Source organism: Papilio machaon, chromosome 29, assembly GCF_912999745.1.
Source record: "Papilio machaon chromosome 29, ilPapMach1.1, whole genome shotgun sequence".
Taxonomy (NCBI): Eukaryota; Metazoa; Arthropoda; class Insecta; order Lepidoptera; family Papilionidae; genus Papilio; species Papilio machaon.
The window spans coordinates 1565470-1709648 of record NC_060014.1 but is presented as its reverse complement, the minus strand read 5'-3'; the positions used below and the strand labels follow the sequence as shown (position 1 = coordinate 1709648).

General features: G+C 34.9%; 10 protein-coding genes, 1 non-coding gene and 2 pseudogenes across 14 annotated transcripts; 4 read left to right on the top strand and 9 right to left on the bottom strand.

Annotated features, from left to right (window-relative positions):
* The window catches only part of LOC123722713, an 11176-nt pseudogene extending 8227 nt beyond the window's left edge, over nucleotides 1-2949 (bottom strand).
* A 1880-nt stretch (nucleotides 2950-4829) lies between these two features.
* LOC123722712 lies at nucleotides 4830-6915 on the bottom strand. Its single transcript, XM_045685197.1, has 4 exons — nucleotides 6494-6915; nucleotides 6153-6335; nucleotides 5932-6043; nucleotides 4830-5726 (listed from the first exon to the last, which is right to left on the bottom strand). Exons 1-4 carry the CDS (start codon nucleotides 6569-6571, stop codon nucleotides 4840-4842), a joined length of 1260 nt encoding a protein of 419 aa, XP_045541153.1. The 5' UTR covers nucleotides 6572-6915; the 3' UTR covers nucleotides 4830-4839.
* Nucleotides 6916-8376: 1461 nt separating this feature from the next.
* Nucleotides 8377-13058, bottom strand: LOC106711325. 2 transcript variants are annotated; one of them, XM_045685395.1, is made up of 2 exons: nucleotides 12833-13058; nucleotides 8377-9755 (listed from the first exon to the last, which is right to left on the bottom strand). In XM_045685395.1, the coding sequence occupies exons 1-2, from the start codon at nucleotides 12931-12933 to the stop codon at nucleotides 8867-8869; spliced, it is 990 nt and encodes a 329-aa protein (XP_045541351.1). In that variant the 5' UTR covers nucleotides 12934-13058; the 3' UTR covers nucleotides 8377-8866. The 2 variants fall into 2 exon arrangements, with proteins under 2 accessions (XP_045541351.1, XP_045541350.1); XM_045685394.1 differs by having other exon boundaries at nucleotides 8378-9752; nucleotides 12830-13058.
* Nucleotides 10275-12624, bottom strand: LOC123722750 (annotated as a pseudogene).
* A 12679-nt stretch (nucleotides 13059-25737) lies between the features above and the next one.
* LOC123722711 lies at nucleotides 25738-28036 on the bottom strand. The gene is made up of 2 exons (XM_045685196.1): nucleotides 27755-28036; nucleotides 25738-26423 (listed from the first exon to the last, which is right to left on the bottom strand). The coding sequence occupies exons 1-2, from the start codon at nucleotides 27885-27887 to the stop codon at nucleotides 25738-25740; spliced, it is 819 nt and encodes a 272-aa protein (XP_045541152.1). The 5' UTR covers nucleotides 27888-28036.
* An 8777-nt stretch (nucleotides 28037-36813) lies between these two features.
* Nucleotides 36814-39119, bottom strand: LOC106712589. Its single transcript, XM_014505205.2, has one exon. It carries the CDS (start codon nucleotides 38353-38355, stop codon nucleotides 37444-37446), a length of 912 nt encoding a protein of 303 aa, XP_014360691.2. The 5' UTR covers nucleotides 38356-39119; the 3' UTR covers nucleotides 36814-37443.
* A 2030-nt stretch (nucleotides 39120-41149) lies between these two features.
* LOC123722710 lies at nucleotides 41150-43408 on the bottom strand. Its single transcript, XM_045685195.1, has 2 exons — nucleotides 43167-43408; nucleotides 41150-41835 (listed from the first exon to the last, which is right to left on the bottom strand). Exons 1-2 carry the CDS (start codon nucleotides 43297-43299, stop codon nucleotides 41150-41152), a joined length of 819 nt encoding a protein of 272 aa, XP_045541151.1. The 5' UTR covers nucleotides 43300-43408.
* Nucleotides 43409-69347: 25939 nt separating this feature from the next.
* On the bottom strand, nucleotides 69348-82094 carry LOC106718609 (zinc finger protein 737-like). The gene is made up of 15 exons (XM_045685302.1): nucleotides 81949-82094; nucleotides 81314-81503; nucleotides 81182-81205; nucleotides 79468-79560; nucleotides 79015-79143; nucleotides 77737-78252; nucleotides 76253-76383; nucleotides 75062-75136; nucleotides 74404-74542; nucleotides 73927-74033; nucleotides 73048-73192; nucleotides 72681-72812; nucleotides 71686-71886; nucleotides 70361-70504; nucleotides 69348-69625 (listed from the first exon to the last, which is right to left on the bottom strand). The coding sequence occupies exons 1-15, from the start codon at nucleotides 82020-82022 to the stop codon at nucleotides 69494-69496; spliced, it is 2232 nt and encodes a 743-aa protein (XP_045541258.1). The 5' UTR covers nucleotides 82023-82094; the 3' UTR covers nucleotides 69348-69493.
* Nucleotides 82095-82924: 830 nt separating this feature from the next.
* On the top strand, nucleotides 82925-108778 carry LOC106718767 (zinc finger protein 271). Of its 2 annotated transcripts, none has more exons than XM_045685408.1 (15): nucleotides 82925-83157; nucleotides 83298-83472; nucleotides 83993-84031; nucleotides 98984-99076; nucleotides 99281-99415; nucleotides 99691-100103; nucleotides 101139-101355; nucleotides 101920-102050; nucleotides 102968-103042; nucleotides 103798-103936; nucleotides 104647-104756; nucleotides 105345-105483; nucleotides 106090-106221; nucleotides 107722-107922; nucleotides 108063-108778. In XM_045685408.1, the coding sequence occupies exons 1-15, from the start codon at nucleotides 83084-83086 to the stop codon at nucleotides 108216-108218; spliced, it is 2229 nt and encodes a 742-aa protein (XP_045541364.1). In that variant the 5' UTR covers nucleotides 82925-83083; the 3' UTR covers nucleotides 108219-108778. The 2 variants fall into 2 exon arrangements, with proteins under 2 accessions (XP_045541364.1, XP_045541365.1); XM_045685409.1 differs by lacking the exons at nucleotides 98984-99076; nucleotides 99281-99415 and adding exons at nucleotides 84767-84859; nucleotides 85063-85197.
* Nucleotides 108779-120123: 11345 nt separating this feature from the next.
* LOC106718765 (DNA-directed RNA polymerase I subunit RPA49) lies at nucleotides 120124-121428 on the top strand. Its single transcript, XM_014512931.2, has one exon. It carries the CDS (start codon nucleotides 120190-120192, stop codon nucleotides 121264-121266), a length of 1077 nt encoding a protein of 358 aa, XP_014368417.2. The 5' UTR covers nucleotides 120124-120189; the 3' UTR covers nucleotides 121267-121428.
* Nucleotides 121429-122505: 1077 nt separating this feature from the next.
* Nucleotides 122506-124845, bottom strand: LOC106718764 (zinc finger protein 729). Its single transcript, XM_014512929.2, has one exon. It carries the CDS (start codon nucleotides 124833-124835, stop codon nucleotides 122577-122579), a length of 2259 nt encoding a protein of 752 aa, XP_014368415.2. The 5' UTR covers nucleotides 124836-124845; the 3' UTR covers nucleotides 122506-122576.
* A 1653-nt stretch (nucleotides 124846-126498) lies between these two features.
* On the top strand, nucleotides 126499-127336 carry LOC106718611. Its single transcript, XR_006756567.1, has 3 exons — nucleotides 126499-126632; nucleotides 126734-126862; nucleotides 127159-127336. It is a non-coding gene; the product is annotated as an uncharacterized LOC106718611 (transcript).
* Nucleotides 127337-127779: 443 nt separating this feature from the next.
* LOC106712894 (zinc finger protein 709) lies at nucleotides 127780-136034 on the top strand. Of its 2 annotated transcripts, none has more exons than XM_045685411.1 (10): nucleotides 127780-127922; nucleotides 128446-128609; nucleotides 129138-129268; nucleotides 129780-129854; nucleotides 131487-131616; nucleotides 132237-132367; nucleotides 132784-132916; nucleotides 133662-133775; nucleotides 134768-134965; nucleotides 135890-136034. In XM_045685411.1, the coding sequence occupies exons 1-10, from the start codon at nucleotides 127787-127789 to the stop codon at nucleotides 136025-136027; spliced, it is 1350 nt and encodes a 449-aa protein (XP_045541367.1). In that variant the 5' UTR covers nucleotides 127780-127786; the 3' UTR covers nucleotides 136028-136034. The 2 variants fall into 2 exon arrangements, with proteins under 2 accessions (XP_045541367.1, XP_045541366.1); XM_045685410.1 differs by having other exon boundaries at nucleotides 128440-128609.
* The last annotated feature ends 8145 nt before the right edge of the window (nucleotides 136035-144179 follow it).

Genomic DNA, 144179 nt, shown 5'->3' with positions numbered 1-144179 from the left:
TAAACATGGCCGACACGAAATGTCAAACATTTTGCGCGCGGTTTATTTGAAATTTAACATTCGCATTCGCGAATATTGAAGATGAATATTCGCATTCGCATTCGCGAATGTGAAAAATCCAACATTCGTTACATCACTAATAAGGGGAATAAAATGCCTATATGATCTCACAACAATATTATTATTATTTTTTTATCATATAACTAACACATTTAATTACACAAATTATTATGTTACAGTAAGAATAGAAACATATATAAACAATAAGAATTACCCAAATGATAGTATTTATTAATTTTATAGAAATGATATTAACAGGTTATCTAGCTTAAGGCTTTTTAATTAAAAATGTTTATTGGAGATAGTAAAGGATAATATTTATACTCAGGGTCGCGTTACTAGTTCGCGTGTCTTGATCAATTTTGTTTTACCCACTTATTATTAATTTTTTGACAATATTGTGCCTTTAAGTTAGACAATTTTAAACAAAATACTTATAAACAACACAACAAGTTCAATGCTCGATCAGTCATATACCTGTGCAGTGGCGGCTCGGAGGGAAACCTCCAGATAACAGCCCGAGCATCCACTGGACAGATCCTACTCAGGAATTTGGTGACACTGACCTGGATGTTGATTTGTAGTGATGATAAGGAAGGTTGTACCTTATTTCATCCTAAGCTCTTTGCATGGACTGCGGAATAAGTTTCATGGAACTAAATACTGTGACTTCAAAGAAGCATGTCTAGTAATGTAAATGCTTTAACTCATAATTTCTATTATGTAGTAAAATTTAAATCGAAATCGAAAACGAAAAAACCCATCTGAAAAACACAAGACAGCCATTAGGATAAATCTAACAACTAAAACACCGAATAAATTTAAATTATTTTACCATATATACCACGGCGGCTGCTACAAATTTAATTTTAATTTTAAAGGACTTATAAACCAATTCGCTCGTGATTTCCCACCTCACCCTGTGGAACAGCGAAGGGGTCAATCAACGTGCTCAGCCCTAAGGCTTCAGGTTTGAATAAATATGATATTAGCATCATAAAAAACTTACCATTTTTATTTATTTTGGCTAACCTGCCATGTTACGTGCTAGGGTTCGAAGGTTTTGGAGAGAAAAACCTGCTGACTCTTTTGAAGACTATTGACTAACACTAGGTCCAACACAAAGCACTAGGTCCAAACACTAAGCACTAACGATGTCCTAGGTCGTAGCCAAGTAGTAGGTTTCCTTTGTATCGCTGGTTGTCGCTTCGAAGTCGCCTCGAAGGTAGCTCAAACTGAACTGACTCGCTCGCCTCCCTGCGGCTATTTATATAGGCCGAGTCGAGTCCCAGACCATTCCAGAAAGTTCCTTTCTGGAACGTTTTCGAAAGGCGCGAACGTCATCGACCGGTTTGGACGATTCCGGAAAGATGACTCATTTTTCACGCTCGTGCGACGCGGTTTTCGAGATACTTCCAATTTTATAGTTCCACAAAAGTACCTCTAACGCCATCTAGTGTTGAGTAAAGGGTTTCACGTGACTTTGTACGTTCGTAACAGTATCTTCAATGACAACATAGTAGATATCATCTGTGAAATAAGCGTCACCCTTGTTTGTGGGAGTAACCTGATTATTTTATCATGAGTAGATAAAAACTCTCACCATGTTTTCTCCAGTGATTCTAACCTTGTTTTGAGATAAGAACATGTTATACGTTCTTTAGGTGATTTCTTAAAGTTTACACAATCCTTTTCAATAACAGATTGTTTGTTAAGCTACAGTTTATATATAGCATCCATTACTTGTGATATAAGATGATTCTTTGCTTATATACCACTTGTAGTATTCGTCCATTATATTTGGCTCGCCTACGTACCACCATGTGCTACCGGTCCAACCGTCTGACCCCGACCGCCTCCCTACTAGGGATTGCAATCCAGCGGCGTTTTCAATCCAGCGGATTTTTTGCTGGATTGACCTGAATCCAGCAAAACGTGGAACGAAAATAAAAAGACGACATTTTAAGACTTTTTTTATTAATTTGTACTTCTTACGATAATCTTTGAAATCTTCCACTCATTTGGTGATATATTAATTTGGTTTGGTTTTTTAATAATTTGAGATCAAAATAATCAACATAAAATTAAATAACAAACATATAACCTTATATTCATATAACATTTAAGATAATGTTTCTAAGTAAGCACTATCTTATTAATTACGCTTATGTTTAATGATAGGACGGCTAATCAGTAGCAATCAGTCTCACAAATTCTTTTAAAATTAACTTAATTCTTTTAAAAAAGGATCGTAACAATAACACTATTTTAATTTTCAATTGTATTTTTGTATCAAACAAAAAAAGCTTTGAAATAATCTTCTCTCCGCTCGTTAATCCTTAATAATAAAGCAGTTTAAAGTCTGACGATAAGAGACTACTTCTTTTTTTTGAATTCTCTGAAAGTAAGACCTTAGAAAACAAATTTTATCTATAGTCTTATCTCCCAACCTGCTTCGCACAGAACTGCATACATTGCCGGACAAAAGTTTGAGACCACCTTGAAAAAATTACAATATTGAATAAAACTCCAAAAGTTAGTGCTCTACAAATTATTTATTTACCTTATTAAATAGGGAACTTTTTATGTAACATAAAATAATTTAAAAACTACAATAATTGCCATTATTATTAATAAAAAAAAATATATTATTTAAACCAACTTTTCGTCGAAAAATCTTCCCTTACTTTTTATAACTTTTTTGACCAATCTTGGTAACCGGGCTATTAGTTTATTGATAGTTTCTTGTGAAACATTGTTCCAACTCTCTTGTAAAGTCCTCCAGGGGTCTTCTTTTGACGTCGGACAATGACTACGGACGTTTCTGTCCATCTCCTCCCACAGAAGCTCTATCGGATTGAGATCCGGACTCTGAGGGGGCCACTCCATGTTTTTCAAAACTCCTTCCGTCTCTTTGTGCTCTAAATATCCCCTGCATAGTTTAGAACTATGTTTTGGATCATTATCTTGTTGGAAAATGAATCCATCTCCAGTCAAACGTAGCCCGGAAGGAACAGCGTTTCGCTCCAGTATCTCTTTGTACTGCTCCTTTTTCATTATTTTTTTATTTATTTATTTATATTAAACAGGGTACCAAATACAAAGTTATATTAAAAGTGTCTATAAACCCATCGTGGGTTTGTCCAGACACTTTGGTATTACGCTATGAAATATAACTGAAGGTAAGTTTAGATTAATTTTTGAAACAGCAACTAAGTGAGATCGCTCATACCGTCATATACAGGGTGCACAACGGGTAATAATTATATAACGCTCAGGATTTAAGATAGTAGTCTTTAAGTATGTTTTTTAAATTTTTGTAGTTTATGTTATTTTTAATTTCAGAAGGTAAATTATTTATTAATGTTGGAATTATATATTCTGATGTACGCATACCATAGACATTGACATGTTCTGGAATTGACAATTTTTTATTTGTTATACTCCTAGTTGTAAGTTTATGATTAATTGGAAGCTGAATTTCATTCCGAAAATATTGTTCTACTAACAAGTTATATTCTACTTTTTTATGTACTGGAATTACTTTACAGTGTTTAAATAGTTTTATAGGGTCTTTAGAATAATTCTGTTTTATTTTCGCTGGTGTTATTAGTTTTAAAATTTTATATTGTATATTATATATTTGATTTAGGTATGTTTTATAAGTTCGTCCGTAGCTACTTAATCCGTATGATATTATACTTTCTACAAACGCCATATACATAGTTATTAGAACATTGTAAGGTATTCTATCTTTTACTATATAAAATTTAGCCATGATTGCCCTTAGCTTATCACATGTCTTATTTATATGTCGCGACCAACTAAACCTATCATCTATAACCAGGCCAAGATATTTATGCTCATGGACCTGCTCTAGAGGCACACAATTAGATGTGCACTTTCCACTGTGGAGACACGTGTGACTGTGTGCTAAAATTTTAATAATTTTATTCGGAGAGCACCGATTGTGGCTCGAATGCACATGCATAAATTTAGTTTTGTCAGCATTGAGTACTAAACCAGCATCATGCGACCATTTACAAAGCGCTTCAAAATCCGATTGTATCTGGCGTTCAGCCACCGCGATGTCTCTGTCAGCAGCCATCAGACATGTATCATCCGCAAATTGGTACACAGTGCAATGTTTAATGACCATGGTGATGTCGTTGACGTAGGTCAGATAATGAAGCGGACCGATAACAGAACCTTGTGCTGTTCCTAACGTAACAGGTACACTATCGCTGTACGACGTTCCGACTTTTACTTGGTAGCTGCGATCATTAAGATAATTTTTACACCAAACATTACATTTACATTATTCCTTCAATTTTAACCAAATCTCCGGTCCCATAGCCAGAGAAACATCCCCAGACCATAATAGAGCCTCCACCATGTTTGACCGTTGGCACTACACAGTCTGGCAACATCTTTTCTTCGGCACTACGACGTACATAAACTCTTCTTTTCGAACCGAATATTTCGAACTTTGATTCATCAGTCCAAAGAACTTTTTTAAAGTCTTCTTCAGTCCAATATCGATGAGTAAGCCTTACTCTTTGGACTCCTTCGCTTTCATAAACGCTCATTTCTTTTTTCAGGATCTTTTCGTAATCTAATTGACCACTTGGCTTTTGTTTATTAAAGTTCTCCTTCTCTCTTCTAAGTTCTATCTCAAGCTCTAGCTCTAAAGTCATTTTAACGGGTTCTGCGTCATCATCTAGACGATCTTCTTCTATCTCCAAGGTATCTTCTTGCACCGGCTCTACAATATATTGTTTATTTACTCGTTTTATTTAATCGGCGATTCGAAAATGGCGGCAAGTCAAAACTAAACAATAGAAATTGATACGTTTGCGGATCCGCATCGCTGGATGAAGATGTATGATGAATTGGAAAACCAAAGATACGCCAAGCAGCTTCATTGGAGCTGATGTACCGACTAATTTGGTAGAGCGTTATTTCATCGTTTTTATTCACTGGAGGAGCATTCACATTAGTATTTTCCATTCTAAACACAGCCATATCACTGCCTTTATGGACATACTTGCAAATGTATTTGATGCTCTTCACAGAACTGCAGAACTCAATATTAATATGAGCATTATATGTCTTGCTCAGCAGAGGCGAATATGGCGCCACCCAACGATTGTCAATATCAATATCTGTGTTGATGATATTTTTAATAAATGACTGTCCGCCATTTTCAGGATTTCTTCGACGATATATTGAGTATCCGTCGACATTTGTGACCGTATCATTGGTAAAATCTTTAGGGTAATTTTTAGTACATTTTCCATCAGCCATGCAAGGCGATGAACTATTAAGAGTACCACATGGACCATGAATCATATTTGTTGTAACAATAACAAACAGCAGTTGGTCAGTGGATGGATGTTCATTCTTTAATCTTAATCTTTCCTTTTCTGTCTCCTCATATACCCTATCACGCTCCTTAGCATACTCCCTAGATTGCATATCTCCTTTAATTAACATTTTAATTACTTCGTTGTTGTTTTTAAATTTTTTTTGTGGTGGAGGCTTCCACTCCTCTTCCACAGGAGCATTTGGAGGTGATGTAGGATGGGCCTCAGTAGGTGCTGGTGGTGACAACATAGATGGAGGTGCAACAGTGGGTTCCTTGCTGGTACCAGGAGTAATCCAATCTAAAATATATTACAATATTTATTAAATATAAAACTAGTTGTCCCAGATATACTATTTCTAAATATAGCTATAATATAGACTTAAACTAGTGGTAACCAAATTACATATTTGTATAGTAACAGTTATGCCTGTTTAACTGAAACATAACCTTGTGTCATGTGGCAGTAAGATATTTAATTAATTAATATAAAACATAACAATGAGAAGGTAATTTATAAAAATGAGATAATATACCTTCTATATAAAATTCTGAAGAGACTTCAGGTACTGATTTATCAGGTTGAATTGATGGAGTATCAACCTCAGTCGCTACACCCTAAAATGAAAATTAATAAATTATTTTCTAACTTATTTCACAGAACTGAAATGTAAAATATTCATTCAATCAGAATCAGATGTTAAACATTATGTCAAATACAGTTAACCCGCTGAAACCCAGCTTCTTCTATCACCATACCCGTTGCTGCTTGCACTCCAATTATCTGCATGACCCTATTTTCAAGGTCAGTCAATGATAATTGAAGTGCTGGCCCACCACCAGTGCCACTAGCGCCCCTATTCATTTTGGCACACTTCTTTTTAGTGTTATTTTTATAGTCACTCCATACCTTTATTAACAAATAGAAAAATTAAAGCAAATTAATAAACAAAAGATTTCAACAAAAAGCATAAAAGAAGGACAAAAAAGGGTTTGAGGCAGAAAAGGTAAAATTGTTCCAAGTCAAGTGCACCAACTAAAAAAATAAAGACCTTTGAGATAACAAACCTTGCGCCATTTCTCTTCGGATCTAGGGTCTCCTGTGCCATCACTATTTAATTTATTAGTTAGTTCTTTCCACTTCATTTGAATAAAATGCCGACCTCGTGGACCACCAGAAGGTTTGGATAAATCTCCATTTCTGGAACAGAAATTGCGATTTCCATTGGCATTTGATCAGTAAGATCCACACACTTAGTATTGCAAATTAAAAACTTTTAAACTTACACTTCCATAAACTCCATCATCAAGTATTGCAAATGACTCGTTCTCATTATTTAAAAACACTAAAACGCGACACGAATAATTAAAAACGTAGAATGCTTTCTAAAGTTTGTAAACACAATACTAAAACAAACTTAACCTTGGCGACGTAAGACGCTATGTCAAGTGGTGCCGTGTCGTTCAGAAACCGTAAAAAAATACAAGATATATCCTATAAACATATATACATAAAATATCCTATATAATATAAAATATCATGTAATTTATTCAAAGTTTTTCTATATTTTAAGGACTTGGTTTTAATTTAATTTACACTAAATAGGCCGTTAAGCTTAAAGTAATAAAAACTTCACTAATTCGTTCAGTTTTCGGACGTATAATTCATTCAATAGAATGTTCATTACGCTCACAAGGGCTCGTCCTTAATTACGTTAGGATGACGTCACTAACGAAATCGTATCGAGCTCTCGATAGTCGACGGAGTGTGCTTCGTGCTGCCGCCTAACGTAATACTCCGTTATCGTATCGAGGACTCGATAGATTAACGATACGAATTCGAAAATTATTCGTGCTCGAGGCTCTGGTCTTACCTGCAAGGTATCCCATAGTGGAAGACACAGTTCTACTGAACACTTGGCTGGCAAATTTAACTTTCATTTTCGTTCTCATCGGATCAACATGACTGTCAGACAATTTGGGCACTAATCGGATTCCTTTATGTGCAGGATTTTCTTCATGTAATTGTTTAATGTGATCCCATTTAGCAATCTTTTCTATATTATCACTTGTATACCTTAAATTCTTCTCTAAAAGATTATTTCGTATACCTTTTAACAAATGTAGGGGATCATATAGTGGAACAATTTTCTTGTCATTAATTATTATTAATTTCGTCTCTTCTCTAACTTCTTGTCCACTTCTAAGCATATGTACCCTGGTTTCATTTAAGAGAAGATTTAAGGCATTTCTATTATTAATGCCTTGGTCACATACTGTAGCCACTACATTGAAGCCAGTTTCTTGCAAGTTTTCAATTATTGTTTTAATTTGCAAAGCCAGCTCTGGGCCTTTAGTGGCTGCCTGTGCAAATGTATAAGCAACAGGTTGTTTATATTTCCTTATGAGACCCCTGATCATAAAAACCTGTGCATGGTCTGCAAATTCAGGTTTTGTCTCGCGTCCATTATTAACAAAACCTACCACCAAATCTTTTCTTTCATTGTATGTAATGTTAGCTTTTAGTGACATTTCATCAAACATTAATATGCAGAGTTTGTCTGCTGGCTTCATTTTGTTTGCTCTTGATTTAAGTTGAGCAAAGACATTATTGTTAATACCAGGCTTTATATTGGCCTGGTTCAAAAATGTTGTCAGTATTTGCTGGGAAGGCAAAACTAACATTCTTCGCAGAAAGCGATAACCTTTGGGGCTTTGCTTCAGCATTGCCAAAGCTAATATTTTTTCTTCAGTAGAAAATCTTCTCCCTTTTTCTTTCTTTTTATACTCTCTGAACTGTAACATAGTTAAAACTTTAGCAGCACTTGGCAAATTGTTAACAGTAGCTATAAAGTTGCTACTCTTCATAAAATTTTTGGCTTCTTTTAATTGTAATGATTGCTTCAGCGCTCTGTTCCGGCATTTTGACAATTTAATTCTCATTTTTACCAATTTATGGTATAAATTATGCTCTTTTTTGGTCAATTTTATACGATTCAATACTTTTTTAGTAGTGTTTGGACCTGCAAATAAAATTAAGCTAAGACTGATGTAATTTTGCCATTTTTTTGCTGAAATTTTGCCTAAAGCCTGGAGCAGCTTTTAACATCATTTTAAATGTTGTATTTTTTCGGGACACATACCCCTTGACGTCTGCCCACACTAGTTCGATGGGATTCAAATCGCAATGGTACGGAGGTAATCTCAATACCTCCACACCAACTGCTTTTGCCAGCTCATCGACCACGTACGATTGGTACTGAATCTTGACATCTTTCACCTTTTTCAAGAGCTGGACTTTTGTTTCCTTTGCCTCAAAAGAATTTTGCTTTGAAGAAAGCCATTCTTGAATATCTATTTTTTTCCAACTAGTAACTGGGATTTTGTTCCTGGCATCTTGAGTGGTAGCTGGCATTGTCCATGACAACCACTGCTTTTGGCTCAAGTCTCGATAGCATTACTTGAAACCAATGTTCGAACTGTAACACGGAAGCGAACCAATGAGCCCAAATTGTCGACGTTGGGTTTGAAGGGACCAATGGCATCTAGTGCCTTGATCAGTTCATCGTCCACACTTACGCTATAAAGGCTCGCTCCCCTATCGGCTAGTCGGCCGGTCATCACGGGAATAGTCAGTCTGGTACCGTTAACACCGGGAGATTCCCATGTCCCGGGGCTCGGAGATGCCACAGATGATTCGAGACCTGCGTGTGCTGTGGCGTGGAGGTCGGCTGACATGCGCAGGTTCTCAGCTATCTTTATTGTCCTTTTTTCTTGGCCAGTCCCGCTCGATGCGGGCGCTGTACCTTTCGTCTCTGTTGGGACGCTTTCCTCCGTGGGGGATGTGGCTTCTGTCTTCGGCTGCACCGGCATTATGATTTGCCCTATTGGTGCCGCCTGCGTTGGGCCCAGCCCCTTCTTTTCCTCCACGTCTGGGGTGTTCGATGTTCCAGACGTTTGATCGTTCGCGCCAGCGACCTGTTTCACTAAAAAAGTAAAGTTGGGTGGGTCAGGGTACATAGCGGGGTCAACTGACCAAGCTTTCTGTGCGACGGACTTGGAGTTCATTTTCTGGTTGATGACCAGGACCTTGTCTTCTGAACGACAGTCACGCATGTGGTATTTGAGAGACGGAGTCAAAATGCTTGAGACTAGGGCCTCCCCAACGTCGTGGCCGTTGCGGCCCACCGTAAGCACTTCCCACTGGTCAACAGAAAATGGTAAGAACACAGGGCCGAGTGTTTCACGACACAAGACCATCCTGGGGGCAGATGCTGCGGTACACCCTGACGACGCATACCATGGAAGGGCGCTACGGTGCTGAGAATTAGGCTGCCTGTCCATTGACGCGGAGAGAGGCAGCGGAGCTGAGCTAGCGAGTATTGCGGAGCGGAGTTACGGACTGTGTCTGTCCATTGACGCGGAGCTAGGCAGCGGTGCGGAGCCAGCGAGTATTGCGGAGCGGAGTAACGGACTGTGCGGAGCTAGGCCGAGTTCACGCAACGAGTCATTTGAGCGGAGGGCGGCGGGCGGTCAGTTCAGTCATACGCGAAATATTACGGAAAACAGACATGTTGTCGACGCAAAAGTTGAAATGTTACTACCTCACATTGCTCGAAGAAGAAATGTTAGACTCGGAAGAAACCGAATTACTTACAACATACTATATTAATAATTCTATAAGAAAACATAGATTTTGGTTAAGAAATCATATCAAGTATCGTTCAGTGCACGGTGAATATTATACTTTTTTCCGAACTGCTGATGAAGAAACTTTCGAAAATTCTTATAGAGTTTCTCGATCTACTTTTCATAAGCTGCACTCTATGGTTCAACCATATATTCAGAAACAGGACTCAAATTTCCGAAATTCCATCAGTAGCTGTGAAAGGTTAGCAGTGTGTTTAAAGTAAGTACTCATTTTAAAATCAAAGTAACTTTTATTAATTTTCTAAGTTAACACCATGAAAAATAATTCAAAAATTGAAATTAATATTGTTATCCACATATTGATCTGCAGTTTCCTCCGAACCTGTTAGCTCTACTACAGGCGTTCCAGTTCTTCCAGTGTTCTGAGTTTCTGGAACATCTGAAGCGGTAGCAGTAGATATATTGATGTCATTTTGTGGAAATGTTGATGAGTGTTCAGTAGTAGCCTCAGTTTCTTCAACATGCGAAGAATTTGCAGTATTATTACTGATATTTATATTGCCTGATGTTGGTGTTGAGCTTGTAGAGTAACCATAATTATTCGGAGAATACCAGGACTGTTGCAAATTAGTTTCTTCTGCTGTCATTACAGCATTAAAACAATTTTTTTTTATTTGAAGTTGTAAATAATATGGCAACTTTTTTGTTGACGCAGCCAAATTTAAAAAAAAAAGAGTCTATTTCATCATACTTGTCCCTGGCTCCCATCATATTTTTAACTTCCGTACGTTCTTGTCTTAAAAGATCGCGGTTTTCTTGATTTTTTCTTAATATATCTAGGATCTCATCGTTCTTCCTTTTTTTCGATGTGGAAGGAATCGGACCAGATGCTGTCGAATCATCGGAAACATTGACAGAGGTAAGATTATTTGATGTTGATGGCAAGATACCGCTTGATTCTTGAGAATTATCATCAAAATTTGGCTGATTTGAATTCTCATTTGCCGAGTCTTCTAAGGATTCAAAATTTGATGCTCGATCTCTGTTACACATGTACGGTAGAAGAAATGACATGGCGTTTTGATATTTCCACTCCTTGCGTTGTCTTCTAGCCTGTCCACTCCTTGTTGCATTTTGACGTTTTAATGCATCTCGATGGTTATCTCTAAGTTGTTTCCATCGGTATTTGGCGGTTGTAACTGAAACAAGTAACAAACACATCACTGTAGTATTATATACACATAATTAAAAAGTGAAAACTGTTATTATTTTTTATTTAGGTACTTGTTTAGTTTTGAGTAATTGTTAAAAGTTTTTTTTTATTATTTATTTTTCAATTATAAAAAGAGGTTTTCTGTGGTTTTGATGTGTTTAGCTGATGCCCGAAGAAAAATCATAATGGTTGATGTAGGATCTATGGGAAGGTTTTCAGATGCAGGAATTTTTGACGACAGCATTTTCGGAAAACGCCTAAAAGAGAGGAGCTTAAATTTACCTCAGCCCGTACCACTTTATCAGGACGGAGAGCCATTGCCATTTGTATTTATAGGAGACGAAGCTTTTCCATTAATGGAAAATTTTATGAGGCCTTACCCCCGTGATGGACTGAATTCAGAAAAAAGAGTATTTAATTACCGCTTGTCACGGGCACGTCGCATTGTTGAAGCAACTTTTGGGGTACTGGCACGAAAGTGGTACGTGTATCATAAAGATTTCGAATGCAAAATCGAAACAGTTGATAAAATAATAAAAGCAACATGTGTGTTGCACAATTATTTAATTGATCGACAACCTGATTACCTAAACAGTAACGAAAATAACAAGGAGCAGATATTAATCTCAATGGATAACAGAATAGAAACACACTATAGAAACAAAGGTTATCAAGTTCGAGAAATGTATTGTTCTTACTTCAATAATCAGGGGAAAGTTCCATGGCAAGATACTCGCATTTCGTCACGAATTTCAATCAACAATTATAAAAAAAACTAAAGTTCTATTAAGTAAAGTGAAATACAGCTAATATTATGAAAGTATCGATATGTTGCAAATCAGGATTGCGTGTGGGCTTTGTTTGTGTTGACGATGTATCTGTGTGTGCGTTAAGGCAGCAACGCATAGCGCATACCGTAAGAAAAAAATCTTGAAATACTTAACAACAATACTCATACACGTACAAGACTTCAACACAAATAATGTTCACGCGCGCTCACGAATTGCAAGAAGTGTAAGCTATGATATTTATTTTAATAAAAATATATAATTACCGTCTTTTATGTTTACTTCATTAATGATGAGATTCCATGCCGCATCCTTTGTTTCGTTACATTTATAAAATTCTGAACTCGTGTCCCACAGGCAAGGAAACTTTTTTACGCTTTCGATGAGTCTTTCATCCATTTTTCAAAATTCTTCGTTACAACAAAGCGCACGTACGTACTGGACAAACTTCAGCGGCATACTATCCCAATATCCCATACCCCCGCCCCCGAGACCGGGCCGTTTCCCCGCCGCGCCGCGCCGGCTCACTCGGCTGCCCCGCTCCGCCGCCCCGCTCCGCCGCCCCGCTCCGCCGCCTCGCACCGCTACCTCGCACCGCTACCACGCACCGCTTCCGAAAATGTATGAATTTTTAAACTAGCTCGCAAATCCCTTTCCACTAAAGCGGAGCGGAGATTTCATGCAATCCTATTGGTTAATATTTCTTCGTTTCTCCGCTCCGCTGCCCCTCTCCGCGTCAATGGACAGGCAGCCTTAAGCTCTATGTACATGGTTTGCTGAGTACTCGAAATTGGTCCATATTCGGCATCAATGGCCATAAACATATCCTCGTCATAACAGTATGATAACTGGTCCATGTAAGTTATCACTTTTTTTAGTTTAGCCGATTTAAATCCAGGTTATTCTCGAGTTCGCCGTAGGACACCGAGGCAAGCCAGTTTGACACGATATTTTTTACCTCGTAGATTTTCTTGTTTTTAATGTTACAGTGCATCGCCACTCTCTTATATGTAAACGCCTTGGCAAAGAGACCGTGGCGTTGCGCGAAGGCAGTATTCACCACTGGCATATTCACTCTGTAGACCCTTTTATCTCGTAGATATTTGTACTCATCAGGGGCAGATAATATTTTACACTAGACAAAAATTCTCCAAACTGTCCTCTTCATTTTCAGAGCTTTCACTACTCGTTTGTAAAACCTGTCGTTTAACAAATTTGCTGCTGACACTAACTTTCCTTTTCTTGATTTGCTCTTCTGCTAAAGCTAGTTTTTATGGAGTATCCGTTAAAATAGTAGACTTTCTAAGACGTCTCTTGTTTGTTCCAATCCTTGGCGGTGCCTTTGGAAGAGGACGAACTGTTTCTGGACAGAAAGTGCCTTGATCTTTGTATTGCTCCATGACACCTGAAGATGCAGACAGATTAATAACCCCCGATGACCCTGGCGCATCAAATATTTGTTTTTCGTCAGTATTAATGTTTACAGTTTCAGACGCATTATCATTTATTTCAATAACAGTCTTCTGATATTGCTTCTGAACTATTCATGATGGTGTCATCTGAAACACCTAAAGCCACTTCTGATGGATTTAGTGAAGCTAAAGGCCGATCTGTAACATACGATGGAGCATACTCTTTTTTTTTTTTTTTCATACAAAAGATTTAACAAAGATTTTTATCTCGCCAAGCTGTAATGCTTAACGGCGAGACGCGCTCGTTATTACAAAAATGTATTCAATCAACAACATGCACTTAAGATAAACATTAAACACATAAACTTAACCTCACTTTATTACAGATTTGTTTATCGATGAGGACACTTTTTCTTCTTCACGGTCGATACAACGTCGGACGGCCTTGGAAAGAAGATGACGTGAAGAATACCACGAAGGAAGTCATTGAGGTGCACGCGAACGCCGGCTTTGTTTTAGCGAGTTGGAATTCAAACAAACTCGAGGCGTTAAGCGCAGTGATGTCAATATTCGACCCATTAGGACTTCTCAGTTACATTACGATAAATGCGCGGGAAGAGTTCCAGAGCTGGCTATACGCCATAAGAGAAGCCGCAATACTTCGTCTGCCGCGCTGTTACGCATCTACGGGGGGAGTTGTCGAACGCCAACTGCACATATTTAATGACGCGAGCGAGAAAGCATACGCGACGGTGGACTACTGGCGAACGCAATACGAGGACGGATCGGTTAGAGTTTCGTTAATAGGCGCGAAAGAAAAGGTAGCTTCGATTAAGGGACAAAGCATACCGCGCTTAGAACACAGCAAGCTAGTTTTAAAGGGACTCGATTAGCCGGCGCGATTCAGAACGAGCATCGAATTAAAGCTCAGAAAGTACGACTATGGAAAGATTCGCTAACCCAACTTGACAGGGAGATCGCAGAGCGAACTACACCGGAACAATGGCGGTGCGACCGGGGACGCATAGCGAAAGATTTACGCATAGTGTTTCATGTTACCCGACTTAGCCCGACGGTAAGCGAAGTTGAACGAAGTTGTTATGTAAAGTGCGAAAAGCAACGCCGCGGCCGGCAGTAAGGCTGCCTGTCCATTGACGCGGAGAGAGGCAGCGGAGCTGAGCTAGCGAGTATTGCGGAGCGGAGTTACGGACTGTGCGGAGCTAGGCCGAGTTCACGCAACGAGTCATTTGAGCGGAGGGCGGCGGGCGGTCAGTTCAGTCATACGCGAAATATTACGGAAAACAGACATGTTGTCGACGCAAAAGTTGAAATGTTACTACCTCACATTGCTCGAAGAAGAAATGTTAGACTCGGAAGAAACCGAATTACTTACAACATACTATATTAATAATTCTATAAGAAAACATAGATTTTGGTTAAGAAATCATATCAAGTATCGTTCAGTGCACGGTGAATATTATACTTTTTTCCGAACTGCTGATGAAGAAACTTTCGAAAATTCTTATAGAGTTTCTCGATCTACTTTTCATAAGCTGCACTCTATGGTTCAACCATATATTCAGAAACAGGACTCAAATTTCCGAAATTCCATCAGTAGCTGTGAAAGGTTAGCAGTGTGTTTAAAGTAAGTACTCATTTTAAAATCAAAGTAACTTTTATTAATTTTCTAAGTTAACACCATGAAAAATAATTCAAAAATTGAAATTAATATTGTTATCCACATATTGATCTGCAGTTTCCTCCGAACCTGTTAGCTCTACTACAGGCGTTCCAGTTCTTCCAGTGTTCTGAGTTTCTGGAACATCTGAAGCGGTAGCAGTAGATATATTGATGTCATTTTGTGGAAATGTTGATGAGTGTTCAGTAGTAGCCTCAGTTTCTTCAACATGCTGTAACTATCCTTTTTAAAATATATGCAAACTCTCAGATTATACAAAATTTTGCAGTAGACTAAGGACACAAAATTTGTATATCTTTCCAAAGATTGAGTTTGTTATTTGTGCCAGTGATATTTTATATATGTGATCGTCTAATTTAGGATTTTGTTCTACGTTGTGTTTTTATAGTAACTGATTCTTTTAGGTTATATCTGGAGTAATGACTATTCACTTCCATTCTCGAATCCGAGTTTAGTATCTCTTAATAATTAATTAAAATTAAAGGAAATTAAAATTATCTTTATTATACTTGTAAAAGGCTTACAAGCTATATTTACAATACCCATTACAAGTATTAGTCGCTCCCCTCATTTCTTAAAAAAAAAATGTGGGGAGGCACACAGCTCCAAAAACATCTCCCGCTGTGTGCGGTGAGTGCCGACCCACTATTGCACTCCCCCCGAAGTAGGGACAATAGTTGGCCTTTGGATTCCAAGAAATACTGGCGAACCAGCAAGTGAGTATCAACTCATTGTCAGTGCGTAAGCACAAATTCAATCGATATCGCATATCAATGCGTGTTGTACACCGACAGGTGTAAATAATATAAGGCAAGACTCTCAGGTCATAGTCAGCACAGGTCTCAGCCTGTAGAGCGCATTGTGAGTCTACTGCTCGCCTCAAGGGGTGGGGTCCAACGTTGAGCGAATGCTTTCGCAGCCTTGAGAACTTTGTTCCCTCCAGCTACCACCACGCATGAGACAAATGCATATGCTCCACCAACTATGATCAAGAAAGCTATTTGCCACAATTTCATATTTCAGTATATTCAATTATTCAGTTGGTGAGATTTTGTGTCTTATTGCAAAGCATAGACATCGATCAAATTTGCATCACTCAATGACAACTCGTCATTAAAATTTCAAAATGTGGACAATTTACTGGCCATATTAATTCTGTTAAACATGGGAGGTCAGACAGTCTGCAATCTCGAAGCAAGAGATCCGACTTGGGCAAATCTAATTAAGACAAGCGTCATACTACAATATCAGGCGCTATCACTGAATTTGCACAAGATCATCATAAGATCTCCAATGTACATCATTCAAGACGCATACCAAATATCGCAGCAAACAACAATATCTTAGCAAATACCTCCATCAACTCAGACCAATATAATGTATTCATACTACTATGAAGTACTCAGTAATCCACTCCATGGAAAATATCAATCCGGTGATAGTCGCATCAGAGATGTACCATCGGTAGACAATAAACAACAAGCTCCGGTTTAGAGTGCTATCACCAACTCATGGAAAACCAATTCCAATATGTCGTAGACAACATCTCTCATAACCTTCACAAGTCGTCATATCGTCTCGCAATAAGCATCAATGTACAGCACTAAAATTGTATACAATCTCAGCACTTATACACAACGCATTACTGCTGCAAGTATGTATTCACATATTTGCTAGATCGATATAATCCACTTCCAGACACCAAGCTTCACAGCCTCTTAGTCCATATATTTAGTCTAAGTCAACTTCGGAAAGTTTTGTAATTCAATGTATCATAGAAGCAAGCCTCTAAGACATTGAATTCCCTTATCTTAAAGCCGTAGCTCTAAAATATGGTTCTGAGTATATTCCAACACCGAAGCGCTAGCACATACTCCTCCCATACTGATATATATAGCGAATGATTAGATCACCACTATATTCAGTTGGTATCAGATATATATATAAATATGAAAAAAATACGAGACCTTCAACTTATGTGAAATCATTATCATTCATGTAATTATGTATACGTCTCTATCAGAGCACTTTCTTTGAGACCTTTCACTCATATAATTATTTTAATATTGATGCGTCTAGTGTTATAATAATAATAATTTATTATTATTATTATGTAAATATTTCTTTATTAACTCTGTATACCCCCTCTTAAAATATACAAAGTTATATCAATTTATATCTATTATTGATATATTAACATATTTACATTCAATTTTGACCTTTTTGGAATTTCTCATATTTCCACTTTGGTCACACCACACACCCACATGTATAGCTATGCACTCAAAATGTATAACACGAGCCATTCACCCCCTAGGGCATTCATGCATTGAAATCCACTTTTATCCCCTAAATTTTTAATTATCAATTCATATTCCCCTTTCAATTCCAAGTCCAAACATATACTTTTTATCAATGGAAAAAAATAAAAGTTCAATACGTGAACACTCAATAATTTTTCAACTTAGAAAAATTTTGAAAATTTTCATTACGCGAACTCTCTATGGGACTTTAACTCTTTTTTCCAACTTTCATTACATGAACTCCCCATTATATTTTTATATTTTCTTTTAATATATTTCATCCATTAATTAAGTATCTAAATATTGAATAATATATTATATTAATATATTATAATAGACTTTTAAATCCATTGAAAATTAAACTTTTAATTAAGTACTTTTATTATTAATTAATTCTTTAATTAATTAATAATGTTAGTTACAATCCACCCCCAAATTTTATGTTAATGTCTGACAATGTCTAGTCATTGACGTAAAATTTGTTTAAATTTACTTGTAAAAATAATAATGCAATTTTGTTTTAAATAAAATTCAAACACTTCACATTTAACCACCCCTAGGGAATGACCGCCACCATCACCCCTCCAATCACATCTATCAATATGCAATCAATCTTGTCTTTTGGTTAAAGTAAATGTATAAATTTATAATTTATTTAATAATGTTATTATTACTTCCTTGGATGGATACAACATATATATACACATGTTTCCATATACATATATACATCTCTTTTAGTTTATATTATTAATACGTCCTTGGATGGATTTAATATACATATAGATACCTCCATATATATATTCCATTTTATTAATGTTATTAATACGTCCTTGGATGGATATGTCATATATATATATCTCTATATACATGTCCATTTATTGTTTGTTATTAATACGTCCTTGGATGGTTATAACACATTATTATGTTATATCATATTATGACTTCTCTTTTTGTAACCATTAATAAATGTGATTGGGTCATTCGCCCAATCCCATATTCCCATTTATTTATTCATAAAAAGTATTTACAATATAAACATCAAACAAAAATAAAAATAAAATAAACATTCTTATAACAACTTATAACAACTCTTCTAATTGATTTAAAATAAAAACAAATATGTTATTTGTAATATCTCAATAAGTGAATAGCATTAAAATTCCCTCTTATAACATTTGTTTGTGGATTAGATAATGTATATACATTATCAAAAGGAATCGAAGCAATTACATAAGGCCCCTCATAAGCCAAATCAAATTTACTTGTCTGTTTATTGTCAGCATTAGATCTAGTGGAAGTTCTGACCTTTACTAAATCTCCAATATTATATTTTATTAATCTATTTCTTTTATCAAACTTTGTTTGACGTATTTCACTAAAATGTTTTAAATTTTTACGAACTTGTTCTCTAACTTGCCCTACTACAAGTTTACTTCTTTTAACTTTAATAACACTATCAAATGTCATCTCATTACTTTCTCCATACAATATTTCACATGGCGTATAGCCTGTACTATCATGTAATGAATTATTATATAAAACTTCTATTTTTGGCAACTCATAAACCCAATCTTTATGTCTATTATGACATAGGGTTCTAAACAATCTACCCAACTCCTTATTTACTCGCTCTGTTGTGTTAGGCCTTGGATTTCTAACAGTTGTATATATCGGTTTAATGTTTAATTGTCTTAATGAATTTTTCCAATGATTACTTATAAATTGTTTTCCATTATCAGTTAATACTGCTTTGGGTTTTATTAATTCGGAATAACGTTTCAATTTGGTCACAATAGTTTTTGCTGTTGCCTGTTTTAAAGGATATAACTTTACAAATTTACTAAATGAATCTTGTATAACAAATATAAAAGTATATCCGAAATTACCACATGGTAATGGTCCATATAAGTCAGCCATTATCATATCACCAATGTTTTCTGTGACAATTGATTTACAAGGACCTACATAACTAATGTTATCTTTCCTTGCCAATTGACATATATGACATGTTTTTATCTGCCTTTTAATATTTTTAGTTAAACCTTTCCAAAAGAATCTATCTCTTATATACTTTATAATTTTATAAGCTCCTTGATGACCCATTTCATTATGTACTTGACTAATAACTTCGCTTTGTAAACTTTTAGGTAAACATAAAACTTCTTTTAAATCTGTTTTATAATATAATAGATGATTCTTTAAAATATAACGTTTCAATCTAGGGTCAATTGTTTGTGCCATGTTTCCTAATGAATTTAATTTATTAATAATATTTAAAAGATCAGAGTCTCGTTTCTGATAAATAGATAAACTTTTTAATTTATCTATTAAAGCATTGTTGCGCCCAATTTCTGTATAAGCTATATCTAAACTTGCATTCTTATTCTCTTGTATTAAATTGCCATCAGGAGGATATCTAGAAAGTACATCTGCTACAATATTATTTTTGCCTGATATATGTTGTACTTCATAATGAAACTGTTCAAGATATAATATCCATCTTGTAATTCTGCCATTAAATAATTTCATATTGTTAATAAATAAAAGTGCCTTGTGATCAGTTAAAATAAAGACCTTACTTCCTCTTAAATAAGTTTCAAACTTTTTTAGACAACTAATAACAGCGTAAAACTCCTGCTCTGTAACTGACCAATTTAACTCTGAACCCTTTAGAGTTTTACTATGATAACCTAATATCTGCATTTCTCCTTTATCATTTAATTGATACAAAACTCCAGCGAGACCAACACCAGAGCAATCTGTTTGTAAATAATATGGTTTATTAAAATCAGGATGATGAAGCTTTATTGTATTAAGGAACTGTTCTTTAACTTTATTAAATGCCTTTTGTTCTCTTTCACCCCATATGAACTTATGTCCTTTCTTTAATAAATCACATAACGGTATAATATTTTCACTATAATTTGGAATAAATCTTCTATAAAAATTACAAAGACCTAAAAAGGCCCTTAACTGCTTTATTTTTCGGGGTATTGGAAATTCTTGTATTGCTTTAACTTTATCAGGATCTGTTTTAATGCCTTCTGTTGAAATAATAAATCCCAACATTTTAATTTGTTTACAAATAAATTCACATTTCTTTAAATTACATGTTAATCCAGCCTTATTTAATTTACCTAATACTATATCTATATGTTCCAAATGCTTTTCCAAATTTCCAGTTGTTATAATAGCCAAATCATCTAAATAGTTGACACAGAAGTCTTGAACCTCTGGTCCTAATATTAAATTCATTGCTCTACTAAAACTTCCAACTGAAGTCTTTAATCCTTGTGGTAATACATTATACACATAAGATTTGCCATTAAAATTGAACCCTGTATACTTTTTTCCATCATCATTTATAGGTATTTGAAAATATGCATTATTTAAATCTATTGTAGTTATAAACTTTGCACCATGAAATGAATTTAATACATCTAATTGTATAGGCGGTTTCTCAGTCTCTGCAACCATTTTCTTATTTATATTTCTAGCATCTAACAATACTCTTATTGATCCATCTTTTTTCAATGTAAAAGTCAATGGACTGCTATATGGCGTTGAAGCCCTTGTAATTATACCTAATTGCTCCATTTCATTTAATTTCTCTTCCATCTTTGTTCGATATGCATAAGGTATTGGATATGATCGTGTAACAATGGGTATGTCATCTATCATTTCTATTTTATGTTCATAAACTTTTGTCCTACCTAATCTATCAGTAAACATATCTTTATATTTATCTATTATGCTTTTAATTTTACATCTTTCTATTTCAGTTAATACTGTTCCAAACTTAATATTTTCTAAAATATTTTCTGTTTCCAAATTATTATTACATAGATATGTTTCAGTGCAACTTTTAAATGGTATAAAATAATTTTTATCATTAGCTTTAAATTCTATTCCAGCCATTTTATCTTTTAAATTTATAGCAATCTTATTAATTTTCATCCAATCAAACCCTATTATTAACGGTCTTATTAAATTATTAATAATTAAAGCCTGTGTCTCGAAAATAACTTCACCAAACTTTATAGGTAATATAATCATCTGTTGTATCTTTGTACTTCGCTGTCCCACAGCACCTCTAATTTGTAATGCTTTAACAGGTAAAACTGCTAAGTTATTATTATTATTATTCTTTAACTGTAAGAATAGGCTTTCTGAAATACAAGTAACATCACTTCCCGTATCAAGAAGTGCTGTAACTTGTTCATTACATATTTTTATATCTATTTCAGATCTCATACTCCCTATTAATTCCTTTTGATAATCCACCACATCATCATTTTCAAACACTGTTTGTATATATAATTTTGACTTGGGTAATTCTGATTTAAATTTCAACATTTTAACTAGATCATTTCCAACGTCTTTATAACCCAAACCAAATCTATTAGTTTGACCTTTCACAACTATAGGTTTTAATAAACCTTTGTTTCTTTTTCCCAGTGCTTGACCAGGACGCCACCCCATTTTCATTAATATAAGTAAAGCTTTGTTCCCTTTGAAGACACCAGCCATTGAAGCGGGAACTACTTCAACTCTGGATTCACTAAATTTGGATTTTCAATTTTATCTTGTACTATTTGAGTTTCATTAACACATCCAACATTTTTATTAATTTCATCTGGTTTACGCCAATTTTTGAAATGTTGTTGATTCTTTCCAAAGGTATTATCCAATTTCTTTCGTTTCTCATTAGAATAATCATATTCTTTATGTTCATCTTGTTTGTCTATATCATCTAAATTCCTCAAGAATTCTGTTGTGTCTATTATTGTATCAATTTTAGCTATTCTCCATAACTGTTGTATATTCTTAGGATAATGTCTCAAGACATCAGCAAGTATCTGTTTTTCAGGTATTGGATATGACAATTTTTGTACTTTCTCTATGACAAACAAGAAATAGCCTACCATTGTTGGATGTGTTCGTCTATTCCATTTATTTTGTACTATGAATCTCCTTACTTTATTTTGTTCCTCTTCGCCCCAAAAGACTCTAAGGAAATCTATTTTAAAATCTTCAAAGGTTGACCATTTAATACTATTTATTCGAGCCCAATGCTTTGCCTCATCTCTCAGACATTCTCGAGCTATATCAATTTCTATTCCTTTTGAAGGAACTCTTTTAAAATAGTTTATTAGATCCTCTATAAATGTAACTGGATGTACTTGTTCATTACCTCCAAATTTAGGTTTATCAATAGCAATATTGCTTATATTATAAACAATATGCTGCTTTGGATCATAATTATCATTACTTTTGGCTGCAACTTCCTCCACACTGCCATTTCTACTGGAATTATCTTCCTTTATAATGCTTTCCAATTTATTGAATCTCTGCTCAAAAGATTTGACTGTCTCTTTTAAAAGTTTTTGTAAAACTTTTATATCTTTATTTTTCTTAACTCCCTTCTTTTTGCCTTTATTAATTCCACTCATTTTTCAAAAATTTCTAATTTGTTTACTTTCACTTTAAATATGTCCACTTTTATATATCTCCTCTCACTTATAATTTTTAAACTTTGAAATCCAGACCACTATTACTCACTTTAGATATTTATATCCTTCAATCAAATCAATTCTAATAATTGTACCACCCCCAGATTCTAAAACTTCAAGCCAACAACCATACTCCAATAACCTTTCCATTTCACCAGCAACAAATTGTAGACTCTAGGTCTACTTACTGTATTAATTTTTCAAAAATATCCTGGTCACGGCACCAAATTGTAACTATCCTTTTTAAAATATATGCAAACTCTCAGATTATACAAAATTTTGCAGTAGACTAAGGACACAAAATTTGTATATCTTTCCAAAGATTGAGTTTGTTATTTGTGCCAGTGATATTTTATATATGTGATCGTCTAATTTAGGATTTTGTTCTACGTTGTGTTTTTATAGTAACTGATTCTTTTAGGTTATATCTGGAGTAATGACTATTCACTTCCATTCTCGAATCCGAGTTTAGTATCTCTTAATAATTAATTAAAATTAAAGGAAATTAAAATTATCTTTATTATACTTGTAAAAGGCTTACAAGCTATATTTACAATACCCATTACAAGTATTAGTCGCTCCCCTCATTTCTTAAAAAAAAAATGTGGGGAGGCACACAGCTCCAAAAACATCTCCCGCTGTGTGCGGTGAGTGCCGACCCACTATTGCACTCCCCCCGAAGTAGGGACAATAGTTGGCCTTTGGATTCCAAGAAATACTGGCGAACCAGCAAGTGAGTATCAACTCATTGTCAGTGCGTAAGCACAAATTCAATCGATATCGCATATCAATGCGTGTTGTACACCGACAGGTGTAAATAATATAAGGCAAGACTCTCAGGTCATAGTCAGCACAGGTCTCAGCCTGTAGAGCGCATTGTGAGTCTACTGCTCGCCTCAAGGGGTGGGGTCCAACGTTGAGCGAATGCTTTCGCAGCCTTGAGAACTTTGTTCCCTCCAGCTACCACCACGCATGAGACAAATGCATATGCTCCACCAACTATGATCAAGAAAGCTATTTGCCACAATTTCATATTTCAGTATATTCAATTATTCAGTTGGTGAGATTTTGTGTCTTATTGCAAAGCATAGACATCGATCAAATTTGCATCACTCAATGACAACTCGTCATTAAAATTTCAAAATGTGGACAATTTACTGGCCATATTAATTCTGTTAAACATGGGAGGTCAGACAGTCTGCAATCTCGAAGCAAGAGATCCGACTTGGGCAAATCTAATTAAGACAAGCGTCATACTACAATATCAGGCGCTATCACTGAATTTGCACAAGATCATCATAAGATCTCCAATGTACATCATTCAAGACGCATACCAAATATCGCAGCAAACAACAATATCTTAGCAAATACCTCCATCAACTCAGACCAATATAATGTATTCATACTACTATGAAGTACTCAGTAATCCACTCCATGGAAAATATCAATCCGGTGATAGTCGCATCAGAGATGTACCATCGGTAGACAATAAACAACAAGCTCCGGTTTAGAGTGCTATCACCAACTCATGGAAAACCAATTCCAATATGTCGTAGACAACATCTCTCATAACCTTCACAAGTCGTCATATCGTCTCGCAATAAGCATCAATGTACAGCACTAAAATTGTATACAATCTCAGCACTTATACACAACGCATTACTGCTGCAAGTATGTATTCACATATTTGCTAGATCGATATAATCCACTTCCAGACACCAAGCTTCACAGCCTCTTAGTCCATATATTTAGTCTAAGTCAACTTCGGAAAGTTTTGTAATTCAATGTATCATAGAAGCAAGCCTCTAAGACATTGAATTCCCTTATCTTAAAGCCGTAGCTCTAAAATATGGTTCTGAGTATATTCCAACACCGAAGCGCTAGCACATACTCCTCCCATACTGATATATATAGCGAATGATTAGATCACCACTATATTCAGTTGGTATCAGATATATATATAAATATGAAAAAAATACGAGACCTTCAACTTATGTGAAATCATTATCATTCATGTAATTATGTATACGTCTCTATCAGAGCACTTTCTTTGAGACCTTTCACTCATATAATTATTTTAATATTGATGCGTCTAGTGTTATAATAATAATAATTTATTATTATTATTATGTAAATATTTCTTTATTAACTCTGTATACCCCCTCTTAAAATATACAAAGTTATATCAATTTATATCTATTATTGATATATTAACATATTTACATTCAATTTTGACCTTTTTGGAATTTCTCATATTTCCACTTTGGTCACACCACACACCCACATGTATAGCTATGCACTCAAAATGTATAACACGAGCCATTCACCCCCTAGGGCATTCATGCATTGAAATCCACTTTTATCCCCTAAATTTTTAATTATCAATTCATATTCCCCTTTCAATTCCAAGTCCAAACATATACTTTTTATCAATGGAAAAAAATAAAAGTTCAATACGTGAACACTCAATAATTTTTCAACTTAGAAAAATTTTGAAAATTTTCATTACGCGAACTCTCTATGGGACTTTAACTCTTTTTTCCAACTTTCATTACATGAACTCCCCATTATATTTTTATATTTTCTTTTAATATATTTCATCCATTAATTAAGTATCTAAATATTGAATAATATATTATATTAATATATTATAATAGACTTTTAAATCCATTGAAAATTAAACTTTTAATTAAGTACTTTTATTATTAATTAATTCTTTAATTAATTAATAATGTTAGTTACAATGCGAAGAATTTGCAGTATTATTACTGATATTTATATTGCCTGATGTTGGTGTTGAGCTTGTAGAGTAACCATAATTATTCGGAGAATACCAGGACTGTTGCAAATTAGTTTCTTCTGCTGTCATTACAGCATTAAAACAATTTTTTTTTATTTGAAGTTGTAAATAATATGGCAACTTTTTTGTTGACGCAGCCAAATTTAAAAAAAAAGAGTCTATTTCATCATACTTGTCCCTGGCTCCCATCATATTTTTAACTTCCGTACGTTCTTGTCTTAAAAGATCGCGGTTTTCTTGATTTTTTCTTAATATATCTAGGATCTCATCGTTCTTCCTTTTTTTCGATGTGGAAGGAATCGGACCAGATGCTGTCGAATCATCGGAAACATTGACAGAGGTAAGATTATTTGATGTTGATGGCAAGATACCGCTTGATTCTTGAGAATTATCATCAAAATTTGGCTGATTTGAATTCTCATTTGCCGAGTCTTCTAAGGATTCAAAATTTGATGCTCGATCTCTGTTACACATGTACGGTAGAAGAAATGACATGGCGTTTTGATATTTCCACTCCTTGCGTTGTCTTCTAGCCTGTCCACTCCTTGTTGCATTTTGACGTTTTAATGCATCTCGATGGTTATCTCTAAGTTGTTTCCATCGGTATTTGGCGGTTGTAACTGAAACAAGTAACAAACACATCACTGTAGTATTATATACACATAATTAAAAAGTGAAAACTGTTATTATTTTTTATTTAGGTACTTGTTTAGTTTTGAGTAATTGTTAAAAGTTTTTTTTTATTATTTTACAGATATTTAGCAACCGGCCAGTCATTTACGGGGATAGCAGAGAATTTCAGGATTGGATTAAAAAGTGTGTCAAGAATTATAGAAGAAGTTTGCGATGTTCTTTGGAACGTATTGCAACCTTATGTTATGCCAGAACCAACAGAAAACGACTGGAAAAAAATTGCAAAGGATTTTGATGACCTATGGCAATTCAAAAATTGCTTAGGTGCTCTTGATGGCAAGCATGTATATATCAAGTCTCCTTCTAAATCAGGGTCATCATTTTTCAATTATAAAAAGAGGTTTTCTGTGGTTTTGATGTGTTTAGCTGATGCCAGAAGAAAAATCATAATGGTTGATGTAGGATCTATGGGAAGGTTTTCAGATGCAGGAATTTTTGACGACAGCATTTTCGGAAAACGCCTAAAAGAGAGGAGCTTAAATTTACCTCAGCCCGTACCACTTTATCAGGACGGAGAGCCATTGCCATTTGTATTTATAGGAGACGAAGCTTTTCCATTAATGGAAAATTTTATGAGGCCTTACCCCCGTGATGGACTGAATTCAGAAAAAAGAGTATTTAATTACCGCTTGTCACGGGCACGTCGCATTGTTGAAGCAACTTTTGGGGTACTGGCACGAAAGTGGTACGTGTATCATAAAGATTTCGAATGCAAAATCGAAACAGTTGATAAAATAATAAAAGCAACATGTGTGTTGCACAATTATTTAATTGATCGACAACCTGATTACCTAAACAGTAACGAAAATAACAAGGAGCAGATATTAATCTCAATGGATAACAGAATAGAAACACACTATAGAAACAAAGGTTATCAAGTTCGAGAAATGTATTGTTCTTACTTCAATAATCAGGGGAAAGTTCCATGGCAAGATACTCGCATTTCGTCACGAATTTCAATCAACAATTATAAAAAAAACTAAAGTTCTATTAAGTAAAGTGAAATACAGCTAATATTATGAAAGTATCGATATGTTGCAAATCAGGATTGCGTGTGGGCTTTGTTTGTGTTGACGATGTATCTGTGTGTGCGTTAAGGCAGCAACGCATAGCGCATACCGTAAGAAAAAAATCTTGAAATACTTAACAACAATACTCATACACGTACAAGACTTCAACACAAATAATGTTCACGCGCGCTCACGAATTGCAAGAAGTGTAAGCTATGATATTTATTTTAATAAAAATATATAATTACCGTCTTTTATGTTTACTTCATTAATGATGAGATTCCATGCCGCATCCTTTGTTTCGTTACATTTATAAAATTCTGAACTCGTGTCCCACAGGCAAGGAAACTTTTTTACGCTTTCGATGAGTCTTTCATCCATTTTTCAAAATTCTTCGTTACAACAAAGCGCACGTACGTACTGGACAAACTTCAGCGGCATACTATCCCAATATCCCATACCCCCGCCCCCGAGACCGGGCCGTTTCCCCGCCGCGCCGCGCCGGCTCACTCGGCTGCCCCGCTCCGCCGCCCCGCTCCGCCGCCCCGCTCCGCCGCCTCGCACCGCTACCTCGCACCGCTACCACGCACCGCTTCCGAAAATGTATGAATTTTTAAACTAGCTCGCAAATCCCTTTCCACTAAAGCGGAGCGGAGATTTCATGCAATCCTATTGGTTAATATTTCTTCGTTTCTCCGCTCCGCTGCCCCTCTCCGCGTCAATGGACAGGCAGCCTTAAGCTCTATGTACATGGTTTGCTGAGTACTCGAAATTGGTCCATATTCGGCATCAATGGCCATAAACATATCCTCGTCATAACAGTATGATAACTGGTCCATGTAAGTTATCACTTTTTTTAGTTTAGCCGATTTAAATCCAGGTTATTCTCGAGTTCGCCGTAGGACACCGAGGCAAGCCAGTTTGACACGATATTTTTTACCTCGTAGATTTTCTTGTTTTTAATGTTACAGTGCATCGCCACTCTCTTATATGTAAACGCCTTGGCAAAGAGACCGTGGCGTTGCGCGAAGGCAGTATTCACCACTGGCATATTCACTCTGTAGACCCTTTTATCTCGTAGATATTTGTACTCATCAGGGGCAGATAATATTTTACACTAGACAAAAATTCTCCAAACTGTCCTCTTCATTTTCAGAGCTTTCACTACTCGTTTGTAAAACCTGTCGTTTAACAAATTTGCTGCTGACACTAACTTTCCTTTTCTTGATTTGCTCTTCTGCTAAAGCTAGTTTTTATGGAGTATCCGTTAAAATAGTAGACTTTCTAAGACGTCTCTTGTTTGTTCCAATCCTTGGCGGTGCCTTTGGAAGAGGACGAACTGTTTCTGGACAGAAAGTGCCTTGATCTTTGTATTGCTCCATGACACCTGAAGATGCAGACAGATTAATAACCCCCGATGACCCTGGCGCATCAAATATTTGTTTTTCGTCAGTATTAATGTTTACAGTTTCAGACGCATTATCATTTATTTCAATAACAGTCTTCTGATATTGCTTCTGAACTATTCATGATGGTGTCATCTGAAACACCTAAAGCCACTTCTGATGGATTTAGTGAAGCTAAAGGCCGATCTGTAACATACGATGGAGCATACTCTTTTTTTTTTTTTTTCATACAAAAGATTTAACAAAGATTTTTATCTCGCCAAGCTGTAATGCTTAACGGCGAGACGCGCTCGTTATTACAAAAATGTATTCAATCAACAACATGCACTTAAGATAAACATTAAACACATAAACTTAACCTCACTTTATTACAGATTTGTTTATCGATGAGGACACTTTTTCTTCTTCACGGTCGATACAACGTCGGACGGCCTTGGAAAGAAGATGACGTGAAGAATACCACGAAGGAAGTCATTGAGGTGCACGCGAACGCCGGCTTTGTTTTAGCGAGTTGGAATTCAAACAAACTCGAGGCGTTAAGCGCAGTGATGTCAATATTCGACCCATTAGGACTTCTCAGTTACATTACGATAAATGCGCGGGAAGAGTTCCAGAGCTGGCTATACGCCATAAGAGAAGCCGCAATACTTCGTCTGCCGCGCTGTTACGCATCTACGGGGGGAGTTGTCGAACGCCAACTGCACATATTTAATGACGCGAGCGAGAAAGCATACGCGACGGTGGACTACTGGCGAACGCAATACGAGGACGGATCGGTTAGAGTTTCGTTAATAGGCGCGAAAGAAAAGGTAGCTTCGATTAAGGGACAAAGCATACCGCGCTTAGAACACAGCAAGCTAGTTTTAAAGGGACTCGATTAGCCGGCGCGATTCAGAACGAGCATCGAATTAAAGCTCAGAAAGTACGACTATGGAAAGATTCGCTAACCCAACTTGACAGGGAGATCGCAGAGCGAACTACACCGGAACAATGGCGGTGCGACCGGGGACGCATAGCGAAAGATTTACGCATAGTGTTTCATGTTACCCGACTTAGCCCGACGGTAAGCGAAGTTGAACGAAGTTGTTATGTAAAGTGCGAAAAGCAACGCCGCGGCCGGCAGTAAGGCTGCCTGTCCATTGACGCGGAGAGAGGCAGCGGAGCTGAGCTAGCGAGTATTGCGGAGCGGAGTTACGGACTGTGCGGAGCTAGGCCGAGTTCACGCAACGAGTCATTTGAGCGGAGGGCGGCGGGCGGTCAGTTCAGTCATACGCGAAATATTACGGAAAACAGACATGTTGTCGACGCAAAAGTTGAAATGTTACTACCTCACATTGCTCGAAGAAGAAATGTTAGACTCGGAAGAAACCGAATTACTTACAACATACTATATTAATAATTCTATAAGAAAACATAGATTTTGGTTAAGAAATCATATCAAGTATCGTTCAGTGCACGGTGAATATTATACTTTTTTCCGAACTGCTGATGAAGAAACTTTCGAAAATTCTTATAGAGTTTCTCGATCTACTTTTCATAAGCTGCACTCTATGGTTCAACCATATATTCAGAAACAGGACTCAAATTTCCGAAATTCCATCAGTAGCTGTGAAAGGTTAGCAGTGTGTTTAAAGTAAGTACTCATTTTAAAATCAAAGTAACTTTTATTAATTTTCTAAGTTAACACCATGAAAAATAATTCAAAAATTGAAATTAATATTGTTATCCACATATTGATCTGCAGTTTCCTCCGAACCTGTTAGCTCTACTACAGGCGTTCCAGTTCTTCCAGTGTTCTGAGTTTCTGGAACATCTGAAGCGGTAGCAGTAGATATATTGATGTCATTTTGTGGAAATGTTGATGAGTGTTCAGTAGTAGCCTCAGTTTCTTCAACATGCTGTAACTATCCTTTTTAAAATATATGCAAACTCTCAGATTATACAAAATTTTGCAGTAGACTAAGGACACAAAATTTGTATATCTTTCCAAAGATTGAGTTTGTTATTTGTGCCAGTGATATTTTATATATGTGATCGTCTAATTTAGGATTTTGTTCTACGTTGTGTTTTTATAGTAACTGATTCTTTTAGGTTATATCTGGAGTAATGACTATTCACTTCCATTCTCGAATCCGAGTTTAGTATCTCTTAATAATTAATTAAAATTAAAGGAAATTAAAATTATCTTTATTATACTTGTAAAAGGCTTACAAGCTATATTTACAATACCCATTACAAGTATTAGTCGCTCCCCTCATTTCTTAAAAAAAAAATGTGGGGAGGCACACAGCTCCAAAAACATCTCCCGCTGTGTGCGGTGAGTGCCGACCCACTATTGCACTCCCCCCGAAGTAGGGACAATAGTTGGCCTTTGGATTCCAAGAAATACTGGCGAACCAGCAAGTGAGTATCAACTCATTGTCAGTGCGTAAGCACAAATTCAATCGATATCGCATATCAATGCGTGTTGTACACCGACAGGTGTAAATAATATAAGGCAAGACTCTCAGGTCATAGTCAGCACAGGTCTCAGCCTGTAGAGCGCATTGTGAGTCTACTGCTCGCCTCAAGGGGTGGGGTCCAACGTTGAGCGAATGCTTTCGCAGCCTTGAGAACTTTGTTCCCTCCAGCTACCACCACGCATGAGACAAATGCATATGCTCCACCAACTATGATCAAGAAAGCTATTTGCCACAATTTCATATTTCAGTATATTCAATTATTCAGTTGGTGAGATTTTGTGTCTTATTGCAAAGCATAGACATCGATCAAATTTGCATCACTCAATGACAACTCGTCATTAAAATTTCAAAATGTGGACAATTTACTGGCCATATTAATTCTGTTAAACATGGGAGGTCAGACAGTCTGCAATCTCGAAGCAAGAGATCCGACTTGGGCAAATCTAATTAAGACAAGCGTCATACTACAATATCAGGCGCTATCACTGAATTTGCACAAGATCATCATAAGATCTCCAATGTACATCATTCAAGACGCATACCAAATATCGCAGCAAACAACAATATCTTAGCAAATACCTCCATCAACTCAGACCAATATAATGTATTCATACTACTATGAAGTACTCAGTAATCCACTCCATGGAAAATATCAATCCGGTGATAGTCGCATCAGAGATGTACCATCGGTAGACAATAAACAACAAGCTCCGGTTTAGAGTGCTATCACCAACTCATGGAAAACCAATTCCAATATGTCGTAGACAACATCTCTCATAACCTTCACAAGTCGTCATATCGTCTCGCAATAAGCATCAATGTACAGCACTAAAATTGTATACAATCTCAGCACTTATACACAACGCATTACTGCTGCAAGTATGTATTCACATATTTGCTAGATCGATATAATCCACTTCCAGACACCAAGCTTCACAGCCTCTTAGTCCATATATTTAGTCTAAGTCAACTTCGGAAAGTTTTGTAATTCAATGTATCATAGAAGCAAGCCTCTAAGACATTGAATTCCCTTATCTTAAAGCCGTAGCTCTAAAATATGGTTCTGAGTATATTCCAACACCGAAGCGCTAGCACATACTCCTCCCATACTGATATATATAGCGAATGATTAGATCACCACTATATTCAGTTGGTATCAGATATATATATAAATATGAAAAAAATACGAGACCTTCAACTTATGTGAAATCATTATCATTCATGTAATTATGTATACGTCTCTATCAGAGCACTTTCTTTGAGACCTTTCACTCATATAATTATTTTAATATTGATGCGTCTAGTGTTATAATAATAATAATTTATTATTATTATTATGTAAATATTTCTTTATTAACTCTGTATACCCCCTCTTAAAATATACAAAGTTATATCAATTTATATCTATTATTGATATATTAACATATTTACATTCAATTTTGACCTTTTTGGAATTTCTCATATTTCCACTTTGGTCACACCACACACCCACATGTATAGCTATGCACTCAAAATGTATAACACGAGCCATTCACCCCCTAGGGCATTCATGCATTGAAATCCACTTTTATCCCCTAAATTTTTAATTATCAATTCATATTCCCCTTTCAATTCCAAGTCCAAACATATACTTTTTATCAATGGAAAAAAATAAAAGTTCAATACGTGAACACTCAATAATTTTTCAACTTAGAAAAATTTTGAAAATTTTCATTACGCGAACTCTCTATGGGACTTTAACTCTTTTTTCCAACTTTCATTACATGAACTCCCCATTATATTTTTATATTTTCTTTTAATATATTTCATCCATTAATTAAGTATCTAAATATTGAATAATATATTATATTAATATATTATAATAGACTTTTAAATCCATTGAAAATTAAACTTTTAATTAAGTACTTTTATTATTAATTAATTCTTTAATTAATTAATAATGTTAGTTACAATCCACCCCCAAATTTTATGTTAATGTCTGACAATGTCTAGTCATTGACGTAAAATTTGTTTAAATTTACTTGTAAAAATAATAATGCAATTTTGTTTTAAATAAAATTCAAACACTTCACATTTAACCACCCCTAGGGAATGACCGCCACCATCACCCCTCCAATCACATCTATCAATATGCAATCAATCTTGTCTTTTGGTTAAAGTAAATGTATAAATTTATAATTTATTTAATAATGTTATTATTACTTCCTTGGATGGATACAACATATATATACACATGTTTCCATATACATATATACATCTCTTTTAGTTTATATTATTAATACGTCCTTGGATGGATTTAATATACATATAGATACCTCCATATATATATTCCATTTTATTAATGTTATTAATACGTCCTTGGATGGATATGTCATATATATATATCTCTATATACATGTCCATTTATTGTTTGTTATTAATACGTCCTTGGATGGTTATAACACATTATTATGTTATATCATATTATGACTTCTCTTTTTGTAACCATTAATAAATGTGATTGGGTCATTCGCCCAATCCCATATTCCCATTTATTTATTCATAAAAAGTATTTACAATATAAACATCAAACAAAAATAAAAATAAAATAAACATTCTTATAACAACTTATAACAACTCTTCTAATTGATTTAAAATAAAAACAAATATGTTATTTGTAATATCTCAATAAGTGAATAGCATTAAAATTCCCTCTTATAACATTTGTTTGTGGATTAGATAATGTATATACATTATCAAAAGGAATCGAAGCAATTACATAAGGCCCCTCATAAGCCAAATCAAATTTACTTGTCTGTTTATTGTCAGCATTAGATCTAGTGGAAGTTCTGACCTTTACTAAATCTCCAATATTATATTTTATTAATCTATTTCTTTTATCAAACTTTGTTTGACGTATTTCACTAAAATGTTTTAAATTTTTACGAACTTGTTCTCTAACTTGCCCTACTACAAGTTTACTTCTTTTAACTTTAATAACACTATCAAATGTCATCTCATTACTTTCTCCATACAATATTTCACATGGCGTATAGCCTGTACTATCATGTAATGAATTATTATATAAAACTTCTATTTTTGGCAACTCATAAACCCAATCTTTATGTCTATTATGACATAGGGTTCTAAACAATCTACCCAACTCCTTATTTACTCGCTCTGTTGTGTTAGGCCTTGGATTTCTAACAGTTGTATATATCGGTTTAATGTTTAATTGTCTTAATGAATTTTTCCAATGATTACTTATAAATTGTTTTCCATTATCAGTTAATACTGCTTTGGGTTTTATTAATTCGGAATAACGTTTCAATTTGGTCACAATAGTTTTTGCTGTTGCCTGTTTTAAAGGATATAACTTTACAAATTTACTAAATGAATCTTGTATAACAAATATAAAAGTATATCCGAAATTACCACATGGTAATGGTCCATATAAGTCAGCCATTATCATATCACCAATGTTTTCTGTGACAATTGATTTACAAGGACCTACATAACTAATGTTATCTTTCCTTGCCAATTGACATATATGACATGTTTTTATCTGCCTTTTAATATTTTTAGTTAAACCTTTCCAAAAGAATCTATCTCTTATATACTTTATAATTTTATAAGCTCCTTGATGACCCATTTCATTATGTACTTGACTAATAACTTCGCTTTGTAAACTTTTAGGTAAACATAAAACTTCTTTTAAATCTGTTTTATAATATAATAGATGATTCTTTAAAATATAACGTTTCAATCTAGGGTCAATTGTTTGTGCCATGTTTCCTAATGAATTTAATTTATTAATAATATTTAAAAGATCAGAGTCTCGTTTCTGATAAATAGATAAACTTTTTAATTTATCTATTAAAGCATTGTTGCGCCCAATTTCTGTATAAGCTATATCTAAACTTGCATTCTTATTCTCTTGTATTAAATTGCCATCAGGAGGATATCTAGAAAGTACATCTGCTACAATATTATTTTTGCCTGATATATGTTGTACTTCATAATGAAACTGTTCAAGATATAATATCCATCTTGTAATTCTGCCATTAAATAATTTCATATTGTTAATAAATAAAAGTGCCTTGTGATCAGTTAAAATAAAGACCTTACTTCCTCTTAAATAAGTTTCAAACTTTTTTAGACAACTAATAACAGCGTAAAACTCCTGCTCTGTAACTGACCAATTTAACTCTGAACCCTTTAGAGTTTTACTATGATAACCTAATATCTGCATTTCTCCTTTATCATTTAATTGATACAAAACTCCAGCGAGACCAACACCAGAGCAATCTGTTTGTAAATAATATGGTTTATTAAAATCAGGATGATGAAGCTTTATTGTATTAAGGAACTGTTCTTTAACTTTATTAAATGCCTTTTGTTCTCTTTCACCCCATATGAACTTATGTCCTTTCTTTAATAAATCACATAACGGTATAATATTTTCACTATAATTTGGAATAAATCTTCTATAAAAATTACAAAGACCTAAAAAGGCCCTTAACTGCTTTATTTTTCGGGGTATTGGAAATTCTTGTATTGCTTTAACTTTATCAGGATCTGTTTTAATGCCTTCTGTTGAAATAATAAATCCCAACATTTTAATTTGTTTACAAATAAATTCACATTTCTTTAAATTACATGTTAATCCAGCCTTATTTAATTTACCTAATACTATATCTATATGTTCCAAATGCTTTTCCAAATTTCCAGTTGTTATAATAGCCAAATCATCTAAATAGTTGACACAGAAGTCTTGAACCTCTGGTCCTAATATTAAATTCATTGCTCTACTAAAACTTCCAACTGAAGTCTTTAATCCTTGTGGTAATACATTATACACATAAGATTTGCCATTAAAATTGAACCCTGTATACTTTTTTCCATCATCATTTATAGGTATTTGAAAATATGCATTATTTAAATCTATTGTAGTTATAAACTTTGCACCATGAAATGAATTTAATACATCTAATTGTATAGGCGGTTTCTCAGTCTCTGCAACCATTTTCTTATTTATATTTCTAGCATCTAACAATACTCTTATTGATCCATCTTTTTTCAATGTAAAAGTCAATGGACTGCTATATGGCGTTGAAGCCCTTGTAATTATACCTAATTGCTCCATTTCATTTAATTTCTCTTCCATCTTTGTTCGATATGCATAAGGTATTGGATATGATCGTGTAACAATGGGTATGTCATCTATCATTTCTATTTTATGTTCATAAACTTTTGTCCTACCTAATCTATCAGTAAACATATCTTTATATTTATCTATTATGCTTTTAATTTTACATCTTTCTATTTCAGTTAATACTGTTCCAAACTTAATATTTTCTAAAATATTTTCTGTTTCCAAATTATTATTACATAGATATGTTTCAGTGCAACTTTTAAATGGTATAAAATAATTTTTATCATTAGCTTTAAATTCTATTCCAGCCATTTTATCTTTTAAATTTATAGCAATCTTATTAATTTTCATCCAATCAAACCCTATTATTAACGGTCTTATTAAATTATTAATAATTAAAGCCTGTGTCTCGAAAATAACTTCACCAAACTTTATAGGTAATATAATCATCTGTTGTATCTTTGTACTTCGCTGTCCCACAGCACCTCTAATTTGTAATGCTTTAACAGGTAAAACTGCTAAGTTATTATTATTATTATTCTTTAACTGTAAGAATAGGCTTTCTGAAATACAAGTAACATCACTTCCCGTATCAAGAAGTGCTGTAACTTGTTCATTACATATTTTTATATCTATTTCAGATCTCATACTCCCTATTAATTCCTTTTGATAATCCACCACATCATCATTTTCAAACACTGTTTGTATATATAATTTTGACTTGGGTAATTCTGATTTAAATTTCAACATTTTAACTAGATCATTTCCAACGTCTTTATAACCCAAACCAAATCTATTAGTTTGACCTTTCACAACTATAGGTTTTAATAAACCTTTGTTTCTTTTTCCCAGTGCTTGACCAGGACGCCACCCCATTTTCATTAATATAAGTAAAGCTTTGTTCCCTTTGAAGACACCAGCCATTGAAGCGGGAACTACTTCAACTCTGGATTCACTAAATTTGGATTTTCAATTTTATCTTGTACTATTTGAGTTTCATTAACACATCCAACATTTTTATTAATTTCATCTGGTTTACGCCAATTTTTGAAATGTTGTTGATTCTTTCCAAAGGTATTATCCAATTTCTTTCGTTTCTCATTAGAATAATCATATTCTTTATGTTCATCTTGTTTGTCTATATCATCTAAATTCCTCAAGAATTCTGTTGTGTCTATTATTGTATCAATTTTAGCTATTCTCCATAACTGTTGTATATTCTTAGGATAATGTCTCAAGACATCAGCAAGTATCTGTTTTTCAGGTATTGGATATGACAATTTTTGTACTTTCTCTATGACAAACAAGAAATAGCCTACCATTGTTGGATGTGTTCGTCTATTCCATTTATTTTGTACTATGAATCTCCTTACTTTATTTTGTTCCTCTTCGCCCCAAAAGACTCTAAGGAAATCTATTTTAAAATCTTCAAAGGTTGACCATTTAATACTATTTATTCGAGCCCAATGCTTTGCCTCATCTCTCAGACATTCTCGAGCTATATCAATTTCTATTCCTTTTGAAGGAACTCTTTTAAAATAGTTTATTAGATCCTCTATAAATGTAACTGGATGTACTTGTTCATTACCTCCAAATTTAGGTTTATCAATAGCAATATTGCTTATATTATAAACAATATGCTGCTTTGGATCATAATTATCATTACTTTTGGCTGCAACTTCCTCCACACTGCCATTTCTACTGGAATTATCTTCCTTTATAATGCTTTCCAATTTATTGAATCTCTGCTCAAAAGATTTGACTGTCTCTTTTAAAAGTTTTTGTAAAACTTTTATATCTTTATTTTTCTTAACTCCCTTCTTTTTGCCTTTATTAATTCCACTCATTTTTCAAAAATTTCTAATTTGTTTACTTTCACTTTAAATATGTCCACTTTTATATATCTCCTCTCACTTATAATTTTTAAACTTTGAAATCCAGACCACTATTACTCACTTTAGATATTTATATCCTTCAATCAAATCAATTCTAATAATTGTACCACCCCCAGATTCTAAAACTTCAAGCCAACAACCATACTCCAATAACCTTTCCATTTCACCAGCAACAAATTGTAGACTCTAGGTCTACTTACTGTATTAATTTTTCAAAAATATCCTGGTCACGGCACCAAATTGTAACTATCCTTTTTAAAATATATGCAAACTCTCAGATTATACAAAATTTTGCAGTAGACTAAGGACACAAAATTTGTATATCTTTCCAAAGATTGAGTTTGTTATTTGTGCCAGTGATATTTTATATATGTGATCGTCTAATTTAGGATTTTGTTCTACGTTGTGTTTTTATAGTAACTGATTCTTTTAGGTTATATCTGGAGTAATGACTATTCACTTCCATTCTCGAATCCGAGTTTAGTATCTCTTAATAATTAATTAAAATTAAAGGAAATTAAAATTATCTTTATTATACTTGTAAAAGGCTTACAAGCTATATTTACAATACCCATTACAAGTATTAGTCGCTCCCCTCATTTCTTAAAAAAAAAATGTGGGGAGGCACACAGCTCCAAAAACATCTCCCGCTGTGTGCGGTGAGTGCCGACCCACTATTGCACTCCCCCCGAAGTAGGGACAATAGTTGGCCTTTGGATTCCAAGAAATACTGGCGAACCAGCAAGTGAGTATCAACTCATTGTCAGTGCGTAAGCACAAATTCAATCGATATCGCATATCAATGCGTGTTGTACACCGACAGGTGTAAATAATATAAGGCAAGACTCTCAGGTCATAGTCAGCACAGGTCTCAGCCTGTAGAGCGCATTGTGAGTCTACTGCTCGCCTCAAGGGGTGGGGTCCAACGTTGAGCGAATGCTTTCGCAGCCTTGAGAACTTTGTTCCCTCCAGCTACCACCACGCATGAGACAAATGCATATGCTCCACCAACTATGATCAAGAAAGCTATTTGCCACAATTTCATATTTCAGTATATTCAATTATTCAGTTGGTGAGATTTTGTGTCTTATTGCAAAGCATAGACATCGATCAAATTTGCATCACTCAATGACAACTCGTCATTAAAATTTCAAAATGTGGACAATTTACTGGCCATATTAATTCTGTTAAACATGGGAGGTCAGACAGTCTGCAATCTCGAAGCAAGAGATCCGACTTGGGCAAATCTAATTAAGACAAGCGTCATACTACAATATCAGGCGCTATCACTGAATTTGCACAAGATCATCATAAGATCTCCAATGTACATCATTCAAGACGCATACCAAATATCGCAGCAAACAACAATATCTTAGCAAATACCTCCATCAACTCAGACCAATATAATGTATTCATACTACTATGAAGTACTCAGTAATCCACTCCATGGAAAATATCAATCCGGTGATAGTCGCATCAGAGATGTACCATCGGTAGACAATAAACAACAAGCTCCGGTTTAGAGTGCTATCACCAACTCATGGAAAACCAATTCCAATATGTCGTAGACAACATCTCTCATAACCTTCACAAGTCGTCATATCGTCTCGCAATAAGCATCAATGTACAGCACTAAAATTGTATACAATCTCAGCACTTATACACAACGCATTACTGCTGCAAGTATGTATTCACATATTTGCTAGATCGATATAATCCACTTCCAGACACCAAGCTTCACAGCCTCTTAGTCCATATATTTAGTCTAAGTCAACTTCGGAAAGTTTTGTAATTCAATGTATCATAGAAGCAAGCCTCTAAGACATTGAATTCCCTTATCTTAAAGCCGTAGCTCTAAAATATGGTTCTGAGTATATTCCAACACCGAAGCGCTAGCACATACTCCTCCCATACTGATATATATAGCGAATGATTAGATCACCACTATATTCAGTTGGTATCAGATATATATATAAATATGAAAAAAATACGAGACCTTCAACTTATGTGAAATCATTATCATTCATGTAATTATGTATACGTCTCTATCAGAGCACTTTCTTTGAGACCTTTCACTCATATAATTATTTTAATATTGATGCGTCTAGTGTTATAATAATAATAATTTATTATTATTATTATGTAAATATTTCTTTATTAACTCTGTATACCCCCTCTTAAAATATACAAAGTTATATCAATTTATATCTATTATTGATATATTAACATATTTACATTCAATTTTGACCTTTTTGGAATTTCTCATATTTCCACTTTGGTCACACCACACACCCACATGTATAGCTATGCACTCAAAATGTATAACACGAGCCATTCACCCCCTAGGGCATTCATGCATTGAAATCCACTTTTATCCCCTAAATTTTTAATTATCAATTCATATTCCCCTTTCAATTCCAAGTCCAAACATATACTTTTTATCAATGGAAAAAAATAAAAGTTCAATACGTGAACACTCAATAATTTTTCAACTTAGAAAAATTTTGAAAATTTTCATTACGCGAACTCTCTATGGGACTTTAACTCTTTTTTCCAACTTTCATTACATGAACTCCCCATTATATTTTTATATTTTCTTTTAATATATTTCATCCATTAATTAAGTATCTAAATATTGAATAATATATTATATTAATATATTATAATAGACTTTTAAATCCATTGAAAATTAAACTTTTAATTAAGTACTTTTATTATTAATTAATTCTTTAATTAATTAATAATGTTAGTTACAATGCGAAGAATTTGCAGTATTATTACTGATATTTATATTGCCTGATGTTGGTGTTGAGCTTGTAGAGTAACCATAATTATTCGGAGAATACCAGGACTGTTGCAAATTAGTTTCTTCTGCTGTCATTACAGCATTAAAACAATTTTTTTTTATTTGAAGTTGTAAATAATATGGCAACTTTTTTGTTGACGCAGCCAAATTTAAAAAAAAAGAGTCTATTTCATCATACTTGTCCCTGGCTCCCATCATATTTTTAACTTCCGTACGTTCTTGTCTTAAAAGATCGCGGTTTTCTTGATTTTTTCTTAATATATCTAGGATCTCATCGTTCTTCCTTTTTTTCGATGTGGAAGGAATCGGACCAGATGCTGTCGAATCATCGGAAACATTGACAGAGGTAAGATTATTTGATGTTGATGGCAAGATACCGCTTGATTCTTGAGAATTATCATCAAAATTTGGCTGATTTGAATTCTCATTTGCCGAGTCTTCTAAGGATTCAAAATTTGATGCTCGATCTCTGTTACACATGTACGGTAGAAGAAATGACATGGCGTTTTGATATTTCCACTCCTTGCGTTGTCTTCTAGCCTGTCCACTCCTTGTTGCATTTTGACGTTTTAATGCATCTCGATGGTTATCTCTAAGTTGTTTCCATCGGTATTTGGCGGTTGTAACTGAAACAAGTAACAAACACATCACTGTAGTATTATATACACATAATTAAAAAGTGAAAACTGTTATTATTTTTTATTTAGGTACTTGTTTAGTTTTGAGTAATTGTTAAAAGTTTTTTTTTATTATTTTACAGATATTTAGCAACCGGCCAGTCATTTACGGGGATAGCAGAGAATTTCAGGATTGGATTAAAAAGTGTGTCAAGAATTATAGAAGAAGTTTGCGATGTTCTTTGGAACGTATTGCAACCTTATGTTATGCCAGAACCAACAGAAAACGACTGGAAAAAAATTGCAAAGGATTTTGATGACCTATGGCAATTCAAAAATTGCTTAGGTGCTCTTGATGGCAAGCATGTATATATCAAGTCTCCTTCTAAATCAGGGTCATCATTTTTCAATTATAAAAAGAGGTTTTCTGTGGTTTTGATGTGTTTAGCTGATGCCAGAAGAAAAATCATAATGGTTGATGTAGGATCTATGGGAAGGTTTTCAGATGCAGGAATTTTTGACGACAGCATTTTCGGAAAACGCCTAAAAGAGAGGAGCTTAAATTTACCTCAGCCCGTACCACTTTATCAGGACGGAGAGCCATTGCCATTTGTATTTATAGGAGACGAAGCTTTTCCATTAATGGAAAATTTTATGAGGCCTTACCCCCGTGATGGACTGAATTCAGAAAAAAGAGTATTTAATTACCGCTTGTCACGGGCACGTCGCATTGTTGAAGCAACTTTTGGGGTACTGGCACGAAAGTGGTACGTGTATCATAAAGATTTCGAATGCAAAATCGAAACAGTTGATAAAATAATAAAAGCAACATGTGTGTTGCACAATTATTTAATTGATCGACAACCTGATTACCTAAACAGTAACGAAAATAACAAGGAGCAGATATTAATCTCAATGGATAACAGAATAGAAACACACTATAGAAACAAAGGTTATCAAGTTCGAGAAATGTATTGTTCTTACTTCAATAATCAGGGGAAAGTTCCATGGCAAGATACTCGCATTTCGTCACGAATTTCAATCAACAATTATAAAAAAAACTAAAGTTCTATTAAGTAAAGTGAAATACAGCTAATATTATGAAAGTATCGATATGTTGCAAATCAGGATTGCGTGTGGGCTTTGTTTGTGTTGACGATGTATCTGTGTGTGCGTTAAGGCAGCAACGCATAGCGCATACCGTAAGAAAAAAATCTTGAAATACTTAACAACAATACTCATACACGTACAAGACTTCAACACAAATAATGTTCACGCGCGCTCACGAATTGCAAGAAGTGTAAGCTATGATATTTATTTTAATAAAAATATATAATTACCGTCTTTTATGTTTACTTCATTAATGATGAGATTCCATGCCGCATCCTTTGTTTCGTTACATTTATAAAATTCTGAACTCGTGTCCCACAGGCAAGGAAACTTTTTTACGCTTTCGATGAGTCTTTCATCCATTTTTCAAAATTCTTCGTTACAACAAAGCGCACGTACGTACTGGACAAACTTCAGCGGCATACTATCCCAATATCCCATACCCCCGCCCCCGAGACCGGGCCGTTTCCCCGCCGCGCCGCGCCGGCTCACTCGGCTGCCCCGCTCCGCCGCCCCGCTCCGCCGCCTCGCACCGCTACCTCGCACCGCTACCACGCACCGCTTCCGAAAATGTATGAATTTTTAAACTAGCTCGCAAATCCCTTTCCACTAAAGCGGAGCGGAGATTTCATGCAATCCTATTGGTTAATATTTCTTCGTTTCTCCGCTCCGCTGCCCCTCTCCGCGTCAATGGACAGGCAGCCTTACGGGCGATTTACCACCGGAAAGATTAGGCGCGTACGCGAGGCTCTTTACATATACGGGAATAGATTATTTCGGAACGTTAATAGTAACGATCGACCAACGTGAGAAAAGATGGGTAGCGTTGTTTACGTGTTTAACAACTCGCGCGATACATTTAGAGTTAGTCCATAGTCTTACGACAGACTTAGCGATAAAAGCGTTAAGGCGAATGGCGGCGCGGCGCGGGTGGCCGCGCGTTGTCTACTCCGACAAAGGGACGAACTTCCGAGGGGCGGACAAAGAGATCAACCAGGCAACAGCGGAGTGGGAACCGGCACTCCGGGAATTCGCAGTTACCCGTCGCTTTGACTGGAAATTCGTCGCACCGGGAGCGCCTAACCAAGGAGGAGCATGGGAGCGCTTAGGGCGTTCCGTTAAATCGCCGCTCCAGAGTACGCTGAAAGAAAAACATCCGAAGGAAGACACCCTGACGACCTTAAGAGCCAGAGGTATATCAAAAAGGACAGAGGACATTAGCCCGAGGCCACGCGATATGGTCATCATCGCCGACGGTCACCTCCCTCGTAATGTATGGCCTCGAGGAATCATTACAAGAACGTTCCCGGGACCCGACGGAATAGTAAGGAACGTCAAGATGAAGATGAAGACTGTGGGCTGCTCAGAAGACCAGTCAGAAAGGTAGCTGTCCTCCCGACTCCAGAAGAGGCTTCGATATCTACGCCGGGGGGAGAATGTTACGGACAGCTACGGCATTAGCCCCCATGTCATTAAGCCCCCATGCCCGTTGCGGGGAATGAAGCGGTCAGAGGGGAGGGGGCAGTAAGCGTGGTGGGGGAAGTGGCGCCACATGCAAGCCCCGCCCACAACGTCAAAGCGCGCTTAGGCCCCCTTCGAGCTAAGCCCCTCAAGAAATCTGATATATACGGCGATGTGGCGGGCATGCGGGGCAGCTCTTTCTCCAGCAAGCAAGAAGCAGTACCTCAGCGACTTAAGTGATTCAGTGCGGGACTCAATTTGTGATTTATACTGTAAATTCCGTGTACTAATTTAAAAGTTCAAGTAAATTCTTTTCTTGCAAAACAGTTTTATTCAATACAGTCCACTTTCGAAGCAGTCTAACATCAACAGGTATTTAATATTATCCCATTGTCACGCGCCCATTTACAGATACTTTCGAAATCTTCTTGTATATACTTTTGAACCTCCGTTATCTCCTTTGACGCATAAATTAAACACATATCGTCTGCATACACAAACACTCGACACTTTTTGACCACGTTCGACACACTGTTAACATGCATGATGTAGCCGACCGGCCCAAACACCGAACCAGTCGGCACGCCGAGCTCAACAGACGCCTCCTCACCAAGAACTCCCGCAACTACCGTGCGAATTTTCCTACCGGTCAAATAGTTCTTAAACCAACTATTAGTCGGTCCACGAATTCCACATTCTGCCATCGATTGTAATAGCATGTCATGGTCCAAGGTGTCAAAAGCCTTTTTATAATCAATAAAAAGTGCTATTAACTGTTTACCAGAGTCCAAGCATTCGTTGGTATAGTCTGCAAATTCTGTTAAAGCAGAGACAGTGCTGCGCCCTTTCCTAAATCCATGCTGAGTATTAGTCAACACATCATGATGTTCAAGAAACTTGCTAATTTGCCCGACAATGATTTTATCGAAAATTTTATAGATAATATCGCTATAGGCCTATAATTAATGTATTCATAGTGGCTACCAGACTTATATATAGGACGTATTATTGCACATTTCAACTGACACGGATAACTACTCTCGGACATCGACATATTCACAAAATTAGCTATAATAGGACTTAACTGTTTACACTCATCTTCTCAACTCATCTTCTGTAAATACTTTGGACTCATAAGGTCAAATACTAGCTTTTCTAAAAGAGCTCATTACGTTAATGGGAGTCACTGCAAGAGGTAGCGTGTAGCTATTTCTGGGATCTGATATATCGACATTGTCTTGCCAGGATTATTGCGTAGCCAATTATCCTGAGCTTTTGCACAATAGTTTTTAAATGGTGCAATTACTCCAACATCTAATGGCGCAACACCCTGGCGCTGCGGAGACTGCCGATCCACCTCTCCGAACCGTCGTTAAATTTGTGGGCGTGGCCCACACCGATGCTGCCCATCCGGGTGGACGTGCCCCGCCTTCCTGCTCTGTGACGGCCCCGCCGAGCATTTGCCTGGTTTTTATCACCGACACCGCCACGGCGGAGCCCTCAGCAGTATGCTATTGAAGCACGTGCTATTCGATCCCATTTTTGTCTGATGGGGCAGTCGCCGCTGAATGCAGCGTGCCTCGCGTCCTGTAGCCCGGCCAGGCCGCAGTTCCTGCAAGTCGGGTCCCTTCCGTCTGCGCGGGAGGGGCAATCAGCACGTTCGTGCTCCCCCCCGCACAGACCGCAACGGTCTCCTTGCAGGTTCTACGGCCATGGCCGAACCCCAGGCAGCGAGTGCACTGCAGCAGCGGCGACTGATCCTCCGCAGTCAGGCCCTGGATATCGATGAAGATGGTCCCCGCCTCGATTAGCCTGCGCCAAACCTGAGGGGAGACTTGTAGGATCACATGGGCCTGATGAGGATTTCGCGCTCTCTTACGGTACACTTCCTTCACTCTAAAGTGACTTGGGTCCATATTCAGCCACAATCTCTTATTTTGAACCCTCAAGGACTCAATGATGTCCGTTTCAGAGTTGTAGCTGAATACGTTCCTCACTATCACTCGAGGATCCCGATTTGCCGCCGGCTCTAATTTTAATCCATCGTTAGCTTTTAGTCGAGTTTCCATCCTCTTGAGCTCAGGTTTATTTCCACAGCAGATTACCACTTTGCCGTCCCTTATCTTTCGTATTTTATCTATTTGTATCCCAGACTTACGTGCGTCGAGGGCCTCCCTTACTTTGTCTATCACATTTTCACTCGTATCCTTTTCCGAACAAGAGGACACAATTAGGGCGTGATTCGGTCGGCATAGTGAGGGCTGGGCCTCTATGGCCTTTCCGGTTTCCCTAACGGTTTCTCCGTATTTTTCCACCCCCTCCCTGACCTCCCCAACCCGTGTCCCGACTGTCTCTACTTTTAAATCTGTCTCCTCTATCTTTTTAAAAATTTCTTCTGAAGTTTTTCCGGCGCCTTCCGTTGCCTTAATGAGCTTTTCCATCTTCTTATTGGTTTTTTCCGTATTAATTTTTATTTCCTTAATTTCTTCCATGAGGCCCTCTAACTTTTTCACGTTGCCACATAGTGCCCTACCCGGGGGGTACTCGTCGAACCTATTCATTACATCGTGACTAATCATCTTTTTAATCGACTCCGTATTTGTAATAAGCTCCCTTATTTTGACCCCAATGTCCGCTCCACTATTGTTTTTCCGGGCTAATTCATCAATGCACCTGTCCTTTTCCTCAATCTTTTCCCTAAGTTCCTTCTCCTGATCAAAATGCCACTGCTTCAACCGATTCTCTAGGGTGTAAATACGTTCGTCCGCCTGGAGGACTATCTTGTACAGTCCTAACAGACTGTCCAGGACGCCCTCCTTGATGGACGACTTTAAATTCCCCGAGGACTCTAGTTGAGTCTTTGCGGCCTGATATAGCTTCTTGGCACGGGCTCTGGGGCCTTCCGTTTGAAGGGCGCCAAGCTGCGGCTGAACCTGAGGCGGGGCCTCAGTGGCTCCTCGCGATTTCTGTTCTCCATCCTCTTTACGTTCTGTGTAGGTGACTGTAACATTTTTGACGTTTTTTCCCAGGTTTGAATCAAACAGTAGACATCTCGCCTTTTCTACAACTGTGCGATTGAATCTTTCACATAAACCATTTTGTTCGGGGGTGTATGGATTATTTTTTGCTGGATAATACCAGCACTGTTTAGGTAACTTTCAAATTCTCTAAACCGTTATCACTTCTTATTACTTTTATAGTTCTTTTTGTATGATTTTCCACCTGTGCTTTGAATATCTTGAAATACTTCAGAGCCTCATTTTTGTGCTTCAGAAAATAAACAAATTTCAGAAATTCAGAAAACAAACAAACTTGCTGATATGGGAATTTTCCAACATAGTTTTCCCCTTTAGACACATGCAACTTAGTTTCCATAGGAGTCTGAATGGGTTTGCATTGACTCATGTTAAATTTTTGTGACACCTGATCAATATTTATTTATATTCAATGTGATAGTTTTCTCAGATTTATTAACACTTACATTGACACCAAGACACTGTCTGATTCACCTAAATTTTTAAGTTTGAAATGGCTAGCTAGTACATTTTTCAAATATTCTGTTTCTTTACAATTATTTGTAAAAATAAAAAATCATCCACAAAAAGTGTAACAGTAGTCCTTAAATTCTTTCTGATTTTGTGTACATACATAGTTCTATCTTAGATCTCCAATAACCTTTGCGATTGGTAATGACTCTGAGTGTTCCAGGTTGTCATGGATATCTCGCGCTTGCTTCCCTGCGCCGAGACGTAGTCCAAGCCGGCTGGCAAGTCCCCCAGACTCGAGCTCGCTGATCCTGACATGGGGAGCGGAGCCTGGAAGGTGGATTTGAACAGGGATATCGCCTTCTCATCCCCATCTATGTTCTTAAAGTGGTCCATCTTAGCAATCTGTTACTGTCGCCTCACAGATCTTCTTTAACATTTGCGACTGCTGGTTGCTGAGTCTGATCACTTTCTGCTCGTTCCTGACTATGGAGACAATTATCAAAATAATGGCCAGAATGGCCAACACAATAATGATTACGAGTTTCCGTTGTCTTGAGACCGTGGGCTGAACGTCCAGATTGTCCAATGAGCCCGAAGGGCTAGACATATTTCCAAGTGAAATACTGTAATAGCTTAGATTATCTCACTAACTTCTTCTTATCTAAAAACGTGTTCAAAACACCTCTTCGCCTACTGGTAGGTCTGTCCTCACATGCAGTGGTTTCCTCCGTCGGTCCTCAAAAATTACACACACACATACAAAATACAAAATTATGCTATAATGATTATAATTATTGAAATCGAATTAATGAATAAGATTGATTATATAATTATTGCATGACATTATTTATATACTTAGGACAACCCCTGCACTGAGTCTTTTGTGTAAAGACCATCATGTGACGGGTGAATGTATTGATTATATGTTATTGTAACGAAATTCCTTTTATTATTATAGTATGTCAAATCAAGTAATTCCTTATAATATGATATTAATAATTATAAAAATGCATATGGAAGAGAAAAAAAAAAATGGCATTCACACATATATATATAGGGTGTCTCAGTAAGAGTGCACTTTTTAAAATTGGAATATTTTTTTTTTCGTGCAAGTGGCGAGTCTGAAATTTTACATTTGTCACCTCTGTTTATTCCGATTATCAAAACAGGTGCGCTTTTCGAAAGAACAACGCGTTATAATTGTGAAAACTTATTACAAAAATGGGGAAAATTACAGCCGAGAAAGTGCACCTAATGTGTCAACCATTCGAAGAGTGGTCAAAAAATTGATATGATAATAAGAATCCTTTGCGTCAACGTACCGGTCAGTCTCTGAAAACATTGCTGCTGTAAACGAGAGTGTCGCCGAAAATCCGAAAACATCAATACAACATCCTTCTCAACAACTTTAAACAAGTCATTTTCTCCGATGATCCATATGGATCCATGAATGGCTTCGTGAATACACAAAATTGCCGAATTTGGGACTCATAAAATTTACATGCAATCCATGAGAAACAAATCCACCCCACAACGAGTAACTGTCTGGTGCAGATTTTGGTCAGGCGGCGTGATTGGACGGACCTTACTTTTTTGAAAATGAGGCCGACATTGCAGTGACTGTGAACGGCATTCGTTACAGGAATATGATAACGGACTCCTTGTGGCCTCAACTGAACGGTATGAATCTGGACAACATGTGGTTTCAGCAGGACGGCGCAACCTGCCACATCACGAATGAAACAATCGACTTATTGCAGCAACGATTTCCAGAAAACATTATTTCACGAAATTCTGATGTCAACTGGCCACCAAGATTATGCGATTTTTTCTTTGGGGTTTTGTGAACTCTCGGGTTTATGCGAATAAACCCGAAACAATTCCTGAACTCTGATCGGAAATCCAACGCGTCGTCAGTGAGATACAGCCACATATCTGTTCAAAAGTCATGGAAAAATTCATGAAAAGAGTAATGGCCTGTCATCGGAAACGTGGGGGTCATTTGCCAGATTTTTTATTCCATACTTAATCGGAACATGTCTTCTTTACAATACAATAAAAATATCACAACTCTGTCATAAAATACTTGTTTTTATTTTAAAATGAAAAAGTGCACTCTTACTGAGACACCCTTTACATATATTTATTGAACCTACACAATACTGGTCCTTTGTTATAAAGGCTTACCATGTGCTGTTGGCCACTCACGTAACTATATTCGATTAGCGTTTGATTGGCACCACTCATTATAAAATTTTGAAATGGACAAAAAAAAAAAAAATAAAAAAAAAAAAAAAAAAAAAAAAAAAAAAAAAAAAAAAAAAAAAAAAAAATAAAAAAAACTATGATTAACTCTATTTAACGATAAATCAAGTTAGATAACAAGGATGCTGCAAGAGCAATAGCAGCAGGAGCAATGGTAAAAAAAAAAAAAAAAAAAAAAAAAAAAAAAAAAAAAAAAAAACCTTTGCGATTGTTCTTAATAAAGATAACTGGTCATTGTGGAGGTTCCAAATCACAGTCGTTTTAAAGTCAAAAGGGTTGTTTGACATAGTTCTCAAACCACCGGCAGAAAAAGATCAAGAAAAAGACAGAAAAGCTCAAGAAATAATAGTGACACGTGTTGAGGAAGGCATCTTAACTTACTTGGTGTCATGCGGAACGGAAAATCAGATGTGGGAGAAGCTAAATACAGTCTTCGAATCACAGTCAAGAGTGGAAGTGCATCTGATACAAGAGAAGTTCTATAATCTTCAGTATGAAGGCCCTATGGCCTCATATATAGCCAAAATAGAGGAGACGTCTACATCACTAAAGTCTGCCGGAGAGGCGCTTTCTGACAAAATGGTTATCACAAAAATCATTATCAGTCTTCCAGAGAAGTATCGTCATTCACATCTCAGCTTGGGAGTCTGTACCATAGAGTAACCATAACTTCAAGACACTGACGGCTCGACTGCTGATTGAAGAAGAGCGTATGGGAAAGGATGAACCTACATCTTCAGCCTTGGTGGTAAAAAAGAATAGTGGAATTGCTGAAAAACAAAAGTGTTTTGTGTGTGGAAAGGTAGGGCACCTCAAGAAAGACTGTTGAAAGAGAAAATGCAACTATTGTGGTAAGCCGGGCCATCTATATAAAAATTGTAGAAGTAGACAGATAGTGAATCCTGTACATGCCTTCATTATCAATTCATTCTCCACAAAAGAGAATGAATGGGTAATGGAAACAGGTGCTAGTGAACACATGTGTATCAACAGAGACTTATTTATAGAGTACACAGAACGGACAGTAGAAAAATATGTTTTGATTGGAAATGGTGAAAGGCTAAGAGTAAATGGGATTGGAAAAATTGAGTCCATGAAAAAGTTTTTGAACCGAGTTACATCCACGTAACGAAGGTTTTTAACAAACAACAGGAAGAGATAAGGAAGTAATAGGAACGATAAGGCCACACGCATCATAAGAATTAGTATTCTGTTCGCGGGATAACATTGATAGTCCTTTGTCAATAGATCACCACACCTTATAAGATGTATTTCTATTTAATAAAATCAGTTCTCTCGCAACACAGCTAAGGGACAGTAGTCCCTGAGTTTGTTTTTTTAAAAACTCGTCCACCCGGTGTCTCAACATAACTGGCGCAGTTTTAACGGATTTAGAATCAACCGGTATAATTGCACAGCGAAGATTAACGTCTGGAGTCAACGCTTCATATCGCAGAGCATCCGACGCTAAATCCGAAGAACCTACAAGAGCACCAGGGCTGGACAAAAGAGGAACTCAACATCGGTCATGTTATTGAGGTGAGCATAAAACTTTGATTAGCTCAAGACATTTCCTATTATACTAACTTGTCTATTTTTATCTTCAAAATCAATATAAATAGAAAAGTTGTACTATATACTTTTATATCTTGTCCTTTTGTGTATTTTGTTACTAAACGTATAAAACATGACGTCGGAAACAAAAAAAGTAATAGTCTAGGAGCACGACATTAGTTATAAAACACTAGCGATTTTGTAACCCAATTACGACGGAAATAAGAAAACGCTACCGTTATTCATAAAAAGTGTTGAAAATGTGTTAAATCACATTGAGGACAAAGATGACTCAAGTATAGCATCTTTGACAGTAAATAAATTTACTGGCAAGGCGCTAGAAGCCTTAGCCGAAAATACAAATTTTAATGATTGGAAGTATATTATGAAAATACTTACACAGCGTTTTGGGGAAACCCGTAGCGAAATAGATATTTTGCAGGAATTACTAAAATTAGAAAAGAATAAAATGAGCTTGGATAATTTTGCAGAAAAGGTCCGCGAATTAACATTCGTTTTAATTCAATTAGACAATTCAAAAAAGTCGTATTACGAACAAGTGGCAATCAATATATTCTTAGACCTATTGGAGCCTATAGTGGCCTTAAATGTTAAAATACATAAGTTAGAATCGATTGACAGGGTAATTACGTGTGTAAAAATAAAAGATAGTAAGTATAAGAGGTCGATAGAAAATAAAATAAGCAAAGTACATTCATTCCGAAACCAAATGTAGTCGCATTTGCAGGGTATAGATACAATAACCAACCGAACCAAATGCAACGTTTCAACAATAATAATAGACTTAATTTCGCGCAAAAACAGTTGACAGCCCCTCCGGTAACGGATAATAAAAAAAGAACCGATACCGAATAATAGAATCAACTACCAAAACGATGTAAATGTTGAAGAATATGAGGACCAAAACGATGAAAATAATGAGACTAGTAGCGAACAATATGACGATAACGAAAATTTTCCGTTAGATCTAGATTTAAAAGAGGAAAAATAGTATTTTTAAATATACATCATAAGAATAGTTTACCGTACATATACATCCAAGAGTTAGGAGGTCGTTTTTTAATAGATACAGTCGCTTGACAATCGCTTGTAACACCAGGAATAATTAATAAAATTAAATGTAAAATAAAAAACGAATCACATGTAATAAAAACACCGCATGGTATTACAAAAAATAACAAAGTAGCATTTATTAATTTACCTTCGGTATTTAATAGCAAAATATTACATAAATTTTTGATATTTGATTTCGATTCGGATTTCAAAGGTTTAATTGGTATAGATTGCGTATTGGTATAGAATGCGTAACATGTTACTCAAAACAGAACATTGTAAGATTCCAATAAAAAATGACGTAAAAAGCATACACTATGTCGAACCAAATACGGAAAAACTTTTAGAACTATTATGCGAAAGTAATGATGGAAAATATTAGATAAACGAACAAACATATAATGGATTAACATTACCCGCAGCGTTCGTAAAGGTGAAACAAGGATCATTCTTAACCTCAATAATAAACACAAGAAACGAAAAGGTTAAATTTAGAAAGTTATGTAACATTACATTAACTCCGGTAAAGGAAAAATTGGAAAAAAGAGTCAATAGGTTGAATCACTTTCAAAGTAATAAAGGACGTAATAATGAAATAGATTCAATATTGAAAGAAAATTTGGGTAGACTTAGAACAAATCACATGAATAGCGAATTGCAAAGGTTAATAAAACAAATTTGCTATAATTACAGGCAAATTTTCCATTCGGATAAAATACCACTAACGTTTACTCATGAAATAAAACACAGTCTAAGATTAACAGATGATACACCCATATATGTAAGAAATTACAGACAAGCACCTAAACAACGCGAGGAAATACAAAAACAAATAGATAGCTTATTGGAACAAAATATTATTAGAGAAAGTATATCACCCTGGTCTTGTCCCGTACATATAGTACCAAAAAAGACAGACGCATCCGATAAAGTTAAATGGCGTTTAGGGATAGATTACAGACAATTAAATGAAAAAACAATTTCTGATAAATATCCATTACCAAACATCAGTGATATATTAGATAGACTAGGACGCGCGCAATATTTCAGTACAATCGACTTAGCATCAGGATACCATCAGATAGAAATGCATCCAAAAGATATAGAGAAAACCGCGTTTTCCACGGAAAGAGGACATTACGAATTCCTTAGAATGCCTTTTGGAATGAAAAATAGTCCCAGTACATTTCAAAGATTGATGGACGCAGTACTCAGAGGTATAAACGGAGTAATGACGTACTTAGATAACGTAATTATATTCAGCACCTCACTCGAAGACCATATGTCTAAACTCAAAACAGTATTCGATCGATTTAAAGTAAATAATCTAAAAATTCAATTAGATAAATCTGAATTTTTACAAAAAAGTGTAAAGTTTTTAGGATATGTATTAACACCTGAGGGAGTTAAACTAAATGATGATAAAGTAGCAGCAATATAAAAAAATCCGATTCCGAAAACACAAAAAGAAATAAAATCATTTTTAGGATTAATCGGGTATTATCGCAAATTCATTCAGGATTTCGCGAAATTAACAAAACCTATGACATCTTGTTTAAAGAAAAACGCTAAAGTTGTACATAAACCAGAGTTTATTTAAATCATTCGAAGAATGTAAACGAGTACTAATGAATGCACCCATACTACAATATCCAGATTACGATAAGACATTCATATTAACCACAGACGCGTCAGATGTCGCAATAGGAGCTGTACTACCGCAAGGTACAGTAGGCTCGGATAAACCAATAGCGTTCGCATCACGAACCCTATCTGAAACAGAACGAAAATACTCAACCATAGAAAAGGAATTATTAGGTATAGTTTGGGCAATTAAATATTTTAGACCTTATCTTTACGGAAGGAAATTTATAATATACACAGACCATAGACCACTAACATGGATTATGTCATTAAAAGATCCCAATTCAAAACTAACACGTTGGAGACTTAGGTTACAAGAGTATGATTATGAAGTAGTATACAAGAAAGGAAAATTAAATACAAACGCAGACGCACTATCCCTCGTGGAAATTATATATACCAGTGAAGTAGATCCAATTCCGACTACACAGCCTGGTACGTCAGATGAATTAGATTTAGACGAATTTTTCAAAACACTGGAAAATACGAATAATGTACCAAACTCATCAACGGACCAACAACCAAGTACCTCGTTAGATGTTAACATAGATTTAGAAAATTTTGACATAGGCACCTTATTCGATTCACCGTTAACCCCGCCAATTGAAGTACCAGAACAACTAAATGAAGAAACATTCAAAATACCTGAAATATCTGATGCAATAGATAGACAATTAAAACAATTCTTTATTAGAAGAAGCCCAGAAGAAACTTACAGGATAGACGATAGGACACGCAGTGGAAGCGTACTGGGCCCATAACCTATAATGAAACTACCTCGTTCAGTGTTTTAAAAGGAAGTAAGTTTATAATAGATTAAAAAAACACAGATAATAAAGAATGACAATCATAATGTCACCAGTAGGTGTCGCTATTATTGATTATTTAGATATAATTCAACAGATCGAAAGGAAAAATAATAATAAAAGATGTTTTCATTCCCATAAATAATACAGAAAAAGAAATAATTAATTTTCTTAAGGAACATACCAAACCCGACAGAACGTTTTACTGTTATTTTCACAATGAAGAACTTTTCCCATTATTTTGCAAAGTCAAAACAGTGTTTAGCAACCGTGGGTCGAAATTAATAAAATGCAATAGTAGAGTCACATTAGTAGAAAATAAAGAGGAACAGATAGATTTAATAAAAAATATGAAGGTAAAACCATTCATAGAGGCATACAAGAAACATATAAACAATTGCATAGAAATTACCACTGGCAAAATATGTTATTAACACTCCAATAGTACATCAATCAATGTGAAAAATGTTTAAAGAGTAAATACGAACGTAACCCATTGAAGTTGCCATTATCACTAACAGAAACACCGTGTAAACCCATGGAACACATGCTTATGGATTTATATACAAGTGGAGGTGTGAATATGCGCAAACGATACTACTATCAGCAGCAACAAGCATAACATGTAGCAGAAGCATTGTTGAGTTTGTTTTCATATATAGGAATACCCAATAAGATAACAGATTCTGACCATAAATTTGACAACGATGTTATCACAGAGATTTCTAATATGCATAATATTTAAATTCATTTTACAACCCCTTATAACCCGAACTCAAATTCGCCCATAGAACGATTACATTCGACACTCGCCGAGATGATAAGGATTCAACGAATTACAGATAAAAACGAACCAAGTAATTTAATGAAGTACGCGATATTAGCTTACAATAATACCATTCATTCTACCACAGGATTTACACCCTTCGAATTACTATACAGACACACGAATAGTCGCAATCCATTAGAGATATACATCAACTCGAGTTGGGCGCAACTCGAATCTACTCGAGTTGATCTCCCCCCCATCCGGGGCCCCGATCAGGCGAAATACCCCCGCACCCGCGGAGATAGGACAAATGTGGTCTCTGAGATCCATTAATAAAGTAGATGCCGAACTTGCCACCATCGTCGGCACCTGGTCACACAAAATGGAGGACAAAAGCGTCGACGACGGCGTAAAATGGCTTGGCGAAGTACTCGCGCACATCTCGGACTGCGCCATGTCCAAAGTTCGACCGTCGCCGCAGCGACGTAATCGAGTGTACTGGTGGTCGGATAACCTTTCACGGTTGCGCTCTGCCTGTGTGGCTGCCCGCCGCCGGTACACCCGATATCGAAGAAGACGTCCTGGATGGGAGGAGTCTGAGGAACGGCGTCTCTACACCGAATATCAGGAAGCCAAGAAGACCTTGCGGTGTGAGATTGCCGCCTCTAAAGACCGGGCCTGGGAGGAATTTTTGAGCAGTCTGGAGTTGGACCCATGGGGCCGGCCGTACAAGCTCGTCATGAGTAAGTTGCGCCCCTGGGCTCCTCCTCTTTCTTCTACTCTGGACCCGGCACTGCTAACATCCGTAGTGACCACGCTCTTTCCTCCCAGTGCCCGAAGCACCGGATTTGACTTTTCCGGCTCGATACCGCCCGGTTCTGTCCCGGAGGTATCCGAGTCGGAAATAAACCTGGCTAAGACGAAGATGCAGTGCAAGCGTACTGCCCCAGGTCCCGACGGGATTCATGGGCGGTTGCTTGCGCTGGCATTGCATCACGGAGTGGAAGATGCGCTTAGGTCACTACTGACCAAGTGCCTTAATGACGGAGACTTCCCGACAAAGTGGAAAGTAGGAAAACTGGTCCTACTGAGGAAACCCGGGAAACCGGAGGACTGCCCGGCGGCCTATCGCCGAATAGTGCTGCTCGATGAGGCCGGCAAGTTGTTCGAGAGTGTACGCGCACGAGCCCGCGCGAGTGACGTCACCGCACCGCAGCGAGCTGGCACCGCCGCGAGCGCCGCTTCCCCGTCCCCGCAGTCGCAAAGCAACAACGACGCGAGACGCACGCTCTTTTATATTAAGAATTTGCTGTAATTTCCTACAAATATACGGATTTTATGTACAATTTTGTTTTGCTGAATTCATCGCAAACAAAGTGGCGACCGTGACAGGACTGTCAAATCTACAATTCAACGAGAAGACGAAGTTAAACGTCGTCGTAATATAACGGAATTCACTTAGCAACAGGGCCGACGGAAATACTGGTTTGAATACTATTCTGGAGGTCAACCTAAGGAAGGTGATTCGTTCCTTATACAAATTCCTCTTTCTTCTGTTTCTTTGTGTAAATGAATGCTAATTTCTCTTGAGTGTTATTGAAGGATCTAGCTTTATGCGTTCTTCTACCGCTAACTAGCTAAGTGCACAAAACTTTCTACAGTTATTTAAATATTGCAATTACGTCTCGCCGCTCGATACTATTTTCAGTGCATAATAATTAATTACGACTCGCAAGAATAACTTTTTCTGTATCTTTTTAATTAAATACAGGCTTAATTAATTACTATAGTTTAGTACATTGCTAAGTAAATTGCTTTGAGCTTAACAGCAAATATTTTAGTCTTTATTTAGGGCTAAAGTAAAATTATAAATAGTACATCAGCATTTTGCTCTTACAAGCACGTCGTTTATTAATTTTTAAACGATTGCCAAGCTTATTTCGATTGATTGCTACGTAAATATTTTATGATAAAATTTTGTTCTTTTTCTTAACAGTTATCTTAAATTATATTATTTAAACATTTTAACGGTTTTGCCTAACGTTTCAGCTGTGGAAGAAATATTATTACGCTTACGAACGTGCGGGGCGCAGCCAGCGTCAGCAACGGAATAAACACTGTGGGGCTCGCACGGTTTGACTGCACATTTTTAATTTTTAAATAGCTCATTCTTTCTTCTACACGATGCCGGAGAGTGAATCGTATGGATTGAAAGAATTGTTGAAAAAAACGCAGTACAATAAAAGGTCGCTTGACTAAATTTAAAGAGTATTTAACCGTTTTATCTCAAATTAAGCCTTTTGATTTGACTACTTTACAAGTTAAAGAAGTTACTTTAAGATTGGCTAAATTTCAAGAATTGTTTTCATCATTTGATAATTTACAGAGTCAAATTGAATTGTTAAGCGTTGATGATGATGAACAGCTTAAAGAAAGGGACCTATTAGAGAATCAATTTTATTCTTCTATTTCAACTGCACAAGATATCCTTGACGCAATTCCAGTTACTAAAGAGCGTTTCGATGGGTCCATGGTTTCTGCTGTGTCAGGTAGTTGTTCTCACGCTATTAACACTGTTAAGTTGCCTACAATTAAATTACCTACCTTTGACGGAAGCTACCTCAAATGGCTGGAATTCAGGGATACCTTCGACTCGTTGATTAATTCCAATGATTCTATACCTACTATAAATAAATTCCATTATTTACGATCAGCTTTAGAAGGAAGTGCTACTGTTGTAATAAAATCAATAGAGTTTACTACGGCGAATTACAAGGTTGCGTGGGATTTATTATGTGAAAGATATAACAATAAAAATATATTAATTAATAATCACCTAAAGGCGTTGTATCACATTGAACCTATTACTCGAGAGTCTTTTAAAGCCCTACGTTACCTTATAGATCAAGTGTCAAAGTATTTAAGGGCACTCGGTACTTTAGGCTTGCCAACGGAGCAATGGGATGTTTTGGTTGTGTTTATGATGTCATCTAAGTTAGACGTTACAACTAATAGAAAGTGGGAGGAGCACAAAAACAGTCTTACCACATTGCCTACTTTAAATGATTTTAATATGTTTTTGAGAAATCGCGCTGATGTCTTGGAAACAACTCAAAGTACCCGGTGCGATAGGCCTGATAACAAGTCACATTTCAAATCACAACATTCTTCTAAGTCTTTAGTAGCCGCAAGTACTAGTACTGTAGCTCAAAAACGTATATGTAGTATTTGTAAAAACGATCATCGTGTTTACCTATGTCCTACATTTTTAGAAATGAGCTTAAAAGAGAGAAGATAAAACTGATAAGTTGAAATTATGTGCAAATTGTCTTCGCGAAGGGCATAATGTAAACCGATGTCGTTTAAAGGGATGCTGTCGCTCGTGTAAAGGTAAACATAATAGTCTACTTCACATAGAACAAGAAAATGTTTTAACCTCTGCGCCTGTCTCATTGGCCACTGCCAGACACTTCTAGCACTAAACTAAACTTAACTAAATAAAACTTTTATTGTGTACTGCTGTTGTTGATATAGTTAACCCACAAAATAATGTGTGTAAACCAGCTCGGATCTTATTAGACACTGGGAGCCAGTCATGCTTTATAACAAATGCTCTAAAAAATAAATTAGATCTTTCTATTAATAAAATAAACTCCGTCAACGTATCTGGCATAAATAATATAGGCTTCAATATTTCTGAGCGCTGTCACATTCAATTGAATTCTCGAGTAAGCTCTTTCACGACTGAGCTAGACTGTTTAGTTGTTCCTAACATTACTGGGACTGTACCTAGAGAAATTAAGTTGCATAACTTAAAATTGCCATTAAATATTACGCTTGCTGACCCCGAATTTTATGAACCGTCTAAAATTGACATACTTATAGGGGCAGACGTCTTCTGGGATATAATAGGTAGCCAGCAGATAAAATTAGGTCCATGCCTGCCAACATTGCAAGACTCTAAACTAGGGTGGCTTATATCTGGTCCGGTAGGTGTTGCTTGTTCCAAAGGCAAAGTTATATGCAATTTCACACAATCGGATTTACATGAAACAATGAAGTTTTGGGAGGTGGAAGAATTACCCGCATCTAGTAAAAATAATTCACTCTCACTGGAGGAACAGTTATGTGAAACTCACTTTATTCAAAATACTACTAGATTAAGCAGTGGTTTTTTCGGATGCTGATTTTCTTCCGAGCCAGGTGACGGATCAAAGTCCGGAAGAAGATGATATCGTTAAAGAACCAATGCTAGATTTTGGCGACGATAACTGTGATGCCGTTCCCGATTGCCCTGTTCCTGAGCCTTCAGTGCTGCCTCAGGCTCCTACGTCAGTACTTGACCAAAGCCCGGAAGAAGATTTCGTCCAAGAACCAACACTAGACTTTGGCAACGATAACTGCAATTCAGCTCTCGACTTCCCTGTTCCTGGACCTTCAAGGCTGCCTGATCCTGTTCCTTCAGCTCTCGACTTCCCTGTTCCTGGACCTTCAAGATTGCCTGATCCTGTTTTATCTACTGATTCTCCTGGACTTGTCTCCACGTCATCTCTTGTGTCAGTTGTGTCTCCAGCAGACATACTACCTCTTCCCAAAGCAACACGACGTAAGCGGAGCGGAAGAAGTTTAAAGTCGACACTTCTAACATCTCCGCACAAGAAAGCCCTTCGGGACAAAAAATTACAAGCTGAAAGGTTGGTCAAAGAAAGAGAAGATCGTAAAATTAAAAATGCAATGAAACGAAAAGACAAGCTCAAGATGGCAGCAAAGCAGAAGAAGCCACCACGTAGACATCAGTTTGATTCAGATGACTCATCTCAGTCTCAGTCTATTTCATCTGGAACTTCAGTCTACAACGAGTCAGAATCTGACAGTGATCAGAAGATGGAAGAATCGTCTGAGCGGATGGTGCCTCCAAAGAGGTGCATAGGCGAATTTTGTACCGTTCGATATGAAGAAAAACTTAATAATTAGCCCTTAATAACCTAGAGTTTCAATTTTGATACCAACCTTTTAAACCGAATGTTAACGTAACGTATTTTACTGTTGTCTATTATTCTTTCCAACGAAATTAAAAAAAAATCAAAAGTCATTATTGTTTTATTTTATCTATGACATATTACTTGCGCGGCAAAGTGGACGAGTAAACAAATTTTACTAAATGTATTGTTGAATACAAATTTTATATATTTTCGTGTTCTGAAGAATATAAATACTTTTGAGGTAAGTGAATATATTATTTTCGCTAAGATATGATTATTTTTTGCGAGTGCATGTTTTACTTGAAGAAACGTGGTATTTTTGTGACTATCAATTTTGATACTTCAGGCATTCCGCCCTACATAAAACCTACCTACTAATTCTTTAGCTATAAAACTTTTTGAACCGTTTCATTATTTTTCTGCATAGTTTGTTATTGGAATTACTTTTATTATAGAAATTTATCAAAAATGCGACCAGAAGAGATTCAGAGCATATTGAAGCATTTAGAAAATGGTGAAATTTCGGAAGACGATTCCACCGACAATGAAGATGACTAATTCGAGAATGACTAATTTAAGAAGACTATTATTCGAGCGAAAGAGATCGTCTGATGGAGCTAGAAGATGAAGAGGATGTAGGTAATTTTTACACTTACCCACACTTGGATGCAGATCCGCCTGCAGCAAATGTGATCCCGACATGCAACATAATTTAGAGACCGTTGAACGTAGCCCAACTCCTACAACCTTCAACTCTAAAAACTTAGTGTGGAGAGTAAAGAATTTGGACATAGTACAAGACGCTTTCCAGTTTGCTGGAAATACTGAGTATTCACAAGAAATTATGAACTTACACTCCTTTTCAGTTTTTTTCTTATTTTTTCGGTGAAGAAATTTTGAAATTTCTAGTAGAAGAGTCAAATAAATATGCCTTCCAAAAGAATCCCAACTTTACAGCGCCTGTAACTGTCTTAGAATTACGTAAATTTATTGGAATTCTTATTTTTACTAGTGTATATCACTATCCTAGTGTCAGGTCATACTGGTCAAACATTACAAAGTTTGAACCCATAGCGCAAACAATGAATCCGCAACAGATTTGATAAAATTAGACAAATTTTTCACATGAATGACGACTCTAAACATTTGCCCATTGATCATCTCCAGCATGACCGACTGCATAAAGTAAGACCAGTGATAGACTATTTGAACAAGAAATTATTACTGTACCATTTGAGCATCGTCTATCACTAGACGAGCAAATGTGTTCCACTAAAATAAAACATTTTATGAAACAGTACATACCCAACAAGCCCCATAAGTGGGGATTCAAATTATACGTTTTATGCTATTTGTCTGGGTATACCTAAAGTTTTGATATTTACTCTGGAGTTAAGGACATAGACCTGGCGAACCAGACCTCGGAGCTGTATCGAATGCAGTTGTTCGACTGTTACGACCAGTACCAGGCACGTCAATCATATCTTATTTTGACTATTTTTATACGAATATTCCTCTGCTACATTACTTGACCAACGAAGGTATTTATTGTCTTGGAACAGTACAGAGAAACAGGCTTGGAAAGTCGTGCAAGTTGACGACGAAGAAGACGACCATTCCCGGAATAAAGATACTCGCGTAGACAAGACACGCAGTTAATGCTTGTTGCTTTGTAGGCTCCTTCTCGAATAATTCGCCCCAGTCGAGAGTTAAATCCCCACTGTTTATTAGAACTGATGTATACAATACGCCAATGCCGTCTTCTTGTTCCTTGATGGTAAGCGATGAGTTTATACGTTACGAAAACGTTGAACACTTTAGAAACGTTAGGATGGCATGTCAACTATCAGAAGTCCGTTCTGGATCCAACCAAATCACATTACATATATCAATATAAATTGAAATCTGTAGTTATTTCGACTTCAGAAATACAACTACATCACACGGCTGAAAATATTGCATTGGCCATACAAGATGTGAGGGACCAGTGTGAAATAAGCTCAAAAGTAGTAACTATTGTCACAGATAATGCTGCAGCTATGAAAAAAGCTGTAAATGAATGTTTGAATAAGCGAAATCATTTTTGTGATGCTTACTCTTGATCTCGCAGTTAAAGACTGTTTAGAGAAAGAAACTTTTGATCTAACAGGAAACACTTCTAACTCTCAGCTACAACTTTTGGCAAAATGTCGAGCAATTGTTTCGCTTTGATGGTAGACGAAAAATATAAATTGGTGTCCGAATCTTTAAAAAATGAGTTACATGATATATCTTATTTAGCGTTAACACCTGATATTTGGACATCAGACAGTAATAAAAGTTTTATAAATCTGACTGCACATTACATCATCATCATCAGCTCACTATACGTCCCCACCGAGCACACACAGCATCGTCAGTCCCTTCAGAACGCTTATTTCCAAAAGCTGGGATTTCGTGCAACGATAGAAGAAACCGTCTAGCACCAAAAAAGATTGACCAAATCTTATTTCTCAACAGTATTCCATTATTGTTTATTTTTTAAGTACTTTAACAATATTTTGTCAGCACAAAAGAAAATGAAAGAGGGTTCGAAAATGAAGAAAGAGTGGTATTCAGTACCAAATGATGTACTTAGAGCATATTTTGCGTTATGCATTATCATGTCGCAAACAAAAAAAAACTACAATAGACATGTATTGGTCGAAACGGAAAATAATAGAAACACCTATATTTTCGCAAGTTATGCCTCGTAAATGTTTTTTGGCCATATCACACTATCTTCATTTCGTGAACGACAGAATCACAGACGCACGGTTTCTGCGGAAGACAGAATACGAAAGATTCGACCCGTGGTGGATTTCTTGAATGCCAGGTTCCAAGAGTTATACACCCCAGTAGAAAATGTCGTCATAGACGAATCCCTTATGAAATTCAGAGGGCGACTAAATTTCATCCAATACATACCTAAACGAGCAAGATTTGGAATGAAATTTTATAAATTATGCGAATCCAATTCTAGGTATTGCTATCGATTAAGAATATACACAGAACAAGACGTACTTCGAGGAAGTTATAAATCTGCACCTGAGAGTGTTGACATTCAGCTAGCCGAACCCATTTTAGGGAAAGGATATATTTTGTTCCTAGACAATTGGTATTAGTCTCCTAATTTATAAAAAAAATTACGGTTTGATATGTTGTTGGAACAATGAAAAAAAATCGGAAAAATATGCTAAAAGTGCTGGCATTTACAAACTAAAAAATCTACTAGTCTTCTAGTTACTTAAAAAAAATGAGACCCATCTACAAGCACTTCCTTTCGATTAAAATATTTTTATCAAAATCGGAGCACCAGGGGCGGGGTTTCGCGGTAACACACATAAAAAAACAGTCGAATTGATAACCTCCTTCTTTTTGAAGTCTGATAAAAAGGGAGAAGTAAGAACACTGTCTTGTAAAGATATCCTGTCCTTACGCTGGCATGACAAGAAGGATGTGTACGTTATAAGCACGAAACACTCAAGAGCAGAAATGGTTGATACGGGGAAATTAAGAAGAAAAAAAGGAGATGAAGAAGAAACTGTGTTGAAACCGATCTGTCTTGTGGAGTACAATCGTGAAATAGGAGGTGTCGACCAGAAAAACCAACGTCTTGCATGTTTCCTTATCATGCGAAAATGTGTAAAAGGATACAAAAAATATTTACCTACTATCACATATTGCCTACTTCACAAAAGCAATCGATCGTGAATTTTCGATTGAATTTTGCAGAAAATATACTCTGTAATTTGTCACTTCCGAACTATTCGACACGCCGGCACAAAGTATATACCCGCTTCGGTTGCAAGCAAAACATTGGGCACATTTTCCCGAACATATACCTGTGACACATAAAAAGAAACATCCTGCAAAAAGATGCCATGCGTTGTTTCTAGCTTTGTGCAAAGCGCAGCATTTTTCTTATAAACAAGATTTTTATAGTGATTGTGAGCCCCTAAAAATGTCAAAAAACATACCTCTGGAATGTTCAGATTTAGAAAGTGAATAATATGATAGTGATGGTGATAATAGTAGTGCTATTATCGAAAGTGGTGATAAGGAAATTCCTGATGAAGAAAATATAGATCAGTCAAGTGACAGTGATTGCGAAAAGATTCTACACAAACGCACAAGACGATGTATGCGATTCCCTTCCAGTTCTGAAGATGAATGTGGAAGTAACATACCAAATCAACAAACTGAAATTGCTTCAGACGGAACTATTTGGACGAGAATTGAAGAAGAAGGTATTGCTGGTAGATCACCACACCATAGTGCTTTCAAAGATGTACACGGGCCAACAGCACATGCTAAAAGAAACATTATAAACGGGAATCTAAGTAGCGCGTTCCTATTACTGATTGACAACCATATCTTGGAACATGTTCGAATTTGTACTGAGTAAGAAGCCTCTCGAGTTTTGGGGAAAAACTGGACAATTACGCAAGAAAAACATTGTACAAAAACACAACAGGAGAAAATATTTTACGAAAAGACTTTCTGTTTCAATTAGCAGAAGAACTTGTTTCAGAATATCAGACTTCAAGGCAAAAACCACACGAAACCAATATACCAACCACAAATGCCACAGTTCCTGTACGAAAATGGTGTCAAATAGGATATTGCAATAACAATAAAACTACAAATATTTGCATTAAATGCAAAAAAAGTCTATGCGGAAAGTGTACACGCAACAAAATCTACACATGTAGAAATTGTGAGCAACAAATTGTAAATAATTAAGTTTTTTGTTATTTGGAAATATATATAAATCCATTTATCTATTACTAGCTTTTACCCGCGACTCCGGCCGCGCGGAATAAAAAATAGAAAACGGGGTAAAAATTATCCTATGTCCGTTTCCTGGTTCTAAGCTACCTGCCCACCAATTTTCAGTCAAATCGATTCAGCCGTTCTTGAGTTATAAATAGTGTAACTAACACGACTTTCTTTTATATATATAGATAGATTTAGATTTCCGAAGAATGAAGCTTTGAAGGAAAATGGATAGAGGCTATCGACAAAGAAAATATTAATTGTCGGTGAAATATTTGGTACCTTCTGTACCCGGCATTTTGAGTAAAGCTCATTACCAACACATTTTAAACAAATTAATACTGTTTAGAAATTAATAAAAACATGTAAAATGTAAAAAAAATTATCAAATAAATGAGTATTAAAAATTATTTTTTTTTATTATTCCATTAAATAAATACATTATCCTTATTAAAATATAATTTCATTATAACATACGACTTAGTTGGTTTCTGAGACCAAAATGTCTTAAAACACATCGACATCCTTGTATATTTGTATTTAGAGAATTTGCTCTCAGAAACTTTTATTAAATTATAAATAAACCCTTATTCTAAGCATTGAATTCATCTGTTGTTAGTTAAATATTGCTTTCTTTGTTTTATCAAATTTTAGTTTAGGGGGTCATCCATAAATTACGTCATATAAGGGGAAGGGAGGAAGGTCGAGGATAGTGACATTATGTGACAAAGTACGGGGATGGGTCTTAAATTAGGTCACACTTTTTTCATATATCGACGCTGGAAATCGTAAACGCTGTAACCCCGAAAGTATGAACTTTACAGGAGAGCAAAAAATTCATAACTCGTGAGCAAATACGCCTACAAGCATGCGGTATTTAGCAATGTTGTGTAGTTTGTGCTAACATATAATAAAATCATTATCCTTTGATAATGGTTGAAATTATTATTAACGTGTGAAAAACATATTCGCTATTTCAAGGGTTACAGCGTTTATGCTTTCCAGCGTCGATATGTGTACATTGTGAAAAGCTAAATGTGTTATCACATTAGATAGAGTTCTCACTGGGGTTAAAAAAATCATGAAATTCGTGTTACGTACTTTATGGATGGTCAAAATACAATAAATCTTACCATCGGTTGAAATGGAAAAAAAAAATACCACTAACAAAAAAATATTGTTATTTCACATTCATAGACAACTAATAAAGTGACTATGTTTTTGTATTATGAGGGTTTATTAGGAATATTGGCGATAACGTCTACGTGTGACGTCATCCACAAAATATCAAAATTTGTATGACACAGATAGAGTCTTGACATTAAATTAAATACAAACTTTATGAGGTGAAAAGAGTAAAGGGTCATTTAAATTCGCTAAAATAGCGAAGCGACCGTTGCCCATAGACATCCGCAATTGCAGATGCGTTACCTATCTTTAATCAACGGAGAAGAAGACGCATAGAAAGAGGATATTTACTCTTCCTATGCGTCCCCTCCGTCAAATACACCTCACTTATCCTTCTTTTACAAGAAACTTAAATTAGGCTTCTGCCAACCAGTAAAACTATATTTTGCAATACAATCGAACCTGGATAAGCGAGAGTCTATCCGATCCTGTAGACAACCTCCATAAGCGAGAAACTCATGTAAGAAAGATACCTCTGCAAACGAGAAAAATCTCGCGATATTTTGGACTCTCGCTTTTCCAGGTTCGAGGACATTAAAAACGCAGATCTTTCGAAGACAAAATATTATGCATTATTTTATAGGCGGAAAATAAAAAGTTAAAACTCCTAAGACAGACAGTTACATTACGAAAAAAATCTTGTGACATTATCAGAGTGACGCTAATAAGCTGACATAATTTAATTTGATGTATGCCAACCAGATACGAAGGTGGTGTTGCCGGGATGTGAAAAGCCGAATAAATGCAGGTTGGATGAAATGGCGACAGGTCACCGGTGTGACTTGTGATCCAAGAATGCCACACAAGCTTAAGGGACAGATCTACAAGTCAACCGTAAGACCTGTCGTATTGTACGGATCTGAATGTTGGGCCACCAAGGTTTCGGATGAAAGAAGATTGCATGTAGCTGAGATGCGTATGCTAAGATGTGTGGTGTGACAAGAAAAGATAAAATTAAGAATGTGCATATCAGAGGAAGTTTGAAAGTAGCGCCAGTTATCGAGAAATTGAGGAGCAGAAGGTTAGCGTGGTTTGGACATGCTATGCGGAGGGATGATAATCATATAAACAAAAAAGTAATGAGATTGAATCTGGATGGATATAAAGGTAGAGGAAGACCAAAGAAAGTATGGATGAATATGCATAAGAAGGGGGGTAAATTCAGATATGACGGCTGATAGAGATGTATGGAGGAGTACATACTGTGCCGACCCTCCATAGGGATAAGGGCAGGTTGATGATGATATATGCCAACCAGATATTCTTGTCGGTTTGTACTTGTTTTTTATGTCATTTACCTATGCTCACGTAAGCTTTATGAACCGACAAGGTCGGTTAAAATCAAACTAATTTATGACAGCTCACTGACGCCTATCTGTCAATGTCAAAAAAAACTGTCACAAGATTTGTACTGTATCTGTCATGTCATACAATCTTCAAGTCTCCCTCAACATGACACTGGCGTAACAATCTGTACTCAATTTTCACACCTAAAAGCCACTGCTTGGAAATTTATTATGTTTTTTTACATATCTAGTGATATAAATGCGACAGTAGCGCCTCTCACTGATACAAATAACTTTTTTTAATACAGTTGCTCAAAAAGTAATGTATTGCAGGGACATATAGTGTTCGGGAAGTGACCTACATACTCGAGCGTTCTCTTTCCCAACTGTCAAAATTATGTCTATTAAAAAAACAACCACGAAATTTTTACAAAAAAAAATCATCGATTTTTTTATGATTCATGCAAATATTTCTAAAAAGTAGGTTCTAATTTATTTCAATATCAGATTTAATGATTTTTCATTTCATATCAATAAAAAAATCTACTGAAGACTTGGCTGTATGACCATAATTCCCTTTACCTACTAAGAATGGGTGAAGAATACATAAAAACATCTCTGCTTATATTCTTGGGAGGCAATAATGTACAGCCACGATAATGCACGACCTGATAATGCACGGCCTGATAATTCATGACGTCATTTTCAAAAAAAATTAGTTGAGTTTACTGTGTTATTATTCTATTAAATTTATTAATATTTTCGCAACTGTATTAAAATTAGTTCAGTAGACGTACGGAAATGTACAGTTGACATTTATCTGAACACTATAACAGACTTTCCACACTCGTAATTAAATATACTATTTCAATGTAATCTCACTAATCCGACACTATTAACAACCCGGAGGGTGCCGGATTATTGGAATGTTCGGATTACTGGGTTATACTGAAAAAGTCATCGGTAATAAATAAAATAAAGCATTTCATAAAGAGAATAAATGTATGAAATGTTTTATAGAACAATTGAATCAACATGTAGGCACATATATGTAATTAACTAGTTTTGAAATAATCACAGGCACCTTCCACCCACGCCTCCCTTTCCCCTCTATACCTGTGCGACCAAAGCGCAAAGGGAAAGGGAGGCGTGGGCGGAAGGTGCCGGATTATTGGACGTGCCGATCTATCGAAGTGCCGGATTAGTGAGATTATATTGTATCGCATTATTAGAAATGTCTAGTTTATATTTTAATATTATAATAAATAGATTTATTAATGGAATTAACATCATTCCCTTTCTGTTCACAATGTGGCCACACTGGCTGAACTATATCCATCTCGTTCGCACTCATCGTCTGATTTTGTATTTGATTCTGTTGATATTGTAAGAGAAAGACAAAGTATGAAATGACATATCGACGTTGGAAAGCGTAAACGCTGTAACCCTGAAAGTATGAAGTTTACAGGAGAGCCAAAAAATGATAACTCGTGAGCTGATACGCCTACAAGCATGCGGTATTTAGCAATGTTGTGTAGTTTGTGCTAACCTATAATAAAATCATTATCCTTTGATAATGGTTGAAATTATTAACGTGTGAAAAACATATTCACGATTTCAAGGGTTACAGCGTTTATGCTTTCCAGCGTCGATATGTATTTGTGATTCGTTAACTAAATATATAAAAACTAGTTGTGCCCGTTACTTTATCCGTGTGAAATGTCTTTTGGTTAGCATTTTTAATGGTTTAGGTTATTTTTTTTTATTTATACTAATACTAGCTTTTACCCGCGACTCCGTCCGCGCGGAATAAAAAAATAGAAAACGGGGTAAAAATTATCCTATGTCCGTTTTCTGGTTCTAAGCTACCAGATCTTGATGAAATTTGTACACATACATAGGACATAATCTGGAAGAACACATAGGCTATTTATTTAGGTGTTTTAATTCCGCACGGACGAAATCGTGTGACAACTAGTTTTTCATATAAATATAAAGATTAGTAATATTTTTATATATTTAAATTTAAATAAAATTAAAGAGCTAAATGAAGTAAGTATAAAAATGTAAGTGAAAATCTGTTTTATATATAGAATATGTAAGACAATACCTGTCTGTCTGTACGTTTGTTGCGAGCTCGCTTCGGCCAAGGCTTCTTTAGATGTACGTAGGCGACGTGGGCGCGTTTCTCACTCGCGTGTTTGAAACATTTGCCGCACATCTCACAAGCAAACGGTTTCAAGCCTGTGTGGATCTAGAAATAAAGTTAAATATTCTTTAAAAAGTAAAAAAAAAGAAAAATCCTAACTGACTGTACTTTATGACACTCTTTGGAAGAATACCAATCGAATGACACCTTATTTGTCAAGATCTGTTCAGTAGTTTAGACTACAGAAGGAAAAGACTTAATTTAAATAATAAACTGACATATATAAAAAATATCCTCTTGTTAGTCGGGTAAAATATCGGGAGCTTTATAAGTTGAATTTTGGAGTGAGTGAATGATTTCATGAACAAATGAGTGAATGAATATGTTTTCGCGATTGCTGTCAGTGTCTTGTAAAGTACTATACTGGAGTGGTGAAGTGTTGTTTTGAATGAGTGACTATCACATTCAGTGAATTGCAAATCCTTACATGTGTAAGTAAATGTTAAAAGGAAAGGAAATTTAGTGAATGAATGAATAATCGTTGAGTGTATGACTCACAAACATATGCCGCTATTAGTATGAGTAAATGAGTGAATGGTTTAGATTTATGCCTTTCGTGATTGCTGTTAGTGACTTGAATTTCTAACAGGAGTTAGAATTTTTAAAAGTGATGAATGAGTGAAGGAAAACATCGTGATGCTGCAAATATCTGAGAAGAAATTCAATGATATGTGTGAAGTCAACCCGCACTTGACTGTGGTTGACTATGACATAGTCATCTCTAACTAAAGATAGGCTCTTAGACCCTCAGTAAGGACGTTTAGTGAGCTGATGATGATGATGGATGAGTGAGTGTAGGCGACTTGTAGATTACTATAAAATCAGCAGTGAAACGTTTTGTAACTGAATGATTATCGCGTTGAATGAATGACTTTCAAACATATACCGTTTGAAATTGCATTGACTTGTAGATCTTTACATGCGTAATTGAATGTTGAAGCGATTCAATGAGTGAGTGAGTCACAAAATGTGTTACTGTGGCAGTAATAGAGCTATATGAGTATGAGTGAATGATGTATAGTTTTACAAGTGAATGGCTTACATGACTTGCAGATTGATATCAAATCAGTACTGTAGCGTTGTGTAATGACTATAGTTATTCAGTTACAAGTCAGTCTGTACTAAAATGTGTGGCTGTGGCAATAGTGGAACTATATAAACATGAGTATGAGTGAATGTTGAAGTGTTGTGTGTGAATGAGTGATCTGAGTGAGTGAATGACTCACAAACATGTGCCGCTGTCTGTTGCTGTGAGTGGAGAAGTGTTTCCCGCAGAGTGCACACACGTATGTATCTCTGCGAGGCGCATGAACACGTCTGTGTGCGACCAGTCGCTGTCGCATGCGGAAAGCTTTGCCGCACGACTCACATGAGAACGGTCTCTCACCAGTATGAACCCAACGATGGTCTTTTAATAGAGCGTAACTCTGAAATATTGTATTACAAATTAAAGATAAACCTTTTTAAGGAATCTTAATGTTACTTAATATTATAATCCTATGTCCTATTCCTGATTCTAAGCTACCTGCTCACCAATTTTCAGTCAAATCGATTCAGCCGTTCTTGAGTTATAAATGGCGTAACTAACACAACTTTCTTTTATATATATAGATGTGAATGTTTAGATTAGGGATTCCCAAAGTAGTCCCATTATGAATAAGGGGGTTGGATCTTAAAAATAGGTAATTTGGCTTTGGGGGTCTGAGCTAACAGTTCATTTTGGAAAAAGGGGTCACTTGTACAAAATACTTTGGGAATTCCTAGTTTAGATGGATGTTTGTTTGAATTTATCTCAATTTTTTTCACAGATCTAAAAAGAAATTTGTCACAGATCTAAAACATAATCAGGAAGAACACATAAGCAACTTATAAAGTTTTTTTAATTCCGCGCGGATCGCAGGCCACAGATGGATGTATGTTTGTTAAAAGGTATCTCTGGAATGTTTCAGCGGATCTAGATAGAATTTGGCATAGATGTAGAACATAGTCTGGAAGAACAGACAGCTAATTATGCGATATGTAACATTATTACTAATTAGCTGTCGTCCGCGACTTCGTTTGCACGGTTTTAAAAAGAAACAATAAGTAACCTATGTTCTCCCAGACTTCCAGACAAACTTTACCTTAATATAAATAAAATTAACAAGAATTACATCAATGTAATTGTACACTAATTGTGAAAATTAAAAGTATGCATGTATGTATGTATGTATGTACATACCTGGAACATTCTCCCACACAACTCACACATACAAGGTGACTTCATAGACGGGTAGTTGGTTCGATTCTTGTCTGGATGCATCCGTCTAAAGTGACCGTGATAGGCACGAGAGTCTTCTAGTTGTAGACCACACTACATATTAAATATTTCACAAATTAGGACAAAAAAAAAATAAGCTAGACAGACTTTTTTTAAATGTTTAATTAAAGATCAATTTTTTAATTTTTGTTATAACAACACTGAATTAGTAAATTTTTGACTTGAGAGCCGAAACATGTTTCGAAACATGTCAAATTAACAAGTTGATTTCATAAGCTGTGGGTAAAAAGGAAAAAATTTTACAAAGTTTATTTTTTCTTTATCTTACCTGTTCGCAGGGTATTGGACCTTCCACTTTCCTCATCTGACTAGGATACATCTTCCTCTCATTCTGTTCTCTGCTATCTCTTATTTCTCTCTCTTTCACTTCTCTAGGCTTTCTACCTTTCTTCGGTTTAGGATCATTTGTATCCCTGAAAGATTTCTTCATTTGTAAGTAGAAAGAAAAAATAATAAAAAATATAAATCCAATTACATAAGTTGATAAACAAACTTTGCCGAACTTGGATAAGCGAGAAACTCGGATTAGAGAGAAACCTTTACAAGCGAGAAACTCGGGTTAGAGAGAAACCTTTACAAGCGAGAAACTCGGATTAGAGAGAAACCTTTACAAGCGAGAAACTCGGATTAGAGAGAAACCTTTACAAGCGAGAAACTCGGGTTAGAGAGAAACCTTTACAAGCGAGAAACTCGGGTTAGAGAGAAACCTTTACAAGCGAGAAACTCGGGTTAGAGAGAAACCTTTACAAGCGAGAAACTCGGGTTAGAGAGAAACCTTTATAAGCGAGAAAAATCGTGGTCTCTTAGACTCTCGCTTATCTAGATTCAATTGTATTTGCGCATTAAATTTTTTAAATTAATTTGATTGAATGTCAAGAACCTGATGGTTAAGAGTACAAACTACTGATCTAGCAGTCTTGGGTTCGAAACCTACCCTTCAATTACCATCATAATCCATATCCATATACAACATTTTCAAACTTACATGAATTTTAAAGAATTATTAGTAATACTAAAAAATCTACTAGTATTTAAAAAAATAAATTGTTTTAAATACTTATTAAGAAAATACAAACAATTTTGTGAATTTGCCCACGATTAAAAAAACGTTCAAAAGGTCATAACAGCAAATTAAAAAAAAACTCACTTATCACCAGTACTATGTTTTGCGGAGACCATCAGATGTCTTCTGTACGCTTCCTGTGAGATAAACCTCACATTGCAAGATTCACAAAATGGTACATCATCTGGCACCTAGAATAAAAATTTATAAACAACAATATTACCTGGAAAAACTAAAAAAAGTAAAAAAAAAACTTGAGAGGTGTGTTGGGACACCCGGATGAAACGAAGTTCCTTTCTATTAATTAGTGAAGGAACCAATGTTTATTCTATGAATAAAAAACTTAAGTCTTCACAAGAAGTACATTTTATTTCTATGAATTTTCGTTATATATTGTCACGTCGTTGCCATGGTGAAGTAGCGCTCATTCGTCGTTAACATACTTACTATAGCAAAAAGTGTCGTGACAACTTTTCCTAAGAATTTTTTCCGTCTAGCCCCCTTTCACAACGCGCGGTAAGGAACTTCGTTCCAATAAGTCAATACAAAAGTATATCTTACCTTGTCACTCTCGAGTCGATGTTTCAACTTCTTGTGTAGTTCTATCCCTTTCTCACTGACGAAAGAATATCCGCAGAGTTCACATACAAAGTCAGATGGATGTTTTATACGTATATGACCCATGTATGTAGTAAATTTACTGAAAATATTCATCAAATAATTAGCTAAACTAACTTTTGCTAGCGACTCCGTCTGCGAGGAATTAGAAAAAAAGACTTAATAAATAACCTATGTATTCTTCCAGACTATGTTCTACATATGTGACAAATTTCATCAAGATCTGTTGAGACGTTCCGGAGATACATTGAAACAAACATCCATCCATCCAAACATTCGCATTTATAATATTAGTAATGACATCTCACTAGCGACCCCCTGTCATGTCATTTTTAATATCTAAATAGGTTTTATATATTCTGTCAGAACCAACTGAGAAGTTAGTGCCGCTCACTGATTCAGAATTCCTCATTTGCCTATAACTTAGTTATTCTGAATATAAATAACACCAGAAACAGCATAAGCGAGATTCCAAGAGACCGTGAGATATTTTACACTAATATGGAGTTTCTCGCTTATTATTATATTAAAGGTTTCTTGCTTATGTATTTAAAACAAAGTTACTCTAACAAAAAGAAGTAATAAACAGAAATTAACTTACAGGAATTCCTCTTGACAATGCGGACATTGGTATTTAGTTCCCTTGTGCCATCTCTCGTGCAGTCGCGCCGTCTGACTGACATATAAAAAATATAAAATAAATATTTTAATTGAATTTCTATATAAAAACCTAATCTTATATCTTTATATATAAAAGAAAGTCGTGTTAGTTTCACTATTTATAACTCAAGATAGGTCAAACTGATTTAGCTGAAAATTGATGGGGAGGTAGCTTAGAACTAGGAGACGGACATAGGAACTTTTTTATCTTGTGTGCATTTTTTTTATTCCGCGCGGACGAAGTCGCGGGTAAAAGCTAGTTTTGATTAAAAAAAACAACCCAAATGAATAAGGTTCTAGAGACTGAGATAGCGCCATCTATCTATTACGGGTTAAAACAAAGATTTTTCAGTTTAAACTAAAAAAAACTGAATATACATTATTTATGTTCTTGTTTAAGAATATATTCGAAAAAATAATTTAGTGAAGTAAAAAAAAGTTATGTCAAGTGAAATTAGAACACGTTTTTCATTAATTTAGAATTTTATTTTCTACGCCCACTCTATTTATTTTATACTAGCTTTCACCCGCGACTCCATCCGCGCGGAAAAAAAAATAGAAAACGGGGTAAAAATTATCCTATGTCCTTTTCCTGGTTCTAAGCTACCTGCCCATCAATTTTCAGTCAAATCGATTCAGCCGTTCTTGAGTTATAAATAGTGTAACTAACACGACTTTCTGACTATATATATAGATAGATTTATGTAATATACGTTATGACACTCAGTAGAAGAATAACAATCGAATGACACCTTATTTGTCGAACATTTAGAGGTGTTAAGTTGTCTCTTAGTGTATTTTTAGTATGAAATCTACGCTAAGAGTCTACCTTATTCACTAATGTCACTCGGAGACAGTGTAACTTTCAAACAGTGAAATAATTTTTCATATCAGTTCAGTTTAGTAGCCTATTCAATACAAACAAATCTTCCCTCTTTATGAGTACAGAAAAATGAAGGAAAACATTGTGATGTAAATATCTGAGAAGAAATTCAATGATATGTGTGCAGTCAACCCGCACTTGGCATGCGTGGTTGACTATGACATAGTCACCCCTAACTTAGTGTAGACTGTGAGACCTTTAATGTGGATGTATAGTGAGCTGATGATGAAAATAGTGTAATTAACTCACCGATGTGTAGTTACATATGGACACTGGTTACAGCTGAACCTTTGTGTGTGATGCGCAGTGACATGCTTACGTAAAGCATGCGGATGTTTGAAATGCGTTTTACAAATCTCACATTCGTATTCACCACATTGCTGTAAAAAGGATAGATATATAAAAATGAGTGTATTAGAGGAGGATAGATATATATTTATTAGTGTGTAAGACAAGGACAGATATAAACAGCATTGGATAAGGTAAGTGTTTGTCAGAGGACAGATGTATATTAAAATGAGTGTATTAGAGGAGGATAGATATATATTTATTAGTGTGTAAGACAAGGACAGATATAAACAGCATTGGATAAGGTAAGTGTTTGTCAGAGGACAGATGTATATTAAAATGAGTGTACTAGAGAAGGACAGAATAGCTAAAGATAAGATTTCAATCAGCTGTGAACTGAATCAAAATTTCAGATCATAAACTTGAAACGTTGAGCTGCGGTCCAAAAACTAAATTGGCAGCTCACGGCTCACAATTTACTGTCTAGTGACTCGCAGGTATATACGTAAATTGAGATGAGTCGGTTCACGGTTTCAGATAAATTGAACCGTGAGCTGATCGATAGATCAATTTCATTTGAATTATCTGTCCACTACTAAAGATTAATGTGTTACAAGAGAACATATATATATATATATATATATATAAATATCAGTTTGTTAGATAGAGATGTATGTGCTATATACAATGAAATTTTGTATTGTTAGAGGTAACAATTCGTATAATAATAATTTAAAGGAAAAATATTTTTTTTATCATCTTATATTATAAATATTTAATAATTTTAGTTTCATAAATTCTCTAATATGAAAAATGTAATATTAAAATAAAAACTACGGTATTTAGAATAAGTATAAGTCTTTAAGGGGATCACTTAGTGTATATTTAGTACAAGAAATAATAATCACTAAACAACCCTTAGTCGAAATAAACCTTACTAATATTATTAATGCGAATGTTTATATGTATGTTTGTATGATCAAAATTAAAGACTTTTTTTATTGACAAATTAACTAACTTAAATTTATAACAATATAATAAAGTATGTATGTATGTATGTATATACTCCGTACGTAATAAATATATGAATATTTGAATACAACGTTAGAAAAAATATATAAATATTATTATATTTCATTGTCTTGGCTCAAGTCCACAGTTACTAAAACCACAATGTGTAAGACGTATTCGTACTATGTAAACAAAAAATATTGTAAACTACCCAACTCTAGAGAATGTGCAGGGTTCTTACAAACCTACCAGTTTAAGAACCCAAAGTAAAATAAGATTATATTGTAAATATCATAAGTGGAGTTAAATAAATAAAATAAAATAAAATAATGAAGATATCTCCGGGACGACTCAACAGATCTTGATGAAATTTGTCGCAGATGTAGAACATAGTCTGGAAGAAAACATAGTCTATTAAGCAAAATAAAACTTACATCAGTATGTCTAGTCATATGACTATTATAAGCATCTTCATCTAAAAATCCTTTAAAACAAGCAGTACATTTGAATACAGAGTTTTTATAATTTGAAGAATCTCTTCTCTTCTCTATCTCTGCTTTCTGTTCATCGAAAGATAAATCTGTTATAGTAAATAGAGTTTCATTCAAATCATCATTAAGAAAGGGTTTCCTTCTTCTATCAATCTTTGGTTCATTCGGATCTTTTCTTTTCTTTTTCTTAACTTCTTTCTTCTTAGTTCTTCTCCTTTCTAAAGGGAGACTATCATCAGAAGAATAATTCTCTTCTTTAACGGATAAACTAGTTTCATCTAAGAATACTTCATTCTTTACTTCTATATCTGTTATTTCTTCTGTTATTTTTTCTTCCTCTGTATCTTCTTTATGTTCTATGTAAAGATCATAATGATCTGGATTGTTATACTTTATTGTGAGATTCGTTTCCAAGTTATTACATTCTCTATTTATAATTTGTATGCTTTGTAATGTTATCTGAAATGTTTTATTAAATAAATATAAGACATCTTACTAATTTAAATGAGAATGTTTAGATGGATGTTTGTTTCAAGGTATCTCCGGAATGTTCAACGGACATTAATGAAATGTGGAATAGGTGCAGAAGATAGTATGGAAGAACACATAGGGTACTCATTATGTTTTTGTTTAATTCCGCGCAGACAGAGTCGCGGGCAACAGCTAGTTGAAATATATTTCTATTGTAGAATATGTAAAGGAGTAAGTGAACAATAGATTAGACAGTGGTAGATCCTCCAACAACAATATTTGTTGGGTGCACGAATTGGCCTCGATCAGTGAAATACCACGATCACACAGAAGATAGGCGTCAAGTTGAAGGAATTCCGCATTTCCTATAATAAGTGTGTGTGCTGGAGATCTACTTTTAGTCCTCTTTCCCTTCCTACGCTTTTCTTATTAGAAAAGGATGGGAAGGAAACTGGATTTGGCGGAAGAGGGGACTCATAGGAAGCGAAACATAGGCTACTTATCACGTTTTTTTAAAGCTGCGCGGACGGAGTCACGGGCGACACCTAGTGTATAAAGAGGTAAAATTTGTATGTTTGTGTGTAACAAATAAACTCAAAAACTACTGGACGAATTTAAAAATATGTATCTTTTACCATTAGAAAGCTACATTTATCACTGAGTAAGATAGGCTATATTTAGGTCTAGTTTTTTTTTAAATTCCGCGCCAATAAGTCAGAACCAACAGGTAGTATGTAATTATGTACTCACCATTTCTTGCTTATTGATTATTTCCATCATAATTTCGTGAGATCGTAAACTTTTTCGTCTAAAATTGTGACAGGTAAGTAATCTATGTGCACATTCTAAACACAAATGCTGCGGTAAATTATCCATTATCTGTGAATATTTATATATAAGGTTATTTCTTAATTCATCATCATCAATATAGTCACCACTGAGGGTCTCGGAGTCTACCCCAAGTTAGTGGTGACTAGGACATAGTCAACCACAGTCAAGTGCGAGTTGACTTCACACATATCATTGAATTTCTTCTCAGATATGTGCAGGTTAATGATCATATGACATATGTAATTGAAAATCCAAAAAACACATTGATACATGAAGGGATTCGAATTCAGGACCTGCTGATTACAAGTCAAGTGCTTAACCGCTGAGTCACTGACGCTATTTTTAATTATCAGAAGGATATTCTTTACTTACATTCAGTCCAGTCAAATGTTCAAATGCCTGATCCAACTTATATTTTCGTATTGAATATAATTTTCTATCTGTTGCCAGACATATTCTACATACCTATAAATAAATATAACATTAACCTTACTAATATTATAAATGAGAATGTTTAGATATATGTTTGTTTGAAATTATCTCCATAACGACTCAACAGATCTTGATGAAATTTGTCACAGACATAGAACATAGTCTAACAGAACACATAGGATACTTGTTTATTTTTAATCCCGCAAGTACAGAGTTGCGGGCTACAGCTAGTAAAATAATTTTTGTCATTACAATTTATGAACATAAATATAAAAATAGCTGTTACCAGTGACTTCGTCTGCGCGAAATTTAAAAAAAAAACTTAATTACTAGCCTATGTGTTCTTCCAGATTATGTTCTAAATCTGTGACAAATTTAATCAAAATTCTTTAAGTCGTTCCGGAGATACCTTCAAACAAACATCCATCTAAACATTCGCATCTATATATATAAAAGAAAGTTGTGTTAGTTACACCATTTATAACTCAAGAACGGCTGAATCGATTTGACTGAAAATTGTTGGGCAGGTAGCTTAGAACCAGGAAACAGACATAGGATAATTTTTACCCCGTTTTCTATTTTTTTATTCCGCGCGGAGGGAGTCACGGGTAAAAGCTAGTTATATATATATAAAAGAAAGTGGTGTTAGTAACACTATTTATAACTCAAGATCGGTCTGACTGATTTAGCTAAAAATTGATGGGGAGGTAGCTTAGAACTAGGAGACAGACATAGGAACTTTTTTAATCTTGTGTGCATTTTTTTTTTTTTATTCCGCGCGGACGGAGTCGCGGGTAAAAGCTAGATTATAATATTAGTAAGATAGTCACTGGATAATCTCATTAAATATAGTTTAACCTGGATGAGAATCAACTATTAGAAAGAAATCTCTATTATCATCCCTTGGACTCTGCTTATCCAGGTTAAAATGTTATACAAAATAATTAAAATTCAATCAATAACTTACCATTAAATTCTGGATTTCTTCATCAGATATTTCCTGTAAAAAAAAAACAACATTACTAAAGTGTTTTCAATGCCAAAACAACTGTTTAAAAACATTGGATAGACTACTCCATATGCAGATATGGGCTGTGATTACTGCTATTTAAGGGAATACAGGCAGCTTGCTCTTATGCCACCTTATGTCTATTATGGCCATGGTGGGTCACTAGTTGAATTGTTATTGAAATTGTTTGTGGGTAGTGGGTAAGATCAGATTCACGGAATAACAAGAGAACTTTAAATATGAATTATCTTCCTGATCTTTTCCCACTCACATGGTGTTGGCACACAAGATTTTATAAACCTTAAAGTTTTGGCTTAATTTTCAGGCCGCCTGCCTGTTGCCAACCCTAGTTGAGAGAAATTGCTTAAAATTGAATAAAATAAAACTTGAGAGATGTCAAGGGACACCCGGATGGAACGAAGTTCCTTTCGATTAATTAGTGAAGGAACCAATGTTTATTCTATGAATAAAAAACTTAAGTCTTCACAAGAAGTACATTTTATTTCTATGAATTTTCGTTATATATTGTCACGTCGTTGCCATGGTGAAGTAGCGCTCATTCGTCGTTAATAATTACTATAGCAAAAAGTGTCGTGACAACTTTTCGTAAGAATTTTTTCAGTCTAGCCCCCTTTCACAACGCGCCATAAGGAACTTCGTTCCAATAAACTAGAAATTTAAATATGAATATGTAAATATTTGCAAGTAGGGGTAGGCCTAGGAAGAGATGGATTGTGTGAAAAGTTACATAGTTTATATATAATGTGGGATAACAACAGATGAATGTAAACAAACCTTCATCACTGGCACAGCTCCTGGTTTGATCTTACGTAACCCATTCTTAGTTTCATACATGTCATCACAATTGAAATGCTCTGAGCAAACTGCACTTCTTTCTTTCGCTTCCCAGGATTCTTTACCTAGGGCTTTTAGCCAGGATGTACGAAGAGACTGTTCCATGGGGAATCTGAAATTATGTATCAAATGTATAATAATTGTTAGCATGTTTATCTGAGGTTACCAGTGAGCCAAAAATATAATAAAAAGAAATATGTAGGTACTAGAGAGTGTTATTAGGCCTTACTTGCTTTGCAACTACAAACAACCAAATCTCTTGCACTACAGTATATAAACGGAGACGGCAGTCAAAACAATGTTTTTCTTGTAAATAAACAATTCAACGGGGAAATGCCGCCAGCCTCTTGGGCACCTTACCCTGCGTGCGCTGCGATTTGGGGTCGATTTTTTTACATTATCTAGTTTTATTTTTACTTTGGTATAAGTATATTGTTTATTTAGTAGTTTTAACATATTATTCATAGTTTTTAAATACAAATGAAATAAACAATAAATACCGGATTTTACGTTACTGGTATGGAAAAACTGCAACGTAAAATTTTAAATAAACTTACACATGAAAGGTTATTCCCTGAGATTTAGACAATTGTCTTGAATCATTTTTACAATTCGGAGCACAACAGCGCATTTTTATTCCGTTTTAAATATTACAAAACCACTTTAAAATTGATACGACTTATTCCGTCATTTTTTCTCTTTACCTAGTATTGCCCGACTAACTTCTAACGGGCCTCAGAAAAGTCATCATAAAAGTTATCTTCTATTCAGTTATCACTTGAAGGCATGAGCTACTACATTTAGGCGTATAATATGCATTAAGGGACAGAAGATTTATATAGCTGTATCGCTCACTCGCGATAAAAATAGCATAAAGTTCTCTCGCTTGTACAATAAGCAGTACAACATTTCGTCTCAGGTGCTATGTCTGCTATGTGCTTGAAAAATCTTACAAGCCAATGTTGTGTTGCGTTCAGTGATTAATGTCTCTTTATTTACATAACATTGATATACAAATACTTTGTACTAAAACAATAAATTTAAAAATAGCTAGGCTAGCCATAAAAAGTAAAGAAGAACAGTTTAAATATAAAATAGATTCTCATTTAGGCTGCTGTCCTTAGGGAGACTGCCTTAAATGCTGGCGACCTTACCCCGCTGTAAAGCCAGGCTTAACCGCTGGCCAAAATATGCTCCAGCCCTCTGGTCACCAGTGCGTTCTACGAGGCGAGATGAAATACAATCGAAAAACTTTTTCATCATCCCTCCTTGGGCCTAAAGTTTCAAACAATAACGGCAAAAATATGTAGCCATGGCTTAAAGATACATATTCAGTCGTGTTAAGCGTTGAGCCAATATGAATACATACTCTTTGGCATAGCATAGAGAAATAAAGGTGCCGGAAAAACTCTTTGGCTAATATGTCAAGTCAAGTCATACTCCATACTTTTCCATCGTTTTAAGTACAAATAAAACAAAATAATACATCTAAATTCAGATTATCTATCTTATTATAAATTACAATTAAATACTTTATTTTTACTTCCTAAAAGAGACGAATTTTACATAATAATCGATATAATTATGTCCGTGTTTATCTTGTAACATTGTAAACATAGAAATATTGTAATGTAATTCGAGTTTTATGTATTAAAACATTAGTGATATGATATGAAAAAATAAAAGCACAAAATGCGGTGTAGTGTACAAAATTGTACGAATGATACGAAACGAACAACAAAACGTCATGGAATTACATTTCACATGTAAGTCTTGTTAACTTTTAACCCAGATTATTATTATCTATGTTGCTTTCATAAGCGCAACTTAATAACCTTACATTTTTAACAGTGGTGTACAATTCTTTTGAAACACTTAATAAACATAAGATCTCGTCTTGTGCCAGGTTTCCTAAGGAACCAAGCTTGCGAACCAAATGGTTAGAAGCTCTTGGTAAGATGGATTGGGAACCGAAATGCCGCAGTACTGTATGCTCTGAACATTTTCGGACTGAAGACCTTTATAAAACTAAATTTGGTCTGAGGAAAATCAAGAATGGAGCAGTTCCAGTTCTTGTACAAGTAATATCAAACTTTTTAATATTTCCATGTAGTTTTTTTTTTTTATTAATATTAATGAAAAATTTTTGTGTTTGTCTCCTCTGTGTTTGTAAACCACTGGATAGATTATCATATTGTAGTTGGGTGTTTGTATGACATTGGGAGCATTGGTGGCTCAGGGGTTAAGCTCTTGACTTGTAATCTGCAGGTCCTTGGTTTGAATCCCTCCATGTACCAATGTGTTTTTCAATTCTCGATTTACATATGTACATTTATCCGATGTTCTTACGGTGAAGGAAAACATAGTGATGCTGCCTGCACATATCTGAGAAGAAATTCAATGATATGTGTGAAGTCAACCTGCAATTGGCCGTGGTTGACTGTGGCCTAGTCACCCCTAACTTGGGGTAGGCTCCGAGCCCCTCAGTAGGGATGTATAGTGAGCTGTGATGAGTTTGCAGGACATTAGAAAAGATATTGTTAAGTTATCTGTTTTATATTGTTTTCTAAATATATTCTAATTTTTATTTATTTATTTCAGGAATCTAGTGAAGACTTAAATTCATCAGCAGTTCTAAAGGTATATAAACTATTTGATATAGGAAATATTGTTGATGTTTTGCATTTGATTGACTTGGAAGGGTTATGTTTTTTGTGCATAATTAAGTTTGTACCTTGGTTAGTACTAGTTGGCGCCCATCCATCTGCACGAAATATAAAAAAAAACCTAATTTGTAGACTATGTGTTCTTCCAGACTATGTTCTACAATTGTGACAAATTTCAGCAAGATTTGTTGAGGTATTCCTGAGAGATCTGCAAACAAACATCCATCTAAACTTTCACATCTATCTATATACTAGCTTTTACCCGTGACTCCGTCTGCGCGGAATAAAAAAAAATGCACACATGATAAAAAAGTTCCTATGTCCGTCTCCAGCTAAACATCTAAATCAGCTGCTATATATCAGCTATATTTATATATATAAAAGAAAGTCGTGTAAGTTACACTATTTATAACTCAAGAACGGTCGAACTGATTTAGCTGAAAATGAGTGGTGGGGAGGTAGCTCAGAACTAGGAGACATACATAAGAACTTTTTTATCTTGTGTGCATTTTTATTAATAAAATAAAGTAAAAGCTAGTTAATAATATTGATAACATTAGTTGTACCAACTGACTGTAGTCAGTTTTTTGATTATAAAATTGTGTTATTTATTTAATTTTGTGTGCTAATTTTCTATACTGAAATATATAATGTGAATGGATGGTATTATGCAAAAGTAACATTGAATTCTTTTACTGTATATTTATAGGTATGTAGGATATGTCTGGCTATGGACAGAAAGCTTTATCATATAATAGACTATAAATTGGATCTCCCTTACCAACAAATTACTGGATTGATGGTGAGTTTTTTATTTTATATATCTACAAAATATGTTGTATTTTTGTATGTAACAAGTAAACTCAAAAACTACAGGTGCAATTTCAAAAATTCTTTTCTAATTAGAAAGCTACATCATCACTAAGTAACATAGATTATATTTATTACTGTTTTTTATTATTTTACTGAGAAGAAGTAATTTTCATTTGATTTGTTACATTTCAGATAAGTGAAGAAGATGATTTGCCGCAGAAGTTGTGTTGGGAATGTACACATAGACTTATATCATGTCAACGATTTAGAAATAAGGCTATAATGAGTCAGGCACTGATGACAGATGTGTTGGAAACTGAGAAACATGTGAGTTGTATTTAATTTTCTATGGTGTCTTCAGTCATATGTATTAATCTCAGCGACATTTAATATGTACAGTCATTTATTAATTTTTTTCACCTTTAGTTAACTGTGAGATGTATAAAATCATTGATTCAAAAGGAAGACGGTCTCAGTTCAACTCTGATAAAGAAATCTTGCTTAGATCCTGATTACTGTGATATACATGTGAAAGAAGAAGTGATTATAGAGCCTCATTACATAAATGACGTAATCGATGACGTAGGTTTTAATCAGGTTGTAACAAAAGATGAAATAAATCTAGAAGATAATAGTATATTTTTAAATGAAAGCAATTTTGAGAATAAAGAAGAAGTATTTAATATAAATAAGCAAGATAAAGCTAATTTGGATCAAAATAATAAAGTGCCAGTTAATAATATTAATTCTGGTGATATAAAAAAAGGTCATAGTGGCATAGATGGTGTTAAATTAGACGTTATTAAGAGTGATTCTAAAAACATTAAAGAAGCTGTACCAACATCGGAAGATAAAGTATACAAAGTGAATTTATCAATAATGGAACCTGAAGTGAAAATTGATGAAGATGCTTTTCTTGAAGAATATAATAGTTCTTCTGAAAGTGATGATGATGAATTTTTTAAAATGGAAAAAACTAAGAAAATAGAGACGAAATTGATAAAGAAAGGGAAACAAGTGAAAATTGGAAAAAATAATGAGTAAGTTATTTATACTATTGCCCGTGACTTTGTTTGAGAGAAATTAAAAAAAAAACTTAATAACTAGTTAAACTGTTCTTCCAGACTTTAATAGAGATACATAAAATGGTTTTGGAAATACTTAATAACTAATATCCATCCATACATCTGCGTGGAATTAACAAAAATGTTAAATATGTATTTTTCCACACTCTACATCTATGTCAAATTTCATCAAGATCCATTTAGCTGTTCTGTATATATTCTTACGAATATCCATCTATACATCCAACATTATGTCTTACGATATGTCATTTTAACAGATATTATAAAACATACAATGACATCGAATGTGACTAAAAAAATTTTTTTTTTTTAAATTTGGTTAAGAAAATTTTCAAAAACATTTTTTTTTTCATCAACATACAGAACGTCGGTGGCTCAGGGGTTAAGCACTTGACTTGCAATCTGCAGGTCCTGGGTTCGAATCCTGCCATGTACCAATGTGTTTTTCGACTCTCTATTTACATATGTACATTTATCTGACATTCTTAAGATGAAGGAAGACATCGTGATGCAAATATCTGAGAAGAAATTCAATGATATGTGTGAAGTCAACCCGCACTTGACTGTGGTTGACTATGACCTAGTCATCTCTAACTTAAGGTAGACTTTAAGACCCTCAGTGGGGACGTATAGTGAGCTGATGATGATTTTTTTGTATTTTTCAGAAATAAAAACACCAATAGAAGAAAAGGTCCAAAATATGATTTGATTGACTCCCTTTTTACTGTAACAAAGTTAACTTTTGATGAACAAATAGAAGAGATCACGAAACGAAAAGATACAGATTCATACAAAAATGCTCCATACAAATGTGATATATGTTACATTGGATTTAAATGTAAATACAGATATGATGTACATAAAGTGAAACATAGTAAGGTATATATCTTATATATTAACTAATTCTAACCGTCGGAAATTAAAAAAAAAACTTAATTAATATCATGTGTATTCTTCCAGACTATGTTCTACATTTGTGACAAATTTCATCAAGATCTGTTGAACTGTTCTAGAGATAGCTTCAAACAAACATTCATCCATCCATACATCTAAACTTTTGCATTTATAATATTTGATTACTGGCTGTTCCCGTGTGATTTCATCTATATAAAAAGTCATTAATTTTTGTTACACAGAATAACTTTTTTAGTATATAAATTGAGTAAAACTTTCAATTGCAAATGTCAAAATTCATATGCTCAAATGATGGCCTTTGTCATTGGTTGATAACCGTTACCATGGTAACCAACTTTGCTGCTATTGGCTTGTATTTTTCCCTCTTTCTCCCATGACAATTTTTATCAATTTACTCACCCTCTAAGTTTAATGGCGTGAAAATATATCGTCTAAAGCTTGTCTTAAATATAGAGCTTTTTATTATAAAAAGAATAATTCAAAAATATATTGTGATTGTTATGATAATGTGTTATGAAGAAATGTGTGTTTACTTGTTTTTATATTCCTACGCCATTAAACAAAATGCAAGCCAATAGCAAATAACTATGGTTGCCATGGTAACGGTAATTTTCAGCCAATGACGGAGTCTTTCGTTGTCATTTGAATTTTGACATTTTGACACATCAATATATATAAAAGAAAGTGGTGTTAGTTACACTATTTATAACTCAAGATCGTTCGAACTGATTTAGCTGAAAATTGATGGGGAGGTAGCTTAGAACTAGGAGACGGACATAGGAACTTTTTTATCTTGTGTGCATTTTTTTTATTCCGCGCGGACGGAGTCGCGGGTAAAAGCTAGTTTGTAATGAATTTAATGGAATTTAGAAATAGGAAATGCTGTTACAAAGTTTGAAATTAGTTATGTTGAACATAATTTTGTAGGAAAGTGGTGATTATGAATGTCCTATTTGTAAGACTCGGATGATGACAAAGAGAGCGCAAAAAATACACATCGGCAGTCTACATACGGAGAAAATGGCCTGCAATCGATGTGATTTTGTAACTAAGCACAGGTGAGACAAACAGAACTTAGTACAACTGCGCAGTGCCCTTCTCCAGTATCCCTTTTGTCTGTAACAAAGATACCCTGCTCCTGAAAGTAAAACTATGTCAGGTTTTAACTTCTAAAAACCTTACCTTCAACCAGGAAAACCTCCTCGGTGTTCTTGGACCTCCGGTGGAAGACATTATATTTTGTGCAGTGACCAGAAAAGATATTTCTTAAAGTCAATACCCTGTTTGTTTCTATTTTAATATATTTTTCTCTTACAGAGGTGTGGCAGTGAGGCATTTAGAATGGCATGATGGCACCACATTTAAATGCCCCCATTGTCCTTCCGAATTTGAGTAAGTATATAGTAAAATTATTTAAACTTTAGTAAGATTTATAAATAAATTAATTAAGGTCTTAACTGACTTATAATTCGGTGACGGCACCGACTAGTTGAAGCCCCTGAGGGATCCATCTTTAGGGCGAGTGTTTAGAGTTGGAACCCCGACGGGTCCTAAACTAGTCGGTGCCGTCACTGATTTATACGTCAGTTAAGACCTTAATTAATTTATTAAGTCTATAATAGTATATTTGTTTTTTTTTTATATTGTAAGGTGAAAAAAGAGTACGAGGTCACTTGAATACGTTGAAATGGCGAAAAGATCGCTGCCCGAAAGGGACACATAGCATTGGAAGGGGAAATATCCTCTTCCAATGCTTCCCCTTCTTCATCAAATCCATTTCTCCTTTTTCACACTTATTCTAGAGCATTGTCTCTAATGCACTCAATAAACTTTGTCTATTTAAAAGTATTAAATAATTATGTACATGTTTAATAATAATGTGACGGAACCCGACTAGTTTGGGGCCCTCAAGGTCCTTCAAAGCAAGTGTTTATTTGACTGTATTCAGACGCGTGATTTGCATTGCTGGTTAGTGTGTGACTCTTAGTAACTTACAACTATTTGGGACAGAGGGCCCTCCTGAAGGGCCCTTATTTAGTCGGTGTTCACACTATAAGTGTCCTTTAGCAATACTTAATTAGTTTATTATTATATTCAGAAAGAGGAGTTCTTACTTGGGTCATCTCAGACTCAAGCATGTTTCGGACTTTGCGTGCGAACTTTGCGGTTACACATTCCTTAGTAAGAAGGGTGTTTACGGACATAAGAAAAGGAAACATAAGTTGAAACGCGGTAGTCCGGTCAGTGATTTCATTTTAACCTCATTCTCTTCTAGTTATTTATCTAGAGTTCTATTAACTTTAAATCTAAACTAAAAAAAAACTGTATTTTTGATGTGAAACATCTATAACATCACTTGTAAACCGAATTGTTGGCATGACGACGCTTGCCATTCATTCCTTCATTCATTCATTCATTCATCCATTCCTTCCTTCATTCATTCATTCATTCCTTCATTCATTCATTCATCCATTCCTTCCTTCCTTCATTAATTCATTCATTCACTCATTAATTCATTCACTCATTCATTCATTCATTCATTTATTTATTTAATATTTTATGCATATTACTTGTACACACACGATGTTTCACATCTGCCAGGCGTCCCATGACGGCTCACAAGTTTTTTTTTTCTAATAAGACAATTTTTCTCACGTATTAGCTTATTTTGTCACTTTATTTATACATTTTAATGACATTTGTATGTCTGTATTAGTGATGCAACGGAAGTGTCTTACCGGAACCAGAAACGGAAACAGATGTCAAAAATAAATTTTAGCAGAAACGGAAACGGATGCGGAAACAGAAGTGTAAATAATAATAAAAAAGATATTTACAAAAATATTTTTTTTCGGTACAAAACAGTTTGTATTCGTTTTTAATTTATTAAGGCATTGGAAATCGGTGTACTTTAGCCTTCAATATATGTATTTTTACTGCGCTGCAATAAGTTAAAAAACGCGTTTCTTATTTGTTTCACTTATTCAAAAGTACATTTAATAACTCGTAAGTATGAAATAGTCACATTTTGCCAGTTGTCAAATTTTATATGGACAACAACTAGACAGTTTACTCCAGCAAGAGAAACTGATTGTTACAAACAGCAGCAGAAAATATTACGCGCTTAAATTCAATAAAAAGTAAGTAAACAAACAAATGCGACAAGTGCCGAAAGGCGGACTGCGCGTCTCTCGCTGCGCATTTGGATCTCTCAGCCGTCGTAAAGTTCCGTTTTATCTCCGTTATAAAAGATGCGGAAACAGAAGCAGAAACGGATGTTGAAAAGCACGCGGAACTTCCGCACTTGCGGAAACGGAAACAGACATCCGTTGCATCACTAGTCTGTATGTAATATAGAGAAAGACAAACATATGAACACATTTGTGTATGTTTGTACGCATGTCCGTGTTTGTTCCAAATCTCTGGAATGGTTGGACATATTTTGACAGGACTTTGACTGGAAGGTAGCTGATGTATGAGGGCATGTTAAAGACATTTTTTATGCTGCTCTGAAAGCTAGTTATAATTATAAAATATTAAATTAAAAAATGTGAGCCGTCATGGGACGCCCGGCAGATGTGAAACATCGTGTGTGTACAAGTATATATATATATATATATACCTTAGTATAGCGTGGCGACCGGTCGCCATGGCAAGCGTCGCCATGCCAACAATTCGGTTTACAAGTGATCCTATAGATGTTTCACATCAAAAAAAAAAAAACTTGAAAAATCATTTTTTTCTACTTCCATTTTAGAAAAACTTTATTAAATCCATTTTTTTTTTAAATGAGATGGGTGATATTTTTTTTAAAGTTTTTCAACAATGGAAATCCCTAATGAAGTAATAATTTCAGATAACTTTAGATGGTCCATATTGTGAAGTGTGCGAAGTTAGGTTTGCATCAGAAATGGCTTATAATACACATCTCAAAGTGTCTTCTAAACATAGTACAGATGATGATCCGTAAGTTTATATCCACTTATCTTTATAAGATAGGCGATTGCTTTGAAGTGACAGCTTTATTTATATCATAAGATGACAAACGAGCAAATAGCCTGCATTCTCTGAAGTGTAGGACAGAAAGAAGATATTTCCCCTTTCTATTTATACCTTCCGCCAAATTCACTTTCCCCCTCTACCAAGAAAAGGGTAAGAAGGGAAAGAGGGCTAAAGTTAGTCCTCCAGTATCTAGTGAGATACTGGAGGACTAACTTAAGTGGAAGCAATTCCATGTTTCGTCTGATGAGTGCATCAGACGAAACATGGAATTGCTTCCACTTAACCTATGTCTTATGTGTGGTTGTGGTAGTTTTTGCTTCTCTTAATGTTTCGTGACCATCCATCGCAAACCATCTCTACAAACAGCTACCAAAAATCAAATAGGCACAAAATACTACGTCTTATAGCCAGTCCATTTACACTTTATTTTATCTCGAATTTTTTTATAAAATAACAAAAAAAAATTCAACGGCCGTCTTTTATAAAATTTGTAGTTTTTTTCAATTTAATTGTTGGAATATAAAACTTTAGGTTACGGGCGTATTACTGTAGTTATTATATTTTTTACTAGGAATAGAATCCGTAACGACTACATAGATGTGGAGCATGTGATAGAGATAGGGAGGGGAAAAGGGCGGACCATTGCCAAGGACGGCAATAGACCGGAGCCCAAGCTTGTTGACTGTGAACAGGTGACTATATTTGACTGTAGCCTGACTTAGGATAAATCACCTTTAATATTGTAACACTACATCAAAAATACGTCTTTATTAATAGAGTTTGTGCGGAAATAGAATGGAATTGGCGATTAAGATTTTTTAATGTGGCAATCCAACTCAGCCATCTGTCAAACGTCAAAGTTTTGTATTGATTCAGATTTGTTTATTGTTGTGATTTCTTGCAGTTTTTTTGTATTTAATAATGTCTAAAAGGTGTAAAATCTTACACAGATCAACAACAAAGCATTACTGCGCCCTCAAATCTGAATCCAATTCTCTTTCCGCACAGACCCTACCATTATACAACCATAATTGAAATTTTGCATATAGCAATACTTTTATTTACCCTACCCTTTACTAGTGTGTGCATTTAGAGAAGTCTACTAAGGGTTTGACTTAATAAATTACCGCAACTCTGAGTTTGTGCAGTAATCTTACTAATGTTATAAACTAGCTATCGCCCGAGACTACACGCGGACTTAAAAAAACTTAACCAGTCTATGTTTTTAAATAAATAAAAAAAAAATAAAAAATGTTTTCTTCAAGACTATGTTCTACATCTGTGACAAATTTCATCAAGATCCATTGAGTCATATATAGTCATATCTGGAGATATCTTCATACATACATCCATTCAAACTTTTGCATTTATAAAATTAGTAAGATGTTTGTATGTATGGATGTTTGTTGGAAAGTATCTCCAGAACGTCTGAATTGGTCTTGATGAAATTTGGCATAGATATAGAATATAGTGTGGAAGAACACATAGGCTCGAGCGACAGACAGGATAAATAGTTTATATGTTTGTCCAGTGTGGTGTACAATTACGAGGTATGAGGAAGTATGTGCACCACTTTAAGAGAGAACATCCAGACAAACACCGCACTAAATACCCTAATGTAAAGGGATCCGTTATGTGTGACCAGTGCGGGAAGATATTTCATGTAAGGATAGTTTTTTTTTAAGAGATTGCCTAAAGTTCCGACCCACAAATACTTTTTACTGTATTTAAAATTTCACAACATTTTTTTTTTATATCATAAGGTGGTAAACGAGCAAGCGGTCACCTAAAATTGCTTAAATCCTCAATTGCAGATGTGTTGCCTATCTTTAATCGATATAGGAGGAGATGAACAGAAAGAGAATATATCCTCTTCCTATGCGTCCCCTCTTCCGTCAAATCTAATTCCCTTCCTTATCATTTCCTTATTACAAAGGGATAGGAAGGGAATGTGGACTAAAAGTAGGCCTCAGGCACCGCACTCATTAGACCAAAACGTGAAATTGCTTCCACTTCACGCCTGTCTTCGTCATTTTCGAACGTAATGTTAGCGTGATTTAATAAAACAAGTAACTCCATCTATTGACTAGCTTTAACATCACAACATCCTGGAATTATGAATTTTGATATAAAATACGTCTGCATTTTCAGGCTAAAGCATTATTGTTAGATCACATGTGGGTACATACAGGTGAAAAACGTTTTAAATGTTCGCTCTGCGATAAAAGTTTCTCTATGCATTGTAACTTAGTGAATCACCAAATGGTTCATAGCGAGGAAAGACCGGTCTACGATTGTGAGATATGCGGGAAAGGTTTCCTTTTCGCAGCAAATCGCAAACGGCATATGATTGTGAGTATTAAATGAAAACATAGTAAGTTAATAGAGTACACATGTGTTTCCTACCTTTAAAAGACAGGGGACAGGACACATCGAATCAAGATATTTCTCCTTCCTCGCCAATTTGAATACAAAATATATTATAGCAGAGCCATTACAGGGTATGTTCCGAAATGCACTGCGACCACTGTAGAGTGTGACGTCAATTCAGTATACTGTGAAGCCGTTCCTTTATAGCCAGTTGTACTGGTTACGATTTAAAACGGAACGAAATCCCGTATACTGTCAGCCGCATTTTTTGACGCGACATTCAAATGAGTGTATTCAAGTTTTCTAGTACATTAAAAAAAACTGTTTTGGAGTACTGTCAAATTAAAAATATTTTAAATAATATTAATTGTAAATTGAATTTTCAACACAGTCTAATAAGGTTAATTTTTGCAATTCTTCCATTGTTTTATTGTTTTATTTATTAATCCAAACTAATTACAGAACTTTAAAATTTTCTGATTAAACTGTAGCTTTGTTTATAAGACGTTAGGCACTCGAGTGGTTTTGACTGATCACGTGATCAAAGTACTGCGAGTACCTTACCTCGAAAACGCCAGTGCTCACAGTAGAATATGGCGGCGATTTATGACGTCATATATTTCCCTAGGGTACTGCGGCAGTATACTGGCAGTCCATAACGGAACGAATTTTTCTACAGTGATAGCACTGTGCAGTGCTCGCAGTGCATATCGGAACATACCCTAAACTATGTCAGGGCCATTTTAATATGTCACATTTGACATATCATTAAAATTGAACAAGGTGTCTTTGTAACGGCGTTTATAATATTTATTTTTACCAAATTCAAATGTCAATTGAACGTCGTTACAATATTACGTCAGTGAATTCTTTTTCGTTTAAAACACTAAAAATTTTACAATAGAAATCGATCGAAAAACATAGATATTTCAAAACAGCTAATATCGATTCATATATGCTTGAAGTGCGTATCGATTCATTCGCTTTAATCGATGTTTTTAATCGGATCATCTCGCTATGAAGCTAAAACTGATAGATGTAAAATGTGACCTATTAAAATGGCTAGATAAGTAAATATTACTATATTATACAGAGCAGAAGATGTTTCAGTACGAACAATTAAAAAACACAGTATTGTTCTGTCTCAAACACTTGTGTTTTTTGAACAAACTAGCAAAAAATACCGTTTACTTTTCAATACCAGATCCACAGCGGTTTGAAACCATTCAAATGCGATGTGTGCGAAAAAACCTTTAAGTCAAATGCTGAGAAACGTTTGCACTATGACCATGTACATCTCAAGAAGCCATGGCCGAGACGCGTACATCGCACACATCGCAATAGAGCCGAGCACTATAAGAGACAGGCCTAGTACGACAAGGGGCAGCCCTAACACGACAAGATGCATTCCTAGTAAGATATAGGGCAGCCCTAGTACAACAAGGAGCAGCCCTAGTACAACAGGGGCAGCCCTAGTACAACAGGGGACAGCCCTAGTACAATAGGGGACAGCCCTAGTACAACAGGGTGCAGAACTAGTACAACAGCGGCAGCCCTAATACAACAGGGGACAGAACTAGTACAACAGGGGGCAGTACTAGTACATTAAGGGGCAGAACTAGTACAACAGGGAGCAGCACTAGTACAACAGGGGACAGAACTAGTACATTAGAGGACAAAACTAGTACAACAGGGGACAGAACTAGTACAACAGGGGGCAGAACTAGTACAACAGGGGCAGAACTAGTACAACAGGGGGCAGCACTAGTACAACAGGGGGCAGCCCTAGTACAACAGGGGGCCGCTTTAGCCCAAAAGGGGCAGAACTAGTACAAGGGGCAGGCCTACCTTGCTGTGGCAACCCTATAACAATGCCTTATCCAGGGGCAGCCCTTGAAATACGTATTGAAAATGTCAAAAATACGATTGTTACACAAGGGCAATTTGAATTTAATTTACAAATAAACAACATTTTTTTCGTTCAATTTTGTTTTATTTTCCTCGCCTTAATCAATGCAGATATAATTCTCTAGTTTTAAACAGTTCTAATCTTTTTTGAAAGGGTATCGCAAGTAAAAAATTACAGCACCTATAAAGATATAAATTAGTCGCTCACTTCAACGAATTTAAAGCGCTTGCCCACTTTCACGTGACACTGCAATAAATTGGCTTTAAGTATTTCATTCCCTGTAAATATTGCAGAAGAATAACAACGACAGCATACTCAAGCTCAACCCAAGCTTGTTTATTTTTGCTAACAAAATGTTACCAGTGTATGGATTAAATATATTTGAAATAAAGAAACTGTTAACTCTTAAAATAAATTCGCTTGTAATTTGCGCCATACACTATAAACGATAACATAATTTAGAAATATACGAGGAAAAACCGTGGTCAATATTAATCTTATTGAAGTTTGATTGTAAATTATCAGTTTTTTCTATAGTTTACATTAATATTTCTTTAATTACAATAATTATGTTTGAGAAAAAATGTGTAAATATTTTTACAATGTCTATAGGTTTCTGTACATCACTTTTTATGAAGCCAATGCTTAAGCTTGTCAAGTTTACTAGAGCACACTTTTTGGCTGGCTTTCAGACCAAAAAAGTAAAAAATCTGCCGCCTACTTCTGCGGCTATTCGAAAATCTACAGAAATTAAAAGTTTTTTAGAACTTCACCTTTAAAGTGTTAAGACATTGAATACAATTCCGAAAATAGCCTTTAAATGAAAAATAATTAGATTAACAGTTATTTATACCTTTACCTAAAATGTTAATGCTTAAAAAGTTGTAATTTTTATAAAATACAGAAGGTCAATTATTTGCAAACATTTGAATCATGTTAAAAACATCAAAACAGCGCCATTTGGCCAATATTGAAATTTTTTCCCCTTTTAAGTGGTGTACGGCCCACCGGTGATCTAATTTTACACAAACCACACAGCCGGGTAAAAAAATTCACTGGCAACACTGCTCTTTGGTCAAAATCATAATTTTCTGTCAGTAGTCAGCTTTATGGTGTAAATACAAAGCCATTTTCAATTTTGAATAAAAATATATTCACAACAAAATAATTATACAAAAGTATAATAAATCTATCTTCATATAAATGACCAATAAAAAATCTTAATCGCAGTTTCCTAAAAGAGATGAAATTGAACAATTATCGATATAAATATGTCTGTGTACGTCTAATAACATTGTAAATACCGAAAAGTTTAATTTAATAATTTTTGTATTATGTATGAAAACATAAATGAAAATGCGTTGTAGTGTGCAAAATTGTACAAATGATACGAAACGAACAACTAAAAGTGATGGCATTACATTTCACATGTAAGTTTTGTTAATATTTTATTCCATAACCTAGACATGTAACTTTTTTTATGTATATTATCAACGTAGTACATACAAATTTTGAGCATTGGTATTTTTGATAGAGTTATATATTTAAGTTTATTAACTATATTCGAAAAACAAAACAAATAAATTACCCATTAAACAACCTCTCTCTATATAATGGTAAGCTGTAAGAGAACTCTTTTAGAGTTAAGCTTTCCAGTACAATACTTCATGTGTATGTACAAAGTTTAAATAAAATAAATAAATAAAATAAAACAAATGTTAATTTAGTTACACCATCATATAAAATAGCTAATCAACAATTATTGGTCGAAATTCAAACACAATACACAATCAATTTTTTTTTGTTCATGCACTTCTTCATATTAACTGTAATTGTACCTTTTATGTTCCTCCATTCACTCAAATTCCTTTAAGAGGAGTACAAAATTCTAACTTCATTTGATTCAAAATTGTAATTTTGGGAAAAATTTGTATGTATTTGTATTTTCGTAATAATTTAACTATGAGTACCATTGATTGCTTGTGCCAGGTTTCCGAGGGAACCAAGCTTGCGCACCAAATGGATAGAAGCACTCAGTATAATGGATTGGGAGCCAAAAGATCGTAGTACTGTATGCTCTGAACATTTCCGGTCTGAAGATTTTTATGAAACTAAATGTGGATTGAGGAAAATCAAGACTGGAGCAGTTCCAATCGTCATACAAGTAAAATAAAATTAATTTTGCAATCTTTAACTTATTGACTCAGAAAGGGAATGTTTTTCTGACTTATGTATGTGTGTTTGAAAGTTCTAATGTGATTTTGACAATAAGATGTCCTTTAATTTATATTCTATCTAGTCTTATAGGTTACAGCCAGTTGTTTTTTTAGTTTTCAAATGAAATAATAGAGTTGTCTTTATAAAAATGTAACATTTTGTAGAGCAAGTGAGAAAGCATTTTTAAAATGTTATATTTATTCAAACTTTCGTGAGACATTATCATTAAATTATATAGAAACGGCTAAAACACTCACATATATATATCCTGTGTCGGCACCGACTAATTTCGAGCCCTTCAGGGGCCCTTCATCAGGGTGAGTGGGACTGGTATTATTTCGCGGACGCGGCCCCTCGCTCACTGAGTCGGTGACGACACCAAATATATATACGTGAGTGTTTTAGCCGTTTCTATACAATTTAATGTTATATTTCTTATGCATTTAAATACCAACCTTCAGGCCAATGTGCTCTCTAGTCTAGACAAGGGATCCCCAAACTATTTTGGACAAGTGACCCCCTTTTCCAAAATGAACTGATAGCTTAGAAACCCCCCCCCATGGTCAAATTACCTTAAGATCAATTATCAGTATTATTCATTCTGACTTAGGTCAATAGAAGATAGAGTGAGAATTAGCAATGCTTTAAGTTCGATATTGACCCCTTTGGGAAACCATGGTTTAGACACCCCTAGCTTCAGAAGGCTATGAGCCTTCGGTTGAGGTATATACAAGCCGACAATGATATCTATGTATGTAAATATTTATTTATTTCAGGACTCTATTGAAGACTTAAATTCATCAGCAGTTCTGAAGGTATGAGTTGACGTAATCTCACTAATATTATAAACTAGTTGTCATCCTCGACTATAATCTGTGCGAAATTTAAAAAAAAACTTAAGTGGCCTATGTGTTCTGCCAGACAGTGATCTACATCTCATATTAAATTAAATAATATGAAGGTGATAGATGGTTGTTTTTTTTATAAACTAGCTTTTACCCGCGACTCCGTCCGCGCGGAATAAAAAAAATGCACACGAGATAAAAAAGTTCCTATGTCCGTCTCCTAGTTCTAAGCTACCTCCCCATCAATTTTCAGCTAAATCAGTTCGACTGATCTTGAGTTATAAATAGTGTAACTAACACGACTTAATTTTATATATATAGATAATTGAATTGCTAAACAGATCTGAATGAAATTTGGAACAGAGATAGATTACAGTCTAGAATAGCACATAAGCTACCTAGTTTTTTATTTAGTTTTTTTTTATTTTAAACCAACCAAGATATTAGGTGGCACAGGGGTTAAGCACTTGCCTTGTATTCTAAAAGACCTAGATTTGATGTGTTTTTCGATTTATGTATGTACATTTATCAACCACATCATTTAGCAACCTGCACATATCTGCAAAGAAATGAAAAGATATAGGTGAAGTCAACCTGCACTGCGCCAGCAAGCTTGATTATAGCATATTCACCTCTAACTTAGAGTTGGCTTTAAGCTCCTCAGTTAGGAAGTGTGATGATGATCAAGACATTTAAAATATGTATCAACAGCTTCTAGTTACTATTATTTTATTTGTTAAAGCTATTACTTACTATATTTTTCTTTATAGGTATGTAGGATATGTCTTGCTATGGACAGAAAGCTTTATCATATAATAGATTATAAATTGGATCTCCCTTACCAACAAATTACTGGATTGATGGTGAGTTTTTTATTTTATATATCTACAAAATTGTTGTATTTTTGTATGTAACAAGTAAACTCGAAAACTACAGGTGCAATTTCAAAAATTCTTTTCCAATTAGAAAGCTACATTATCACTGAGTAACATAGATTATATTTATTCCTGTTTTTTTATTATTTTACTCAGAAGAAGTAATTTTTCATTTGATTTGTTACATTTCAGATAAGTGAAGAAGATGATTTGCCGCAGAAGTTGTGTTGGGAATGCACACATAGACTTATATCATGTCAGCGTTTTAGAAATAAAGCGATAATGAGTCAGGGACTAATGACAGATTTGTTGGAAACTGAGAAACATGTGAGTCAAATTTCCCTAACGTAGTTATTTATAGATATCTGTCCGCTGCTTGGAAATAGTAGATAGTAGTTTGTAATTTTTTAATTATTTATTTTTTTTTAATTGCAAAGGACTTAATGAAAGCTAATTTTTGAAGATTTGTTTTTTTTTTAAATATGTTATTTCTTAAAAGATTATGTTGTTGAATTTTGGTGAAAAGATGAAATTGGCCTAGATATAATTAGTTTTTTTTTTCATAAACAGATAAGTAAATTAAATAATTTATTTTCATACAGTTGTCGATAAAAAGCTTGAAAACTATAAACAGAAATGCATACGGATTGAATTCGACTCTAATACAAAAATGCTACGAACCAGATGATTGCGATTTTCATATGAACGAAGATGTTGTACTGAAGACTGAAATCTCTGACGTGATAGATGACGTCATTAATGACGACAGAGATGACCCAATCGATGATTTTGAAGTCAAAGTACAAGCGACACCGTTAATGGAATTTGAAATTAAAAGAGAAGATAATAATATATATATAAATGAGTATAACAATTTCGAAAGTGAGGATGACAAGAAGTTGAGTGAAATGAACAAAAAGAAACCAAAGGTGAAAAGGAAGAAAAAGGTTAAAGTTGAAAAGAAACAAGCGAAAGTTAAAAAAGTTGAAGATAATCCAATGATGACTATGGATAAGTGAGTTTTTATAGTTTTGTTAGCTTTTTTGCTTTAAGCAGTGATTTAAAAAAAAGGTTGAAAAGTATCTCATGTGTTATTTAAGACTATGTTCTATATCTGTGCTAAATTTTAATAAGATGTGTTGAAATGTTCCGGAGTTATCAAGTAAATTGTGAATCAAACATCTCACGGGAACTGCACACATTTCCAGGATCTTTGGTAGTCTATTTGTTCTACATCTATACCAAATTTCATCCAGATCCATGTAGCTATCCATCCATTAATCCATCCTGGATAAGTGAGAGATTAAGGGATCGAGATATTTTTCTCGCTGATAGAGTTTGGTCTCTTAGCTAAATTTCTCGCTTATGGAGATAGTATATAGGGACTAGACAGTGACTCTCGCTTATCCAGGTTTGATTATACATCATTTTTCAATCACATAAGTGAAATATTAATGATATAAAAAGGAATTTTGATAAAAGAGAGTCCAAGGTAACGCGAATTCTCGCTCATAGAGTTAGAGCGTATTTAACAGTGGTAGTGAATGAATGAGCCTCGCTCAGTGAAATACAACGACCACACAGAAGACAGGCGTCAAGTTGAAGAATTTTTCGTTTTGCCTGATGAGTGTGGTGCCGGTGGTCTAATTTTAGTCCTCATTTCCTTCTCATCCATTTCTTATTAAGAAAGGATGGGAAGGGGAAGTGGATATGGCGGAAGAGGAGACGCATATGACGAGGAAATACCTCTCTGTGCGTCCCCTTCTTCGTTGACTAAAGGTAGACACATCTTCATTTGCGGATGTCTATTTGGCTAACTGTCGATTTGCTATTTCGGTCAATTTAGGTGGCAGTTTGCCACCTTTGGTATAAGAGTTTCTCGCTCATAGAGTTTCTCGCTCATAGAGTTTCTCGCTCATAGAGTTTCTCGCTCATAGAGTTTCTCGCTCATAGAGTTTCTCGCTCATAGTGTTTCTCGCTCATAGAGTTTCTCGTTCATAGAGTTTCTCGCTAATAGAGTTTCTCGCTTATAGAGTTGTATTATTTCCAGATATAAAAAATCAGATGTGAAACGACGTAAACATAACGATGGTTTAGATGAATCTCTATTTACAATAAAATCTTTAACATACGATGAACAAATGGAAGAAATAAATAAAAGGCAACATACAACTGCGTATGTGACAGCTCCATACAAATGTGATATATGTTATAGAGGTTTCATTATAAAAGATAGATATGATGCACATATAGTAAGACATAATGAGGTAATTTACTATATTACGAAATAAAAACTTTTTTTTTTTTAAAAAAAAATGGAAAAGGGAATAAGAATATAATTAATAAAATTGAAGTGTTTGTTAAATTGAAGAAAAAAAAAACATTTTTCGAGAATTTTTGTCTTTATGTCTGTCCGGAAGAGTTTGTTCCGGATAATCTCCTAAACTTGTGGACGGATTTTGACGGGACTTTGACTGGAAGATAGCTTATGTATGAGAGAGTGACATAGGATATATTTTTTTTAAATATTGACAATCTGTATATGTATATAAAGTTTTTCATTTCTATTTAATTCTATTAAATTGTTTAAAATTTCGTAAGATTTATAATAAATTAATTAAAAACGGTTTAACTGACATATAATTCGGTGACGGCACCGATTAGTTTCGGATCCGTCGGTGGTCAAACTCAAAATAAACACTCACTAAAGATGGACCCCCGACTTATTTAGTCGGTGCCGACACCGAACAATCATACATCAGTTTAGACGTTTTTAATTAATTATTCAATTCTAGTCTATAATTTTGCACTTTAATTAATATTTTTTTCAGCAAAGTGGTGCATATGAATGTTTTATTTGCAAAACGCGTTTGAAATCTGCGCGTGCGCTTCGAAAGCATTTGACAGCTCAACATACGGAACAGTTCACTTGTAAAGGATGTCCCTTCGTTACTAGGAACAGGTGAAATAAACTCTTCCCACTAATTTTTCTTTTATAGGAAGGTGAGGTGAATTTGACAGAGGAGGGGATGCACAGAAAAGGGAAATATACACTTTCTTTGTATCCCTTAATCTGTCGATTAAAGGTAGGCAATGCATCTACAGATGTGGAAGTTTGGACAGTAGTCGCTTCGCTATTTTGGCGAATCAAGTGAAAGCTTGTTCATTTGCCGCGTTTTTTAAAAAAATGTCCACTTTCTATGCGTTCCTTTCTCTGACGATTAAAGTAGGCAACGCAGTCACTTCGCTATTTTGGCGAACCAGGTGAAACCTTGTTCATTTGCCGCGTTTTTACAAAAATATCCATTTTCTGTGCGTTCCTTACTCTGTCGATTAAAGTAGGCAACGCAGTCAATTCGCTATTTTGGCGAATCAAGTGAAAGCTTGTTCATTTGCCGCGTTTTTACAAAAACATCGACTTTCTATGTATTCCTTTTTCTGTTGATTAAAGTAGGCAACGCAGTTGCTTCCCTAATTTGGCGAATCTGGTGAAAGCTTGATCATTTGCCGCGTTTTTTAAAAAATATCCACTTTCTATGCGTTTCTTACTCTGTCGATTAAAGTAGGCAACGCAGTCGCTTCGCTATTTTGGCGAACCAGGTGAAAGTTTGTTCATTTGCTGCGTTTAAAAAAAAATACTAGTTTGTCTATGGCAGGGTTTCCCAAAGTGGTCGATATAGAACTTAAAGTATTACTAATTCTCACTCTGTCTTCTATTGACTTAAGTCAGAATAAATAATAATAATAATTGGATCTTAAAAGTAGGTAATTTGGCTTTGGGGAGTCTGAGGTGACTGTTTATTTTGGTAAAGGGGTCATTTGTCTAAAATAGTTTGGGGGATCCCTTGTCTATGGTGTAATATTTGTTATCTCTTACAGAGGTGTTGCGAGAGAACATGAGAAATGGCACGCGGGTACAAAGTACCAGTGCCCGCATTGTCCCTGCGAATTTGAGTAAGTATATATATTTTGTAGTTGTCTCTGTCCCATAAAGGAATATGTCATATTGAGTGATAGAGATAGTATTATGAAGCTGAGTTCTGTCTTTTGTAACCAATACTTTATACGATGTCTTCTGATTTTCTTTGCATTTAGTTTTTTTTTTTATATGTTTGGTATTTATCTTGCTAAAAATGTAGTCTATGTTATTCAGGGATTATGTAGCATTTTAATGGTGAAAGAATTTTTAATATAAGTCCAGTAGTTTTTGAGTTTAAGTGTGACAAACAAAAACTAAAAAAACATGCCTTCAATATTAACTTAGATTTTTTTCGTCTTTCATCTGTAAGGTTTTGAAATTACGAGTTGGAGTTTATCAGGATGTTAATTTTAACAGCAACAATAATATTTGTTGGGTGAACGAATTGTCCTCGCTCAGTGTAATACCACGACCACACAGAAGACAGGCGTCAAGTGGAAGTAATTCCAAGTACAGTCTGATGAGTGTGGTACCGGAGGTCTAATTTTAGTCCTCTTTCCCTTCCCACCCTTCTCTTATTAGGAAAGGATGGGAAGGGGAAGTGGATTTGGCGGAGGAGGGGACGCATAGGAAGGAGAAATATCCTCTTTCTGTGCGTCCCCTTCTCCGTTAATTAAAGGTAGGCAACGCACCTGCATTAAGCGGATGTTTATGAGTAACGGTCGCATCCCTATTGTGGTGAATCTAGGTAGCTCGTTTGCCACCTTATGATATAAAAAAATGTTTCCAGCAAATTGACAACATACATGGGACATATACGTATAAAACATGTATCGGATTTCGTTTGTGAACTTTGTGGTTATACATTTGTTAGTCAGAAAGGTATAGAAGTGCATAAGAAGAAGAAACATCGTGTGCACGACAAAACGGTCAGTGCATTTTATCACTACTCTATTACCCTATTACCTTATTATATACCCTACTATTATATCTTACTAGCTTTTACCCGCGACTCCGTCCGCGCGGAATAAAAATTAGAAAACGGGGTAAAAATTATCCTATGTCCGTTTCCTGATTCTAAGCTACCTGCCCACCAATTTTCAGTCAAATCGATTCAGCCGTTCTTGAGTTATAAATAGTGTAACTAACACCACTTTCTGACTATATATATAGATTTTAATAGGTGAAATTTGACACTTCATCAAAATGCAACAATGTAACCTTGTTACTACAAACTTGGAATGTTTTTTTTATTAGAATTACACAATTGCATTATAGACTAGCTATCGCTCGCGATTCCATCCGTTTGTAGTTAAAAAAAACTTTAAGTAGTCTGTGTTCTTCCAGACTATGTTCTACATCTTATATCTATATATATACATATATATAAAAGAAAGTGGTGTTAGTTACACTATTTATAACTCAAAATCAGTTGAACGCTTAGAACTAGGAGACGGACATAGGATAATTTTTACCCCGTTTTCTATGTTTTATTACGCGCGGACGGAGTCGCGGGTAAAAGCTATCTGTGATAAATTTCATCAAGATCTGTTGAATTGTTCTAGAGATATCTTGTAACAAACATACATCTAAACATTCTCATTTATAATATTAGTAAGATGTAAATTGATAATTACAGATAACATTAGACGGTCCGTATTGTGAATTGTGCGATATCAAATTTATATCAGAAGAGGCTCACAGCAGACATCTCAAGTTGTCTTCTAAACACAGCAGCGATGATGATCCGTAAGAAAATATTTATTTAATTGACACTTTATCGTCATCAGCACACTATACATCCCCACTGAAGGTCTCACAGTCTACACTAAGTTAGAGATGACTAAGTTATAGTCAACCACAGTCAAGTGCGGGTTGACTTCACACATATCATTGAATTTCTTCTCAGATATTTGCATCACAATGTTTTCCTTCATAGAAACTTCGGATAAATGTACATATTTAAATTTAAAAACACATTACATGGTGGGATTAGAACCCAGGACGTGTTCAAGTCAAGTCCTTAACCCCTGAGTCACCGACCCTCTTGACACTTACATAATTACAAAATTTATATAATATGTGTTGATAATCAGGCTTTGCATTACGTCCTGGTTGAGATTTTTTACCATATCTTGGGGGGTTACATGACATAGTAATTTGCAGACGCCCATTTCTGTCCATCCCCAAAGACACTCGACAAACCGCGCCCTACCCTTAGTGTAGTTTAAGTGTTATAAGTGTACTAACTACTCTTGATTACTTTATGAATTCAAAACAACGCGTAACAACACTCTCAATGATAGTTTAAATTATCATTTGTCGTTGATATTGTAGGAACAGGATCCGTAATGATTCTCAAAGTATGAACAGTGAAGGGGGTGTACGTACAGTTAGGCGTATAGAGCGTCGGCCTCTCGTACACGCACGAGATGCTGACATTGCCCCACAGCATGGACCCATCTCCTGTGAACAGGTATACCAAAAGTGTATTTCTTCGCAGAATTAAAAAAAATATCTTATGTCATTCTCTCATAAATAAGCTATCTTCCAGTCAAAGTCTCGTCAAAATTGGTTAACAGGTTTCGGAGATTACCTGGAACAAAGTTTTCCGCCACTTTGTAATCTATGTGTTCTTTCAGACTGTGTTCTACATCTGTGATAAATTTCATCAAGATCTGTTTAGTTGTTCTGGAGATACCTTTTAACATACATCCATACATACATTCGCATTTATCATCATCATCATGATCAGCTCACTATACGTCCCCACCGAAGGGCTCGGAGCCTACCCCAAGTTAGGGGTGACGAGGCCATAGTCAACCACGCTGGCCAAGTGCGGGTTGACTTCACACATATCATTGAATTTCTTCTCAGATATTTACATCACGATGTTTTCCTTCACCGTAAGAACGTCGGATAAATGTACATATGTAAATCGAAAATCGAAAAACACATTGGTACATGGCGGGATTCGAACCCAGGACCTACAGATTGCAAGTCAAGTGCTTAACCCCTGAGCCACCGACGCTCAATATTCGCATTTATAATATAAGTAAAATGTATTAAATGACGTGTCCAGTGCGGTATACAACTACGCGATTTACGTCTTTACGCTCAACACTTCCGTCGCGAGCATCCTGACAAGAATCGTACCAAATATCCCGCAATGAAGACCCCCGCCATGTGTGAACAATGCGGCAGAATATTCCAGGTTAATATACTTCAAGATGGCAAGCGGTCACATGAATTCGCCGAAATGGCGAAGCGACTGCTGCCCATAGATATTCGCAATAACAGATGCGTTGTCTACCCTCAATCGACGAAGGAGACGCACAAAAAGAGAATATTTAAACCTTCTTATGCATCTCCTTCTCCATCAAATGCACCTCCCCTTCCCATCCTTTCCTTATAAGAAAAGGAAAGAGGACTAAAATGAGTCCACCGTGACACAGTGATCAGACTGTAGGTAGAATTATTTCAACTTGACGCCAGTTTTCTGTAAGGTCGTGGTATTTCACTGAGTGAGGACAATTCCTCCAACTGATGTTGTTGCTGACGTCTACCAATGTTAAACTTCTTACAGTGCTTTATCTAACAATAGTTCTAGACGTCTCGATGTCTCCTAAGAATAAGGGTCAATGTACAAATTGACAACTTTACAGGAGACGCTCTTAACAAACTTATAGGAAAAACCGCATAGGTCCTTTTACTTCAGCAAAAAAATACACATTTACACATGTAAATGTGTATTTATGTTCAGTGCGTGTTAACTAAACTAAGAGGTAGATTTTAATATAAAAAAGTAGAAATCATAAATTTGTTACTTTGTCCCTTATACATAGAACCCATTGATACGGAAGGCAGTGAAATACCACGACCACACAGAAGAAAGACGTGAAGTGGTATTTATTCCACGTACAGAAAGAGTATGTGCTGGAGGACTCATTTAGGAAAGGGAAGTGGATTTGACGGAGGAGGGAATGCACAGGAAGGGGAATTGTTCTCTATCTGTGCGTCCTCTTCTCCGTCTATTAAAGATAGGCAACGTATCTGCAATTGCAGATGTCTATGGGCAGCGGTTGCTTCGCTATTTCAGCGAATTCAAGTGGCCGCTTGTTCGTTTATCACTTTATGATATAAAAAGATAAAGTCCCAAGTAAAATTTCTTTAGTAACTGCTTAAAATAAGTCAGTCACTTTAAAGATTTGAAAATATTAGAAAAAATATCAGATTTTATTTATGTTAATAGATTTGTATATATGTAAATTATCTTTGTTACCTTCTATAAGATAAACTACTGAACAAATTATGACAAATGAGGTGTCATTCGATTGGTATTCTTCCAAAGAGTGTCATAAAGTACAGTCAGTTGCGTTTTTGATGTGAAACATCTATAGGATCACTTGTAAACCGAATTGTTGGCGTGGCGACGCTTGCCGTGGCGACGGGTCGCCAAGCTATACTGAGGTATACATTATTATTATTATCATTATTTAAACAATATTTTATCATTATTTAAACATTATTTTATCATTATTGACATTATTATCATAATTATCATTATTATTTATTTAATTATAATATTAGATATTTTATGCATATTACTTGTACACACACGATGTTTCACATCTGCCAGGCGTCCCATGACGGCTCACAAGTTTTTTTTTTAATTGTTGTATTACTAAATCACTTGTTTTTTTTTAAATCCCAGAGTATGGCATTACTGAAAGACCATATGTGGGTACATACAGGCATCAAACGCTTCAAATGCACCAGCTGTGATAAGAGTTTCACACAGCGCAGTAATCTTGTTCTCCATCTGCGTGTGCACAGTGAGCAACGACCTTTATACGAGTGTCCGCTCTGCGGGAAACGGTTTGCCTTCTTTAATAATAGAAGAAGACATATGTTTGTAAGTATAATTGAAGTCTTTTTTACTCCTGTAAACAGTGGTTAGTGACTATGACAGGGGAGGAGACGTGTTGAAATTTACTCTTATTGTCTGTCCCCTCCCCTGTCTTATTAATTTATTAACAATTTGTTCTTTATTAGATCCACACCGGTTTGAAACCTCACCGTTGTGAGACTTGCGGCAAATGTTTCACAACAGCAGGCGAGCAGCGGGCACATGTACAGCATGTACATCTCAAGAAGCCTTGGCCGAGACGAGCGCGTGCACGTCGCGACTGGGCCAAGCCGCAGCCATAGTAACACTTGCCAACTCTAGTGTACAATGTGCCTCCTACAATGATACATGTTTCTACTCCAATGCGTCATGTGTCTACTCCAATGCAGCACGCGCCTTCTCCATCGTGGCATGTGTTTACTCCAATGCGGCATGTACATTCTCCATCGTGGCATGTGTCTACTCCAACGCGGCACGTGCCTTCTCCATCGTGGCATGTATCTACTCCAATGCGGCACGCGCCTTCTCCATCGTGGCACGTGTTTACTCCAATGCGGCATGTGTCTACACCAACGCGGCACGTGCCTACTCTAACGTTGCACATGGTACCCTAACACATTGTGTCACAACCATGACACAATATACAGCCCTATTTATGATATAACTCTACTGAAATATGAAACAATTCCAGTACAAGGTAGTGTCCTAGTCGACAACGCAGACCTAGTATTTTATGGCCTAGTCCTAGGAAACTTTGCAACACCGGCAATAACAGTTGTTATATTAGCTCTCTCCCTTCACATATAGTAGATATAAGTATTTTGTCTTAAATGTATTTTAAAAATGATTGATTGAAAAAATATATAATTCCGAGTTTTTTAAATATGTAAAGAGAATAAAGTTTTTTTTGGTCCAATATTGAAACTTTCAATTTGTTTGTAAGTTATGAATGACTATATCTTAACGTCTGCTTTCTTAAATTTCAGTGTGTTTTATGTCTGTGTGTACTATTTATTTCTATTATATTTAAGAATTTATAAATAAATAAAAAAAAACTTGAATTAAAATGATTAATTAATATTTCATTAAATTATTTGTGAATATCCTTTAAAAATCCTTGACCCTATTTACTTAGCCACCAATGACATAAGTTATTCATAAGCACTTATAACTTGGAATGCAATATTCAACACCGAATAGCCGCAGCGTGGCAAAAATGGCGAGAATTAATTATATTTGCTCATCCATAGGTCGCGGGTTCAAATCCGGCTCGAACTCAGATGAAGAATTATATAGATATGACATGCGCGTTCACCCGTAAGGGACAGATAGAGAGTACTATAGACTATACCTATATATAAGTGAGAGGATTGGGGTTACCAGTTGTCTGTTTTGTCCCGAAAATGAATAATTACGATATAATTTAATATAGACCAATTTATATATTCCCAATTAAATTGTAATTAATAAACGTAATAAATATAAAAAACAATGCGTAATTTTTGTTTATGTGACTAAGATTAGGTAAACAGATTTTTTAGTAATACTTAGTCAGGTCATAAATTCTGTCACATGTTTAATATAAAATAATTGAAACAAGTTTATTCATTATGTGACCATTTATATACCTAAATGAACTTAACAAAACATAGATTCTTATGACACTAAAGTTTATTCAAAATGACCTCCGTGATTTTGAATACAGGCCTTCAATCTGCGCGGCCAGTTGTCTATCGCAGCACGAACGAGGTCCATGTCAATATCGGCGGCTGCCTTAATCAAGGATGTCTTGAGTGACTCCAAAAAAAGAATTTCCCGATATTTTTTTCCCGCGTACCGCTTCAACAGTCTTCAGTCTTAGGTCCATTAGACCAGCATTCAAACGATGTCCTGTTTTTCTTCGATATGCACGAAGCCCTAAGTCTTCTTAAAAAGCTACAAAAAACATACCAATATTAAAGTCATATAATTTTAAATTATTCTGTATATCATTACAGTGAACACTATATGTAAAACTACTTAATATTTAACTATTTTGATTGTACTTTCTAAGAAATTAAGTAACCGTTTTCGATAAAATTTACATGGGACAAATTAAAAAGCATACTCTTTAAAATCAACGGGATAAGAAATTATCAATAAAAAACACAGCATATACCAGAATTAAAAACTACTCATTTTGAAATCTGTTGAAAATAGTATAAAAAATGTGAATTGTTTCATTTATATACATTACAAATACTATACTTTATTTCCCCTAAATTCAGGGTAATTTTTACAACAAGATGGTGGTATTATTTTTACGGGTAATAACCAACCAATTTGAAAAGAAGTTTAATATGGCCGCTTGTTTCCCAGATCCACATTTGACACAAATGACATCTGCGTTTGGGCGCATAATGTTCGAAAAATACGATTTTATTTTAGCTGATTTTACACGTATTTTAACATATTAGTTATTACAAAGACTGTAAAGAACAACTATTTTGTATTTTCTTCCTTATTTTGTATGAATACATTTGAATAGGTGCGTAGTTACAGTACTTACGAGTGAAAGGTTATGTTTTCCTCTTTTCGCTCACTACGGCTTTTACATCCAACAATACAGCAGTATACCATGTTTTATAAACTTTACCTAACTAAAACTGAAATATCAAAATATTTTTACACAATTACAGCGACTAAGTACTCACAATTTTCGAAAAATAACACGAATGTCAAACTTTGTTAGGGACAACCTAGGTTGTTTGTAGGGGACAACCTTTGTTCCAAACAAACCCCAAAGCCTGGTACGCAGAAAGGGACAGAAGATAGTTATCCCTGTCTTTGTCACGTCACAGGAATTGGGTATAACTGTATCTCTCTCACTCACGGTATTATTATTACCGTGTCATAGACTTGGGCTCGAAGGACCACTAGCTCGCATGTACAATAAAAATGCAAGCTTAAACATATTAATTAATATTTATTTTAAGACAGAACAAAAAAATGACATGCATGAATATTACATTTTATAAGGCAAGTGTTACAATAACAAAAAAAAATAGCTCCTAGCTAAATTGCAATTTTAATAATTAAATCTATATCTATTTATATATATAAAAGAAAGTTGTGTTAGTTACACCATTTATAACTCAAGAACGGCTGAATCGATTTGACTGAAAATTGGTGGGCAGGTAGCTTAGAACCAGGAAACGGACATAGGATAATTTTTACCCCGTTTTCTATTTTTTATTCCGCGCGGACGGAGTCGCGGGTAAAAGCTAGTGTTTAATATTTATTAAACATACTGGTGTTACTTGTGACAAAAGAATACCGGTTAAACTTAAGGGTTTGATTTATAAATGCTTAAAGACATTAGTGAGTGCCAAGTCTCAGATGTAGAGGATAGGGTGAGGTGGAGGAAACTGATTGGGAAAACCGACCCACAACCATGTGGGGTACGAATTAGGCAGAGAGAGAATCATAAGAACCCATATAGGTTCGATAACATTCAGTTCACTTGTAACCTTCTTAAAGTGTCTTGTTGTCTTATGAAATAAATCAAATATATTTCTAAAAGCCCTATTCCTGACCGCACGACATAACTCCTTTTAATTACTTTTTTTTTCACATCAATGTTTGTTAAAAATATTACGAACTGCTATGTTGGTATTGAAATTGCCACTAGATCGCCAATTTTTTCAGTTTTGAAGAATAATTCTTGTAAAATGTACAACAAAATGAATAAAATTTAGACCCCTTTCTTAAACATTAATAACCTTAGGTTTTTGTAGAAAACTTTCTCTGTGCAGGTATTAGAGGTTATTTTGATGTTGATATTGATCACATTGCAGATCAATCTATTAACATGAAGTGGATGTAAATTCAATTACTAGATTTGAGTCAAACAGATTAAGTAAAATAAAACCATTTAATATGGATAACTGTTTGGAAAATATCAGTTTATACCTGTGAAAATGACAAGATAAATACACGACACCTTTCAAGAATTACGTTAAATAAATCAATTCAGATTTTTTAAATTGCATGTTTACTCTTAAACTTATATTTTATTAGATTTTATCTATACCATGAAATCGTATTATTAATTTAAATGTTAAAAATTGATAATGTTTGAAACTACCATTGCTTTACCGTCGCGTCGTCGTTACAAATTCCTTTTACATTTAAAAACAAAAATTTTAAGGCGGGAATTTACTAGTTTTACCGCGGTCGTCAAATATTATTGTTTTCGAATAAATACAACTTCTTATTTGTTTTATAAATTTATTTGCGGCAATATTTTAAAAGTAATCTTTATGTTAAATAATAATTTTAATTTTAAAATAGTGAATTATCTTTATAATGTGGAAATAAAAATTATTAGTTTACTTTTAAATCATATAAACTTCGTGCGAGTAGGATAGTAGCATATGTTTGGTATAAGAGTGAAAGTATAAACACCTATGGGTTTAGTTGTGCAATAGTTATCCGTTATATTTCGGAAACAATTTATTTCCTCGAGGGACATTTTATTAATACAGTTTGGCGCGCTAGTGTAAATTTAATTCTATTTGTGAAACAAGTGATTTTTGAAAACTTTTTTCTTCTTCAAGTTTTTAAAAGATAACAATAGAACGTAAGTACCTTATATTTAATTTAGTGACCTTTTATGGAAAGAAGTTATTTAAAATATATATTACATATGCATATTAGTTAACATTTTGTTTGTTATTCGCTTTCATCATCATCATCATCAACAGCCTTTATCTGCCCACTGCTGGGCATAGGCCTTTCCCAATGTTATTCGCTTTAATTTCTGTTAATTTTTAAATATAAATTCGTACTGACTTTAACTTTTAAGAACATTTAAAATTGTTATAAACATGGAAAAGTCTTGAAATAATCATAACCCAAAATCCCTTTTGTTTGCATAAACATGAACATTCCGTTGTTTATTATAATTTTGTAATGAGATATAGAATAAGATAATATCTTTAAATTACACATTAAAATCTGTCTCGATTCAATAGAGGTAAATTGCATATTATATTTTTTTATAGTCGCCATGGCTCATTCGAAGTTGAGGCAGCTACCGCGTATCAGTTATTTTGAACCTGAAGACCCGAGTTTCGACGAATACATTTGTAAGTAACAGTTGTGTCAAAAAAAGTTAGTCAAAATAAATTTCAAGGCATCGACTTTTTAAATAATTCTAATTGGTTAAGTCTAGTAATTGAAATTAAGCCGTTGTTAGATTTTACACGTTGTGAATTTTTTTTATATTTTTCTTAATGTTAATTACGGAGATAAAAAGTAATTATTGAAACAGATTTTTTTATTTCCGGTATTATCATTTTTACTTCATAGGACAGAATACTCCCGTTAAATACAATGAAGCTATAAAAATTATCTTTGTTTTGGTATCTAAAAGATTCTTGTACAATAATTATTGATGAAGTTATTAAAGAAATACGGTTTTTTTCTTCTGAAAATTTTGATTTTTCCTATTACGGGGTTATTCAGTGGGGGCGTCGATATGTACTTCAATTCCATTTTGATCTGTAGCCTAAACTATTTAATCGATTCTAAAGTGTGAAGTAGGTTCGTGTTCTTATCTGGAGTTTTTTTTGCTTACCTGGTGTTTTTCTTTTTAAATAAATAGCTAGTTTATTACGTTTTTGGAACAGATTGTTCAGGGTGCCGCGACTACGTGTATGATATGTGTCCTCAGCATGGACCTCTACTGATTCTACCGGATACAAAGGTAAGTACAACATTTAGTAACCACTATGTACTATATCTTTTGGCCCTAATGTATAGGTAAAAAAGTAATATGGACGAGCCCGCGACTCCGCGCGAATTAAAAAAGTTAATATTAGACTATGTGTTCTTACAGACTATGTTCTACATCTGTGACAAATTTCATCAAGATCTGTTGAGACGTTCCGGAGATACTTTCAAAATAAACATCCGTCCATCTAAACTTTCGCATTTATAATATTAGTAAGATGTCTTTTGATAATCTGTGTTGTCTTCACACAGTTTATTTTGTTACGAAATATAAAGTAGAAAAAAATGTTTCGTGAATACTGGTAGTGCTTTTCTCTTCTAGTTTTTCCTTTTTTTTAAACTTAGGTCCCGGAGAAAACAAACTATCCATCATATGTTCCTCGAGCGGCACTCACTATACCAAAGGCTTTTCTGCATATCGCTAGATCTTATATCCCAGGTATGAGCAATATTAAAAATTAAATAATTTTCGAAGTACATACAGAATATTTGTGTGCTCATAGAAATATGCTATAACTTTAAAGGTCTGAAAAAAAGTATGTAAAAAAACGATTCCTTTCCGATACCTCCCCTGCCATCAAATCCATTTTCCCGTCCGTTCCTGTTCTTGTTACAAAAGGACTAGAAGGGGAAAGAGAACTGGCAAATATGTTCATTAGTTGAAATGCAAAAATTTATTCACTTATTCTTAAACACTAAAGGAAGTAAAATTGTTTCTAGTTATGTTAATAAAAACAGAATCTAATAATAAAAATATATATAGCCTTATTCAGAATTGGCATCAACAGCGCAATGATATACTGAGACCTAGTCTTATTTAGGGTAGTGGGGGGCGTGTGGACTAAGACCTTGTCTTACTTAGGGCAGAAGGGGTAGTGTTAATTGAGGCCTGGTCTTACTTAGGACAGTAGCGGCATGTTGACTGAGGTCTAGTCTTACTTAGGGCAAGCTCTAGCTTCCACAGTTCCTTTATGAGCTGACGACTGTACTAGCAGACAATATTTAGGTGCCGGTTTGGGAGTATTTAGTTCAGTTACTTTGCCAAACGGATTACGCTTCGGACCTTACCGTGGTGTTGTGAAGAAAAATCCAGATTCGAGTTATTGTTGGCAGGTAAGTTTTTATTTTATTTATTAGCCGACTGACACAAGAGTTATGTTTTTCTTATATAAAAACAATGTGTAAAGCCTTGTATGTAAGTTCCATTATGATCTGTAGCCTAAACTATATTTTTTTTTAACAAAATGTGGCAAACTAACAAACGGCCACCTGAATTCGCCGAAATAGCGAACCTACCGTTGCCCATAGAAATTGCAAATGCAGATGCGTTGCCTACTTTTAATCGACGTAGGAGGGGACGCACTGAAAGAGGGTATATTCCCCTCTGGCACCACACTCATCAGACTGTACGCGGAATTACTTCCACTTCACGCCTGTCTTCTGTGTGGTCGTGGTATTGCATCGGTTTACGCGGCCCATTCTGCACCCAACAAATATTGTTGTCGCGGGATCTATCACGCATAGGAAGAGGGAATATCCTCTTTCTGTGTGTTTCCTTCTCCGGTTATTAAAGGTAGGCAACGCATCGGCATTTGCGGATGTCTATGGGCAACGGTTGCCTCGTTATTTCGGCAAGTTCAGGTGGCCGTTTGCCAACTTTTGATATAAAAAAATAGCTCTTGAGTTTTTTTATCTTTTAAGCTTTGTATTTCAGCGCTTATCTTTTAGCTTAGTTATGTTTTTTGTGAGTTTCGATTGCAATGTTTTGACACATATTGCCATTCCTTGCATTGTCTAATATTTGGTAAAAGAACAATTGTATTGTATTCAAAGAACACAGCCTTTGTGCGTTTTAATTTTTGTCTTTTTTATTTAGCTCTCAAGAATATTGAGTGATAATTAATCTATTTTAGCTATAGTTTAGAGTTCGGTTATAGACTTTTGCTCTATTAGCTTTGAAGTTTTAGTTTGACTTTACTCTGGTCTTTACTATGTTTAATGACGTTATAGCAATGAAGTTATTTATGTAGATATTCGACAAAAACAACAAGCCGTCTCACGTTGTGGACGGCGGCGATGGCCACCGATCAAATTGGATGCGATTTATCAACTGCTCCCGGAATTGGAACGAACAGAATCTTATTGCGTTTCAGTATAAAAGACAGATTTATTATCGGTAAGATTTCGTAATAAGTTTCATTTGCAATTCGAGAAACCCGATTGATGTAATATGAAGGAATGGCAAATGAAATGGAACGGGGAATGGTTTTGACGGAGGAGGAATCGAACAGGAAAGGGAGTATTAAACTAGCTGACGCCCACGACTCTGTGCGAAATTAAAAAATACGTAATAAGTATGTGTTCTTCCAGACTATGTTCTACATCTGTGCCAAATTTCATCAAGATATGTTCAGCCGTTCCGGGGATACCTTCAAACAAACATCCATCCATCCATCTAAACATTCGCGTTTAAAATATTAGTAAGAATTAAGATTAGTAAGACGTCAACAGTGGTAGAGACCGCAGTAACATATTTTGCATAAATGAACCGGCGAGACCAGTGGAATACCACGAACGCACAGACTACAGTGATAAGTGTACGTGTTGGAGGCCTAATTTTAGTTCTTTCCCTCTTCCCAACCTTCTCTTATAAGGAAGGGAAAGTAGAAATAAATTTATTTTTTCAAAAGAAAAAGTGTTCATTTGGCATGTGCTGCAGCGGATACCGCAGCTCCGGTTTTCAATGAACCGTAAGATAGGAGATCAGTAACGAGTTACACAAAAAACATCTTTAAATAGGTTAAAAGGGATGGGGATTTGGCGAGAGATGCGCCAAAGATAGGTCGCATAAGAATGATTAACATACTCTTTCTGTGCGTCCCTTCTTCTGTCGATTAAAGGTAAAATACATCCGCAAATAAAGATGTCTATGGGCAACCGTCTCATCGCTGTTTGGCGAATTTACTTTATCAGAAATAAAAACCTTTTACTAAAAAAATTCCATTTCCTGTGCCTTTCCTCCTCAGCTATTTAAAGATAGGAACAATGCATTATTTTGCACATCAATTAAATTTTAACCAATTTTGAAGTGTCTGGTTGTTCGATTCAACTTCATTTATGAGCTAAAGTACATACTTTTTTTAAATGATCTAATTATGTAATACAGCACTATTAAAATAATTCCACGCAATACGGAGCTATTGGTATACTACGGAAGTGAGGCGGCACATGGTTTAGGGATCGACTTGAGATTTTATAATTGCCAACCTCAAATAACCGGTGAGCTTTTTTTTTTACTACACTGTGCATTGATCTTTACATTACATTGGACGTGGTACTTTGTGCTTTTTCGATTTTCGCCATTTTGGCGCTGATGATTAACTATTAATTTCAGAACCAACGTTTACCGCTTCAGAAAATGTAAAAGATAATAATCTTGATAAAGATCATGAACCTAAAATAGGAATTAATGATAACCTTAAAGCCGAAATAACGGGAATGAATACAAAAACTAATGTTGCGTGTCATCAACGTGGTAAATATAAAAAAATAATAATTTAAACGTATATAAAAAACAAAACCAATTATATATGTAACCATTTACTTATATTTCAGAAAAAGTAGAGGAATCTTCTATTTTGTCTGTGGATAGTAAATCTAAATCAGCAATTGAAGTTAACAGAAACATCAAAAAATCTGTTTCGAGTACACAAAGTAAATTGACACATCAACATGGTAAAAAAAATAATAGTTTAAAAATCAAAAAGCCCAACTGATTCTACACAAATGACACTGAGGAGAAGAATAAGAAATTAATGACACCTCTTTCGTCAAAATCAGTTCAGTTGTTTAGGCTTACAAGGATATTGACATACATACAAATAATCATAATTTTTTTGAAGTAGAAAAAATAATAACATCTAATAACTTCTTAATACAAGAATACTTATTTGTGAGGGTTGTAATGTTAATAAAGATTCAAATAGGCATCACATTTGATTTAACCAAAGTACATTTTTCAGAACCAACTCCGAGTACTATAGAAAATATAAAACATTCGTCTGATTTGTGTAAAGATAGAAAATTACAAGATCATAAAACTAAAAAATCGTTAGAAATTAATAACACACCGAAAACGACAAAAAACTTCACATGCGACCAGTGTGGTAAATTTTTTTCCAAGAAAAAATTACTGAAGGAACATATAATAGAAGAAAACAAAATAATTCATCACATAAAGAATACAAATAACCAAAAAATATCATCTGTTAACGATTTTTTTTATTGTGATATTTGTGAATTCAAAACTAAAGAAAAGCGCTTTATCGAGTCGCATTTAAAAGTACACGCCGCTAAGAGAGTATACACATGTCATGTGTGTGGATATAATAGTATATGTGAAATCATGTTGAAACGACACTTGAGAACACACACAGGTGAAAAGACATACTCATGTCACTTGTGTGAATACAAATGTACGCGAAAGGGACATTTAAAATTACATTTAAGAACCCACACAGGTGAAAAGCCATACTCATGTCACTTGTGTGAGTACACATGTACGCAAAAGGGCAGTTTAAAACGACATTTGAGAAAACACACAGGTGAAAAACCATACTCATGTCACTTGTGTGAGTACAAATGTACAGTCAATGACAGTTTAAAAATACATATGAGAACACACACAGGTGAAAAACCATACTCATGTCACTTGTGTGAGTACACATGTACAGTCAATAGCAATTTAAAAACACATATTAGAACACACACAGGTGAAAAGCCATACTCATGTCACTTGTGTGAGTACAAATGTAGAGACAATAGCAATTTAAAAAGACATGAGAACACACACAGGTGAAAAACCATTTCATTAAATAAACGTTATTAAAAAATTTCAGAGCTTTTGCCTAGTATACATTTTAACAAAGCTGGACCAGAATTATAAAACACCTTATTTATAGAAGGTGATGTAATGAAGTTGCTGACTGCAGCACTCCTTTGACGGGTTTTCTATTTTTCTGGTTAGGCTATACTCAATTTAATTTTTTTTATTATTTCTTGAAAATGGCTATTGTATATCACATTTTATTTTATACTACCTGAGGCTCGCGACGCCGTCCGCTCGGAAAAAAAAAACTTAATAAGCAGCTTATGATGATTTTTCCAGTTTTACATCTGTGCTAAATTTCATCAATATCCTTTGCGCCGTTATGGAGATACCCTCAAACAAACATCCATCCAACCATCTAAACATTCGCATTTTTAATATTAAGTAACTATAACTTTTGCTGCTGCACTGCTGTAGGTTTTATTTTATAAGTAACTAGCTGTCGCCCGCGATTCCCTTAGCCTATGTGTTCTAACAGACTACGTTCTATATCGGTGCCAAATTTCAGCGAGATCCATGCACCAGTTCTGGAGATACCTTTTAACAAACATTCATCCATCCATTACTAAATTTTAGAAGTAAGTTAAAAGTAAGTAAAATGATTAATCAAAACGGCTATGTAAAGTCATACAAAAACTCGAATATTTTTCGAATATATTTGTTACTATAGAGGTCCGAACTACGGATTTCCCCGTAAAAAGTAAGATTTACCTTCCAATTGTGGAGAAAGTCCCGAAAATTATATGGTCTTTGTTTATTTCGAGCATTTATTATTATTAACATGGTACATAATAAGATTTATTTCCATAATGCATACTAGATAAACAGCAAATTAACATTTTTTATTAACAAACAGTGATATTTTTAATTATTTTCTTATTTATTTTAGTTCCTATTAAAAAGTAACACTAAATTAAATTACTAAAGTGTAATGCTAATCAGCTGTTCAAGTCTAGTGAATGAAATAAACCAAAATCACATAACTTTTCGGACTTTACTATTACTATAGTTGTTAATACATTTAAAAACAATTTTAAAGTGTGTGCTTATGTCACCGAGGAATCATGAGTGACGCCAGTTTGTAATTTAACGAGGCAAATTGAAATAACTCGACATGTATCGAAAGAATTGGTTAACAAAGCAATGTTATATTAAGTTAAGTGAGTAAATAGATAGGAAAATAAATAGTCTTTTATATTCTATTTAATATTTCCTTTCTTCCTTAATTTAGATATTTTCACAATATACATCAAATATTGTTAGGTTGAGCAGTGATTTTCCATGAAAAGTATGTTTTTAAAGTTTACTTTATGTACCTACCAATATTTTTTTCAATTTACATGTGTCATTTCGCACTGGGTCAGGGTGGTTGATTATAGGCTAGTCACCCCTAACTTAGGGTAGACTCTGAGTCCCTCAATGGGGTCCTATGGTGAGCTGACGAAGAACTATATGCATAAAAAGATTTTATACTCTTTGGCAGTTAATGTCAGTGTGACATTGAAATGTGACAACTCAAAGATATGAAAGATGTTTACTAATATCATAACCTATAGTATATTTTTTTCACGTGTTTCGTTTTCGTTTAATTATCATATCTGAATAAAATAATGCCTAAGTTACAAATTGACGAAGTTTACGCCAAAAATAATGTACATCCGATGCTTATAAATTTTCAAAACGGTTACACAACTGGTAAATTTAGACCGTCGGAATGTGTGTTATTACAAGACGAAAATTCCAAAACTACGATCGCTACACAAATAAATGATTTTGTCTACACAGGAGAAGAAGAAAAGGAAGATTTGAGTAAAACGATTATAATAGCTAGGAATAAGAACACCGGAAAAGTTAGGTTAATTGAAGTCGGTACAGCGGAGTTAAAACCTGTGCTTAAAGTTGACTTAGATTCAACTCAGTTATTAGAAACGAGTAATTTGGAACTGAGTAGAAAATTTGGTTCGAAAAAACAGAAGCAGCAAGTCGAACAACGAGAGAAATTAAAGGTTAATGTACAAATTGTTAATGAACAAATGCAAAATGTTACTCAGGAGGTATCTGTTGACAATTTAGATCTTTCTTCATACGAAAATCCAGATTCTGATGATTTCTATATACCACCAATCAATAGAGATGCACAAAAACCCGAACAAATCTATGAATTAGATAAGATTTTAACCGAAGATGATTTTGAAAAGATATATTCCGAACTAGAAGGTAAAGATTACACTTCTGATGTACCTCCATGGGTAGCGAATTTGATGGCATCAAAAAAGAATCCAAAACATATTGTATTAGGAGTGTACGCTGGGGTTCTCCTTAAGTTATATTTAATGTTAGTGAAAGACATACCGAAAAAAATGTTTACAGCTTGCAAACTATCACCAACCCTTAACAATATAGTATTATCAAACTTTTTATTAAACAATAATGGCAAACGTAGTAGACCTGCGCCATACAAAGATAAATCATTATGCCATGCCATAATATTCCTTCTTCTAATAAACAATCTGTCACTAGATTTGGATACTCTATCACAAGGTATTAAGTTACAACCGAAAACGGTTACAACAAAGATCAGAGTTACGGGAGCCTCAATTGTTGCTTCTGGCAGTAAAAAACTGATACAGTTAAAATTACCGTTAAAAACGAAAACGGTTTTTAGACGAAAGAGTACAAAGTTTTAGTAGGAATTTGTTTTGTTTTTTTACTATATATTTTAGTTTGTAAGTTTTAATTTTTTTAGAATAGTTAGAAAGAATGAGTGTACTTCATGGTTGATATTACTGTCTCATTACTGTTTTTTTCATTGCCCAAACATTTAAAAAAAAATTGTATTAAAGAAAATGGGGGGTAACAATATTATTGTACATAACAATTTATTTAGCAAAAACCCAAATCTTTGAAGTCAAGATACAAAATATATTGCCTTAATTATCGCGTTTTTGTCTCAGTTTGTGAATTTATATTAAGATAGTATATAATTTAATTAAAAATGTTTAAAAACAAGCTATCTTTTATTCATTATTTGCCCTAAAATTACTACAACAAAACATTAAACATACAAAATAATCACATAAACCTTACATATTGGAAATATCCAAATTTTCATCCTCTATTCCCTATTATTTTACACCTTTGAGGGTAAATCTTTTAAAAACTTTGAATGCCATATAAGTTTCAAGCTTCTAACTGTACTTCCATATAAATTTTTTAACACTTTCAACCCTTTTTTTCGCGTTAAATAGTAACCTTTGTCCTCTCAGGCTCTATACTATCTGTGTTAATTTAATTTAATTCAAATCGGTTCAGTAGTTTTGGCGGTAAAACAAGACAGTTACTTTCTCATCTATATCTAATATATAAAATTCTCGTGTCACAGTTTTCGTCACCGTACTCCTCCGAAACGTCTTGACCGATTCTCATGAAATTTTGTGAGCATATTCAGTAGGTCTGAGAATCGGCTAACATCTATTTTTCATAACCCCCCCCCCATTTTTTTTTAACTGCGCTCGGACGGAGTCGCGGGCGACAGATAGTATATATATAAAAGAAAGTCATGTTAGTTACACTATTTATAACTCAAGATCCGTCGAACTGATTTAGCTGAAAATTGATGGGGAGGTAGCTTAGAACTAGGAGACGGACATAGGAACTTTTTTATCTTGTGTGCATTTTTTTTATTCCGCGCGGACGGAGTCGCGTGTAAAAGCTAGTTTATAATATTAGTAAGGATTAGGAAGGGCTTAAGAGACTGTAGTTATCAAATCTTAATGATTTTATTTTATACATTTTATAAAGGACAAAGTATTTTGTCTGTTTGCTAATCAATAACTATATTATAGGATTCAAGGAGGAAGCTTTTAAAATAATAATAACTCAAAGTATATTAATTTATAGTTATATTTATTTATATAAGCTATTTAATTTTGTTAAGCATAATTAGGTAATATTAATTCTAATTACAAACTAAGGAGATACAATTTCAGTCTTTACGTCAGTCGGTTGTGCTCTCCGGTTCCATATCTTGTGACAAGTTCAATTCATCCTCACCTTCACTTAACTCTGCTGTACAAAATTCACTCAAAATCATCTTACCCCTAGATGATATATTTAATTTATGTCTTAATACAGAGTATTCTAACATATTATACGATGTTAAACATGTATCACATTTGTATACAATTGTTTCTAAAGATTCCTTCAATTTATCATAGTGTATATTTTTTAAATCATCCGTGAATATCTTAATGCATTCATCGCAATCTACATTAGTTATTTTAACAAGCCATGAATAATTAGCTAAATCGTCAACATCGAATTCGTTATGAAACTTCTTTATATGTCGTTTTAAAGTTTTTCTCGAACTGAAATCTTTCATACAAATAACACAACGGGGTACAGATTTACGTTTGCCACTCCATATTAAATTTGAATGATAGATTTCTTTATGTTGATCGAATTTATTTTGACCTTTGAATAAAAGATTACATTCATCGCATTTATAAATTTCATCTTCGGCTAAATGATTTGTTTCCAAATGTTCTTTTAACGCTTCTATAGAACTGAAGGAAATTGAACACAAACCACACGGATGTGTTGATAAATTAAAAGAGTGTATCAATTTTAAATGTACTTTACAAGATTTTGCAGATTCAAATCTTCTATAGCAGATATGACATTGCGGGAATAATGTTGAATTCGGATGTTTAATTCTAACATGTTTCCTTAAACTTCTTTTCTCTTTAAATAGAGTTTCACATTCGATACATTTGTGTCGTTGCATACCAAGATGTGTATATTCAATATGTCTTCTAATATTCCTTTTCGATTTAAACCATTTGTCACAATAATCACATTTCGAGCATGATATATTACTGTGTACAATTTTTATATGTGACGTTAGGTAATATTTATTACTGCACACTTTTCCACAGTAATGACAATCGAAACTTTGCTCTTTATTATGTTTTAATTTTATATGATGGTTCAATGATTTCTGATTGTTATAAACACGATCGCAATACTCGCATTTATAACTCTGATCTGTATATTCATCATTGCTACTTGATGATAAATGAGCTTGTGGATGAAAAATTTTCATATGAAATTCTAAACTGGCAATATCAGTAAATAATCTATCACAATGTTCACAAGCGTTGACATCTGGTGGAGGTAAACAGAACTTACGATGCTCTAATAATGTTTCATTTGTGGAAAATTTAGTAAAACATACATTGCACGTTGAAAGATTGTAATATTTCTCATGTATAAAGAGCAAATGATCTTTCAATTCATGTAAACTGTTGAATGTATTATTACAAAATTCACAAATATAATCTTTTGTAGGCGTCTGTGTCATCATTTCTAGTAATGATTTCTTGCAGTAATTATAAAAATCTTGAAATGTATGTTCAGTTTTAACATGATGTCTTAAAAGAGGTTCTAGATTGAAAGATTTTTCACAATTGGTACAGTTATACATTGGTTCCGATGTGATTTCTGTTTCTTTGCATTCAGGAACATCATTTTGAGTACATAAAATTACATGTTCATCTATGTTCTCCTTCCCGTATATTTCTTTACAGCAAATTTGACAATTAAACTGAATGGAATCTGGATTGTGCATTGTTTTATTATGACGTCTCAAACTTTGATTAGACGTGTACACTTTAGGACAAATTGGACATTTAAATTCACCTCTTTCACCGTGAAACATTTCAACATGTCTTTTCAAATTTCTATTATTTGTATAAACTTTACTGCACAATTGACATTTGAGTGAATCTTTATCAACGTGCTGATGTGTTGATACTATATGAGTTATTAATGCTGATTTACTTTTAAATACCTTCTTACACATATCACATATGGGATATTCTGCATTAGGGTTGTGTAATTGATTTTTGTGTCGCTTCAAATTTCTTTCTGTCGTGAACGTCTTTTCGCACAAGTGACATCTGATATCTGGTCGTCCGCTTTGTAAATGAACTGTAATCATATGTGATGTTATATTTTGCTTTCTTGTAAAGATACGTCCGCAGATATCGCATTCTGGAAATGCTTGACCAAATCTGTTGTGTCCTCGTGACAGATGTAGTTGTAAGCCAGCAGGACTCCCGAATCTCTGGTCGCAGATTTCACAATAACATGATGAATTCATGTGATAGTTCTCAATGTGTGTTTGCAAATTGTATTTACGAGTGAATGTTCGGCTGCAGTAATCGCACACATAGTGCGTAGGATTCTGTGACATCTTACTTATCTGTAAAAACATAAAATTATTTTGAAAACAATAATCATATCTTAAGTGTAGATTAAACTTACAATTAAACTTTCTTTAGTGACCAAATAACAAATCTAAGTGAATCAAGCCATACATTAATGAATTTGAAAGTTTAATCATTACTAATATAAATGTGAAAGTAACTCTGTCTGCCTGTTGCACATTTTTAAATTTGGTACACAGATAATTAAAGCAAATAAAGGGTGATAAGGGTTAAAAGGGGGGATGAAAAGGTGTAAGGAAGTATCGTAATTTTTACAGCTGGAAGTTAGAAACTTATTTTTCAAGCTGTTAATCTATATATATAAAAGAAAGTCGTGTTAGTTACACTATTTATAACTCAAGAACGGCTGAATTGATTTGACTGAAGTGGTGGGCAGGTAGCTTAGAACCAGGAAAAGGACGTAGGATAATTTGTACCCCGTTTTCTATTTTTTTTTTTATTCCGTGCGGACAGAGTCACGGGTAAAACCTAGTTTGATGTAAATAAAAAGATCATTTAAAGTTTGTAAAAGTTTAACCCTCAAGGGTGTAAAACTACAATAGAGGATGAAAGGTTGTATGAGAATATGAAAGATTTATGTGAATATTTAGTATGTTTTGTTGTAATGTTTTATAAGCTTAAGTAAAATAATTATTCTAAATAATTAAAATGCTACCAAAAGACAGTATTTCACGAGGATGAAGTCGCGGGCAAAGTTAGTATGAAATAAACAAATGGGAAATAAATAATGGTAAGTCCTGATACTGTTATTGGAAATTAATCTATGAACATTATTGACCGGTCTTTTTTTTGTTTTCGAAACCCTATGTAATTGCAGTCAGTGCTTATATGACTTAATACATAATCTATATATATAAAAGAAAGTTGTGTTAGTTACACCATTTATAACTCAAGAACGGCTGAATCGATTTGACTGAAAATTGGTGGGCAGGTAGCTTAGAACCAGGAAACGGACATAGGATAATTTTTACCCCGTTTTCTATTTTTTTTTATTCCGCGCGGACGGAGTCGCGGGTAAAAGCTAGTATATAATAAATCGATATTCTAATAAGATTCTTAGAGAGGACGAAATGATAATTATATACCTATGCATGCTTAGAAATCGGACTTACCTTAAATCCTTATATCTAAATATTACATATTGTCATGGATGCATATGTATTTACTTAAAATTAGTCCATTGTAATAATTCCGGTTGATTTTACTTTTGGTAAGGTATAAATATTAAATACATTTTATATCAAATGTCAGGTCAAAATGTCACTTTCTTAGAGAAATAAGATCGATAATAAGAGTTGATGTAGTCATAGAATAGAAAGTTCCTTAATTGAAGTTTTTATTTAATTTAAAGAAAATATACTTAATTAGACTAAAGGCTTATTTCTAGTAGGGGACTGGACTTTCTGATGATGAATTGGTGCTTGCTACTTTTTCTTGCAATTTACAGATTTTTGCTGCTGATCATTTGCTGTCACAAACTCAATTGTTCTTTGGTGCGTCTTCGAGCGAGCCGGTTAAAAAATAAAAACGTATATTTTAGTTTTTGGAACGAAGTTCCTTATTTTTAGTAATTTGTATTTAAAATACAATCTATTAGAGTTAATTTGTTTTCCTTATGGTGATAAGTATTTAAATATTAATTAATGTAATCGTTTAAAATGTTGACTACCGAAATCTGTCGAATATGTTTGAATAAAAATGTTCCTATGTTTATGCTGAAGAATTCATTACAAAATTTATACGAAACATTAACAAATGGCTATGTAAGTACATGAACAAGATCTTTATTTAAAAATATGAAAATTGAACCGTCGGTTGGTTTTTCTTAGCAACTATTTCATTTCGTAAACGAAATTATTTTCAGATTCATTCTGTTGATAAGCCGGTATTAGCTTGTTTCATTTGTTATGCGATAATAAAGAGGTGTAGAAAATTACAACAACAAGCAATTAAGTCTAATGAACTTTTAGAAAAGATATGTGATGGAGATGAGGTAAATACTTAAATAATATATCTTTTAAAATATTTAGTTTCGATAACACAAACATTTTTTCCCAGTTACAAATAGACAGAATTCTTAACGCGATCTACCTTTTTGAGGTCTTCTTTAACTGTGATTTTTAATGTTATGATTGTAAAACTATAGAAAACTTAGATAATTATTTTTTTAACTAAAAAAAATAGCTACACATGTAATATTAATCTAGTTTCATCTACTGTATGTATAATGTTTTAAATTCGTTTATAATAATGTGTCACAAAAGTAACTAATAAATCTACATCTTACAGCTTTTCCAGTTGATTGAATCTCAGAAAAATCAACAAGAATATTTTCAATTCACACCTATTTATCATTTACAATTAGAACCAGGAAATGAAGGGGTAGATTATAAATCAAAGATTAATTTTATACCAACTTTAATTAAAAATGAAACGGACAATAGAGTTGAAGAGGACGGAATTGATAATCAAGGTAACTGTAAAAGTCTAGAATTAAAGTAATATTATTAAAGTTAACAAGACATAAGCCCATAAGTTAAGTCGCTCAGCGGGCGATGGAGAGAATTATGCTTCGTGTTTCTCTACTGGATAAACTCTGGAACGAAGAAATTCGATGGAGAACCATTGTAAATGACGTAATTCTCAAAGTCAGTAGTCTGAAGTGGAAATGGGGAAGGAAAATCTTAAAATGGAAGGGGTCCAAGAGCATGGGGCGTCCTTCCTCCAGGTGGACCGACGATATAGTTTGCACGGCGGAAAGTTGTTGGATGCGGAAGGTGGAGGACCACATACTGTGGAAGGCATTGGGAAAGGTTGCCCAGCAGTGGGCAGATAAAGGATGATGATAATGTGTCTTGTGGACGGTCTTGTTGTTGTTCACTCTACCACTAACTTTGTTTTAGACTCGGGTAGTACTATGGGGTTAAATTTTGATACATTCCAAGAAAGGATTTCCGATTCAGAAGATGATATACCTCTGATTGCTATCGGTTCAAGAAAGATAAAGAAAAATACAAAAACAATAAAAAAAAGGAGAAATAAAGATTGTAAAGGTAATTATTTCTTAAAATATTTTACTTTACTATGCCATTTTGAAATGTCTTCTTTTTGAAGCTAATCTTACTAATATTATAATCTAGCTTTTACTCGCGACTCCGTCCGCGCGGAATAAAAAATAGAAAACGGGGTAAAAATGATCCTATATCCGTTTCCTGGTTCTAAGCTACCTGCCCACCAATTTTCAGTCAAATCGATTCAGCCATTCTTGAGTTATAAATAGTGTAACTAACACGACTTTCTTTTATATATATAGATATAGATGGGAAGGTTTAGATAGATGGATGGATGTTTGAAAGTATCTCCGGAATGGCTCAACAAATTTAGATTAAATTTGGCATAGATGTACAGTATAGTTTAGAAGAACACATAGGATAATTACAAAGTTTTTTTTTAATGTCACGAGGATGGAGTTGCGGGCGACTGTTAGTAGTCTGATTTTAGGATTAGGATTAAAATTAGGCCTCTTACCCTAAAATTTATGGTCTTATGATATCTGTGTTTCTTTTTAAGATAAAGTGGATGCAAAAGAAATTGAATTAACTGAAGAGGAACAAAGACTGGAATTACTTGAGCGAGCAACTTCGGATAATTATTTAAAATCTCCATACAAATGTGAGAAATGTTACAAAGGTTTTGTTGATCCACAGGCTTTTACTAATCATATGGAGAAACATGAAAAAGTAAGTATAATAAGGTCATTTATTAAATGTTAGCTATTATACAAGCTTTTGTCCGCGACTTTGTCTGCATATAACCTTAAATGTAGATTTAATATTTAATTTTCCAGAATATATTCTATATGTAGGCCGAATTTAATCAAGATTTTTTTTCTTTCCTAAGATCTTTTCCTGATAGTAATAAAAAAAAAGTAAGAATTATTGAAATTGAACCAGCCGTTTATTATTATACCAACTTTCCTTAAATTAAATTTAAAAAAACAATAGCTTATGTGTTTTTCCAGACTATGTTCTACATCTGTGTACAAATTTCATCAAGATCTGTTGTCGTTCCAGAGATATCTTTAAACATATATCTAAAACTTAATAAGTAGTCTATGTGTTCTTCCGGACTATGTTCTATATATCTGGAAGAACACATAGACTACTTATTAAGTATTCCTCGCAGATAGAGTCGTGGGCGATAGCTAGTTTTTTATAAATTAATTTAGTTGATAAATAAAAAAAAATTGTTTTTTTTTTAATTTTCAGAGTAGTGGCCCATATGAATGTATAATTTGTAAACTTAGATATACAAGTAGTAGACAGTTGCGAGCACATGTTGCCTCTGCACATGCACGTCGGTATTCCTGTACAAAATGCCCTCATCGTTCCCATACGAGGTAATACCCTACTAGTAGGGTAAATAGTATCACTTAAATTACTATATTTTTTATATATAAGATATCTTTTCTAATTTAATTGATTATTTTTCTTTCCTTGTTAAAATGACAGATTTGCATTTACATGATCTGCATTTGCATTTATATTTTTATCAATTTACTCACCCCCTAAGTTTAATGGCGTGAAAATATATCGTCTAAAGCTTGTCTTAAATATAGAGCTTTTTATTACAAAAATAATTATTTAAAAATATATTGTGATTGTTATGATAATGTGTTATAAAGAAATGTGTGTTTACGCTTTATTGTATTAGTAACTAGCTTTTACCCGCGACTCCGTCCGCGTGGAATAAAAAATAGAAAACGGGGTAAAAATTATCCTATGTTCGTTTCCTGGTTCTAAGCTACCTGCCCACCAATTTTCAGTCAAATCGATTCAGCCGTTCTTGAGTTATAAATGGTGTAACTAACACAACTTTCTGACTATATATATATAGATTATTATTTTCAGACATCAAGCCAGAGATCATGAGAAATGGCACAACGGATATACATATCCTTGTAGGATATGCGGACAGAAGTTTCAGTAAGTTATTACATATTTTTATTTAAAAAAAAAAAAAAAAAAAAAAACTAGTGGTCGCCCTCGACTTTGTTCAGAATTTATAAAAATATTAGGTCCTTACATATGAAATTGGCGTTTTCGTACTGGCCACTTTAATCACGAATTTCTCCTCTTTGGTAAGGAATTCCAAATTCAAATTTGTACAGCTATAGACTCATGTATTTGTGGTTCGATGACCGTCATTCATTTGTTTTTTTCTTCTGTTTTTTTCTGTTTGCGTCACTCATTTTACAAAATGGAAAACTTAAAATATCGCATTATTTACGAGTACGAGTTCCGCCGTGGCACTAGTGCTGCGGAAACGACTCGAAGGGTGAATGATGTGTATGGCGGTCGTGTTGCAAAAGAAAACACAGTTCGTTTTTGGTTCCAACGTTTTCGTTCTGGAAATTTCGATCTGCAGAACAAGCCCCGTGGACGGCCTGAGACTCAAGTTGATAATGAAGAGTTGAAGGCTATTGTGGAAGCGGATCCATCGCAAACCACGTCCGAGTTAGCTACAGGCTGCGATGTTAGTGATAAAACTGTTTTAATTCACTTGAAGCAAATTGGGAAGATTAAAAAGCTTGAAAGGTGGGTACCTCACGAATTGACTGAAGCAAACCGGCAAACGCGCGTCGACTGTTGCGTTACATTACTAAACCGGCACAATAATGAAGGTATTTTAAACCGAATCATTACCTGTGATGAAAAATGTGTTCTTTACGATAATCGAAAGCTATCAGCGCAATGGTTGGATCCTGGCCAGCCAGCCAAATCCTGCCTCAAGCGAAAATTAACCCCAAAAAGTTACTTGTAAGCGTTTGGTGGACTAGTGCCGGTATTGTTCATTACAGTTTTCTCAAATCTGGCCAGACTATTACGTCTGATGTCTATTGTCAGCAATTGCAAACCATGATGGAAAAGCTAGCGGCTAAACAACCTAGGCTGGTCAATCGCTCCACGCCACTGCTGCTTCACGACAACGCTAGACCACACACTGCGCAACAGACGGCTACTAAATTAGAAGAGCTTCAATTGGAAAGTCTAAGACATCCTCCGTACTCCCCGGACCTTGCTCCAACAGATTACCATTTTTTTCGAAATTTGGATAACTTCTTGCAAGGGAAAAAATTCAACTCCGATGGGGCAGTCCAAATCGCCTTCAAAGATTTTATTGATTCCCGTCCGACTGGTTTTTTTAGTAAAGGGATCAATGAACTACCTATGAGATGGCAAAAGTGCATAGAAAATAATGGTTCATACTTTGATTAATTAAATATATTATATTAAAAAATATTCGACTTTTTGGTCCTCCCATACAAAACGCCAATTTCATATGTAAGGACCTAATATATATCCTATGTCACTCTCTAATACATAAGCTATCTTTCAGTGAAAGTCCCGTCAAAATTGGTTCACAGGTTTCGGAGATTATCCGGAACAAACTCTTGTGGATAAGCATACAGACAGACAAATATTTTGAAAAATTGCTTTTTTTATATATATTTTTTTCCAAAAGGTGTCATAAAGTGCAATCATTTGTATTTTTTTAAGTTTTTTTTATTAATTACATTTAAATTTATTCTTTGATACTATAATTTTTATTTTCAGAAAACCTACATCTTTTTTAACTCATATGCGTAAGAATCATTCAGAACATGTTTGTGTGAGATGTGGTGATAGTTTTGTTGGAAGACATGGACTTTTGATGCACATCAGTAAAACACATAGACGTGAACAGGTTAGTTATATTATAAACTAGCTTTTACCCGCGACTCCGTCCGGGCGGAATAAAAAATAGAAAACGGGGTAAAAATTATCCTATGTCCGTTTCCTGGTTCTAAGCTACCTGCCCACCAATTTTCAGTCAAATAGATTCAGCCGTTCTTGAGTTATAAATGGTGTAACTAACACCACTTTCTTTTATATATATAGATATAGGTTATATTGCTGGTTTTTTTTTCTCAAATAAGCTACAAAATTGCATGTAAGTCATAAGAGAATTAAACAAATGCTATTTAAAAAAAATTATATAATTTGTAACTGGTTTTTTTTGCAAAAAAAGAAAAATAAGTTTAGAAAATTATTATAATTGTCTTTTGTTTATTTTAAATAAATGTCAAGACAACTCGAATCTTGTTTCAAATATATATAAAAACTAATATTTGCCCGCGACTCTGTCTATGCGGATTTAAAAAAAAACTTAATAAGTAGTCTATGTGTTTTTCCAGACTATGTTCTACATCTGTGTACAAATTTCATCTAGATCCATACATTTAAAAAATATAATATTAGTAAGATATTTGTAACTAATTTACTAAAATATTTTATGTTTTGACTAAAAAAAAAATCTAATTCCAGGAGAAAGAGAATTCTGAAGATTCAGCAGCAGAAAGATTCTGTTCTGATTGCAACATACAGTTTTTAAATTTAAATGCATGGAAGAAACATGTATTGACGTCATACAAACATACAATGAGAAATGATAACAGGTAAAAATAAAATAAAATAAACAAACTAATCCATATTTTCTGAAAAAAAAAAATCACTTCAGTCTGATGATTAGTCTATTTCCCTTCCCTTTCTGTTCTTATAAGGAAAGGATGGGAAGGGGAAGTGGATTTGATGGAGGAGGAGATGAATAGGAAGGTTAAATATTCTTTTTCTGTGTGTTCCCTTCTTCGTTGATTAAAGTTAGTCAACACATCTGTTATTGCAGATGTCTATGAGCAACGATCGCCTCGCTATTTCGGCGAATCCAGGTCGCCGTATGCTCATTTGCCAACTAATGATATAAAAAAAGATAGTCTTTAATAACATTAGCTGAAATAATATTTTGATAATTTTAATATTAATTTGTCATCTCACCGGGTCAGATAAGTTGATGAGACTATAATTATAATTTCAGTAATTGTAATATTTGCGGTGTAGCTGTGACGTCAGAGAATCGAGGTTCACATATGCGTAACCATATGAGGGAGCTTCGCCCCTCAGTACCAGCACCCGAAGTCCCCGCAACACCAGCACTGCAATGCTCACAGGTATTATTAATATTTTTTATCTATTAATAATAAAAAAATAAAAAAAAACAAAAAATTAGTTTTGGGAAAAACGCCTGTCGTTTTTAAATAGCAATTGACATTCAACAAAAATGGTATTAATAATTATTTAACCTCTTTTATTGTTTTGATGTCATTTAATAAGGAACTACTTAGGAATTACCATTTTCCCTTCTTACCCTTTTCATATAAGTAAAGGATAGGAAGGGCAAATATTCTCTTTCTGTGAGTCTTCTCCTCTGTCAGTTTAATGTAGACAACGCATCAGTAATTGCAGATGTCTACAAGTAGTGGTTGCTTCGCTATTTATTTTTATGTTACTAGATGGCAAACATGCAAGCGGTCACATGAATTCGCCGAAATAGCGAAGCGACCACTGCCCATAGACATTCGCAATTGCAGATGCGTTGTCTACCCCCAATAGACGAAGGAGACGCACAAAAATAGAATATTTAACCTTCCTATGCATCTCCTCCTCCATCAAATCCACATCCCCTTCCGATCCTTTCCTTATAAGAAAAGGGCAGGAAGGGAAAGAGTACTGAAATAAGTCCACACTCACAGTGACTGTAGGTAGAATTATTTCAACTTGACGCCAGTTTTCTGTAAGGTCGTGGTATTTCACTGAGTGAGGACAATTCCTTCAACTGATGTTGTTATTACTGACGTCTAACAATGTTGCTATTTACTTGTAAATAAAAAAAAGATATATTTATCTATTTTCCAGTGCGAAGGTCAATTTATATCTCGATCCAGACTTCAAGCTCACGTGAGACGTGTTCATCTCGGACTCAAGTACGATAAGAATGTTGTCTGTGAGATGTGCGGCAAGAAATGTACCGTTAGTATACATTGGATAATATTATCTATATCTATATATATAAAAGAAAGTGGTGTTAGTTACACTATTTATAACTCAAGATAGGTCGAACTGATTTAGCTGAAAATTGATGGGAAGGTAGCTTAGAACTAGGAGACGGACGTAGGAACTTTTTTATCTTGTGTGCATTTTTTTATACCGCGCGGACGGAGTCGCGGGTAAAAGCTAGTCTTATATATATAAAATAAGATAAAACAATTATTTTTACCATTATGACACTCAAGGGAAGGATATTAATCCAATGACACCTCACTGGTCAGGTTATGGATTTATGTAATATTAGTTGTATCCAGCAATTCCGTCTGTGTTGAATTAAAAAAAAACTTAGTAGTCTATGTGTTCTTTCAGACTATGTTCTACATCTGTGACAAATTTCATCAAGATCTGTTGAAACATTCTGGAGATATCTTCAAACAAATATACATCTAAACATTCGCATTTATAATGTTATAGTCCAATCGCGGAGCACGAAGAATTTGGTACATTGAACTGTCATTACCTGTCTCTGTCACTCCCGCGTATATACAATGAGTCTCGCTCGCACAGATATAATGGCCGCCGTCCTCAGGGATTGTGAACCTTTTATTGGAGACTATAAGGTTTGTTGTTGTTTGCATAATGTGGTTTTGGTTGGCCTTGAGTCACGACAAAAAGTCCTTGGTTTGCTCGACCTTGACTTTACTTGTAATATAAAATCTAAATAAATAATTTATATAATAACTATATTTGATAAGTTCTATATTTGGTAAATTTTCTTTCTCCTTCAAATAATTCATGTAAACTGCACTAAATACAAAAATGTTTGTGACCACTGTCAGTAGGTAAAGAGGTCTTTGTACGAAATTCTTCGTGCTCCGAGACTGGACTTTTGTAAGAAGTAACATTATAAATATAATATATACTACAAAATACAATAATATCTTTATTATTTGTCTTAACTATGTTTATGTCAGTCAGCAGCAGGTCTTCGTTACCACCAGCGAGTACACACTGGTGAGAGGCCATACTCATGCGCACTCTGTCCTGCGCGCTTCGCACATCGCGCACGACTGCGTGTACATGCGCGTACACATTCCGGCGACAGACCTTACGCATGTCATACATGTGATAAACGATTCACGCAAAAACCAGCACTCAATAGACATTATAGAGTAAGTTCATAAACTAGACAATGTGTACAAATGAAATTTTTCAGATTTTTTAGGGTTCCGTACCTTGAAAGAAAAGACCCATATGAAAACTCTTAGAGGATCATTTTTTTGTCATGGGCTATCTTGGTGGGGGCCTTGATTGCCAATTTAAACGATCCCGGGAAGTCGGTAACATAGAGTGGTCCTACGTTACCGTTATAGTGTGGATCCACAGGGATCTCTCCTGGGGAGATAAGTGCTGAGGGTTCCGGTGTGTTCCTTGGAGATCCCGGAATCCTCTTCTTTTTGTACTTGAGTTTGGCCACCGAAGGGGGTTTTAGTGGGTTGAATCCCACACAACCTTATATTTCCCCCCAAAAGGCAGGGTATCTTTAGAGGATTTCCCCCCGACACCAAAAAAAAGTGTATATACCTTAGTATAGCGTGGCGACCCGTCGCCACGGCAAGCGTCGCCACGCCAACAATTCGGTTTACAAGTGATCCTATAGATGTTTCACATCAAAAAGAATTACTTTTTTGTCTATCCGTCTTTCTGTCAAAACTATTTCTCTATGGAACAAGTATCAAGCTGTAATTTATATCAAATACTCATGTCTATTGTAGCTTGGTGTTGTGAAAAAATTAAACTTGTAAGTCAATTATCCGCAAATTTTTAACACTTGCAAGGGAATCAAAATCAAAGTTTCTTCCCGTGAACTCAGAATATTGAAAATGGATATAAAGCAATTTCTTATAGCACAAATAAAGGAAAAATTGCGAAAACATATTTGTACGGAACACTTGATGCGCGAGTCCGACTCACACTTTACTTGTTTTTTTCTAATTACTAATCGTGAATTTCTGAGACGAAAATCTCCGTTTAAAACATATTATCTCTTTGTCTCAGAAACTCACGGTAAATACTGTCATGTCTTGATTTCTCAGGTCCATTCAGGTGCGAGACCGTACGCTTGTACGCAATGTACAAAATGTTTTAGTCAATCCAACTCTCTCAAGTTACATGTACGTACTGTACACCTCAAGTTGCCACACGTCAGGAAGAAAGATAACGGCCAGCAATAAATTGTATCAGAAATTGTTGTTTTTTTATACCCAGGTAATAACAAGTGTTTTTAACCCAAATGTGTTAAGACACTATTTGTAAGGCCTACAACAGTGATCCAAGACACTGAAATCAGTAACATTTTGGGAATCTTTGGCCTAATTTGATTATTCTAAGGAAAATTATGGTTATATGAAATTACTAGTTGTCGCCCGCGACTCCGTCCGCGCGGAATTTGATAAAAAAACTATTAGTAGCCTATGTTTTCTTCCAGGCTATGTTCTACATCTATGCCAAATTTCTTCAAGATCCGTTGAGCCGTTGTGTAGATATATTCTAACAAACATCCATCTAAACATTTCTGATATTAGTAAGATTTATAAACATGTTCAAGCTATGAAAAAACAGAAAAAGTAGTTTAATTATAAAGAAAAACCAATTGTACGAAATATATTTACATTTAGAGACAGACAATACTATGGACAATCATAATATTTCTGTCCTCATCCCACTATCTGAACCGCTGGGCATAAATCAATCTGTAACAGGACAGCTCACTAGCGCCCCTTACCCATGTTAAAATATTATGTTTTTTATTTAATTTTCTATGTAATTAATTAATTATTGTTATAACCAAATGCGATAGCTGCGCCTCTTTCGTCTGTTCAGGGTTCAAAATTATCATGGTTTGACTATAGTAAAATCTACTAGTCTTCTAGTTATTTAAAAAAAAATAAAAAAAAATGGGACCCACCTGCAAGTACTTCCTTTCGATTAAAATAATTTTTATCAAAATCGGACCACCAGGGGCGGAGATTCGCGGTAACACACATAAAAAAAAAAATTCAGTCGAATTGATAACCTCCTTCTTTTTGAAGTCGGCTAAAAATATATGGAATCACTCATCTGTGAACGGTTAATCTAATCTATGCCGATTGCTGAGCGTGATTCATAATCTATGACAGACTGGCAGCTTCTTAAATCTTTCCAAGATTTTTTCATTCTCCGACAATTTTTAACATTTTTGTTAATTTAAAAAAGGAAAGAGGTCTTTGTTTAAAATAAATTTAAAATGTCGTGTCTGGGAAATTGTTGTGTAGACGTAAAAAGTCGAAAAACATTATTTTTTATGAAAAACACAAGAAAGATGTTTTTGGTCTTGTCTGAGAGATGAATTTTTTGCTCATTGTTTCTTCCGTTAGGATGACGACAATTTTTTGATTGATTCATTATGTCGTGTTGGTCTTTTGGTGTACTTACGTCTTCTGCAGGTCTATCAGATTTTTAAATAAATCGGGACCTTTAAAATATCTATTTCGACAGCATGGTATCTTGGTCGTCGTATTCTTGTATTTAAATCGTTTAAAGATTTTCATGGACGTAAATTGAGTTTTGTTGTCTGCTTTTTGCTTGTAATTCAGGTCATTTGTAAAGTTTGAAAAAAGTATTTGGTTTAGTGGTGTTATTGACTTTTTTGTCTTTTTTTTACTTTATTTCCAGTTTCATATTGCTAGTTACATCTTGTGCTGACACTTGCGCGCATCTGTTACTAACAAAGAACCATAGCTGAATATACAAACTAGTTTAATGTCTCATACAGTTTTATGAAGTCAATGTTATAGTGGTCATGTTTCTCTTTTGCTTATTAGGCATAGGAAAGCTCATAACTTTTTTGGTTCATACAAATTGAAATTCTTGCTATTTGAGTACTATTATTTAGGGATATTGATGTATTAACTTATGTCTTGGTTGTCTCAAGCGTATACCTCCGGTATCAGACTATGACAGTCATATTCCGATATGTGAAGTGGTATACCAAAATTGTGTACCTATTATGAAATCAAGACAAAGTATATAATTATAAAGCAGAGCCTAGGTTGGAAATAATATGGATAAAATAAAATTCACTATTTAGTAAAATAAATGGAAGTGTTGTTAATAAGAACAGAAAGTCAATGAAACATAGTTTAAATAGCAACAGTTGTTAAAATATAAACTTCTTTTTTCTGATATTTAACTTAAAACTATTGAAACTCCTTAGACAATGTTCCTTGGTCACTCAATCTTCTCATTCCAAAGGTTTTTTATTCATCATCAGCTCACTATAATTCCTCCCTGAGGGGCTCGGAGTCTACCCCGGGTTAGGGGTGTCGGATATATGTAGATCTGTAAATTATCATGTTATATCACAATTATATTGTTAGAAAGTCATATATAAAAATAAACATTCATGTAAATGTAATACAAATACAATATTCTGAGAAACAAAAAACGTGAGAGGTGTGTTGGGACACCCGGATGGAACGAAGTTCCTTTCTATTAATTAGTGAAGGAACTAATGTTTATTCTATGAATAAAAAACTTAAGTCTTCACAAGAAGTACATTTTATTTCTATGAATTTTCGTTATATATTGTGACGTGGTTGCCATGGTGATAGAGCAAAAAGTGTCGTGACAACTTTTCGTAAGAATTTTTTCTGTCTAGCCCCCTTTCAAAACGCGCGATAAGGAACTTCGTTCCAATACAAATTTTGTAATTTTCATTAGCCGATCCGTCCTAACACCTCAGAAGAAAACTAATTTCTATTATACATGAAATGGTTAAACTTTGAGCTAAAAGAAAGAGCTGTCTATTGTCAAATTTAGTTAGTTTCACAATATGTTTTGTATGTAAACTCTTTGCTTACAGTTTGTATTATTTTCTATGTACTTCTATCTCCTTCATAATCGTCAAATGTCAATTCTCCATTTTTCTTCTCGTCTTGTATTATAGAGGAGTATGATCGTAATGACTTTAGTCTTGTACTAAAATCACTTATAGTACAAAAATCATTTTTTACCTCTCCTAATAGAGGCAGACTACAATAAGGAATCGAGTACATTTTCGGATTTGAAAAAATGTCTTTCTTACTATTCTCATCTTACTGTATCTATGAAAACATTTAATATGAAATGTTTAGACATTTTGGATGACTCTTTTTCAAGGTTCAGATGTTTTTAGACACGCCAGATGTTGAATCTAACACTGGAAGACGTGGTAAAAATGTCTTCTAGTTATTGTCCTTACCTTATAATTTCTTCCAATTTTTTTAAGTCATGTTTTAAATTGAAAAATTCTCATGTATCTTTTTTCACAGCGAAGAAATAAGTAAAAATACCTATAAGATGTAAAAAGTTTGTTTAGATTTATGGTCAATCTATCCAATACTTGATCCAAACATCTTTTTCATACCATTCTTTATGTTGCTATGTCACTTTTCTTTTATTTTTAATTATTTCAAACTGTAATGTATATAGCCATTACATTTTAAAAACAATTTTATTTTGAAAATGGAATTCTAAATGTAAGTATATGTGAAATAATCCCTGTCTGATATCCACAACCCCAATACGAATTGGTCAAGCAAACTTTCTTGTAGCCATGCGACAAATTCACAGCCCTTCGTAATTTTTTTGCAACTTCTTGACATATTGTTTCTTTATTTTTTTTTGTCGCCGCTATCGGAATTTTGTAACGCTCATCGAGTATGCGTACCTTGGGCATCATGTGGCCTTCCATTATCTTATAAATGCGAATGTTTAGATGGATGGATGTATGTTTGTTTGAAGGTAACACCAGAATGGCTCAACGGATAATGAAATTTGGCACGGTTGTAGGACATAGTATGTAAGAACACATTGGCAACTTATAAAGATTTTTTGCCCTGCGAACAGAGTTGAGTCGAGAGCGGGCGACAGCTAGTAAGAGAAATGCGGGTAAGACGGGGACGCTAAGGTAAAGTAGTAAAAAAACTGGGTATTTAAAATAATATCAGTGATATTTATTAATCGAACATTAATTACTTATTATCGTTTTATTTGGCACAGCTTTGGACTTTGTAACTAATCATATAAAAATAAGAAAATTATAATTATGAAAAATGAAAAATACACCATCTTACCCCACATATGAGGTAAGACGGGATACTAAAAAAGGGGCAAGATAGGTACAGAGGGTAAGATGGGGACTAATTTTCTTCATATAAAATACATATCAAGACATCCTCCATATCTTCGTCGTCGACTCCAGCACAAGCTGTGTGGGCCCATCGTCCACACCGCTGACACCCTACCCAGTTTTCCGACGATTTTAGATAAGAATTGTTTTCATCATTACAATATAAACAAATTGCATCTTCCTGTGATTCTTTTCTTGTTACGCTCTTGTTTCCTTTGCCTTTACCTTTACCTTTGGCCTTCTTAGTTGTGGTATTATCAACAGCTAGTTTCGCAGGTCTTTTTATTTCTTCTACTTTTTTTTTATACGGAGTGGAAGTAATGATGGCGGTTTTACCCCTTCGGTATTGTTTTCTTTTTTCATTAGACTGAATTGCTGGTATGGCTATGATATCACTAGGAGAGGCATTATTAAAACTAGACGTGAGATCACGGCAAACTGCTCGAACAGGAAATCTAGTTTGTCCTGCATGTAAAGATGAAGGTCCAGGCTTTGGTGCAGTTTCAAGTTCATCAGCAAGTGGGGTTATTGACTAGGTTTGAGGTGAAATAGAATAATAAGGAGTTGCGGGCTGGGTAGGCGTGCAGTGATCTTGTGAAGATATTAGACTTATCTAAGTACGTGTTTGTAAACGAATAGATGGAAAATAGCTGTCAAGTTGAGCATTCCTTTCATTAGTCTGTGCTGGTTCTGCAGGAGTATCATTAGTTGTGGACTGTCCTCGATAACAGCATGTCGCTCGGTGGAAATGTCCGAAAATGGTAAATTGATGGCATCAGATGTAGCCGGAGTGTCTTCATTAACTGGACGGTAATAGTTCAGCTTACATGCGCTGTCGTGGAAATATGAGTGGTGGCATATAGTTTCCAGCTGCAGTAAAGCAAATTTCCACTGTGACAGTCTGACCTCGTTCTGCTGATGACAATGACCCGACTTGTTTTCTTCCCTTGACAGCTATTACTTTGCTTTTAGTTTTCGAAACAACAGATATACCAGTTTCATCGCAGTTAAATATCTTGTCCGGTGTTATCAGATGGGGTAATGTCCCATCATGCCTCGCACAGTTTGCCCCATCTTGCCTTCACCTCCATAATTCAGGAAAAATATAAGTAAAAAAAACACGAAATTCCAAGCGTTAAGACTTACGCCACACGATAATTAATACATTCACGAATGCGTTAAAAAATCTACGATAATCAGGCACTAATACTTACGGCTTAATAAAAATGATTCAGAACTTAAATCATAGATCGATGATATAAGTAAACAAGTTTTGACCTGCACCGACTAAACGCATGCGCTCTCACTCGCTGCCGACGTCGGACTAATAGTCGCTCGGGACTCGGGAGTGGCATGCCGTTGGCCATTACGATGCGTTAGTGTAATGTTTAGTTTCGTCTATGTGTGGGGGGCCCGTCTTACCCCGTATCCCCGTCTTATCCATATCTCCCCTATTTCTTAAGGTTTTATTTTTTAAATTTCTATTGGATAGTTTCATCTGTAATGCCTGGAGGTAAACTATTGATATTACGGTACATATTTTTTGAGGGTTCGGTCTCCGTATATATTATGTACTCTAGGCACAGCAAAGAACTATGCTCAAGATTCATCATAGCCCTGAACTTTTCCCACTTACGTACGGTGCACGAGGTTTCGATCCTCCAAATCAATCTGTCCGCCCTCATCTCCACTGTCACCCCCTTCTTGATCATGTCACCTTTAACTCAATCCATCCATCTCTTCCAAGGCCTCTATAGGTGTACGTCCACACTCATACTTAACGTTCTCTTTGCCACATGCGACTCTTCCCTTCTCATAACATACCCATACCACGCTAACTTTTTACTTCTCAATTTTTCTACTACCGGTGCTACTTTCAGAAGTATTGTTAACCGCTATTAAATATTTATATTTCTTATCGCAAGTACTTGGGCCTGGTCTGTGACGTTGTTCGCCTGAGTCATGGCGGCTTTAAACTCGGTGCTGAAACCGAAGTGTAGACGCTTGTCAAGTTCCTTTTGTAGATCTTGCATTGCTTGCTCGCCTTTGCGAACGCGCATGTCGTCCATTCGTGCTTTATCACGGACGATTTTTGCTTTGGACCGCGATCCTTTGTCCTGCCTTGGATGGATTGGAAGCCATGGATTGGAAGCAGCGGGTGGACGTGTGCCACTACTCTCATGCTTTGGATTAGGTGTATCCATAGCGGTAAATGTTGGCGATGCCAGCCGGAATCCGGAATCCAGACTGAAATCTAATCGATAATATTTTACATATTTTAAAAAGTTTATAGGAGTCATGTTTAAGTTTTCTTTATCCATAAGTAATTTAACAAATCTTAGTTGAATATTTTCAAGTTCGGAAACGTGGGTTTTCTGTGAGTCCATAGCAATCGAGACCATAATCAAGTAAAGGTTCCAATAATGAATTATACATTTTAATGTCCCATTTGGAACTCGAAAGCTAAGATGATAAAATTTACCAAGAATAATTCTTAGTTTATTACATAAGAAATTAACATGTTCAGTAAGGCCGGCTACACACGCAAGGGTGTATCCAGCTTTGGCGCCAGGAGAGGGTCACATAGTCGTGGTCAAGTTAAGAACTTATAATTTAATTTTAATTACAATAGATACAAGTAAAAAGTAAGGTATTTTATTAATGTAAGTACTATACTTCAAAATATTTATTCTTTATTGAAAACACACACAATACACATGAAAAACTTAACACATAATAACTTGTACATAACATGTATATATTGCCATCTTCTCTTGAAGACATCCAGAGAAGCACTATGAAATAAGGAATGAGGTAGTCTATTTATATTCCATAACCGTGGTGAATCATGTGAAATGTTATAATTGCTAGAGGTATGTCGATGGGTATGACGCAAAACTCCGCAAAAGTGAAAAGGTTACGACAATGTCGTGGTTTTTTCTACGCTCCACCTCTGTAAAGTGATCAGTAATTTTTCTGACTAATTTCCAGCGCTCCAGTGGTGTGATATTAAATGTAGTTTCTTACTTTTGTGGTACAGCCACCAAGGGTTCTCCTATTAAAAAGTGTGATGGTTTAAGTACAGCAACATCGTTGGGATCATCGTTTAATTCGCATATACGAGGGGAGGTCCAAAAGTTCGCGGAATGAAAGGGTTGTCAATGAAATATAACAATAAATTTATTTTTCCTTTTCAATATAATCACCCTTAAGTCTAATACATTTATTCGATCTATGAATTAATTTTTCTAAACCATCGAAAAAATATTTTTTGTCTTTGGCCTCAAAATGGGCCGAAATTGCCTCCTTCACTTCATTATCGTCGGAAAATTTCCTTCCCCTTAGCTCTTTTTTTAAATTTGGAAATAAATAAAAATCGCTAGGAGCCAGGTCTGGACTGTAGGGTGGGTGAACAAGTGGTTCGAACCCATGTGTGTGCAGAGCAGCCATGGCAACTCGGCTCTTGTGAACCGGCGCGTTGTCTTGCAAAAGCAACACACCCTTGGCCAATTTTCCTCGACGTTTTTCTTTAATTGACTCCTTTAACTTTTCTAATATGAGTGCGTAGTATTCTCCGGTTATAGTGGTACCTTTTTCTTTATAATCAATGAGTAATATTCCCTTACAATCCCAAAAAACAGTGGCCATCAACTTTCCCGCCGATTCTGACACCTTGAATTTTTTGGGAGGTGGTGTACCCTTTTTGTGCCATTGCATGGACTCCTGTTTGGACTCAGGTTCAAAGTGATGAACCCATGTTTCATCTCCAGTAACAATCCGCTCCAAAATCTGCACGGGCTCGTCTCCACACAACTCCAAAAAGTGCTTAGACGCGTCGACGCGCTGCTGTTTTTGAAGCGGCGTGAGCATTCTCGGCACCCATCTTGCACTGACTTTTGTCATGCCCAGGTGGTCGTGCAGGATACGCAAAATAGTTGTATCTGATACTCCAACAAATGCAGATAATTGTTTCTTCTTCAAACGTGTGTCTTCGAGTACAAGTTTTTCGACTTTTTCGACGATGTCTGATGTGGTGGCGTCAGCTGGCCGCCCAGAGCGAGAGTCGTCTTCAATTGAATCTCGACCATGTTTAAAAAGACCATGCCACTTATAAACCATTGTTTTACCAGGGCACTGATCTCCATAAACGGCTTCCATTTCATTTAAAATGGTTT

Bases quoted from the DNA above. Each gene is read 5' to 3' on its own strand.
- LOC123722712 (XM_045685197.1), bottom strand. From the start codon at position 6,571: ATGAAGTGGAAAGAACTAACTAATAAATTAAATAGTGATGGCACAGGA. The intron at 6,044-6,152 runs GTTAACTGTATT...TTTTCATTTTAG, and splicing joins AAGAAGCTGGGTTTCAGCGG to GGTGTAGCGACTGAGGTTGA. The intron at 5,727-5,931 runs CTCATTGTTATG...AATATATTTTAG, and splicing joins TCATTTTTATAAATTACCTT to ATTGGATTACTCCTGGTACC.
- LOC106711325 (XM_045685395.1), bottom strand. From the start codon at position 12,933: ATGGACCAGTTATCATACTGTTATGACGAGGATATGTTTATGGCCATT. The intron at 9,756-12,832 runs TAAGGCTGCCTG...GGACAGGCAGCC, and splicing joins CAAACCATGTACATAGAGCT to TAATTCTCAGCACCGTAGCG.
- LOC123722711 (XM_045685196.1), bottom strand. From the start codon at position 27,887: ATGGATGAAAGACTCATCGAAAGCGTAAAAAAGTTTCCTTGCCTGTGG. The intron at 26,424-27,754 runs GTAATTATATAT...TACTTGTTTCAG, and splicing joins TGAAGTAAACATAAAAGACG to TTACAACCGCCAAATACCGA.
- LOC106712589 (XM_014505205.2), bottom strand. From the start codon at position 38,355: ATGAGTGGAATTAATAAAGGCAAAAAGAAGGGAGTTAAGAAAAATAAA.
- LOC123722710 (XM_045685195.1), bottom strand. From the start codon at position 43,299: ATGGATGAAAGACTCATCGAAAGCGTAAAAAAGTTTCCTTGCCTGTGG. The intron at 41,836-43,166 runs GTAATTATATAT...TACTTGTTTCAG, and splicing joins TGAAGTAAACATAAAAGACG to TTACAACCGCCAAATACCGA.
- LOC106718609 (XM_045685302.1), bottom strand. From the start codon at position 82,022: ATGCGCTGTTGTGCTCCGAATTGTAAAAATGATTCAAGACAATTGTCT. The intron at 75,137-76,252 runs GTGAGTTAATTA...TTTATATGTCAG, and splicing joins CCATATGTAACTACACATCG to TCAGACGGCGCGACTGCACG. The intron at 70,505-71,685 runs GTGAGTCATTCA...CTTTATTTCTAG, and splicing joins ACAGACAGCGGCACATGTTT to ATCCACACAGGCTTGAAACC.
- LOC106718767 (XM_045685408.1), top strand. From the start codon at position 83,084: ATGCGGTGTAGTGTACAAAATTGTACGAATGATACGAAACGAACAACA. The intron at 101,356-101,919 runs GTAATTTACTAT...TATTTTTTTCAG, and splicing joins ATATAGTAAGACATAATGAG to CAAAGTGGTGCATATGAATG. The intron at 103,937-104,646 runs GTCAGTGCATTT...TGATAATTACAG, and splicing joins ATCGTGTGCACGACAAAACG to ATAACATTAGACGGTCCGTA.
- LOC106718765 (XM_014512931.2), top strand. From the start codon at position 120,190: ATGCCTAAGTTACAAATTGACGAAGTTTACGCCAAAAATAATGTACAT.
- LOC106718764 (XM_014512929.2), bottom strand. From the start codon at position 124,835: ATGTCACAGAATCCTACGCACTATGTGTGCGATTACTGCAGCCGAACA.
- LOC106712894 (XM_045685410.1), top strand. From the start codon at position 127,787: ATGGGGTTAAATTTTGATACATTCCAAGAAAGGATTTCCGATTCAGAA. The intron at 127,923-128,439 runs GTAATTATTTCT...TTTCTTTTTAAG, and splicing joins GAGAAATAAAGATTGTAAAG to ATAAAGTGGATGCAAAAGAA. The intron at 129,269-129,779 runs GTAATACCCTAC...TATTATTTTCAG, and splicing joins CCTCATCGTTCCCATACGAG to ACATCAAGCCAGAGATCATG.